The sequence below is a fragment of the Haliotis rufescens genome, unplaced genomic scaffold, assembly GCF_023055435.1.
Source record: "Haliotis rufescens isolate VD_foot unplaced genomic scaffold, xgHalRufe1.0.p SCAF_9, whole genome shotgun sequence".
NCBI lineage: Eukaryota > Metazoa > Mollusca > Gastropoda > Lepetellida > Haliotidae > Haliotis > Haliotis rufescens.
The window spans coordinates 15,180,904-15,325,082 of record NW_025964383.1 but is presented as its reverse complement, the minus strand read 5'-3'; the positions used below and the strand labels follow the sequence as shown (position 1 = coordinate 15,325,082).

Here is a 144,179-nt window from a genome sequence, read left to right as displayed (position 1 = left end):
TCCGGGAAGCTGAAACTCGGAAGATCGCTCTAATATTGTCAGCCTGAAGTTCAAAAGATAAGCATGCTTTTGTTAGCCATTACCCCTGTGTTATTTGTTCAGATAATTTAAATTTATTGATGTGGCCATTGACTTTGGTTTTGAAATAGCAGGTTTCATGATAGCGGAACTTCAAATTAAGACAAGACATATTATTGGATGAAATGGTCGCGGATGTGGAGGTACTGGTGGACTGCAGAAATGAGCTTAACCCCTGTTAAGCGACCCCAACTGCAGCAACCGCTGCCCTGCAACAACCGTTGCCAAGCAACCCATGTTGCTTACCAATACAGCACCTGCTGCCCTGCAACTACCGTTGTCAAGCAACCCATGTTGCTTACCAATGCAGCGCCTGTTGCCCTGCAACTACCATTGCCAAGCAACCCATGTTGCTATGCAGCTAGTGCTGCAAGGCAAGTACCATTGCCAAACCATGAACGAGGGCAACTATTGTTGCCAAGCTGACCATCCGCTGTAAAGCAGAATGGATAAATTGGTTCCTGCTGGACCCTATCCTAAATAATTTATAATTTGGGATGTATCCCAAGACGCCAAATGTAACTTGTAATGCAGTCCACCAGCACCCCGCCACAATTAAATTTCTGCTTGTAGAATAATTTAGACATAAAAATGTTAAAAAATACACTTACATCTAGTACTTTCAGAAACATTTTCTCAGAAACCACAGACCTAGAACTTTTGCTATGATGTGTAATTATGCATTTGGATTTACTTTTGACAAAAAATGTAAAGAAAGACCTTATTTTTTTATGAATTGATATTTTACCTAAATAAATTTTAACTTTTTCAGATCTTCCCAGAAGCTACAGGGATGCAGTGTGAGTGATATGGAGAAACACAAGGGGACTCAAAGCTGTTCATGCCAGTAAAAAATAACAATACACTTAACTTTTTTATCGGGCTATGACAAGGACCCTTTGATTTTTATGCTTAATTTCGCAGCACGTTTACTTCTCAGAAACTGTGGTGCTGGTTTACATCAGTTGTTAATCATCATTCTATAAAGTTCCTTTGACTTTTACATAGAGCTCTGACAACAAACCAACCACATGATTCGGTTTAGTTTGTGGTTCTGGCTCTATGACCATGACCTGTAAAAAGTGTGGACCAGACAATCCAGTGATTGACATTGCGAGCAAGGATCTACTCTGTTGCATACTTTGACCTGACCACCTGGTCCACAGTGGTGGGAACAATGGCCTGACTAACCAGTTTCAACTGCTGGATACAATGACCTGACCATTTGACCCATTCTGTTGGTTACAATGACCTGACCATCTGACCCATTCCGTTGGTTACAATAACCTGACCATCTGACCCATTCCGTTGATTACAATAACCTGACCATTTGACCCATTCTGTTGATTACAATGACCTGACCATCTGACCCATTCTGTTGGTTACAATGACCTGACCATTTGACCCATTCTGTTGATTAAAATGACCTGACCATCTGACCCATTCTGTTGGTTACAATGACCTGACCATCTGACCCATTCCGTTGGTTACAATGACCTGACCATCTGACCCATTCTGTTGGTTACAATGACCTGACCATCTGACCCATTCTGTTGGGTACAATGACCTGACCATCTGACCCATTCTGTTGGTTACAATGACCTGACCATCTGACCCATTCCGTTGGTTACAATGACCTGACCATCTGACTCATTCCGTTGGTTACAATGACCTGACCATCTGACCCATTCCGTTGGTTACAATGACCTGACCATCTGACCCATACTGCTCCTGCAAGGGGGTGGAATGTCCATGTTTGCCATCAGTAATATGGCTCTTGTGTTTCCAATAGGTGTGTCTTGAACTGTAGACCCAAGGCAAGTCCTATGTTAGATGTTGCTGTGTTTTGTCCAGGGTTGCTTGTCTTGATTCCGTTGTACAACTTCACATCAGGTGCTATGAAGTCACACATGACACATTTCAATGTCATTTTCAAGCATGTATTATCTCTCCCTGGCTATCTGCAGGTGAGCCTTGTCAAAGTTGAATGATGCAATCGCAGAGCTGTGTTCCTAGCCTCGGCCACCTTTTCATTGTCATACACCCTCCATATCAGCTTTGCTTGACTCTTGTTTCAGGTCTTGCTTGCTGGCCGCAGTTTCACCCAACAGCCACACAGCGGTAGAGATGCAGTCACAGTGTGGCGTGGACAGCCCAGTGCCATCCAACCTGGACTTGGTGACCAGTGAGAAGTCAGCACTCATCCTGGTGACAGTCCTGGATATCTGGGGTGGAGAGGCACTTTCTGACTCTTCAGATTGAAAGGTGAGACCTTTGTTCCAGGCAGCTTGGCCCTAGCTGAACTGTGACTTGATTCTGTTGCCACTGACTTTCATCGTGATTGTTTTATTAGAAACTTTCAAGATCAACACATGTCTTGTGCCAGCAGTCCAAATTGCAATTGAGCTCTGCACACAGTCTGATAATTTTGGGGTATTGGCTGATTGTCAGCTGAGAGTGGTCTCCCCTGGTGGCTCGCTGCACTTGATTGGCTGTACCACAGCCACCTGTGCAATGTATCAGTTTAATGAGTAAAGATAGGGCTTTTTTTGAATGAACATTTAATAGTTTTAATTTTTATTTTTGTTGAAAACTTTAGTTCAATTATTTTATAAAAACATGCATGTAAGTATTTAAAAATAGGCAAAAAAAATACAGGTTTAACCTGACTAATATTGTTGTTTGCTAGATGTTGGATCCAGGCTGATAATTTTGGGGTTTAAGTGACAAGTGGCAGGGTGGTCAGCATGCAACAGGAGAACAGCCTATAACCAATATTAATTATGGTGGGCTGTCATGTCACTGTAGATAGCAGAGAAGGAAAGTAATTATGGTCTGAGGTCTTGTGATCTGAGTGGCCATATAGATTATGTGTTCGTGTTAAATTGCAGCATAATCTCAGTGAGCTGACATAAAACTGGCATGAGTCTGGACTTTTACACACGCACGCACGCACGCACGCCTACCTCACCTCACCTCACTCCACTGCACCCTGCCCCAACTCACCTCACCTCACCTCACCCACCTCACCTCACCTAACCTCACTCCACTGCTCCCTGCCCCAACTCACCTCACCTCACCTCACCCACCTCACCTCACCTCACTCCAATGCACCCTGCCCCAACTCACCTCACCTCATCTCACCTCACTCCACTGCACCCTGCCCCAACTCACCTCACCTCACCTCACCCACCTCACCTCACCACACCACACCTCACCACTCCACTGCACCCTGCCCCACCTCACCTCATCTCACCCACCTCACCTCACTCCACTACTCTGCCCCACCTCACCTCACCTCACCTCACCTCACCACACCACACCTCACCTCACCACACTCCACTGCACCCTGCCCCACCTCACCTCACCTCACCACACTCCACTGCACCCTGCCCCAACTCACCTCACCTCACCTCAACACACCTCACTCCACTGCACCCTGCCCCACCTCACCTCACCTCACCTCACCTCACCACACCACACCTCACCTCACCTCACTCCACTACACCCTGCCCCACCTCACCCCACCTCACCTCACCACACTCCACTGCACCCTGCCCCATCTCATCTCACCTCACCACACTCCACTGCACCCTGCCCCACCTCACCTCACCTCACCTCACTCCACTGCACCCTGCCCCACCTCACCTCACCTCACCACACTCCACTGCACCCTGCCCCACCTCACCTCACCTCACCTCACCACACCACACCTCACCACACTCCACTGCACCCTGCCCCACCTCACCTCACCACACTCCACTGCACCCTGCCCCACCTCACCTCACCTCACCTCACCACACCCACCTCACCTCACCTCACTCCACTGCACCCTGCCCCACCTCACCACACTCCACTGCACCCTGCCCCACCTCACCCACCTCACCTCACCACACAACACCATACCACACCCCACCCCCAGGGTGTCTTAAGGGTGCTGTTTCTCTGGAAATGGTCAACTGTCCAACTAAACAGTGTATAGTAACCAGACACATCATAACATGGGTAGGTGTCGATTACAAGGTGTCTTAAGGATGGATTTGTGCAGTTTCTGGCTAAGGTAATTCTCTGGACATGAATGAAGTGTTCAAATAGACAGTGTATAGTAACCAGACACATCATAACATGGGTAGGTGTCGATTACAAGGTGTCTTAAGGATGGATTTGTGCAGTTTCTGGCTAAGGTAATTCTCTGGACATGAATGAAGTGTCCAACTAGACAGTGTATAGTAACCAGACACATCATAACATGGGTAGGTGTCGATTACAAGGTGTCTTAAGGATGGATTTGTGCAGTTTCTGGCTAAGGTTATTCTCTGGACATGAATGAAGTGTTCAAATAGACTCTGTTCTCAGAGCATACTGAGTGAGTGAGTATGGTTTTACGCCGCTTTTAGCAATTTTCCAGAAATATCACAGCGGGGGACACCAGAAACGAACCTGGGTCTTCGGCCTGACGATCCAGCGCTTTAACCACTAGGCTACCCAACTGGCCCAATAGCAGATACATGACAGCATGGGTAGATTTAGATTACAGGGTGTCTAAAGGGTGCTTTGTGCTGTTTCTGGTTAAAGTTATTCTCTGGACGTGGGTAAAGTGGTCCAATGGACTGTTTTTAGCTCACCAGGACCAAAGGACCAAGATGAGCTTATGCCATACCATTGCGTCTGTCATCCTTCCATTGTCCGTCGTCCTTGCGTCAACAATGTTTTGAAACAACTTCTTCTTCTGAACCACTTATTGGAAATTAATGAAGTTTGACTCAAAGCATCCCTAGGTGGTGGGGATTCAAAATTGTAGAAATGGTGGGGCTGACCCAACAATGGACTGAGGGGCAGCGCCAAGTAGTGGTAATTTGGCTATATTGCTTAAAGCGACTTCTTCTCTGGAACTAAGAGATAGACATCAACCATATTTGGTTGGAAGTATTCTCAGGTGATGGGAATTCACAGTTGTACAAATGGCGGGGCTGCAAACCGATATTATCCCCACCCTACACTAAACAGATAAATTGTATATGTTTGTTTGTTATAAAGAGAATAATACATTTATGCCAACAGGATTTGCCTTGGGGTCCAGCCTTGCGTCTTGAAACCTGGATCATAACATGGAAATGGTTCAGATCTTTATGCTACATTTGTATCTAGGGCCTCTGGTTTAGTGAAGTGAGGAGAAATGGGGCTAACGTGTTCAAGATGACTTCACTTACATTGCCACGAGCATGCACGTACATTGCATGCATGCACACTTCTAGTCTGAACTTATGCCAGTTTTATATAGCAAGCCCACTGAAATAATGGGTACCTCTTCAGCTCCATGAGTAACAGATTGGATGATTTCAGTCTGTGATTCATTCCTCTAAATCACCGTTCGGTTTCTTTGGATTCCGTTACAGGATATCAGAGCCCCCAGCCTGCACGGACAAGTTTGTTCTTTTGTTTACTCTTACAGCTGAGCTGCCATGTCCTGTACATGCAGACATGGAGAAGGATTTGTACAGTGCATCATTAATGATAGGTTATTAAATAGGCAAATGATGTATTTTACAGAAGGGAAAAGACATTAAGGATTTTTACATACTGCAACGAGCAGGTTAAATAATTATAGTCCTTCTACACAGCGCTATATCCATGCATGAGCTCAAAGATGACAATGTCGTATTACTACCCTGATCATCAGATACACTTCACCCGACGTAAAGAAGCAGACAAACTCCTATTGCCCCCATGACCATAACACGATATCCACAGTAAAGCAGTGTGCATGTAAAGGGAAGTAACTGCGTGCTATATTGGATCGCTTTGTTTTTAAATATTAAGATCTTTTAGGTTTTCTTTTTGAAAATGGAAATGAAAGCGAAACGTGTGGCAGAATTTATGATGATGCAGGCGGTGCCTGAGAACAAAGACTAGTATTGGTTTGGCCTGAGTATAATAATCCCCAGGAAATATCTGCATTCTTAGCGGCCATGATGGGCCTGGGTATGGGCAGATGAATGTCATGTCTGTTTGACATGTAAATGTCATGCACCAGTGTCACCTCAGTTCTGACCCATGAAGATCGGGTAGAGAATAAGCCTTCAGCAACCCATGCATGTCACAAGAGGGGACTGAGGGGACTGGGTGGTCAGCCTCACTTACTTGGTTGATGCATGTCATTGTATCACAGTTGCCTAAATTGATGCTCATGATGTCAATCACTGGATGGTCATGTGCAGACTCGATTGTTAACAGACCGCCATCATATATCAAACAACACTTCAGTTTCACACAGTCTGCCCCCTTGCCATGCCTGCACGGGGCATGTAAAAATATCCGGCATGGTCCACAGTGGCTGACATTGTCAATATCATTATCAATGCTATAAACCCCTGACATGCGCCATTGATTACCTGTGTAACACGATTCACTTGAAAAAATCTTGAAACTGTCCAAATTACAAATGTGTAAATGTGTGTGTCTTTTGATCTTGTGTGTGTAAACTATATGAATAGTTACATTTTGATTTCTATCAGCGTTATAACTACCGGTAGCCAGTCTGGTCAGGCTCAGTAACTTGGTTGATTGCATGTCCTGGAATCTCCTTAAAGTGTATGGATGCTCATGGTGTCGACCACTGGATTGTCTGATCCAGACTCGATTATTTACAGATGCCGTTATAATTATAGCTGGAATATTGGAATAGTGTGGCGACAACACCCATACAAACTTGAATTAGCTATAAAAAGATAACTTTCGGTATATGTTTACAAGTACACACCATCCAGTGTAAATATTTACTTTTCTTTACAGACAAATTTGTTTATTATTTGAGAGTCTTATGTCACTAAGAATAGATTGTGTTAATCTAGTCATATAGGATGTTGAAAGTTCGTGCAGTCAGGAATTGCTGTGTTATATCCTGACACCCTGAGGGATTCAGGGTTACAACTGATCCCATCAACAAGGGTAGATCAACTCAGTGGCCAGGTTGACAGCCTGTCATACCCACACAGCATCGGTCGTTACTCATTATATCCATGACTGGATTGCCTGGTCCAGATGCGAATATTTACAGACAAATAATATTGCTAAATTTGGCTTGTCGTACCCACACAATGTGGGTCGCTACTCATAATATCAATCACTGGATTGCCTGGTCCAGATGTGATTATTTACAGACAAATAATATTGCTAAATTTGGCTTGTCGTACCCACACAGTGTGGGTCGCTATTCATAATATCAATCACTGGATTGCCTGGTCCAGATGCGAATATTTACAGACAAATAATATTGCTGAGTTTGGCCTGTCGTACCCACACAGTGTGGGTCGCTATTCATAATATCAATCACTGGATTGCCTGGTCCAGATGCGAATATTTACAGACAAATAATATTGCTGAGTTTGGCCTGTCGTACCCACACAGTGTGGGTCGCTATTCATAATATCAATCACCGGATTGCCTGGTCCAGATGCGAATATTTACAGACAAATAATATTGCTGAGTTTGGCCTGTCGTACCCACACAGTGTGGGTCGCTATTCATAATATCAATCACTGGATTGCCTGGTCCAGATGCGAATATTTACAGACAAATAATATTGCTGAGTTTGGCCTGTCGTACCCACACAGCATGGGTCGTTAGTCCTAATATCAATCACTGGATTGTCTGAGTGTGGCCTGTATTTTTTTGTATTTAAGTTTGCAGGTTTTGTGAAACTATATGAGGTGTGCTGGACCTAATTCAATAAAATCTTCAAAATCTGCGATTCCTAGGTATTACAGGTTTGACATATATGTCACCACAGCTGAAAGAAAATTTCACCTTACTTAAATTTTCAAGTTCCAAAGAATTTACAAAATGTGTATCAAGGTTATTATCCCCGCCACAAAGTGGGGTGGAGGACATATGGGGAGTTAGTCCGTCCATCCGTCTGTCCTTCCTTTCTTCCTTCCATCTGTCTGTCCAGTTCTCTAAGGGAACAAATTTTCTCAAAAATTATTAAAGTCAGAGAAATGAAATTTTACACTCTTATGTTACTGGTAAATACTATTGATTGGAAACTGATTTAACAATTGATTTATTGACTTTAAGTGCTTGCCAAAAGATATATATCACTATTTTGATATATCGTGCCACCCCTAACATAGGACCACACTTAGGGTTGTTATACAGATGTATGTTTCTTGTTATCCCACACTCAGCAATGTCAGGCTGTGTGTGGACAATCTCTAGATACGGGAGTTTGGACAATACGATTTAGTGATTGATATCATGAGCATCGATCCAAGAGGTCAAGTGGTCAAATAGGCTATGTATTGACCAGATACATCATAGCATGGGTAGATTTAGATTACAGGGTGTCTTAGGGGTGTTTTGTGTTGTTTCTGGTTAAAATCCTCCTCTTGAGATGGGTCAAGGGGTCAAATAGACTATGTATACTGACCAGATACATCATAGCATGGGTAGATTTAGATTACAGGGTGTCTTAGGGGTGTTTTGTGTTGTTTCTGGTTAAAATCCTCCTCTTGAGATGGGTCAAGGGGTCAAATAGACTATGTATACTGACCAGATACATCATAGCATGGGTAGATTTAGATTACAGGGTGTCTTAGGGGTGTTTTGTGTTGTTTCTGGTTAAAATCCTCCTCTTGAGATGGGTCAAGGGGTCAAATAGACTATGTATACTGACCAGATACATCATAGCATGGGTAGATTTAGATTACAGGGTGTCTTAGGGGTGTTTTGTGTTGTTTCTGGTTAAAATCCTCCTCTTGAGATGGGTCAAGGGGTCAAATAGACTATGTATACTGACCAGATACATCATAGCATGGGTAGATTTAGATTACAGGGTGTCTTAAGGGTGGTTTGTATTGTTTCTGGTTAAAGTCCTCCTCTTGAGATTGGTCAAGTGGTCAAATAGAGTATGTATTCTGACCAGATACATCATAGCATGGGTAGATTTAGATTACAGGGTGTCTTCAGGGTGTTTTGTGTTGTTTCTGGTAAAAGTCCTCCTCTTGAGATTGGTCAAGTGGTCAAATAGACTGTATACTGATCAGATACATCATAGCATGGGTAGATTTAGATTACAGGGTGTCTTAGGGGTGTTTTGTGTTGTTTCTGGTTAAAGTCCTCCTCTTGAGATTGGTCAAGGAGTCAAATGGACTGTATACTGACCAGATACATCATAGCATGGGTAGATTTAGATTACAGGGTGTCTTAGGGGTGTTTTGTGTTGTTTCTGGTTAAAGTCCTCCTCTTCAGATGGGTCAAGGGGTCAAATGGACTGTATACTGACCAGATACATAATAGCAATTGTAGATTTAGATTACAGGGTGTCTTCAGGGTGTTGGATGTAGCTTCAGGTTCAGGCATCCTGATAATATCTAGGAGATAAATCAGGGAGTATCAGAGCTTCATCACTCGCTCACTCACGCGCTCACTCACACTCACACGCTCACTCACATGCTCACTCACGCTCACTCACTCACTCACACGCTCATACTCTCACTCACCCACTCACATGCTCACTCCCTCGCTCACTCACTCGCTCGCTCACTCGCTCACCAACACGCACTCTCACTCACCCACTCACGCTCACTCACTCACTCACTCACATGCTCGCTCGCTCACTCACTCACTCACTCACTCACTCACTCACTCACTCACTCACTCACTCATGTTCTGTGATCAGACACAACATATCATGGGTAGATATGGCCTAACTTTGGTTGCTGGTTATTTATAGCCCATTTTTATATTGTATTGTTGAATAATGATGTATTCTTTTGAATATTCTAAACTAGTTTTAAAATGGAAACTGTGATACTCTAGTTATTATACTGTTCATCGTTGACAGCTTTTTATACAATCTCGATGTAATTATTATAAATGTTTCGTCACGATATGGCTGAAATACTGCCGATGTGACGTTAAATTTTACTCACTCATTCATGGGTTGATATAATTACAGGTTGTCTTAAGGGTGGTTTATGGTGTTTCTGGTTAAAGTCATTCTCTGGACATGGATCACGTGGTCAAATAGACTGCTTTTTAGTGATGTGAGGTGAAAGTGGGGTTTAACATCATGTTCAAGATTATTGCACTTATATAGAAACATGCATGGATGTTTGTGTGTGGCTGCTTGTACTAGTCTGAACTTATGCCAATTTTATTGTGGTATCCCACTGAGATACCATTTCACACTTTAACATGAATACGCAACTCAGACACAGTATACTAACTCCAAGAGGACCAGTCCTTGTTTTAGCCCCTTATTGCCTAGCACCAGGCAGGGTAACAACAAGTACCATTCTTTAATGTCCTTGGTATGACATGTTTCATATCAAACTCCCAGCCTTTTGCCCTTCGGACAGACGCTCTATCCACCAGCCCACGGAGGCGGTTCTGTTGTTTAGTGGTCAGATACATCATAGCATGAGTAGATTTAGATTACAGGGTGTCTTAAGGGTGGTTTGTGGTGTTTATAGTTAAAGTCATATAGTTTCGCCCTTCGGGCAGACGCCCATCCACCAGACCACGGAGGCGGTTCTGTTGTTTAGTGGTCAGATACATCATAGCATGAGTAGATTTAGATTACAGGGTGTCTTAAGGGTGGTTTGTGGTGTTTATAGTTAAAGTCATATAGTTTCGCCCTTCGGGCAGACGCCCATCCACCAGACCACGGAGGCGGTTCTGTTGTTTAGTGGTCAGATACATCACAGCATGAGTAGATTTAGATTACAGGGTGTCTTAACTGTTGGCCAGTAGACCAGCCAAGATGTCATGACTCTCCAGACACCATAGGCCGGCCTACCAGCCAACGTGTATACAAGTAAACTACGAATAAGTATACATCCTATACTCGCGTTAACAAGTCATGTGACTACAGGAAACAAGAGTTGGTGTATTATGGGGTGTTTATTTTGAAAGTTTCTTTAGATAGCTGAATTTTCGGAAAGTAAACTTTGCGTTGCGATTTGACTTTGAACACGCGGGTGTTGTGACTGCGAGTCATGATTCAGATAGCGATGAGATGTCAGACAATGATTTTATTGAAGATGTTCGCGGTTTTGATATGCTTGAACTAAATCCTGAGGATGAACGGGAAATACGCAAACTTTTCGACGACGATGCTCTTGATGTCATAGAGCTGAGTGCAGTGTTCAACAACAAACAAACAAGATAAATATATGTATGTGTGTTGGTTGATGCATATCATTGTATTCCAAGTGCTTAAATCAATGCTCTTGATGTCGATCACTGGATTGTGTGGTCCCGACTTGATTATTTACAGATCACTGTCATATAGCTGGAATATTGCTGTTTGTAGCATCAACAAACTAACAAACAATCCAAACAATCCCCCCTTCTATCAGGGGTGGCATGTATTTTAATATAGTTCTACTCAACCTGATCTCAAATACAAAACCAATAGAACCAAATAAGTCATCAAAGTGTTATTAATTTTTGTTTAATTTTCATGTTAGGTGAAGAATAATCAAAGGGAGATAATCCACTCATTCAACACCTGTCAGTCCACCTCCTGCTGTCACCTGTGCCATCTGGTGTTTGAAAACATATTAGTTCGCTGTATGTGTATGATATTGGATAGTAAAGTGAATTATTTCAGCCTTTTGTATTTTGTCCTCTCTTTTTTTCACTTGTCTCGCTAACCAAAGTTAACGAGATGATATTTTTGGGGTGTTGCTGCTGCAAAATATGAACTTTTATTATTCTAGGTTCAAATATTACATTCATATAACTCAAAGGCATTCATATTTCAACTATTCAACAAAAAAACTGTTAAAATCCTTTGTTATATTTTCAGATGAAGAACACTGCCACATCCAAGGGAGATAATCCACTTTCATTGCACCTGCAAATCAAGCTCCTTCAGTAACCTATGCTGTCTAGTGATGTAAATATAATTAAATCCTATTGTCTTTGTATGCTACATGATAACATTCTAATTTGTTTCAACCTTTTGTGTTATTTCTCACATTTACTTACCTTGGCTAACCAGTTTACCTGGCCTAACGAGTATACCTCAAGTAGGCAGCAGCAGCAGCCATTACACACCTGTTCTGTTGTTCCACTGAAAAATATAACACAACAAGGTTAAATAGCAGTCATGTTTCCGAAATCAAACCTGTATTATTTGACAAATATTTTATTTATTGTTTCAGGTGAAGCATTTCCACACCACCAGTTCTCACCTGTGCAACGCCTGGGTCAGCTACTTTCCTCCATCTTCCCAAAGCAAGGCAAGGGACTATAAAAGTCCTGTTTCCACCCTTACTGAATTACGTTGGAATTTCATGGCTCGATCCTAGCGCCACCAGTGGCAATCACGTGTTATGGCCCTTCTATGTCCATCCAACTGACCACCTCCCTCTCATATCACTTCCATTTGCTTCAAACAATATGGTGGTGCATAGTCAAGATGATCTGATCAATAATCAAGACCTATATTGTAATAAAATGGGTCTTACGCCCAGTTGATGGTACACCTGCTTTGGAAATCCTGCAGTCGAACGAAAGCTGCCTGATGGAATCCATGTTGTTTACGAACTGGATGTCTAGTTTCTTACGCGATTGTGATTGGACTAAGCAAAGACTCATTAGTCCAGCCACAATGTAACTCCAGAATTTCGAGCCTAGTTATGCAAGGGTGGAAACTGGACTTTTATAGTCAGATAACTCCCTTGTCTCAGGAAGATGACTTTCCTCCTGCTGCCAAAAGATCAGAAGACACTATTTATTACTGTTATCACATTTTCTGTTACAGTCAATCTATTTATAGCTTCCTATTTTGTTATGTTGTCTGTTTTTCACTGATTGTTCACCTGATTAAAACATTTTTTCATGAATTATCAAGTACAACACAATCTGGGCATTGCAGTGATAGGTAGCTTGTTGGTATTGCCAAAACATGAATGTACCAGAACAGTTTAAAGAAACAGGAATACTTTTCTTCAACAAGTCTCTGGGAACTTGGTGTGCAGGCGTTCAATGGCTGTAGGAACTTGATGTACCAAGGGAAATAACTCTGGTTGGCTTGTGTTGAAAGAGTTCAGGGTGTTTGTGCTGTGTCTGGTTCTACTACACTTAATGAGAATCAGTTGTGCCTGAGGCTGGCTACCTACCTACCTACCTACCTACCTACCTACCTACGTAAGAATAGCACTTTGAGCATGCCCCTGAGTGGTGTGGAAATATGTGCAATATAAATGGTCATTATTATTATTATTGTACATTTTAGTGTAATGGTATGGACTTTTATTAGATCGAACACTTGAGTCTTGTCATACTGTCTCTTGGCTCAAGTATCATGTGTTGTACATTTTAGTGTTATCGTGTGGACTTTTATAGGCTGAGCCTACTAGACTGAACAGCACATCACTTGACGGGGGCTTGGGGCCAGTGGCTAAAGTTGCAGACTGTGCATTTAGCTTCCATCTTGCTCTTAATCTACCTGCAGGGAACTCTCTTTGTTGCAAAGTTTGAGATTTAAGATTTTGTACATGTGTAAACTGTTTGTGTAATTCTGTTGGAACCAAACGTCTGAAGATGTGACAAAAACCTGTAAGTCAGCGGGGAAGGTGGCATTCTCTGGTCACAATAAAGTCCTTGGTTTGATTCCTCACATATTAGGTCGCCTTGTTATTCCCCCCGGCATGTAATGGGGGGTTAATATAGTCGACGTCTTGTCTGTCTGTCCATCTGTCAGCCCTTGTGTGTGTCCGTCCATCTGTAATCATTTCTTTTCTGGAGCACAACTCAAAAACCATTCAATATTTTACAACAAAACTTGGCAGATATATCAAACAGATCCTGAAATGGTGCCTTTTAATGTTTATGGATTTTGGGCAGTTTTTAGTTTTTCTCGATTTCCATGGAAACAGTTTGGACTTTGTCTCTAAAGGTGGGATAAATTTTGTTTCTGAAAGCTGTCCAATATTTTTCACCAAAACTTGCCAGATGTATCAAACAGATCCTGAAGTGATGCCTTTTCCTGTTTGTGGATATTTGGCGTTTTTAATTTTCTCGATTTCCATGGAAACAATTTAGACTTAGTCTCAAAAAGGGTCGGGGTCAGTGTCGTTTCCAGAGCACAATTTGAAAACTGTGAAAGACTTTTCTTCCAAACCTGCTACATGTATTACATATTAGTTGAAGTGGTGCCTCTTGCTATTTAGAAAATTTTCAAAATTTGATTTTTCCCAGTTTCCTGTGGAAACAAGTTAAACTTAGCTGAAAAGGAGGCTGGTGTCATTTCTGGAGCAGAACTATAAAGCTTTTCAACATTTTTAATCCAAACTTGGTACATATATTAATCAAGAGCTAAGGTGGTGCCTTTTGCTATTTTATAGGAAATTAAAACATATTAATTTTTCCTGTTTCCATGGCAGCAAGTTTAACTTTGACTCAGTTCATAGTGGTGTGTTTGTCCGGACCATATCTCTAAAACTAATAGGTATTCTTTCTTGAAACTGCACACACAGAGACCAGGTTGCCAAATGGTGCCATTTGCTACTTATGGGTGTTTAGAATTTATATCTTTTTCTGTTTCCATGGCAACAACTTTGACTTTGACTCTGTTCATAGTTGTGTGAACCTGACACAGAAATTCAAAGTTCCGAATCCAAGTTCCATGGTATTGTTTTGATAGCTTGATAACTACTCTTGTATACGGACTGTCAGATTGTTGGGACCATGCTAGGACATTGAGACATTGCTGGAACATTGATAGGACATGGCTTGGACATTGATGGGACATTGATGGGACATTGATGGTACATTGCTGGGACATTGCTGGGACATTGCTGGGACATTGATAGGACATGGCTTGGACACTGATGGGACATTAATGGGACATTGATGGTACATTGCTGGGACATGGCTGGGACATTGCTGGTACATTGCTGGTACATTGCTGGTACATGGCTGGGACATGGCTGAGACATTGCTGGGACATGGATGGGACATTGCTGGGACATGGCTGGGACATTGCTGGGACATTGCTGAGACATTGCTGGGACATTGCTGAGACATTGCTGGGTCATTGCTGGTACATTGCTGGTACATGGCTGGGACATGGATGGGACATGGATGGGACATGGATGGGACATGGCTGGGACATTGCTGGGACATCGCTGAGACGTCGATGGGACATCGATGGGACATGGATTGGACATTGATGGGACATCGCTGGGACATTGATGGAACATTGCTGAGACATTGATGGGACATTGCTGGGACATTGCTGGTACATTGATGGGACATCGCTTGGACATGGCTGGAACATGGCTAGGACATTGCTGGTATATCACTTGACCATTGCTTGGACATTAATGGTACATTAATGGAACATTGCTGGAACATTGCTTGGACATTGCATGGACAAGCGACATGTTTGTAGTACCTACCTGACCTTTTTGCACCTAGAAACCTTCATATTTATCTGTAGGATAGTTTTTATCTGTCGTCTTTATCCTGCTGAGTAAGCTGTCAAAGCTGCAGTGCTGTCAGTGTCACTGGTTATGAAAATAACCAGAGGTGCAGTTCCTGTCTATCAGATCATGACGTCCTGTGTGTAGTCACCTCTCATATACCAGGGGGGTTTCATTACCCAAGAATCACACACAAACTCAGGCCTCAAAGTTGACACTAAAATGGTCGTCAATTCGACCTAAATTTCAATTTGTCTACTGACTAAAAATTTCCACTAAGATACAATTTCAAGACTAGTGCTATGACTTGTACATGTTATAATAGTTATTTGATAAAAGATAATTTCAAATGCTTTTGGCTACCTACAATATTGGCTTGACTTCACCACTGGCTACCTGGTAAAAAATGCTTGTAGCCTAATGGCTACTTGGTAGAAATTTAAACTTTGAGGTCTGGTGCTGATTGTCCAGAACAGTTTTACATGCCCTTTGGAGTGTTCAAATTAAGCATGAAAGTCAAGGGGTCTTTGTCATAACCCTAATGGTTAGATATCATTTTTCCATACTGATATGTGTGCATTTTATAAGAATGATTATGCACAGTATGTGTTGACAGGTGTTAATATGTATACATATTCTAAAAACTTGTGGAAACTGTACTGGAGCCCGCCTGGCCCTGAAATACAATAAACTTCTGTTATTCTGTTATTCAGTATATATTGAAGAAGAGCAACATGGTCTAAGTTTCAAATTCTCATTTCAGGTCTTGCCTGATGACACAGCTCCATGCCTGTGAACTCCCAATGTTGTGCTGTGGCAGTGCCGTGGCATGGCGTGCCGTGCTGTGGTCGTGCCGTGCTGTTGCCGTGCCGTGCTGTGCCGTGCTGTGTCACACAATATGTCTCGATGTAACAAGTCTGTCCAGACTGGGTAGGCTCCCCTTTTAGAGTCTTGGGGTGAGGGAACCAGGGCAGGGCACAATGCCCCTTTTAGAGTCTTGGGGGTAGGGAACCAGGGATAGGGTACAATGCCCCTTTTAGAGCCTTGGGGTGAGGGAACCAGGGCAGGGCACAATGCCCCTTTTAGGGTCTTGGTGTTAGGGAACCAGGGATTGGGTACAATGCCCCTTTTAGAGTCTTGGTGTTAGGGAACCAGGGATAGGGTACAATGCCCCTTTTAGAGTCTTGCGGTTAGGGAACCAGGGATAGGGTACGTTGCTCCTTTTAGAGTCTTAGGGTGAGGGAACCAGGGATTGGGTACAATGCCCCTTTTAGAGTCTTGCGGTTAGGGAACCAGGGATAGGGTACAATTCCCATTTTAGAGTCTTGGGGTGAGGGAACCAGGGATTGGGTACACTGCCCCTTTTAGAGTCTTGCGGTTAGGGAACCAGGGATAGGGTACATTGCCCCTTTTAGAGTCTTGGGGTTAGGGAACCAGGGATAGGGTACAATTCCCCTTTTAGAGTCTTGGTGTTAGGGATCCAGGGATAGGGTACAATGTCCCTTTTAGAGTCTTGGGGTTAGGGAACCGGGGATAGGGTACAATTCCCCTTTTAGAGTCTTGGTGTTAGGGAACCAGGGATAGGGTACAATTCCCCTTTTAGAGTCTTGGGGTTAGGGAACCAGGGATAGGGTACAATTCCCCTTTTAGAGTCTTGGTGTTAGGGAACCAGGGATAGGGTACAATGCCCCTTTTAGAGTCTTGTTGTTAGGGAACCAGGGATAGGGTACAATGCCCCTTTTAGAGTCTTGTTGTTAGGGAACCAGGGATAGGGTACAATGCCCCTTTATATATGCATAAATACATAGACATATACACTTTGGCATAGAGACACAGACATATAGACATATACATTTAGACACATGCATATAGACATAGAATATAGACATATCAACATTGACATATAGACAGACATATAGACACATACATTTAGACACAGACAAATAGACACATAGACATATAGACAGACATTTAAACATAGACATACATACAGACATAGACATATGTACATAGACATCTAAACATTGACATAGACATATAAATATTGTTATAGACATTGGCATAGACATATAGTTATAGACATAGGTATATAGACATTGGCATATAGACATTTACATATAGACATAGACAAATAGACACATAGACATTAGGGCTGGGATGAGTCCAAATTTACTACCCAGGTACCCAACCCCCTATTACTAGACCCTACCCGGGTACTCACCCCCCTATTACCCGACCCTACCCAGGTATCCACCCCCTATTACCCAACCCTACCCACCTACCCAACCCCCTATTACCCGACCCTACCCACCTACACAACCCCCTATTACCCGACCCTACCCAGGTATCCACCCCCTATTACCCGACCCTACCCACCTACCCAACCCCCTATTACCCAACCCTACCCAGGTATCCACCCCCTATTACCCAACCCTACCCACCTACCCAACCCCCTATTACCCGACCCTACCCAGGTATCCACCCCCTATTACCTGACCCTACCCAGCTACCCACCCCCTATTACCTGACCCTAACCCAGGTACCCACCCCCCTATTACCTGACCTTACCCGCCTACCCAACACCCTATTACCTGACCCTAACCAGGTACCCAACCCCCATTAACAGACCCTACCCAGGTACCCACCCCCCTATTACCTGACCCTACCAAGGTACCCACTGTAGGTCTCAACAGAAATGTACAAAATGTCCGATTGGGAAACGTTTGACCATACTCCTGTCAAAATGTATTTAGATACAGGTATAAAATGATCTGGTCATGCATACACTGGAGTTAACTAAAGTTATATCTTTATGCAAACATATATAGTCAGAAGGAATGTGTTCATAGTCGGAAAGAAATGTGAACATTTGTGACTTACAGTGTAACCATAGAGTTCTAGATTACTTTTGCCATTAAACAATATATCACATGACTAACCACGGGTCCGGGAAGTCCTGGGGGTACCCTAGTCCTACTCAGTACCCACCCGACTCGGGTACCCGAGTCGTCCCAGGCCTAATAGACACAGACAAATAGACATAGACATAGACATATAGACAAAGACATAGACATAACATACAAACATAGATATATAGACATTGACGTAAACATATAGACATAGACATATAGGCATATAGACAAAGACATATAGACATAAACATATAGACATACACAAATAGACATAAACATATGGACATATGCACAGACATTTAGACATACACAGACATATAGATCACCCTGCAAGCAGAATATCTGGTCAACAGTTGAATAATTTGGCCTAAAACTGGCTTGCACAGATAACATGTTATTTCTATCACCCCACAACTCCAGTCTTTTCTTGAATACAACACAGAGTATTTTACAAATTGAGTCAATAAGGAGGCTCTTGGCTATTTCCTGCCTTGTGCAGTGGACAAATAATACTGTTTCCCCTCTGGGGAGGGAATGTATTTCAACAGTTTTAAACAAGAATATATTTCTTCGTCTGTAAATGGTCTGTTTACATCATTTATGTTGTTAAAATGTTCTGTCTGATGGAGACAGATTAATGTCAGTCATAGCTGAGTAATCAAATACAGTGTCACTGACAGACATGGTTACACCACAGTTCAACTGATTTTCTCATGGTGATTGTACGACTGCTTCTCCCGCTTTGAAGGATTTTTCTAAAAACACCTGGGATCCTTTCTTGGATTTATTAACACAGTTTTTGTTGCTGAAAAAAACATACATTTAAATCAACTGCATAAAGGCAGTTTGATTTATCTGTGATTGGCCGAAATTGTTTTGATTCTTCATGGCACTAGCTGCAGACTGCTACATACGTTATAATATTGATACACTGGAACAATTTTCTTCAACAGTTGCAAATATTTGGTCAGGTGTCACAAGAAATATATCCTGAAAATTTGTTAAAAACCCTTACATATATTCTGTTTCCTATATGCTTTGTCCAGGGGTGTACAGCCTTATTGCTTGTATCCTCAGTATTATTATTTTTGGGCACTGATTGAGTTGAACTAAAGGTGACATCATATTTCCAATAAAATGCACAAACAAGTAGAAATGGCTAAAGCATATAGTCAACCACACTGGATCCGTTATATGTTACACATGCGAAGTCTTCCATTTAGAGAGAGAGAGAGAGAGAGAGAGAGAGAGAGAGAGAGAGAGAGAGAGAGCAACCAAAATATCACAATATGTACACCATTATTTATTTAACTTTGACGACCATCATGTTATATATTAACTTATATATAGTTCCTGGTTTGGGGAGAGTAAAAAAAAAAAGGGGAGGGGTATGGCCCACTCCAGACCCAGCCGAAGTATGGGTGGTGTCCCACCTAATATGGTAACAGCTAGGTAATAAAAAAAATGTTCATTATATCTACTTCTGATTTCATTATCTGCTCGTTGCTTGTGCTTGAAATAAAAGACAAGGCAATGACAATGTACTCTGTACCACATGCCAATCTTCTAAATTCGAAGAGAAGCGAAAACGGTGCCGACTACCCTCATTCTATGTTTGTACTAACGTCACTGTCGCCTCGCCTCTGGGTCTAGCTTCTGACCAGTATGGCGGTGGTCACGTGACTTGAAAGATAATTTATCAACGTAATATAAGTCTTTTTCTTTCTGTATCTCCTTTAAAAACGCAATCCCTCCCCTTATTAATGCATATCAATTAGGAGTGAAATTATGACATTTGTTCCATTCCAAATCTGTCCCCATACACTGACGGTTTGTGCAGTAAACGTCATCTTTAAGTTGACCCGTTTTGTGGCCAAATTCAACAGAAATTTGACCGCATAAAGCGTCTTTGTCAGCTGTCTCAGGACCAAGGTCACCGAGTTCAAGTACAGAGAGTGTGACGTCATCATCGCCAGTTCTGACGTCACAGGTTTCAAGTCGGCTGTCGGCAGTCCAACCAGTATCGAGAAGGCGTTAGTGTAAGCTTGGTTCCGTCTCTTATCGTCTCAAATATCGCGCTGGGAGAGAGGAAAACAAGTTCAAGCAGACTGGGTTTTATTAAAACAATCTGTGCGCTCTTCTATAGACGTATCCAAGTTCAGTGCCTTGGGGCGTAAAGACGAAATCGTTATTTAATTTTATTATAGACCAGCTACATTTGGAAAGATATGTACCATATATAGGAAGCTGTGTGCATTGTTCATTATTTTTTTAAAATTCATTCAAACAGATACACATACATCTACATATTATTTTTATATTTACTCACTGTATTGAATCTCTTGATTTTTCACAGACACGACCCTTTTTATTAAGCACCCATTACTCGCAGCTCATGTGCATAGCTTTGATTAAAAAAAAAACCCGAAATGATTCATCAGTAAAACGTTTCCAAAAGTTTCATTTTTCGCTCTGTAAATAAGTGAATCTTTAAAATCCTGAAATTAACTACTGTCTTAATTGCAAAACCGAATTTAGATTCAATCTAAATGTATACACCAGAACTACATATAAAGTACTTGTCTTTCGCCATGTCTGTCGTGAATAGTCTTAATCGGTGCCACTGATGCATGGGTATGCTTGCGACCCCTACGATGTGTGTGTCGGCCACTCCCACTGTGAGAAACGCTAGCTCCTACGGGCCTGTTGTACATCACAAAACCATCCCCGGCGTCCTACTATTCCATAGTCGTTTGTATATTACCGTACATATTCATATAAAATCTGGCATGTCCAATTTATTTCGCGAACCTCTCAACAAACAGGCAAATCAATCCTATGCCAGCTACATGTACATAATGCGTGCAGGCAAGGGATAAAAACCAGTGGTCGATAGCATGAGCAAATCTATCTAACACCAGGAGGCACGGCACGGCACGGCACGGCACGGCACAGAACAGCACAGCACACAATCGCTGAGTTCACATATCTTAACCAGAGTTTAAGTTGAGTGGTTTTGCGACCAGCCTGGGGTTCTTTTGTGGCTTTCTGGCCCTAAATCCCAACAGGAAACGTGCAGCTGAAGTTTTGTAATTTTAAAGGCTCGCCTCTCATTATTTGAACAGTAGGGTCTGTATTGTTTCAGGGGGCCCTTATAAAAGAACAAATTAGGGTCTGCTTTGTCATGAGTGAGGGCGGGCGGGCGGGCGGGCGGGCGGGCTTATAAAAGAACAGTTTTAATGCTAATAACCGTATCTTGGGTATTTCGTTCTTTACAAATATATATTGCAGTTATTAAAAATGTGGTGTGGTGCGGATTGCGTGTGATGTGGATGTGCATGGGTGTGATGAGATGTGGGTGTGATGTGATGTGAGTGTGATGTGATGTGAGTGTGATGTGATGTGAATCTGGTTTCTGTGAACAGCTGTATTCAAATATGTCTCTGCCGCTTCAGTCAGTTCTGTCGTATTGAACACCAGATTCACTTACCACAGGCACAGGCTGCTGGGTACCAAAACCGATGTTTTTCTTAAGTTCAGCCTCTTCATTCAGTAAGTTTGTTCTGATTGTTTCTTTGTTTAACGCCGCACTCAGCAATATCCAGCTCTATGATGGCGGTCTGTAATAAGTCGAGCCTGCACCAGACAATCCAGTGATTGATACCATGAGCGTCGACAAGTATGAGCTATAACAACAACCCATTCCACATTTTTATGTGTTATTACAATGTATAAGTATTTAGATATATTACTCACTTGTATACAGGACAAAACAGCCTGTCTGCCAAATGCATTACCATAGTCATTCAAATACGCTGATGGTCTTCCTTCATATATTTCGCGCATCTTTGAAGTATGCATACCGTTATATAAGGTACAAAACAGGCAAAAACATTACTGAAGTCATATAAATACATATGTAGTCCTCTTTTGTATTTCGCGACAAAGTACATGGAAACGCGCATCGTTGAAGTAAACAATTACCGTATTCACCCCATTATCTGTTATTGTTTAGCTCTTTAGCTGTAGAAAATACACGTCATCAATATTATTGTTTTAACACTGCAGAGTGTGGTTGATAGCTAGGCAAAATTCATTGTGATGAACGGTTGTGCTTTTTTATTAATATTTCTGGTTGTGAGGCTTAAACGACCCAAGTTAAAAAAAAATTGCCAGAAGGCCAAAACATTAATACCCTCATCTTATCACTCAGTGAACACTGATGAACACAATTTAGTACAACGATATTTATTTGATGCAGAGAAACAATGGCACCTATTCTTCATATATTTGTGTATTTCAAATATTCAGCCAATAAAGCCAAGTAAAACAAATAAGAAAACTGACATTTCATATTTTCAAGTATCAATTTGTACCAATCTGTTTTAAAATTACTGGTCAAGAGTAATGCTTATTGGCTATTGCCCTATGAATCAGTGTATTTGCATTCTTAACCCTTATACAGCCGCTGCAAAAACAAGACATGTTGATTTTCCTCAAAGAATTAATTCCATAAAACAACAACTGCTATGCCATGCCATTGGTTACGTTTAATTTTCATTGGTAATCACCTGTTGAATGTTCTAGGAGAATTCATATCATACAGAAAACATTTAAGTGAGGTGTTGGCACATATCTTTTTGATAAACACAGGCACCCCTATAAGTCTCTTTGCCCAACATTATTACTCAGTGATATTACAAGTATTGACAAAATGTCACAGCAATTTACATTGCCAACATGCACATAATAGGCCTTCTTACGACTATAGTTTGTGTCATCTCCTCAGGACACACTAATATATTCTGTGACGTTCCTTGTCAGAGCTGAACATTAAATATTGGGAAAGGCTCAGGATAGATGTAATGGAAATTTGCCATAACATTTGATTGTATGATTTATTACTTGCCCGTGAAGAGATCACCCGTTTAATAAACTGTATGATACATCTGTATTACACATTGTGTAATACCAAAACGCGTGCTTATGTACTCTCGGAACGCGTTTAACGAACAAATATTGAAAGCTCTCAACATCCCTTGGCTTATTCAACGACATTGTGTGTGGAGATGAAAGATTACTGAGAGGAGTTTATGCACACTCGATGACCCCAGCAAACTTGTTGCTAGGCTAACGTCACATGGCATGTTTTCGCCGATGGATCTTGCAACAAAATTCCACAATTTACGCCATCGGGTATTGTGACGTGATTGTAAACTTTGAGGTGCAAGGCCCGCTCCACAAGGCGATTGTATTGTAGCGCAACGACAGTCGTTAGTCCAAGTTAAAGTATTAGTGAGTTGCGATAATCTTAGCTTTACGATAATTTTGTAGAAGGGACGCCTGAATTCTAAAGGTGGATCGTTGTATGGTATTAAATTCATACGTTTCAACTTTTGACGTGTTTGAAGTATTATTCTGTTAAACTCAATTGTACTATGCCGTGGATCGTGTAGGTGTCAGCCTATTCATACTCAACAGTATAATACTAAAAACGTTATAAATGGCAAGTAATAGATAAAATACTAAACTCGCTCCCGTGTAAAACCAATTTATGAAACTCGTGAATAGTTGTGGTATCTAACTCGCTTTCGCTCGTCAGATACCACAACTATTCACTTGTTTCATAAAATTGGTATTACACGGGAGCTCGTTTAGTATTCTATATGTATAAACCAGAAGCATATTGCAGTTGCAAATACCGTCTTTCTTTTTGACAATAAATAACAACAAATTCAATCAAACGAGTCACAGCACGACTGTTTATGCTCATATTTCAACGCCATCATTACTGTACATGTGATGATTAACTGATCAGTATTGACTTATCAACACTGATAATTATACCAGCCTATCAGAAGTCCGAGGATAGTGAAAAGTTACCTCAATATTTATGAATGGGTAGTGACCAGTGTGACATTGACCATAGGACGTCCTGACAACACTGCAACTGCTTTGACAAGCCAACACTTGCTATTCGTGCTACTCGAGTGTTTTAATGCCTGTGACAATGTCATGTTTTTTTAATTTACACCAGGATGTTCCGAATATGATTCGCCAGGCCCTATCTGAAGTAACACTGCTGTTGCGTTTGCCGCGAGACGTTGTTTGTCACCGGAAGTACTAAACAACATAAGGCATCGCCTCGTCCAGTGACCTACTTATGGGCATTATTCATATTATTGTTTGTTTGGTAGATTTACACCTCCATATACATGTACATATTATATACATGTACATTTAAAAAATATTACGTTTATTTCAAGTTTCCCATTTCATCCCATTCTTAAAGAAGGAAAAGTTTGAAAAAGATGGTGATTGTAGATTAATGAAACTTATGGAATTATTTGTCATAGAAGGGAAAGCAGAATATGAAATTGAATTACGAAAATACAACTAGCAACATCGTTATATATAACATGTTTTCAGTAATTATATATTTCCCCTTTTTCCGTTGGCCAAGCTTCAGCACTGAGGGAACATTTAAACTTGATTTATGATGTAAACTAAAAAACAATCTAAATAAAACACAAGATTGCATCTTGCTTATAGGCAAGATTATTCTTTTACAAATTCATTATTTTTTCAATAAGAACATAAAATAAATAAGAAAACAGCGTTATCACTATCCCACACCATGGAGCACAGATGAATTTGGTTTGTTCGCATAGCAGTGACCAAAAAAAATCCAGTCCTATGAAGCCTCAAGAAGAAATAAGAACTAAGGTCGCTTTACATCATCAGAACAAATATTGAAATGTCATGTGAAATTAATACACACAAAAGGTCCCTTCATCAGAACAAATATTGAAATGTGATGTGAAATTAATACACACAAAAGGCCCCTTCTCTAGGAAAATAATTTATGGTACCAACTTTCGAACTCAGTCTTGACAAGTATCTCTTATATGGGCATGCAAGCTTTCATTCATGTAACCTCATACTCTGTTGTGTGCAAAGGCCGTATGGCTGTGGAAAAGGAATTTAGGACACCATAACTCATTTGAGATCCCAGTGGGTAAATCTTAATTTCTCTAACTGAAATAGTTTTAGAGAAGAAGGAGCGAAGGAAAGATCGAACATGGTTCCATTATCTCCCAACTTTAATTAAATATCACTTAAAACGTAGGTTAATCACAAGGCATTGATCTAAGTATCTGATAATTAAGATAATGCAGGGGAAAATATAGAAAGGAAAACTGTTTCAAACATCAAAATCTATTATGTATAAATCTTGTGTAATTACTGCTACTATTTGTGTTGCTTATTCAACCATTTGCGATGAGTATGGATAAAATATTAAAAAGGCTTTTTAACCTTAGATCCATTTTGACATCTTTCTCTCTGTAAAACACTCTATTTCCTCATTGAACTATATGCTCAGTATTGTGTTTGGAATATCACGCCTTGATGTGAAAAACACATGTAAACATACCAAAATTAGTAAACCCCGCCAAGTTCTAAGGATGTTAGTTAAGTGATAAACGTCTCATTTACTCATTTAGTCTTCCCAATCTTGATATATTAAATCTACGTTCTTATAGAATATTATTATTTAGAAACTGAAACCGCGTGCATCCATCATATGGCCACAACATAAGATCAGCTGTTTGACCTGACGTCATCTACAACACTACACTCGAGGTCAAATCACTCGCACCTGTCCAGACACACAGCGGCAGTGTTAGCCTACTCAAATAAAATTACAGATAGCAACTCCATTGAACGAAAAATCAAAGCGTTTACTCATAGCTGACACTACAATTAACAGATCAAATAAAAGTTAAAGACTTGCAATATATTATCATCATCAAGAGTAGACTCGACATAAATAATTTGTAAATCAAACCAATCATAGGGCAATGACAGTTTCATTGAAAGGAAAAACAAATCAAAATCGAACTATAGAGCACGTGGTAACCGTATGTGGTTAACCCAAATTTAAATAACAGTCATCGGTGATACTGAGGAACACATTTGCGACAAGACTGTGTGATGCTCTTAGGTCTATGGGGGCCTTTGAATGGCAGATATTAGTATATTTGTGGGGCGCTTCCTTCAGTGTCTTTGCAGTGTGGGAGTTTGACACGCTGCGCCCGGTAAGCTGCAGATTATCTACCAATTCATGCACTTTGTGTTTGACAAAAGAAAGTTCCTACATGATCCCTGGTTCCTACTTTAAACACTTTGTAGATATTTGTTTTAAGATAATGTTTATTACCATCCTTGTCACCCGAGGCTGCATGACATTCAAAGTCACACATATCCACTTTCACAACAAGATACAACATCATCATAATAAATAGGACAAGATTACACTATTTTGAAGAGTATGAAAAAATAAAAGCCACCAGTGTGATCTCAATGGGCATCTTTCATAATATTGCATTTAATACAGAACATCGAGCTGTAATATCTAACAATGGGTGAAGCTTTGGTGGCTATGATATCATGTATGTAATGTTCAACAATGTTAAACATCATAACGAGTAAAACGGCCATTCCGGCTTCCCAGCCCATACAATATTGGTTTTATTCACCTCTACCATAAATAAAAGTTGCAAACCTGAAAGACTGTTCAACAAAACCTGTTTCAATGTTGCATGGTCAGAAGCTGATGATTTTTTTTCTGTAAGTAACACAATGAAACTTCCAACCGCATGTAGTGAAAACCAACCTTGTACTTCTCTGTAACACAGATCATACTTCGCTAGTGTTTCAGTATTTTCACATCATGTGAAATGACATTTTCATGTCGGTTTTATATTTAAGCCCTGAAGTTATCATTAATTTGTTAATTGGGCAATTAATGGGCGCTTTTCAAGATATAGCTCAAAATCCGCAAGTATATTTTTGCAAGCATTTAAGCCTTGTAAAGCATTTTTTTTATTGATAGTTAAAATAGTGCGTTGAGAAATGGTTTAGTATATCTAAATATAATATACCATATTAAAAAAATAATATTCTTCCTATCCAACAAATATGTTTGCTCTTTAGTTTTGCGAATCTATCAAACGTATCTGTAATTTGTGGTTTATTCCGCTCGTTTGTAAATCACCAAAACGAGGCAATTCTACGCCATTTCAAGGCAAGTCTTACAAAGCGCATACACAACAGCAGTAAAGCTGGAAAGGCTATATCTCCCGTGAGAATTAGTGTATCTTATACATACTTACCCCTATAATTGTATGATGGCTTCTTTGTAGGTATTCCAAGTTGGAATATTGTGTGTCTATTATTACGCGTCATTCGTAAGTCACCAAACGAGACAATTCTATGCCATTTCATGGCACATCGTACACAGCACATACACAACAGCGATATCACTGGAAAGGTTATATCTACCGTGATAATTTGTATATCTTAATCATACTTACCCAATTGATAGTATTATGGCTTCTTCGGAGATATTCCAAGTTAGAACATTGTGTGTCTAGTATTACGCGTCCTTCGCGTCCTTCGTAAGTCACCAAACGAGACAATTCTATGCCATTTCATGGCACGTTGTACACAGCGCATACACAACAGCGATATCACTGGAAAGGCTGTATCTCCCGTGAGAATTAGTGTATCTTATACATACTTACCCCAATAATAGTATGATGGCTTCTTTGTAGGTATTCCAAGATGGAATTATGTGTGTCTATTATTACGCGTCTTTCGTAAGTCACCAAACGAGACAATTCTATGCCATTTCATGGCACGTCGTACACAGCGCATACACAACAGCGATATCACTGGAAAGGCTGTATCTCCCGTGAGAATTAGTGTATCTTATACATACTTACCCCAATAATAGTATCATGGCTTCTTTGCAGGTATTCCAAGTTGGAATATTGTGTGTCTAGTATTACGCGTCCTTCGTAAGTCACCAAACGAGACAATTCTATGCCATTTCATGGCACGTCGTACACAGCGCATACACAACAGCGATATCACTGGAAAGGTTATATCTACCGTGATAATTTGTATATCTTAATCATACTTACCCAATTGATAGTATTATGGCTTCTTCCGAGATATTCCAAGTGAGAACATTGTGTGTCTAGTATTACGCGTCCTTCGTAAGTCACCAAACGAGACAATTCTATGCCATTTCATGGCACATCGTACACAGCGCATACACAACAGCGATATCACTGGAAAGGCTGTATCTCCCGTGAGAATTAGTGTATCTTATACATACTTACCCCAATAATAGTATGATGGCTTCTTTGTAGGTATTCCAAGTTGGAATTATGTGTGTCTATTATTACGCGTCTTTCGTAAGTCACCAAACGAGACAATTCTATGCCATTTCATGGCACGTCGTACACAGCGCATACACAACAGCGATATCACTGGAAAGGCTATATCCCCCGTGAGAATTAGTGTATCTTATACATACTTACCCCAATAATAGTATGATGGCTTCTTTGTAGGTATTCCAAGTTGGAATATTGTGTGTCTATTATTACGCGTCATTCGTAAGTCACCAAACGAGACAATTCTATGCCATTTCATGGCACGTCGTACACAGCGCATACACAACAGCGATATCACTGGAAAGGCTGTATCTCCCGTGAGAATTAGTGTATCTTATACAGACTTACACCAATAATTGTATGATGGCTTCTTTGCAGGTATTCCAAGTTGGAATATTGTGTGTCTATTATTACGCGTCATTCGTAAGTCACCAAACGAGACAATTCTATGCTATGCCATTTCATGGCACGTCGTACACAGCGCATACACAACAGCGATATCACTGGAAAGGCTGTATCTCCCGTGAGAATTAGTGTATCTTCTACATACTTACCCCTATAATTGTATGATGGCTTCTTTGCAGGTATTCCAAGTTGGAAGATTGTGTGTCTCTTATTACGCGTCATTCGTAAGTCACCAAACGAGACAATTCTATGCCATTTCATGGCACGTCGTACACAGCGCATACACAACAGCGATATCACTGGAAAGGCTGTATCTCCCGTGAGAATTAGTGTATCTTATACATACTTACCCCAATAATAGTATGATGGCTTCTTTGTAGGTATTCCAAGTTGGAATTATGTGTGTCTATTATTACGTGTCTTTCGTAAGTCACCAAACGAGACAATTCTATGCCATTTCATGGCACGTTGTACACAGCGCATACACAACAGCGATATCACTGGAAAGGCTGTATCTCCCGTGAGAATTAGTGTATCTTATACATACTTACCCCAATAATAGTATTATGGCTTCTTTGTAGGTATTCCAAGTTGGAATTATGTGTGTCTATTATTACGTGTCTTTCGTAAGTCACCAAACGAGACAATTCTATGCCATTTCATGGAACGTTGTACACAGCGCATACACAACAGCGATATCACTGGAAAGGCTGTATCTCCCGTGAGAATTAGTGTATCTTATACATACTTACCCCAATAATAGTATTATGGCTTCTTTGTAGGTATTCCAAGTTGGAATTATGTGTGTCTATTATTACGCATCATTCGTAAGTCACCAAACGAGACAATTCTATGCCATTTCATGGCACGTCATACACAGCGCATACACAACAGCGATATCAGTGGAAAGGCTATATCTGCCATGATAATTAGTGTATCCTATACATATTAACACCATTAATAGTATGGTGGCTTCTTAGCAGATATTGCAAGTACGAATATCGTGTGTCTATTATTCTGCGTCCTTCAAGACCAATCTACGCCATTTCAAGGCAAGTCGTATGGGCATACGCAACAGCAATCTAACTGGATAGGCTATATCTCCCGAGAGAATTTGTATATCTTACACATACTTACTCAGATGATGGTATGACGGCTTCTTAGGAAATATTCCAAGTACAAATATTGTGAGTCTATTATTACGCGTCCTTCGTAGATCGCCAAACGAGACCATTCTATGCCATTTCAAGGCAAGTCGAACCCAGTGCATTCCCACAACAATATCACTGCAAAGGCTATATCTACCGTGAGAATTAGTGTATCTTATACATACTTACCCCAATGATAGCATGATGGCTTCTTAGGAAATATTCCTAGAACCCCCATTCCCTATACTACTGTATACTATCTGCATCCTTGGCTGCCAGTGATGAGACCAGGATATGGTCAGTGGTATGTGATGTCTGTTTGACACGTGAATGTCATGCACCAGCATCACTTTGGTTTCAACACTATCTGCCCCTTGCAATGCCTGCACCTGGCATGTAAGAACATGGCATGGCCCACAGTGGCTCACTGTGTCAATATCAGATAAAACTATGCATTGATAACCCGTGTAACATTGTATGCATTTGAACAAAATCTTGAAACTGTCCATTATGGGTGTGTTTGTGTTTTGATATTGTGTGTTTAAGCTATATAAATATCTACATTTTGATTTATATCAATGTAAAACTACCAGTAATCCGTGGGGGGTTCATGTAAGAATATAGGTCCCCAGTCACCCATGCTTGCCTGAAGGGATCTGGGGGTCAGGCTCATTGAGTTGGTTGATTGGATCAATGATCATAGAGTCAATCACTGGATTGTCTGATCAAGATTCGATTATTTACAGATGGCCGTCATATATCTGGAATATTACTAAGTGTGGTGTTGAAAAGTTGTAAGAGGCGACTTATTCGGTAAAATGTTACATCCACAGAAGTGAGAATCAGAAATACAGTGTTCCCTCGCTATTGCGCCCCTAAATATAGCGCTAACTCGGCTATAGTGCAGGGTAACGCATGACTCCCAAAATTACTTACATATTTAATCAACTCAAATTTTACACTGACACGATTGAACACAGTTTTAATAGGCTAGCGCTTTCAACTCGTACCACGTACGAGTCTCATCAGGCAATAACTGAATAACGAACATGAAGTAGTAACATATAGTTACGTGACATCATAACATTTAGGAAAACTATGACGTCACAATACCAAGGTGACAATGGACAAACAACTTACGCCTTTACATTAAACTTAGGCGCATATTTATGATTAAAATGTTGCTCTTTTTGAAACAATGTAGGTTCATGGTCAAAATTTAGCTTATAAAGCGGGAAAACTAAAAAGTTGCCGTATCCACATGCTTCTAAATGTTCACTGAGTGGAATCGTGCGGTTGTGTGGCTGCTTTATTTGTGAACGGTGAAGATTCATTCTTCTTTTCTTTTCTCCCCGTTTTAGTTGCTTAATACTTATCGCCTCCTGTATGCTATCTTCAATTAGCTTTGTGGGATAATTTTGATGCAGTAGGAAACTCTTAAGTTCAGCAAGGCGAGTAGTTTTAACATCATTCGCGGAAACAATGGTACAAATACGTCTTGTGAGACAGTAAGGGATATTTCGTTTTGTATGATACAGGTGACATGATCCAAAATCCAAACATTGGTGCGTATCAGTATCTTTATAAAAGATATCAGTTTGTACAAATCTCCCAGATATTAAATTGATTCTTACATCGAGAAAGATTAAATTGGATTCGCTTTTTTCCGTTGCGAAATTGAGTGACGCATTAAGTGAATTTAAAATTTCATGAACAGCTGTAAGTTGACTTTCACTGGTTTTTAATATGATAAAACAGTCGTCTAAAAACCTTTTCCATGAATATTCAATTTGTTCTTTCATAGATTCACCAAGAGTATCTCTCACCTTATCATAAAACATATTCTCTAAAAATCCCAACACAAGGGTTGCATAAGTAGGGGCTACCTTAGTAGCCATGGCTACTCCTTTCTTTTGTGAATAATAAGATCCATCAAAATAAAACATGTTATTGGTAATAACCATCTTCAATGCATCAATGATAAACTCATCCGAAAATCTATCTGATATTTCATGGTGGTATTCTTTCAGCCAGTATCTGATAGCTTCCAGTCCGAGCTCAGTTTCAATATTACTATACAAACTAACAACATCAAAACTAACTAACATAGATCCTTCCGGTACCTCAGTAGGTAATTTACATAAAAAATCAATGCCATCTCTGAGAAAACTTTTTACCTGTTTACATAAAGGCTTAAGAATAATATCTATGAAATTGCTAAAATGCTGAGTACAGCTCTCGGGTCCTCCCACAATTGGTCTAAATGGTAAATCTTCGGTATTTTCAATAGAATTAACTTCACAATTTTTATCATTAATTTCCTTTTGAATAAATACATTTACTTTTAAGTACTTTGGGTACGCCATAAAAATAAGCAGTTTTAGGTTCAAAATTGGTAAGATAGTCAATCAGGAAGAATTGGTCATGTCGTAACGAGATTCTAATTAAAAGTAACCATATTTTATTTAAAGGTAACAGGGAAAAAAATCTGTTCATTACTTGCCATTTGGTTTTCCAGTATCATTTGATTCAAATACGTTTCCATGGAGTACTCACTGTATGTTTACATATGGTAAATTCATGTTAGTTCTATCTTCTCTGTAAACAATTGTTATGACGAGTGCACCAATTACAACACCTGTCTGCGCCCGCCTGACGAAATGGTGTACGTTTCCCATTATTGGAGCGCTGTGTCCAAAGCATGCTATGTTATTGAAAGTGTTCAAAATCAAAGAGAATGACCCAATGACTATAATAGTGTGACTGCAATTTGATTCAGAATTAAAATCATTAAAATTATTTGTTGTTGGGGAGTCTACAAGGCCACTCTCACAGTTGAAACTTGTCTACCCACAAACCTTTGTAATAAAGACATTTCTTGAATCCAGGATTTACCCATTCATACATAGATCCACATATTTACAGCTGTGATGGAAAAATAGAATGCATTTCCTCAGAGCTCCACCAGTATTCCTTTCCAAAGAAGAGCTTCCTTTTTTTCTAAAAAGAACTTTGCATGATATTATATTCTGAAGAAATAATTACTGTCTTGTATAGGTCTGAACAATTAATTACTGTCTGGTATAGGTCTGTAATGGTATATAGAATTGCCAGATACCTTTGGTTTTTTTTTTGTATAATTCTGTATAATTAATTTTATAGTTTAGGGTTACTTTTATCAGTTATACGTAGGCCTATACATGCACACATAACGAGAATGTTTTGTTTTTATTGAACAAATGGTAATGTTGAGGCTGTCAGGCAAGGCGAGGGGTGCAAAACCGAATTTATGTACATGTACTATATCTACATTTCAACATTTAGCCTTTAGCCTTTTTAGTATTGTCTTTTGACAGACAGACAGACAGACAGACAGACAGGCAGGCAGGCAGGCAGGCAGGCAGGCAGGCAGAATATTTATTTAAATCTCACCTCACAAAAATATTTACATAGATACATATAACAGGACATACAAGTGAGCCACCCGTTAAGGGTTATGGGATATTTGGAATATATCACAGTATAAATATATTAGTGTAAAAGGGGTATATAAACTATACTACCCATCAGCCATTTTCCTCTGTGTAGAGGATTAACAAGACGGTTTTGGCTGTAAAGTCTACATAATATTAAAAAAGTAAATAAGTTTATCAGTATTACGTTACTCTAGGAAGTTTGGATAGCTAAAACTGACCTTTGTAGAAACTTTCATGCAGATCGTCGTACACAGGGCAATCCAGCAATACATGACATTCATCCTCAATACTTTCCTCACACTGAAAACACACTCTTTCGTTCACTTTCATATTCGTATATCTGCCTGTTTCTAACGTTTGAGGATCAGTGCCTGGCAGAGGCATATACATACTTACATAACTTTCACACCCATACAACATTCCATACGTACGTAATTTATTACCAGCCGTTCTCCCTCCAAGCTTGCATAACAGTTCATTCCAATCAGACACATACTTTCCAATGCAGACATCATGCACACGTACAAGGACGCTTTTCACGCTTACATTCTCAGAAATATTCACACCCCATTCGTTCATGACTTTGCCCTCACGCGAAATTTCCAGTTTAATCTTTAATCTGAAGGACATTTTACATTAGTAAAACGACAAAACTGTGTAACAATACACATACACTTTCTAACAATTGGAATCAATCCCATATCATCATTAACAGCGTATTTTACCACTCACAAAAATCTCAAAGCATGATGGTGAACGGCATTTACAGAAGAAATGTCACGATGACCCCAAATAGATGCCCCATAACTCAAAACTTGCCAAACCATGTTATCATACAATTTGGAATATTATCATACAATTTGGAATAAGTATTGGATTGCACACCTTTGATTGCCTTCTATTTTTTTAAGAAGACCTCATGTTCTGTTAGCCATATTTAGCTGCTCCTTTTGCCATAGCATTGAAGTCAAGATGTTCCGTGAGCAGAGCAGTAGGCCTAGGTAATTATAACAATCAACAATGTCTAAAACAGAGTTACCAATATTACAAAAAGCTGTTGTTCTTGGAACGCTTACATTTCTAAAGTGTACCATAATCGATTTGTCATTATCAATAAGGATACTATTGTCTACACACTGTTCAATTGATAGACGATTCATATCATCTGCCGATTCTGCAAGCAAAATCGTCATCATATGCTAAGGCTGCAATAGGGATAAAAACAAATACCAAAACCAGTTTTGTAACCAGGGTGAAAGCCTACCATAAGCATACCATAAGCATACCATAAGCATACCATTTATAGTACACTGCATTTCACATTTGAAGATAAAGATTGAAGTGTAAGAAACAATGTTACATAATTTCTCCCACAGCACAGCACAGCACAGCACAGCACAGCACAGCACAGCACAGCACACTTCTGTTAATGCTATACGCTTTATGAAAGTCAATAAAAGCAGAAAGAAGTGTCTTTTTAATACCATTTCTTGTTTTTCAATAAAAGAACAAACAGGGTGAATATGATCCGTAGTTGATCTACGCTTCCGGAATCCATTTTGTGCACCATTTAGAGCTCCTGTACTTTCAGCCCAAGATTGCAGACGGTTATTTAAAATATTCCAATATCATTTGTACATAGAATTGGGGAGGATCAAACCTCTATACGATAAAATCCCAAGGATCTAAAGTAGAACACTTTGGTATCCAGGTATTTCCCTGTGTTAAAACGGATATTAAAAATAATGTGTAAAGCCTAAATAACATTTTGGGATTTAAGACATTCCATCTGGATACCATCAACACCAGGAGCCTTGCCACAGTGGCTTCCATCAACTGCTCTAGTTACTTCAAAGAGAGTAGTTCACATGTGTCACCAGGCTCTCACAGGGATCTGTTTTCGTCTCTCCCCCACCTCCTACCCCAATCTCACTAATCTTCTTCCAGAACTCTCTTTTATTATCCTCCCACATTTCATCCAACCGTTTACTTTCCACTCTATCTAGCATACATTCGTTTGACATGTCTATCGTGAATATTCTGAATCAGTGCCATTGATGCCTGGGCATGAAGCCGCACTATCAAACTTGGTTTCTGTGAACAGCTATTTTTTCAGATATTTTTCTGCCGCTTCACTCAGTTTAGTCACATCAACAACCCTTCTCACGTCAAGCCCAGGGCGATGGGGGGGGCCGAAAACGGCTGTTTTTTACGATATTTCTCTGCCACTTCACTCAGTCATATCAACAACCCTTCTTACGACAAGTTGGTTGGTTGGTTTTGTTTGGTTGGTTGGTTGGTTGGTTGGTTGGTTGGTCTGTCTGTCTGTCTGTCTGTCTGTCTGTCTGTCTGTAAATAATCGAGTCTGGACCAGACAATCCAGTGATTGACATCATGAGCATCGATCCACGCAATTGACATCAATGACATGCATCAACCAAGTCAGCGAGCCTGACCACCCGATCCAATTAGTCGCCTCTTATGACAAGCATAGTCGCCTTTTGCGGCAAGCATGGGTTGCTGAAGACCTATTCTACCCCGTATCTTCACGTTGTAAGCTCAGACAACAGCGGCTGTTTAAAGATCCTTTAATACCAAATTATAGATATAAATATCCTTAAGAGATATATAATAGCAAAAGCTGTTATACCATTATTGCATGGGGGCGGGGATAAGGGTAGATGACAAAATGCGTGCGTGCGTGCGTGCGTGCGTGCGTGCGTGCGTGCGAGGGAGGGAGGGAGGGAGGGGAGGGGAGGGGAGGGGAGGGTGTGTGTATTGATGTTCCGGGCGATACACATGACTTTCCTAGCTGACAATGATCTGATATTGAATGAAACTTTACCAGCTATGATACCATGTATATTATGTCCAACATTGTGCAACATTATCCAGAGCAAAACGGCCATGCAGCCTCCCTCCCCATACTGTATGAGTTTTAGTCACCTCCTTTATTAATACAAGTTCATCATGTAGAATGACTTCATTAATACAAGTTCATGATGTAGAATGACTTCTCTGACCCACATAGGGCTGGCTATAGGTTGACTATCGTTTATTTAAAGCGCAGCGTATACTAAGTGACACTCTCCATATCACTGATCACTATCTTCGTAGTTAAACATATTAATCGTTCGAGTCAAAGAATCATGACAAGCAATTATTTATTTATAGTTCAAAAAGTGCGCTGAGGAATGGTTATATCTATATAAATATAACATACAATATTCCACAAATATTATTCATACCCAACAAATAGTGTCGCTCTTTCCGTTTTCGAATTAATCAATAGTATCCCATTTTTGTGGTTTAGGCATCTTTTGCGTATTTACAAAACTTGAAACATCATGCAACGTGCAACGTACGTCTGGTCTTCAGTTTTAGGCCCCAGGAAGGAAACCTGCACTGGTGGTTAACGGGACATGTTGCGAGCTTATCACCTCCAAATAAATTAGACCACGGCCAGACAATCGATCCTGTACGCGCATGGGCTAGAATGTATTATTTCACAGCGCTATTGTGGCCGCCAGTCATCTTATTCATATCGCGCTATATCCGAACGTTTATTAATAGAAAGGGTGTTTTCCAGACAATTCACACCCGTCTGCAAATCCACTTCGGGCTGCTTTTGGGTCCTTTCGGAAGTTCCTGTGTCTCCAGTTTCAGTCCGCGGTCTCTTGGCACTGCTCGATTTGGCCTAGGGGCACCCCGAGCGGGTTCAAACCCCCTTTCCAGCAGGAACTCTTTTTTTCAAGAACTTCTTAACAGTTACATGAACCCCCAACTCAACTCTCACCCCTCAACCCTGGCCAATCGAACCCCTCCCTTTTCACTGGCCGATTAATCGCTTTTCTCCCTTTCCCTCCTTTCGCTTCGATTATCCGGGCCCGCTTTTACCCCGCTTCTTCCCCGCTTTTAACCCGCTATTCTTCCGCTTTCGCTTATGATTACGACAAATCACTTTTCTCCCTTTCCGTTCTTTTGGATCCATTATCCGGGCCCCGCTTTTAACCCGCTTCTTCCCCGCTTTTAACCCGCTATTCTTCCGCTTTCGCTTATTATTACGACAAAGCGCTTTTCTCCCTTTCCGTTCTTTTGGATCCATTATCCGGGCCCCGCTTTTAACCCGCTTCTTCCCCGCTTTTAACCCGCTATTCTTCCGCTTTCGCTTATTATTACGACAAAGCGCTTTTCTCCCTTTCCGTTCTTTTGGATCCATTATCCGCTTTTGCTCGCTTTCACCCACAATTCCGGCTTTGCTTTCAATATGGTCTTATATTGTCTTACATTACTACACAATTCTTTCAGAAAATTTCTCTACAATTTTCAAGTTTTCAATCAGATAAAATTTTCAAGTGTAATATTTTACCCACAGTTTCGGCTTCGCTTCTCTTTCAAACACAATATTGTGAATTAACTTCTCTTATATTTCATTTCATTTCATTTCATCATTTTTTTAAAGAAAATTTCACAACAATTTTTTTTTTAAAATCATAGAATTTTAAAGTGTTCATTTTACTTGCTTCACTATGTGACATAATTTGTTTCTTGTTTTTCTTGCCATGCAGTTTTAACTCTCTTTCCACTTTCCACCTGGTCTGCAGGTTTCATACAGTTGTATACACTTTTCTGTTTCCTGTAAAACAAATGATTGCATAATAGTAAACTTTATTTTTTCAATATAGGAAATAGCTTTTATTCATCGTACATGTAGTTCCATTTTTTCTACTTCTTTCTACTTGTCACACAAATCCACCACGTGACTACACCGGCTACACCGACAGCGCCGAACGCCAAAAAGCGCAGTTTGAACAGCCGGCACCAAGCCACACGGAAAAGCAACCGGTCAAAGCACCGAGAGCATCTGGGCATTGCACCCACCACCAAAAAACGCAGTTTAGACAGCCGGCACCAAGCCACCCGGAAGGAAACAGCAAAGCACCAATCACAAGCGAGATCACTAATGCCAAAGGCCGTCATTTCCTTCCTCCATCGGCTGGCCATGGCGGAGCACGGAGCTGAATGTCGCTGGCTGGCATCGCCACACCCAAGCGTGCTCGCTCGGTCTTGTCGCATCTCCATCGACGGAGAGGACAGTTATGCACATGCATCTGAAGGTAACTTCATTCATATATTTCACTCCACATCTTTTGTTTATCGCAAAGAGCGGCCATTCTATCAACCAGGGACGAAGCACGTTCCAAATCCCCTTGGCTATTTGCAAGTTCGGAATTTTCTTCACAGAAATTGTCACCCGTTTTTGCCGCTCTCTGGTGCACATTGCAAGTGTTTTCGTGGCGAAGAAGCAGGCAGCGTGCTCCCTGTATTCTTGTATGTATGTATGTATGTTTGTATGACAAATGCTTAACTTGACACACTGACCACGCCCTAGAACAGTATCTGTACCGTATTTCATCCAACAGAAGAACTGCTCTATGTTATCATTAATCAACATGCCCCATTCACCACACCCCTCAGTGTAAACAAATCTAAGTATTCAACTACCGTATTTCATCCCACAGAAGAACTGCTCTTTGTTATCATTAATCAACATGCACCATTTACCACACCCCTCAGTGTAAACAAATCAAGTATTCAACTACCGTATTTCATCCCACAGAAGAACTGCTCTTTGTTATCATTAATCAACATGCACCATTTACCACACCCCTCAGTGTAAACAAATCAAGTATTCAACTACGGTATTTCATCCCACAGAAGAACTGCTCTATGTTATCATTAATCAACATGCACCATTTACCACACCCCTCAGTGTGAACAAATCAAGTATTCAACTACCGTATTTCCCACAAAAACACGTCCCTTTATAATAAGTATTTGTTATACATAGTACTTTTTTCTGTTGGAAATGTATTTGTTCAAGGCCCCATCCCACATTCAAACTGATACTGGCGTCTCATTGCTGGAAATCTTGCTGACAGTAATTCTTTAAGCATGTATCACTTGTCTCAGCAATGGACAAAGGGGAACAACTCTGTCATTCTTCCAGGTTCAAGCAACTTAGCGTCACCTCATGACCAAATGCGTTTACCTCATTGGCTGATGCAGCTTTGTCAGCCTTGTTCTTATGAATACAAATATACTGACCCAAATCCCTTTGCTGTTTTCTGGTTTGTATTACAATTTATGGTCAAAATAAGGCCGCAATATAAGTCATGATGTAGGTAAGGTAATCTAGACTTTCCCCCTATCACGTACACACTTTGGGCGTAGTACCAGATCTAGTAGATATTGAAGCTTGTAAAATCAACATATAAACTACCTCCCTGGTTGTTGTACACATGGTGTCAGTTATCCCCTCTTTATCATCAGGTACATCAATTCAACTTCCCTTAGTCATTGTAATAAAATCTGTCCTGGGTGTATGGGAGACAACTCTGATTGTCTTGTTTAAATAGTGATTTGCAGGGCGCTTCAATTGAAAAGTAAAGTTATAATGTAATGCTTTTCACTCAAAATCCATTTATTATCATTCATGTCTAATTTCTTGATATTCATAATTGATCATTTTGGAGTATTATTCTGTAGTATATTTCCATGTAAAACACTTGATATTTCAAGTAGAGTTACTGTTAAACTCATTTCCAAGTACATGCTGCTTGAAGTATAGGTACTATTCTTGTACTGGGAATAATGGATAATACATTTTATTGATAGGATTTATGGTTCTCATGTTTTTTGAAAGTTAATATTGATCCTGGTCACCATTCTGTTTATCAATGACTATTGTAGAAGGGGCTCATGTCATCTAGACTAGTGTTGACATAAATAACAGAGAGAACTAAGTTGGTACATAGACACTTTATTGTAACTATGCCTATAATAGTCGATGAGTTGTATGTTGTATCTGTTGCGCCAAGTCACGTTGCAAACTTGATGACAATACAAGTTTTGTCAGGCATGTTGTTACGAATACAGAGATACTGACCCAGATTCCTTCGCTGTTTCAGTCATATGCATTCATTATGCCATCTATCTAAATTTCCAAGAAATTGATGTTTTTGGTGCTTACCAAGGTATCAGAGCATTAAGAGTTGTGGAGTAATTATGTTTGAACTTGTTTTGGCTGTGAATCACTTGTGCTCATTGTGTTGGACATTTTTGCAGACCCAAGATGGCTGTGCGGCGCCGACACAATCTCCTTACCACAGTCCCTGATATTTTCTTCTCTATGGAACATTGTGAAAGGTAGGAGATTTTAAACTTCAGTCTCATTTTACTCAATAATATTTTTTATGTGGTATACTGTATTTGCGGTATTAAGCACCCCACTCTATTAATGGCAGGCTTTTATCTTGGAATTCCAAACAATGTTCCGTTTGTTCCCTCGGCAGTCAATTTGGGAAAGGAATTGTACTATTGTTCCAAATTTGGGAACTTCAAATTGGAAAGTTGTACAGGCTTTTGTTGCAGACTTGTGGTCAAATATTGATTTACGTGACTGGTCCTTTTTTGTGTGTGTATATTACGGCAATGGTGAAGGAATAACTGTTATTGTCAACAATGCAGTTTACTGGGCCAGGTTTAATTAGCGCTAACTGGCTAAGGCCGCTGATTGTGGCACCCTCTTCACAGCTTTTGTGTTCCTCTTTCAGTCATTAGGACAAGTTGTGGTTGTGTTTGTGTTAGGGAAGGTTACCAGCAACTCTTTCTGATCAAGCATCCCTTTTCGATCATTGGTTAGGCACCCCTTTACAATCATTAGGGTTAGGTACCCCTTTACGATCATTAGGGTTAGGTACCCCTTTACGATCATTAGGGTTAGATAACCCTTTACAATTATTAGGGTTAGGTACCCCTTTATAATCATTAGGGTTAGGTACCCAGTTTCCGTCAAGCACCCCTTTACAATCATTAGGGTTAGCTGTGTGGTAGGGCATGGGTTAGCTATCTTTACGATCATTAGGGTTAGATAACCCTTTACAATCATTAGGGTTAGGTACCCTTTACAATCATTAGGGTTAGGTACTCCTTTACGATCATTAGGGTTAGGTACCCTTTACAATCATTAGGGTTAGGTACCTGGTTCCCATCAATCGCCCCTTTACAATCATTAGGGTTAGGTACCCCTTTACAATCATTAGGGTTAGCTGTGTGGTAGGGCATGGGTTAGCTATCTCTTTTAAGTGATCCAAAGTAATTTTTGGAAAATCCATTCCATTTTTATCAGGTTTCGAGCACCGTTGCGTCTCTGACAACAAATTTAACTCATGGTTGGTTTCAATAAGCGCCACACTTTGTCAATTTGCCAAGCTCCCGGGGTGCTAACTACAGCTAACATTTAGTTCTATGTTTATGTTTTTGTTTCAATTGTCTTGCAACCATGGCAACATATGATACAAAGTATTCCAGAGAATCTCTTCATTTTCAGGAGAAATCAAGAGTTTTTCCATAGCTTGGTAGACTTGCTTGGGAGATTTCAGTTGTTTCTTCTTCAGTGTCTGTAGGAGAGACGAGTGCTGTTGTTCCTGACAAAGTATGATACCAACATCTGAAGTGTTTTCAGCAGTACATGTCCATATACCTTGTCCCTATACCATGTACATATACCATGTCCATATACCATGTCCTTTTACCTTATCCATAACCCATGTCCATATACCATGTCCATATACCATGTCTATACCATGCCCAAGATTTGTTTATTTACTGGCGTGGTGATGCTGGAATATTGCTGACTACAGTGTTCAACTTTCATTCACTCACACATGCGCTTATAAGACTGGGAGAGAGCAAGGTCGGTGCTTCAATCCCCTGGTGGGACGGTAAAGGATGGTGCTTGTTGTTACCTTGCCTGGCACTCGGCATTAAGTCTAGACTAGTACAAGCAGCCAGTGTCTCAATTAGATCTTCTTCCTCATAGGTCAACTCTTTTCTCCTCGTTTCCACTTTTCACACAAACCCACCACATGTGGGCGTCCACCCAGCTCATGGTCTCCATTTCACCAAATACTGCACTTTCACAAGTCTCTTAGAATATGATTATTAGTTCTAATTGTAATTCCTTAAATACATCAATAATAAGAGCACATTGTGTTCCTGAAAGACTGGCCTCGTTGTAGACAAGTCCATTATAATCCATTATAATGTACTTATCATTCAGTAGAGACGTAGGGCAAGTCATACCGATCACCGGCCTTTCCGTAACCCGAAGTAGCAAGCACCAATCACAGGCGAGATCACAAACGGCCTCCATGAGCTGGCCATGTGCACATTTCTTGTGCCCAGCTTCACCAACATGCTGGTTCTGTCTGGTCAAATCTCCATCGAAGGTCAGGGACAGCTGTAAGTTCCTTCGTATATTTTACTTAACAGTTTGTATTTCTTGCATGTAGCTGCCATTCTGTCCAGTAGGGAGGAAGCATGTTGGAAATCATGTCACATGCCTTGGCCATTCGCAGGCCTCCAAGACATTGTCTCCTGTATTTGCCGCCCTCTGGTGCGTGTTCCAATTGTTTTTGTGGCGCGGAAGCAGGCCCCGTGCTTCCTGTATTCTTGTATGTATTATAAGTGTGTACCTTCACACACTGACCATGCCCAAACAGTGTAAACAAACCTAAGTATTCAACTACCGTATTTCTGACAAAAACAATTCCTTTATTATGAATATTCATTCATTATGCTCCATTTATTGACCAAGTTCTTTGTCTTTATTCCATTGCTGCTGTACAGGCCTGCTGACCCGATGTCACACAACCACGGCCCTCTCCCCCCTGGCTCCCACTCCCAAGGAAACAGTTCATTGTCTCATCTTTTTTATCTTTAAAATCTCTTCTTTTTTCTAAACACGTAACCTTAAAGTTAATAACGTTGTCCGCACTAGTCATTCGTGTTTGCAGTTGATTGTATCCATGGTGTCAGTACTGTAATTTTTCTAGTATCCTGAACGAGGAAAACTCCCATATTAACACCTTATTTATAAATTTCCATTAAATTCAATTTGTATAGTTTCTTTCTATCTTATCAGGGCATTAAGATTTGCATAGTAATTATGGTTTATCTTTCTTCCTTTGGCTGTCAATTAGTTGTGTTCATTGTGTTGGACATTGTTGCAGACCCAGACCAACATGGCTGTGTGGCCACTGACATCACCTCTCCACACATCCTTCTGACACAGCCTCCTGACACAGCCTTCTGACACAGCCTTCTGACACAGCCTCCTGACACAGCCTCCTGACACAGCCTCCTGACAGCACCTTGATATTTTCTTCAAGATGGAAGACTGTGTAAGGTAGGTGATTTTATACCAATGGTAGCAGCTGTATTCGCCATATTAAGCACCCTGCTCTAGTAATACATTCGCATGGTAAGGTACTGTTTTGTTTGTTTGTTTATTTTACATCAATATATTACTGTTATCAAACAAAGTTTGGTGTCACCAATGTTGGAACCAAGTTTCTACAACAAATTTAACTTGTGCCTGGTTTTTGTACCCACATTGTCAATTTTCCATGCCCCTGGGTCACTTATTATGGCGAATATGGTGCTAACATATTGCCTCTGAAATGAAAGTTGGTTTACATTTTGTTCGAATTCTTCTTTTTCAGGAAAATTCTATTTGCTTGGGAGATCTTGGATATATTTATTTCAGTACATAGTCTTATGAGACACTAGCCCTCTTGTACCTATCCAAGTATGTCAGAGTGGGTATATGTGTATATGGAAAAATGTCCATATACCATGTATACCAATGTTAAAATTGCTATATCAAACCATTACTATTGGGGCTAGCAAAGACTTGCTTCAAGTCTGTACTGAATAAGTCCATGGATGTGTAGTAATTCTAACCTTTTAATAGGCAAGTCTATGGGGACAGTACTCTAAGGATGCCAGTTGTTTATGGGGACACCTTCTTTTTGTTATTATATAATCTGGGAATTATGGTTGAAACTAATAATAATTGCCTTAGAGGCTTGTGTAGGTCTAGGGTTATCAGTCTAAATATTGTTGATAAAACTGGACAACATGTCCGTATACCCATGTGTATATTTCTATGTAATTTCATACTTTGAAGTTTACACTGTTTCTTTCTTGCTGATTGGCTGAAGGGGTAGTCATGTGATCTGATATTTGGAGTTCACACACCTGTGAACGGATGAAAAAGTTCACACGATGTGAAATTGATCATTGGAACTTTTGCCGGAACTACTTTCCGGGGTTTCCCCATATTCTCGATCGGTGTTTACGATCAAGTCGTTTTTCTATTTTCTTTTTAATACCTGCATTTATCAGCAAACTTCAGTGTGATGTTTCTTTGTATACACAGCTTGTATTCGTGTCACAGCAGATGTAGAGGGCGATTGGTGGCTGGTTAAAACATGAATTTATCTGAGTAATGCGCATGTGTCGTTGTTGATTGTCCTCGAGCCAAGCTTGTTGTTAATGGCCTCTATACGCTGAGACAACCCTTCATTGTTGTCAAGTAATAAAGATAATAGAGGATGTTAGCCGACTTATCCTTGATGACTTTCACAGACTTACTTTGACAGGATTGAAATATGTGGCAATCGGACATAAGTTGTGGAATTGATGTGATCGCTAGATGAGATGGAAATAATATCTGGTGGATTATCATGATGCTTTGCCAGCAGCTGGAGCACTGGAGTACTCTTTAACCACATGTGTCGCCAGGCTCCGTACCCACAGTTTCAGATCAACATTTAATCTCTGAAATAGAAATGGTTGAAGATTTTTGTGTTTTCTTTTAATAGATAATGGAAAGGAGCCCAGAGAATCTCTTCATTTTCTTAAACATGTTAAAGTGAGACATTCTAGACTTAAAGTATTGTTGATTTGGTGGTTTCGGGATAATTTTGTTTCATGGCCAATGCAAGAGACTACCAGTATTTGCTTGGCTAAACTTTCTAACCCACCTGACCCTTGGTTTTATTTGTTTTATGTTGCAGCTTATATTCAATCATCATTTTAGTAAGTCTAGGATCCTTCATAAAATATTACCCTGTGAAGTCCGAGGTTAGAATAGGCTTTCAGCAACACATGCTTCCCTTTTGCTTAAAAGGCAACTATGCTTATTGTAAAAATTAGAGGCGACTAACAGGATTGGGTGGTCTGAGCTCGCTGACTTGGTTAATGCATGTCATCGAATCCCAATTGTGTAGATCGATGCTTATGTCAATCACTGGATTGTGTGGTCCAAACTTGATAATTTACAGACCACCGTCATATGGCTGGAATATTGCTGAGTGCGGCGTTAAAAAGTAAACAGACAAACAAATCATAAACATATTCTAAGAGAGAAAATTCTCCTTTGAGTTAAGTAATTGAGGATGCTGGTGAAAGGCAGTTTTATGTACGGTGGATAAAAAATAATTTGATGTCCGTCCTTATAAAAACATTTCCGTTTCACACTTACTTATGTTTAAAAATAGATGACTAAAGGAAGTTGTTTTGATAAGAATCCCAGACAGCCAAATAAAATAGTCAAAGCCTAAGATGTTACATAGTAAACAGTGGTCTAATTAAGGGGAGTCCTGAAGGTGTTCTTCTATGGTATTTGACCCACTAAATCTTAACAAGTAATATCAGGGTCCTGACAAGGACCCATTGACTCAGGCTTGACACTGAATACTGGTAAATGTGAGGGGGGGTTATGTGTGAGTGTGAGGGAAGTGGGATTGTTTCTGTGTGTGTTGTGAGGGAGGGGGAGGTGACTGTCATGAAACTCATGCTGGGGGCTTCTTTTGTGGGAGGAGTGTGTGTGTGTGTGTGTGTGTGTGTGTGTGTGTGTGTGTGTGTGTGTGTGTTGTGGGGGAGGTGACTGTCATGAAACTCATGCTGGGGGCTTCTTTTGTGGGAGGAGTGTGTGTGTGTGTGTGTGTGTGTGTGTGTGTGTGTGTTGTGGGGGAGGTGACTGTCATGAAACTCATGCTGGGGGCTTCTTTTGTGGGAGGAGGGTGTGTGTGTGTGTGTTGTGAGGGAGGGGGAGGTGACTGTCATGAAACTCATGCTGGGGGCTTCCTTTGTGGGAGGAGGGTGTGTGTGTGTGTGTGTGTGTGGGGGGGGGGGGTGGGGGGTGGCGTGTGATAGCATGGACTTGTATATAGGTCTGTGATGATAGTTGTGAAACTGATGGGGGGAGGGGGGATGTCGATAGTTGTCAAACTGATGGGGGGGGGGGGGGTCAAAAGTTGTGAAACTGATGCTGGACTGAGTGCCAAGTGCAACATTTGTAGGACTTCCTTCGGGAGGGGTGAGGTGGGGGGTGATAGACTTGAAACTGATGCTGGACTGAGTTCCAAGTGCTACATGTGTAAGACTTCCTGAAGCACTCATTGGTTCTTACTGATTGGGTCATCTGTGAGGTCAGATGCAGGTCAGTCTCAATGACCAGTCCCTACATCCCGACATCCAGGCTAGCTGTCACCATGTTCGTGACACAACTGTGGACCTACAGGAACAGTCATACTGTAAACATAACCTGGCACAATGTGGACTAAAGTGAAAGATTTTGGAAAATATTTGCTCAAGATGGTGAGTTTGATGAACTTTCAGTCGATTTCACAACAATCTGTTAAAACTAGACTCTGATTAATCTGGATTTATGTCAATTCTGGACCACATTTATGGCCCAAATTTACTAACCCTAAGATAAATGATATTTTATTTATTTATTTATTTATTTATTTTTTTTATTATTTTTTTTAAAATTTTTTTTTTATTTATCTATCTCATGAGGCCTCTGTCTACATAGGAATAAACTGTCACAAAACATGCATGAGTCCTGTTTAGACTGATTCCACTGTAGAATGTCAGATGGGTTTACAGGACTTTACTGTAGTTGAGGGTTTGACACTGATTGATGATGGTTGTGTGGGGCTCCAATTGTTGTAACGTGCTCATTACCCCTGATTTGTGATGGTACAAGAATTCTGAAATCCATATACCTAAAGACAGACCAAGATAGATTATATCACAATAATGTTGCCAAGGCGATTAATCAAAATTTGAAACATCTGTATCTGGATGAGATCGGAGAAATAAATATTACCATCAGTATTGGCTACAGCCGCCTCCCCAGTACCATGTGGTCGGTAATTCTTCAGCGCATAGCGTAAATAATCTTGTATGTCTTCCTTCATATCTGTCTGTCATCTGTAAACAATGGTTCAGCGTTGAAAACATTACAGCACAATAAAACCCTATAAAGTAAACACAAAACTAACAATGTCCTCTTCATCATTTTTGGCAGAAGTGCAGATGAGCAACATTCTCTAATTCTGAAGGGCGGTCGGTAGTCTAGTGGTTAAAGCGTTCGCCGTCATGCAGATGACCCGGGTTCGATTCCCGACATGGGTACAATGTGTGAAGCCCATTTCTGGTGTCCCCCGCGTGATATTGCTTGAATATTGCTAAAAGCGGAACAAAACCATACTCACTCACTCACTCACTCTAATTCTGATTCTAGCAAAGCTTATCACATAGCCGAAATAGTAAACTTTATGTCTCGGAAATAGACACAATATTGTTATCTAAACCAGGGTCTACCAAGTATTATTCAGGCCAGTGTAAAATATATCTGAGATGTGGGGACTGGTCGCCCAGTAAGCTGCAATTTGCTGTATGTCAGGGGCATCACGTAGGTGTGCCAGAGTTCTAATTATCCGGGTTTGAATCTCAGAAATAAACCCTGATTATGGTTCATGGTTTGTCATCAAAATACCCCATCGCCTGGTGTTTCATCAAGGTAGTAATGCCAAAGACCTGTGTTTCCTCCCACACCGTGTCGTGATGGAACGTACATACTGTTCAAAGCCATCTTCCCGAGGCAGGGTGTTGACTGACTATAAAAGTCCAATTTCCACCTTTGCCGAACTAGGTTGCAGTTTCGTGGCTCGATTGTAGCGCCACCAGTGGCTATTACAAGTTATGTCACTTCTATGTCCCTCCTTTTGACAAATCACATTCCACCTATCATAATATTTGCATTTGCTTGAAACAAAATGGCGGCACCCAGTCAGAATGATCTGATCGATAATCCAGATCTAGATCGTAATAAAACAAGTCTTTAACCTCCCAAAGTGCATCCAATTATTTGAGCACCTTGATTAAAAACATGAAAAGGTTTGGAAAATATCTGTCAACTCCGAGTTGACGGTACACATGCTTTGCAAATACTGCAATGGACCTAAATCGCACGGAAGTTTACGAAGCGGGTGTTGATTTCGTTACGAGATTTTGATTCGACTATGCATAGACTCGTTAGTCGAGCCAAGATATTACTAGCAAATTGCAGCCAATTTCGGCAAGAGTGGAAACTGGACTTTTTGTTATCAGTTAACTCCCTTGCCTCGGGAAGATGGTTCAAAGCAGGGTTGAACCCAAGTCACTGACTGTATATAATATTTTAGCCATGGTATAACCTGTGGTATATCCCCTTTGACTGCCATCCGTCTCCTGCATCCCCTGTGTGCCCGGTGTGACCTTCTGTCAGTGCAGTTAGCAGTCAGGGGCAGAGACCACCATGTGAAGCTGCTGGGATTGAGGGATGTGTCTGGAGTAACCACGGATGTTGTCATTATATAACCACACTGAACTCATGGAAGAGAGGACCTTTTAATTATCCAGGTTGTGTGGTTATTTTCTAGATTAAGGATGACATCCAGCTGTCCTTAGCCTTATTCCTACTTTTAGAGATTTATTAGGAGTGTGAGATGTGGGGTCAGAAGCCACCATTTCTTATCAGTTCTTGGGGCCTTGGATTGTTTTGTTTTTTTCAAAATAATTTGTTCCAGAAGATACTTGAAGAAAGTAATTTTGCTTCAGATTACAAAAAATAATTGCTAGATCTCCTGAAAAGAAACGGGTTCAAAATATATTTGTTTTGCCTCAGACTTCACTGAGTGCTGTGAAGTGGCAATTAATTTATTTGACACTGGCAGCAGGCCAGCCCATGTTTCAACTTTGATACATGTACGGAACCAGGGTGCCACCTGGTTTTGTCTGGTGCAGCTGAGTTTTAATGTCAAGTGAAATCAAGTTCCTTAAATGGAGCCCTGGATTATAATAAACAGTGACAGTATACTATGCACACATGTATATATGATAATAGCCCAATAAGCAATTCTGACATGGGAGTGGTGTATTATGTCACATCATTATGTGGGCTATATCGGGAGGAAGGGGTAGGGGTAATACAAGTGCACAGTGGGGTCAGTCCTATACAAAAATAGCTGTCACCCACACAGTGTGTGTGTCAAGGTGCAAGGCATCAGTGTAGGGAGTGTAGGATACAAGGGAAACGCTGTCTCCCATTCCCATCTCAACATCTTCATCCTGGCTGGTGTCACACATTGTCAGCTCCTCACAGTGTCTGCTGTGGGGGGATGTAGATACAGGTGATATCATCTCCTCTCTACCTCCGACATGAGTGTAGATTTATGTGTACAGAGACACATCATGATGGCAGCTCAGGAGGTATTGTCAGGGGACATTAATTCACTTCAGGGCACATTAATTCACTTCAGGGCTCAAAACATTTCTCAAACCCAACTTGTCCTGCAGGGCAAGAAGATAATATTTTGTACTTGTCCAGCAATATTTTCACTTGCCCTGTTAAATTTCATAAGGGGCGGTCAGGTAGCCTAGTGGTTAAAGCGTTCGCTCGCCATGCCGAAGACCCGGGTTCGATTCCCAACATGGGTACAATGTGTGAAGCCCATTTCTGGTGTCCCCTGCTGTGATATTGCTGGAATATTGCTTAAAGAGGAGTAAAACCATACTCACTCACTCACTCACTCACTCAATTTCATCAAGTCTTATGTTCTCAGTTTTTATTTACGGAAGACAGTGCAAAATCTGCCATCTACGTTCATCTCCGCCAATTCAAACTCGCTCAACCCTGCGTCTTGCAGGGTTGTTTTTGTTTTTTAATTATCATACTGTTTTTGAGACATTTTCCTTTTCTTGAGCTCTTTGTTAGGGAAATCATGTTTTTTTTGTTAACCCCACCATCTCCATTTAATATCTTCCGTATGCCAGAAAATCAATCATGACAGCTGTTCACTATCGCTTTGACATTTGAGTGTCAGTAACGAGTCGCTCACAACAAAAACACTTTTTGTTAATTATCTCTTTTAACATGTTTAAAAACTAGTTTCGATACATGCTGCACAAACCACTTCCTGTTTACTTCTGTAACCTGATGATCTTCTCAAGGCAAGGACTATAAAATCATGTGTCAGTACCTAGATTAAAATTATAAAAAGATTTGCAAAATACCTGTAGATGACCTGTTGTCTAGTTTGTTATGCGATTTGGATTGGACTATGCATACACTTGTTAGCCCAGTCAAAATGTAACACCGGAATTCCAGCCTAGTTCGGCAAGGGTGGAAACTAGACTTTTAATGTCAGTAAACTTCCTTGCCTCGGGGATGTGTTCTGTAATAGACAGTTGCCAAGTAAATCGTCTATTTATGATATTAGCAACATGTATGAGGTTGTTATTACTTAGATCGTGCAAGGGATGAAAACATATTTTAGGTTCGAAATTATCTTGCATATTGTATTGAAAACGATTAGACATAATTGAAATATATGTACTCTCCCCGGTAGGATGAGCGTTTCTTCAATTCTTTCTCGCCCTGCACATGTTGCCACTACGAGTGTGGATTTTTCGAACCTTGCACTTTCAACATTTCTGGAGTCACTGTCAGATCCATGAATGGACACAACGCAGCAGTAGTAGGACAATACACGGTTGCATCGGTGGGTCACGATTTGATATAAGTATGATCACACACAAAGCAAAAAATATTAGTTCTTACTTTACCTACATAGTCTACATCCCTCATCAGTCACTCCATCTGTCACACTTTCATTAGTTTTTGTCACTTTTAATTTTTTCTTTATTATTACCATAACCATGCTGGGTTTGATTCTCCACATGGATACAATGAAACCCTGATCTTGTGTTCCCTGCAGTGCTGAATAATTGATTGAATATTACTCACCCAGTGTCTCCATGGTTCACACTTAGGTTTTGGTGGTGGTGTAGCTGAGTGGTGAAAGTGTTTGCTAATATCCCACCGAATACCTGAGTTTGATTCCCCTAATCTGTATAAAGCCCACTTCTTGTGTCCCATGCCATGATATAACAGGAATATTGCTTAAATTGGCAGAAAGCCATGTGTGACTCACTCACTCACTCACGAAGATCAGGGGTAGAATAGGCCTTCAGCTGTAAAGGGCGTCGTAAGAGGCGACTTACAGGATCGGATGATCAGGCTTGCTGTCTTGGTTGATGCATGTCGTTGTATCCCACTTGTGTGGATTGATGTTCATGATGTCAATCACTGTATTGTCTGGTACAGACTCAATTATCTACAGACCAGCCTTATATATCTGGAATATTGCTGAGTGTGGCGTTTAACAACAAACAAACACACATTGATCTTATCCAGGTTTTTGTATTGTTCTTGCTGTGTTCTGTGCCTGGCCTGCACCTTGTCAAGACGAGCCTAGCTAGCACCAGAGAGCTTTACTCTCTATAATGTTTAGTTGCACTGACAAATGACCATGGCTGGCTCAGGGAGCCCACAGCAAGGTGAAGAGTGGTGTGGAATGCTAATTGGGTGCAGCTTCATAAATCTCTCACTGCAAGCCATGATTGATGTTGTTACAAATTGAAAACAGAATTTCAAAGTAATTACTTGACACTGCCAAAGTTTCACCAAATGCAAGAGGCTGGATATGGGACTGTATATATTATTCATCAGTGTTAACTCTCTGGGATAGGCCACTCAATGCCATACATGCCTCACAGTCGTCACCACTGACTCACAAGTTCCTTTTTCTAACTTTTCTTACCACACCAAATTTGGATAAGACTCTTCAGTGCAAGGTATCTTTTTTCTTTCTTTTTATGGGGGCACGGGTGGCCCAGTCGTCTAAGGCGCCGCAATTTGCTGTGCAGAGTTGCATCCCTTGGGCACGTCAGAAACCTATGATTATGGGTTCAAATCCCTGTTCACTCTGATTATGTTTCTAGGTTTGTCAGCACCATACTCGTGCTTGTCGGTTTCACCCAAGTGGTAAACGTCTCGGACCTGCATCACTAAGAGATTTCCTCCCACATTAAGCTGACTGGACGTGATAATACTGGAATACTGTTAAAAGCGGTGTTAAACCCAACTCACTCACTCTTTCTTTTTATACTCATCAGTAAAAGTGACATGTCTTTGCTGTTTAGCTGGAATATTAGCTGGAGTTTTAAACAACAAACAAAACAAACAAAATGTTGTTGACTATGACCTAAAACAAGATTCTCTCACAGCAGTGAAACGTTTGTTGCTTGGCTCTGGCTATTTGGCGACAACCCACAAGTTGGATTCAAACACCACTGTCTGCTAACTCAGCGGTTAGGGTGAATATTAACTCTCAAGGCAATAACAAGTACCTGGTGTTAATCACCAGGAATAGGCCTATGCTAAAAGATCACATGAACAGTCCCTATAGACTCTTCAGTTCAAGGTTGACTCTGCCACACATTAAGCACAACACATGGCACCCTCTGACATCATTGATAACCGGGATGTGTACTGATGACAGCTCTGACATTGATGTGGCAGGAAGTTCCTGATTGCGTAGAAGATACATAGTAGATATATATGAGGATCCTGAGGGGGGGGAGCAGGGATGCACACCCTATATATATCGGCCAGTACATAATTGTAAATATTTGAGCCTGGCCATACAATCCAGTGGTTGACATCATGAGCATCGATCCATGCAATTGGGATATGATGACATGCAATCAACCAAGTCAGACATACATCCACTCTCCTGGCAGCAGTATCAGGTTCTTCAGACTTCATCTTACACGTGTAACTCCCTCATCGGATGCCTTGCCACCCGATCCATTTAGTCGTCTCTTACAACAAGGATACGCTGTAGCATGGGGATGTATGTTTTTACCGGTATCCCCATGGGTTTAATGATAAGTAATGTGGGTGATCAGATATGCCATACAGACCCTAAAACACAACCAGATCTGAAATTCCCAAATTAGTACATTGGCCAGTCAAGATTTCTTTATATCAGTAGACAATTTGAACAGAAATCGTAAAATGTTCTCATTTCAGAGGGTCTGGTTTAGTCTAACTCTAAGTGTAAACATATTGCAACACAATAACAAACACATTTGACTTGGCTGGCAAACACAATTTGATTTGAGCACTGTTTGTATATAAGTAGCACCAGTCCTTAGGGCTGGGACTGGTAACTCGGGTACCCGGGTCAGGTGGGTACTGAGTAGGACCCGGGTACCCACAGGACTACCCGGACCCGTGGTTAGTCACGCGATAATATTGTTTAATGGCAAAAATTATCTAGAACTCTATGGTTACATTTTAAGGGATAAATGTTTACATTTCTTTCTGACTTTGCACACATTCCTTCTGACTTTATATGTATGCATAATGATAAAACATCAGTCAACGTCAGTGAATGCATGACCAGATCGGTTTATACGTGTATCTAAATTTATTTTGACAGGAGTACACTCAATCTATTCCCAATAGGACATGGTTTACCTATCTCTTGAGACCTACAGCGGGTACCTGGGTAGGGTCTGGTAATAGGGAGGTGGGTACCCGGGTAGTAAATTTGGACTCGTCCCAGTCCTACTAGTCCTGCACCATGACTGTGGAATATATTTATTTTATGAAAAAACAAAAACAATATAGAAATCTATGCAAAAGCAAGTCTAGCCAGCTCTAGCTAGCTCTGTTCCACAGAAATCAGCCTAGGGTAAATTATTTTTTTTATTTCAAGAAGTCAAGAAGGGTACTGTGTAGTTTCAGATTTCATAGCCAAATGATCGTCTAAAGTAGCACTTGTGACAAAATACACCTCAATACACAGTGTCAATGAGATAGTTAAATCTCTGAAATTAACAGTGAAGGTAACTCCTGTTGAGAGGGCCTCTTTTTGCAAATATATGGTATCCTAATGTACCCTTATCTCTACACACATAAAAAATATGATAACATTTTACTTCTGGACAGCTGCCATTATTTCTTGGTGAGACACAGAACACACACGGCTGATTAGAAGCAGGGGCTTTGTTTAATGGAGGATAAATCTCGCCCTCGGGAACAGCCAGATAAAAGAAAGATCAGTGATGGCTGCCCGACCAGTCAAAGAGTGGCGTTTAAAGTATGTTTATGTATGTCAAGGGTCATAATCACTACAACCTGGAAAAAAACCATCCCACATGTTGGAGGGAGATAAGATTCTGACATGGGGCATCAGTGGGGTGAGTGGGCCGCCATACACTGACCACCTGTTGATGCAGGGGAGATTGGAGTGGAATGTCCGGGGCTCAGATAAGTCCAAGGGACCACTGGCAAAATGCTGGCTCCAAATTGTTTGTTTGTTGTTTAACGCCGCACTCAGCAATATTCCAGCTATGTGATGGCGGTCCGTAAATAATCGAGTCTGGACCAGACAATCCAGTGATTGGCATCATAATCATCGACCTACGCAATTTGGATACCATGATATCCATCAACCAAGTCAGAGAGCCTGACCACCCGATTCCATTAGTCGCCTCTTAAGACAAACATAGTCACCTTTTGTGGACCTCTTCTACCCCAGATCTTCACGGGTCAGGGGTTGCAGTAACCGATCTGGAGTATGTGTATCAACGTTCTGGTCTCGTCAAATCTTCCTAGATGTTGTTGTATGCCATATCAACAACACAGGAGCTACACCATGGCAGCCTGTAAATGATAAATCAAGGCAAGACAAACCAGTCAGAAATAAGTCAAGGGTCCTTGTCATAACCCTAATGTTAAACATGAAGGAGGTCCAAACATTCAAACGACATTAAAATATGACCTAAAGGACCCTGGCACCCCCCTTAATGTCAAATGCTGCAAGTTATTGTTTGATAAAAGAACGGTCCACGTCATCTAGGTACGTTGCCACGTGCAATAAACCGATACTGTTAATTCACCTCTAACGACAAGCAGAAGGTTGCTGGGTACATATTCTGATCTGAGACTCATACCCTTTATATGTTGTTTTGTTTCCTTTTTGCTGGACTCTTAGTCTGTCTGGGGGCACGGTGGGCCCAGTCGTCTAAGGTGCCGCGATTCGCTGTGCAGAGTTGCGTCCCTTGGGCACGCCAGAAACCTATGATTGTGGGTTCAAATCCCTGTTCACCCTGATTCTGTTTCTAGGTTTGTCAGCACCATACCCATGTTCATGGGTTTCACGAAGTGGTAAACGTCTGAAACCTGTATCACTTCAGGCTTTCCTCCCCGATTAAGCTGACATGCCGCAATATAACTGGAATACTGTTAACAGCGGCATTAAACCCAACTCACTCACTCACTCACTTAGTCTGTCTCACATTGTCTGAACCATATCATCTTCCCTTCCACCCAGGCCTTTCTGTAATACTGTGACCCAAACTCAAGCAAGTCTGGATATTCCACAGGTTCCGAAAGTCACGTGATACAGGGGCTCCATTTCAATTTACATGTAGTTGCTTCTTTCTATCAAAACAATACATTTTGAGAGACTGCATATTGAGAACTAATCATAATAGGATGACCACAGTATCTCGAATCTCACAGAAAGGTTAAAAATGAACTTTTTACTTGTCGCACAACTTAAAAGCTTTTAGCGTAAAGAGAGTAAGAGTTGTGATAAGAGGTTATGTATAAAACTTGTCTATATCTGTAGGAAGCATTCCTCAGGAGTTTATAACTAGGTGGTGTGGAATGAGATGTGAACAGCTTGGGGGAGGCGCCTCCATGCTTGGCAGCAGTTCCCAGTCAATGTCAATATATAGTTATACCAAGGTTCCATCCGTCCGTCCGTCCGAAAATTTTATCCGTGCGATTTCTTTTAAACTATTCAGTGGATTCATTTCGAACTTAGTACATATAATCTGTGTCATATGGAGGGGTGCAGTCAAAAGAAAAAAATTGTTTATATTAATGTTCCATTTTTTTATGAATTTTTCAAACCCTAACCCTATCCATTATTTAATTTGAAACTACTGACACACTAGGTGGGTCGGGGGTCGCTCACTTTTGCCCTTGTTTAGAACTTGATTTAAATGTTTACATTTTTTTTTTCATTTGAACATTGAATAACAGATTATAACTAGGTGGTGTGGAATGAGATGTGAACAGCTTGGGGGAGGCGCCTCCATGCTTGCCAGCAGTTCCCAATCAATGTCAAGCATGCTTGGTGTTGTCAAGCTGTTCATTTCTTAGAACTTGATTTTAAATGTTTACATTTTTTTTTTCATTTGAATATTGAATAAAATGGTTCATTTCCTCAAAAAATGTAATTGTTTATCATGTTTGTTTCGTATTTTGTTTTAAAAGTGAAAAAGCTGTCAAGAAGATGGTGTTGTAAAGTCATTAGTTTTGATGGGTAGTTGTGAAGTGTATAGCATGTCGACATCCATGCCTGAGTTGAGACACGTGTAACGCAGGATAAGATTGCGAGACCAAGTCGCCAGGGGAAATGGACTTCACAGATAAAAACAACACGTCGGCAATTTTTCGACAAAGAAATGGGAAAAATATGACTTGTTCCCTTTTCATCACATATGACTTAACACGTTGAAAATAACACACTTAAATGTTTAATTACTTCACTGAGGATTGGGCAGATGTGTGAGTGAGTCGGCAGCTGGAGGTGATTGCTGGCCTTTGATGGGAGGAAACTCCCTGGCGTGCACTTCCAGGCCTGGGCCTCATCTCCGCTGTGTCTTGAGTCTTACTCCAGCAGGTTAAGTTTAGGTCGGCCAGGAGACTTGTGTCAGTGTGTGTTCAAGAGGCAGGAGAGAGTGTTCCTACTGACCCAATTTCCTACTCCACACCTCAGTGGGTTTGTAAGGTCACCCAGTAGAGTGGTGTGGTTAGTTACAGCTTCTCAAGGTGTTTGTTGGGCACCCAGTAGAGTGCTGTGGTTAGTTACAGCTTCTCAAGGTGTTTGTTGGGCACCCAGTAGAGTGCTGTGGTTAGTTACAGCTTCTCAAGGTGTTTGTTGGGCACCCAGTAGAGTGGTGTGGTTAGTTACAGCATCTCAAGGTGTTTGTTGGGCACCCAGTAGAGTGCTGTGGTTAGTTACAGCTTCTCAAGGTGTTTGTTGGGCACCCAGTAGAGTGCTGTGGTTAGTTACAGGTTGGTGACTTGCTGGTCCCCCGACTCTAATGTCGTGGATTGGGTGGTCAGGTTGGTGACTTGCTGGTCCTCCGACTCTCATGTCGTGGATTGGGTGGTCAGGTTTGGTGACTTGCTGGTCCTCCGACTCTCATGTTGTGGATTGGGTGGTCAGGTTGGTGACTTGCTGGTCCTCCCACTCCCATGTTGTGGATTGGGTGGTCAGGTTGGTGACTTGTTGGTCTGACTCTCATGTTGTGGATTGGGTGGTCAGGTTGGTGACTTGCTGGTCCTCCGACTCTCATGTTGTGGATCGGGTGGTCAGGTTGGTGACTTGCTGGTCCTCCAACTCTCATGTTGTGGATTGGGTGGTGAGGTTTGGTGACTTGCTGGTCCTCCGACTCTCATGTCATAGATTGTGGCTCATAATATCCAGGGATTTATCTAGGATTCGAGATTAAGGGTCTCTGGAAGAGAAATTGGGAAAATCGATTATTTTATTCTTATTTTCTTAAATTCAGTGGTATTTTAGACAGGTGTGATAACACTGCATTCAGTGCAATGATGTTAACCAAACTGTTGAGGCCTCATCCTCTATATTTGTCCTGTTATCAGTGAAGTGCAGGTCACCTCTACACAGCAGTACCACCATCAATAACATGTCTGGTGATTAACATGAATGGGGAAATATCAGTGTGATTTCTCCAGGCCAGTTTGGTAAGTGTGCTGGTGCAAGCAAACAAAAATGGGAGGTGTTCCACATGTTGCGACCCGGGAAGATCTGGGGTAGAATAGGTCTTCAGCAATTTGGATTTAGTGGTTTGGCTGGCTGACTTGGTTGATGCATGTCATCGTATCCCATTTGCATAGATTAATGCTCATGACATCAATCACTGGATTGTCAGGTGCAGACTCGATTATTGACAGACAGCCGCCATATAGCTGCAATATTGCTGAGTGTGGCGTTAAACAACAAACAAACAAACCATGTGTTGTAGCCTGCGTACATAAACAAGATGATGCGTGATGGTCACAAATGGGTTTGAAACAGTGGTTGTTCCTCAAATAACCAGGATCTGTCAGGCAACAGGCGTTCTGTACTTCACTTTGTCTGTATACTGTTGGAAAAATCGTAATCAGCTGTCCATTTCCGACTGCAGTTATCAGTGGAAGTTGTTCAACTACTTGCAACAAAGTTCTACTTCCCTTTTCACAGGAAGTGTGCCCTCCCTGCAGAGATGGGTATCTGTGATTGTGTGAAGTAAGCCCCAGTCACAGTCCCATGGGATCAAGACTCTTGTCTGAAGATTGCTGTACATCCCCTGTAGGCTACACTAACATTTGGTCTATGAAATCTCATATTACACAATACCCTTCTCGAATCTAAAAATTAAAAAAATAATTTTCCCTATGCTGATATGTGAGCTAGCTAGAGCTGGCTGGACTTGCTTTTTTTTTATTTCATAAAATAAATATATTCCTCAGTCATGGTGCAGGACTATTGTGCATCATAATGATTAAAGTACGTATTCCGTAGTTTGGTGGCTGTCTGCTGGTTTTCATTGATGGGCCTGATTATGAACTGCAGGCCTCTTGTCCGACTGTCGATTACTGCATCCTGCCAGCTCGCTGACAGACAGGCCAGCCGGTATGGCTGGCTATTGATATAAACCTCAGAGATTGAAAATCGTTAAGTAACTTGGAGCAAATATGCAAAAAGTTCAGAGACAAAACAACATTTTTCACGTCTCTGGTTAGTGGCGACACATTCATGCATGGATTACTTTGTGGACATTTGAGATATAACAAACTCAGCTGCTTCCTGTCTTCGGCAATGGACAAAAACAAGTCTGCTTCAGTAGTTAAAACCTTTTTTTTCATCACAATAGTGTGAAAAGATATTATCGATGACACAATTTTCATATTGATGATAGGGGCGGTTGGGTAGCCTAGTGGTTAAAGTGTTCACTTGCCACTCCGAAGACCCGTGTTCGATTCCCGACATGGGTACAATCTGTGAAGCCCATTCCTGGTGTCGTCCGTCGTGATATTGCTGGAATATTGCTAAAAGCGTCGTAAAACCATACTCCCTCACTCATATTGATAATTGTTAATATTTCTTCACATCGACGATAATTCTGATTATCAATCTTTTTTGCCAGCCCTACTGGCTGGAGCTGCAGCAGTATACACAGGAGGTGTGCACATTCACACATCATCGGGATGAGGGAGTGCTTCAGTACCGTATATAACCTTAGTTGATTTGATCTCATAGATAAACCGAGGTAGTAACGTAATCACTGGTGGATTGGGAGAACACATGTGTATATATACTGCTGATTGCTATTTCTGGCTTAGTTTACGAGACAATACACACGGTAATCTTTATCCCTGCATATAAAACAATGCCTAGCATAACAAGAAATACAATCTGAATGGTAAATCATCATGACTAGTGATGTTTAATCGCAAATTCCACATTTTCGTTGACAAAGTTTGTTATGGTGTTGTTCCTTCACGTGAAGCGATACAGTGTTTTTTACAAAGCGATAGAGTTTGATGAAAGATTAACCCATACATAAGCTGACCCTTTTCTACAGAATATTTTACTGGTCCTCAATATTTGGTTTATCGGAGTCATAAATGGTAGCATTCGTCACCGCTCGCTCCTTTCTATAACCTGCAAGAAGACTCGTCCCCCTATAGATGAATGTTTTGTGTGAAATTATGACAAACCAAACAGAATGGGGGTATGATTTCAATTTTTTTGTCAAAGAATCCCTCAGAAATAATTTTTGATTTTACATATGTCTTGCATCTAAAAATGTACCCAAGACACAGTGAAATGTGTTCAATCATACTGTATAATTAAGAAATATAAGTGAACCATTACGCAACGAGTTGACAATTGTTTTAGGTATGCCCATTTGCGCTAAGACAGAACCTGGTCGCCAAAATGGCCATGAGAAGGGCACAAGTTGTTATTCGGCTTGTCCCGGAATAACACGAGTTGGTCACAAACTGATATGGTAGGTGGTCTGCACAGAGCTACACGCTGTGATGATACAGAGGCTATTGATGCTGGTGTTGATGTGAAGTTCCTTCTGTGTGATGGGCTTGGAGGGTCCGAGCAGTCTATCAAAAACGGCAAAACAAACACATAAAATACACAGCAGCTCCTGATGTCTGCTGGACGGGAGGCCCTGCTTCTCTGGGTTAATCCTTCATCTGGGCCTCATCCTTGTCAGACGAGATTACCATGTGTAGCAATGTTGTTATATAGTAACTTAATAACCATTTCGTCTCTGAAATGACACCATTTATCGACTGTTAATTATCTTTGTATGTATAAGTTCTTCTCCACACTGCAGACAGTGGAGCAAGGTTGATTGTGTACAGTTGGGTATGGTCAGCTGGCTCACCTGGTGTAAATTTAAGATTCAGTGTTCAAGATTCTTCATTACAGTATTGGAGGACTCGTGGCCCAGAGTCAGGCCTCAAAGTTGCTACTGAAGCGGTCGCCAATGCGATCAATTTGTCTACTGTCTAGAATTCAGAAGTAGCCAAATGACTACCTTGAAAAATATCTTGTGGCGACTAAATTCTATTGCTACACATATCTAGACACAAAAATAAACATGTCTGCTACTAATTGTACTCACAAATAATTCCTCCTAAAGTCAACAATGAACCGAAATACATAAATATTAATGTAATTAGTATTTTATTTTAGTTGATAGTTTATTGGATAAGCAAGGATATACCTATAATCTAGTAATATATACATGTATTGCATCATTGTTCAAGTCATAAATAATAAAACTCAAGTACAGTTTCCACTCATATACAATTCCAAGACTAGTGCTATGACCTGTACATTTAATGGTTATTTCATAAAAGATCATTTCAAATGCTTTTGGCTACCTACAATATTGGCTTGACCTCTTTATTTTACCACTGGCTACCTGGAAAAAAATATTTGTAGCCACTTGGTAAAAATGTAAACTTTGAGGCCTGAGAGTACAATACAAGTTTGGTTTATCAGAGAACATGCAGTAGGTTAAGGCAAGAAACAGGTAGAATCCAGTCTGTGAGAAAAGCTTTTGAGTCTGGAAGGCCAACACTTACAAATTTGTTCAGATCAGTTTTTGTACATGGACATTTAATAGTTGAGCTAATACCAAACGGAATATTCGTAGCTTCCGCTCCGGACTAGTGGCGTGCGGTAGAAACTAACAGTTTTAGTCCACAAGGTAAAAGGGCAATTTTCTACTCGGCCCTAGGATACCTTAACTATTGGGCAGTTTGGCAAGGACTATAGGACTAGAGGGGCGGTCGGGTAGCCTTGTGGTTAAAGCGTTCGCTCGTCACGCCGAAGACCCGAGTTCGATTCCCGACATGGGTACAATGTGTGAAGCCCATTTCATGTGTCCCCTGCCGTGATATTGCTGGAATAATGCTAACAGCGGCGTAAAACCATACTCACTCACTCACTATAGGACTAGCACCAATTTCTATCACTGGCTTTAGGCTCATGTTATATATAGAATTTTGTTTAGATCAGTCTTTGTACATGGACGTTTAATAGTTGAGCTAATACCAAACCTGAATATTCGTAGATTCCGCTCCGGACCAACGTCTAAATTCACTATTGAGCTTTAGGCTTATGTTATATTTTGTCCGGAATGTGTCCTAGCTGTCCAATGTCCCATCAGGAGGAACACGTGCACATCAGTTGTGAACATGCACTGAAGCTGGCTATCTGGAGTTGGTATGGAATGTGATTTATGGGCTGTCAAGTACTCAAGTGGGTTGATGTAGAGATGCTTTTATATCTGTAAGTGTTTGTTTGAAACTGTCTCTTGTTTCACGGCAGCACATCTCCTTTACACCATGATTGTGTGTGTTGGAGATAGGGTGTGTTTCTGTGACCTGGTCTTGTGTTGGAGGTCTCTATGTCTGGGAGAGAAATTAACCAAGAACGTCCACTATCCTGAATAGTGATAACACATAGCAATTCCCCCTCCCCATAAAATAATTGAAACAGCTCTTAGGATATCTTTAACATTAACAAGACTGGTCCGGTCTAGTGCTGATATCCATCCCGGTGTCTGTGTTTCTTAATGACCCGTTCCTTTCTTTGAGACAGCCCCATGGGGGTTCTGCCAGACATGAGGGCGACTAAATGATCGCTCAGTGACTTGGTTGATCGCGTGTCATTGTACCCTGATGGTGTGGATCGTTGTTCATGATATCGGTACTGGTTTGAATGGGGCGGGCGGGTAGCCTAGTGGTTAAAGTGTTCGCTCATGATGCGAAGACCCGGGTTTGATTCCCGACATGAGTACAATGTGTGAAGCCCATTTCTGGTGTCCCCTGCTGTGATATTGCTGGAATATTGTTAAAAGCGGTGTAAAACCGTACTCACTCTCTCACTGGATTGAATGAACCAGACTCAATTGTTTACAGGCTGATGAGTGCAGTGTTAAGCAGCAAACAAAACGAACAAAACAAAAGCAAAATCCTGTGCTTGAGATTTATGTTTTAGTTTCACTGTGATCTGTTCATGAGATTTGTGTTTCAGTGAGACTGTATCGTGTGTTTGATATTTACATTTGTGTTTCAGCGAGACTGTATCATGTGTTTGAGATTTACGCTTGTGTTTCAGTGAGACTGTATCATGTGTTTGAGATTTACGCTTGTGTTTCAGTGAGACTGTATCATGTGTTTGAGATTTACACTTGTGTTTCAGTGAGACTGTATCATGTGTTTGAGATTTACGCTTGTGTTTCAGTGAGACTGTATCATGTGTTTGAGATTTACGTTTGTGTTTCAGTGAGACTGTATTATGTGTTTGAGATTTACGTTTGTGTTTCAGTGAGACTGTATCATGTGTTTGAGATTTACGCTTGTGTTTCAGCGAGACTGTATCATGTGTTTGAGATTTAAGCTTGTGTTTCAGTGAGACTGTATCATGTGTTTGAGATTTACGTTTGTGTTTCAGCGAGACTGCATCATGTGTTTGAGATTTACGTTTGTGTTTCAGCGAGACCGTATCATGTGTTTGAGATTTACGTTTGTGTTTCAGCGAGACTGTATCATGTGTTTGAGATTTACGCTTGTGTTTCAGTGAGACCATACCATGTGTTTGAGATTTACGTTTGTGTTTCAGCAAGACTGTATCATGTGTTTGAGATTTACGCTTGTGTTTCAGCGAGACTGTACCATGTGTTTGAGATTTACGTTTGTGTTTCAGCGAGACTGCATCATGTGTTTGAGATTTACGTTTGTGTTTCAGCGAGACCGTATCATGTGTTTGAGATTTACGTTTGTGTTTCAGCGAGACTGCATCATGTGTTTGAGATTTACGCTTGTGTTTCAGCGAGACCTGTTCTGGTTCAGCCTCTTCTGCCTGACATTCCTCTACATCATCTTCTACTTCTACTTCTGGCTCATCGTCAAGAACAGCTTTGATGACCTCAACTGGTGAGTGGCCACAGCCATACCTCCACACTAATTGCACAATATATAGTCATGGGCCTTTATGTTGAAATGGAGTTGGGTTGAGTTTGTTTTTCCACAAGTAAAAAAAGGGTATTTATCCATCTACTACCTACGATGAATAGACTGCATCTGTGGATAGACCCGTGAATATCCGGGTAGAGAATAGGTCTTCAGCAACCCATGCTTGCTATAAAAGTGGGTCACTATGGTTTCACTGTCTATGGTTGCAGTGTCAATGATTTCACTGTCTATGGTTTCACTGTCTATGGTTGCAGTGTCAATGATTTCACTGTCTATGGTTTCAGTGTCTATGGTTGCAGTGTCTATGACTTCACTGTCTATGGTTTCAGTGTCTATGGTTGCAGTGTCTATGACTTCACTGTCTATGGTTTCACTGTCTATGGTTTCACTGTGTATGATTTCACTGTGTATGATTTCACTGTCTATGGTTTCAATGTCTATGATTTCACTGTCTATGATTTCACTGTCTATGGTTTCACTGTCTATGATTTCACTGTCTATGATTTCACTGTCTATGGTTTCACTGTCTATGGTTTCACTGTATGATTTCACTGTCTATGATTTCACTGTCTATGATTTCACTGTCTATGGTTTCACTGTCTCTGGTTTCACTGTCTATGATTTCACTGTCTGTGGTTTCACTGTATGATTTCACATATGGTTTGTGGTTTCAGGCACATGTTTGGGCTGCTGAGGACATGGGTTCCCTGGTACAGAATCATCCTGGGGCTGACCTGCGCCGTGTTTGCCTACTTCATTATAGTCATGGTGGGTAGCTGTACAGGATACCAGCCCACCACCACCGCCCTTACCATGCTGACACTGGGTTGTCATGGCCAGGGGTGCCAGGGTCGTGTAGTGGCTAGAGTGTTGGCCTACTTCATTATAGTCATGGTGGGTAGCTGTACAGGATACCAGCCCACCACCACCGCCCTTACCATGCTGACACTGGGTTGTCATGGCCAGGGTCGTGTAGTGGCTAGAGTGTTGGCCTACTTCATTATAGTCATGGTGGGTAGCTGTACAGGATACCAGCCCACCACCACCGCCCTTACCATGCTGACACTGGGTTGTCATGGCCTGGGGGTGTGACATGTGGGTGCCAGGGTCGTGTAGTGGCTAGAGTGTTGGCCTACTTCATTATAGTCATGGTGGGTAGCTGTACAGGATACCAGCCCACCACTCCCGCCCTCACCATGCTGACACTGGGTTGTCATGGCCAGGGTCGTGTAGTGGCTAGAGTGTTGGCCTACTTCATTATAGTCATGGTGGGTAGCTGTACAGGATACCAGCCCACCACCACCGCCCTTACCATGCTGACACTGGGTTGTCATGGCCTGGGGGTGTGACATGTGGGTGCCAGGGTCGTGTAGTGGCTAGAGTGTTGGCCTACTTCATTATAGTCATGGTGGGTAGCTGTACAGGATACCAGCCCACCACCACCGCCCTTACCATGCTGACACTGGGTTGTCATGGCCTGGGGCGCCAGGGTCGTGTAGTGGCTAGAGTGTTGGCCTCGGGGATAAAGCATTTGGTCGTCACGACTAAGGCCTGGGTTCGATTCTCTACATGGGTACAATGTGTGAAGCCTATTTCTGGTGTTCCCTGCCGTGATATTGCTAGAATATTGCTAAAAGTGGCGTAAAACAATACTCACTCACTCCCCACACGTGACCTATAAATGTTGCCTGCCCATCTTCAAAGTTATCTGCCGATTTCAGATGTTATAAATGTTGAAAAATCACGAAAAATAAGAGTCATATCCCATCTTGATTCAGTTGAAATAATGCAAACAACTAATTGAGAAGCTGTGAGCAGTTATAAAAAAAATGAATATGTAAGTAGTCTTAAAATTATCTGCTAGACAGTCACGGCCAGGGGGGCTGGCGGTTACTTTGGACCGTGCCGTTTCCCTGACCCTGGTCCTACCTTCAGCAAGATGACAATGTCCTGTGTTTTGAACTAGTTGTTCTACTAACATCCTGTACAGTGTCAGGTGGTACTGTGGTCCTTGATATCTTCTCCCATAGTTTTTGCTTCAAGGGAACTCTTTATATCTTTAACTTTTTTAATTTTGATTAAGCCAAGGACCCCTTGATTTCCATTCATACTTCGACTACTGCTGTATGATCGAACCTGCATCCCATTACTCACACATCCAGGTAGACCCGTGAAGATCCGGGGGGAGAATAGGTCTTCAGCAACCCATGCTTGCCGTAAAAGGCAACTATGCTTGTCGTAAGAGGCGACTAATGGGATCAGGTGGTCAGACTTGCTGACTTGGTTGATGCATGTCATCGTATCCCAAATGCGTGGATCGATGCTCATGATGTCAATCACTGGATTGTCTGGTCCAGACTCGATTATTTACAGAAGGCCGTCATATAGCTGGAATATTGCTGAGTGCGGCTTTAAACAACAGACAAACAAACAAACAAAACACATACTAGGATTTCCGGTACGATGTGTTCAAAGCAGCTTAGCCCCAAGCCACTGACCCATTGCTCCACCTCTAACCATGGTAGAAATGTCCTATGTTTTGTGCTATTTTCTGTTCTGACTGCTGTGTAACATCCTCTGTGTTGTGCTGTACTTGCAGTGCCTGGTGTTGTGCCACGTCCTGCACGGCCACCAACTCTACATCCACCCGGTCCACATCGCTGTCATCCTTTTCAGCCTGCTGGGCTGCGTTGCCATCACGGTTGCCGTGGAGTTGATGTGGCGCTCTGAATGGACACTAGTATTACTCTCTCTCAGGGTGAGTTCACCTCATCAGCTCAATACTTCATGATGTGCAAGGCCGTATTGTGATACGTTTCACGATACATTGTATGATTCTACATTTTGAATTCAGAAGCAATTTGAAACACCAGTGTATGATTTGAAGTTTAGAAATGGAACAAAAGATGCTGGTACTGAGTGGTACAACATGTTTAGCCATTCAATAAATAGGCGCTGATGCATGCTCGTGATGCAAGCTTTGGGTATTTGGCAAGTGTGTCAAATTAAACACATTACAAAATCGGCATTTTAAATCACCCGATATACCGAGCATTAAAAATTATATTATGATACGTATCGTGGAAAGAGTGAACCTCAATTTACCGACATACTGGTAATAACACACACCCTTAGTAACCAGCACCCTATGCTTGTCTAAAGAGGCGACTAACAGGATCAGGTGGTCGGGTGGTCAGGCTCGCTGATTTGTTTGTCATCATGTCCCAAATGCATGAGTCAATGCTCATGACGTCAATCACTTCATTGTCTGATCCAGACTTGATTTTTTACAGACCCCTTCATATAGCTGGAATTTAAACAACAAACAAACAAATAAACAAACAAAAACTCTTTGGTTGAAAGCCTGGTTACTATCAATCACTCACTCTACTGAACCGCCTCTGTGGTCTAGTGGTAGAGCATCATCCCAGAGAGCGGAAGTTCCAGGGTTCCATCCATGGCCTCGTCATGCCAAAAGCTGTTAAAAGATGCTACTTGTTGTTACTCTATGCTCGGTGTCAGTATGCTGTGTCAGAGTGGGATATTCATGTTAAACTGTGGCGTGGTATCTCAGTGGGCTAGCACTATAAAATCGGCATTAATTTGGTCTAGCAAGAGCAGCCACACTTACACACACCTGCATGCACTTTCCTATATAAGTGCAATAATCTTGGATGCGACATCAAACCCCATTTTACCTCACCTCACTATCACTATGCTGACCATGCAAATTTGTGTTTTGGGGATGGTGGTTTACACTTGCTGTAGCACCCAATGTACTGAATCTAGTCTCGCAAGTATACTCACCACCAAAAGAAACGCAAACCATAGAAACATATGCTGATATAGAGAAGAATGTAGTTGAGAAGACATGTTTCCAATGTGTACAACTTAATGACAAGACTGACAATCAGTCAAGTCTTACCACAAAGTGTCTTTATTCGTATCAAGATATGCTCCACGTGATTTCCAATCTTCACACGCTAATCCTGCATGAGATACATGGTGCATCTCAAGTCATGGATCTATATCGTCACATGGAATGTACACACAACATACCAGTATGTTAGTTTGTGTCAAACCAATCTTATATCTCTTGAATATGAGTAATTCTTCATATATTAACCAAAATGCATGGTAATCACGTTTCTTTTGTCGGTGAGTATATGTGAAGTGTGTATCAGTGTAGTGCAATGTTGTGTTCTCTGGTTGCAGATCACGGGACCCTTCCTCCAGATCGGTGCAGTTGTGCTGATGACTCTGATGACATGGGTTATCTCCCTTCAGTGGTTTAAACTCTCACATTGGGGTAGGTAGGCACTTCTGTTGACACAGCTCTGAACACCACTAAACAGTAAAGTCACGGTTAAATTATTCATTTAGTGATGATCCTGAAAGGGTCGGGTGTCATTGAACATCAACGCCAAGAGACATTGCCTGTAATATCAACCACTTATAGGTCTTACAGATTAACTATAAGCCACCATTACATGACTGGAATATTGATGGCTATGGCATGAAGAAACAAACTGTTGGACCCGAGTTGTTCTGCAAAAAGCTGAAGCATGCTTGTATTGTCTACTGGGAGCATATACTTGTTCTATATTGGATCGCATTATTTTTAAGTATTAGGATTTTTTAATTTTTTTAAATCGAAATAAAAGACTTTATGATGATGCGGGCAGTGCCTGAGAACCAAAACTAGTATTTTTTTAGCCTAATATTTATTGTTAATCTCATGATACCATGTTCACCGTGTAATATTATTATTAGGCTTAATTTTTTTTTTTAGAATTGGTTCTAAGGCAATGACTTTTGAATATATAGTGCGGGCAGGCGGGGTTTGTTTTGCTTGTTCAAACTAGTTTGTAACCAAATAAACAGTTGTCTTCTATCAACCTGGGAAAGGGCCTCCCAACATAAACAAGCATACAAACTCCTATTGCTACCGTATCACGAGATGCGCAGTAATAGGAAGTAACTGCGTAACTTCTTTTGATTTTTTGGGGAAAATGGAAATTAAAACGAAACGTGCGGCAGATATTATGATGATGCAGGCAGTGCCTGAGAACCAAGACTATTGCTTCCTAATACTTAAACACAATGTGATCCAATACAGCACGCAGTTACTTCCCTTTACATTTGCACTGCTTTACTGCTAATCTCATATTATGGTCATGGCGGCAATAGGAGTTTGTTTGCTTGTTTATGTAGGGAGGTCCTTTCCCAGGTTGATGGTACACAACTGTTTATTTGGGTACATACTAGTTTGAACAAGCAAAAAAAAGGATAAAAAACACTCCCCGCCCGCACTATATTTTCAAAAGTCATTGCCTGAGAACCAATTCTTTTATTTTTTTAAGTCTAATGTTTGTGATTTTTTGTTTTGTTCCTTTTGGCCACACTGATGGGTTCTTAGCTAAAACAATGATGACTGCCATCATGGTTTATGCCATCTGTTGAAAAACTGATAAAGGTTTTAGTTTGGGCAGCATTGCAGTCATCGGATGTTTCACACAGATCACATCTGGGAGGGCCTCAACAAGGGTTATCTCCCTTTGCAGGCTGTTATTGGGCTCATTAGTTGCGTGACCTCTGACCTGTGGGTGTGATGAAAGGAGGGCAAGCAGTGCTCATTTCACAGATGTGTCTCATTACGTGCACTGGTATCCTAATAATGACACAACTGATTCAGCTGTTGTTGAACCTTATCCTCTCACCTTCACAGGAAATGTTAACCCCCTCAAACCAGGAATACACGATGCCGTCAAGAACGTGGTCGCATGTAACAAATGTTATATTTGGGATAACACTTTCTTAGTAAAGTACAGATTCTCGTTCTTTTTTGGGTTGAGTCCCATCTGTGATTCGAGCCCATACTTGCCAGAGTGAGGCACCTAATCACCAGCACACAAAGTCAGCGATCTAACCCACTCAGCCACCGAGGCTGCCACAAAAGTGAAAGCCAGGCAACTGGTAGTCTAGATCACATACTAGGAGTACCCCTCTGACATGTAAATTGGCACGGCCTTGGTGGCTGAGTGGGTACGATGGCTGACAGGACTAGCTACAAACTCGGAGGACTATTGACATAAGGTTTTCACTTGTCAAGGACTAGTCTTATACAAAAATCGAATTGCAATGTTCCATATTAGGGGTTGCTGGGTCCTTGAGGTCTTCTATGGTATTTGAATCTAGGGACCTCCCGGGTCCTCAACTTTTAACATTAGCAGGGCTCGAAAAATCCACTCGTCCGCTCGTATTGACGAGTTGTGACTGATGTCAGCAAGGTAAAATTATCAAATACTTGTCCTGACGGACAAGCAGATGCTTACAGCAGTTTAATTTATATTTGTTTTGATGTGCAATATATTGACACGGAAATCACGGCCATTCAGCCGATCGATATTTATGTCATGTATAGCATTAACAATTAGGCTGAGGTTTGTCTCTTGATGTATCTTTGCGCAGGCTTTGCGCTGAAACCAGTCTTTATTGATGTAAGCGGCCAGTTGCTAACTAAACTAAAATGTCGGATATGAGAAAGTTTTTCTCGTCGGACGGTCGTGCCGACAAAAAATTGACTGCACAGGCGGAGAAACAAAAACTTAGTCAAAAACAATACGATACACAAAAGCGGAAACGTGTTGTACAATCTGCGTGGTTGAGTGAATTTGAATGGGCAAAATTTGACGATGATGACAGCGAGTTGTATTACACCGTCTATCGAAAATACCCCAAACTATCTGATCCCAAATGTGGACTCAGAAAAGAAACTTTGAAATTTCACCCTAAAAGTAGGAAGCATATTCAGTGCTGTGAACATGATAAATATTTTGACAAACCCCAGACTGCGCAGTTTGCGAAGTCAATGCAAAAAGTTGACGAAAAAAACAGTGAAGTTTATGAAAAGCTATTCACATCAGCCTACTATGTTGCAATAGAAGGGGAACCATTTTCAAAATTTCCAAGTTTTTGACAGTGACAGATTGATGTGTCTTTCATCATAACTTAACTGTTCAAAATAACTAAACTTATTTTTCCTTAATTTATTCAATATTGTCTTACTGTGGAAATAAAAACACAAAATAAATCTTGAAACAATTTATTTACTTTGTTTTCAGTGGTTGGTACATGATACATGATATTGTCTGTTCAGCATTGAGCAATAGGGCAAGTGAAAATTTGGCAGGACGAGTACAAAATAAAAAGTTCTTGCCCTGCAGGACAAGTAGGGTTGAATTTTTTTTTCGGGCCCTGATTAGGGCTGTGACAGGTGCCCCCTGACTTCCATGCTTAGGTTTCAACACAGTTCTTGGGGCACACTCTGCCTGCACGTACTCTCTGTGTGACACGATCACTTGACAGTGGTAGTGCTTCAGTGTAACCCTGCCTTTCCGTGATTGCAAATGCATGTCAAAGGTCCTGATCCTGCCCTTGACATGAGAGTTTATTGCTCCTTCACAAACAGCTAATTGGCATTAACATATATTGACTTGCAAATGTGATCAGGTTCCAAATTTACTTGGATGTTTGTGAGAGTCCTGGTCCTTAGTTCGTGATTAGAATTTGATAGCTATTCATGAGTTTATTTCAGGACATAAATGTTGGCATGGATGAGTCACTTTGCTCGTATCAGAAAAATAGGACATTTTATTGGCCCTGGGTTGTATACCTCAGATTCCTACATATTTTTGTTTGTTTATTTGTTTGTTAGTTTTTTGTTTAATGCAGCACTCAGCAATATTCCTGCTATATGAAGGCTGTCTGTAGATTATCAAATCTGGATTAGACAATCCAGTGATTGACATCATGAGCATTGATGTACGCAATTGGAATACGATGACATGCATCCACCAAATCAGCGAGCCAGACCACCTGATCCCGTTTGTCGCCACTTATGACAAGCATAGTCGCCTTTTATGACAAGCATAGTCGCCTTTTATGACAAGCATAGTCGCCTTTTATGACAAGCATAGTCGCCTTTTATGACAAGCATGGTCGCCTTTTATGACAAGCATAGTCGCCTTTTATGACAAGCATAGTCGCCTTTTATGACAAGCATAGTCGCCTTTTATGACAAGCATGGTCGCCTTTTATGACAAGCATAGTCGCCTTTTATGACAAGCATAGTCGCCTTTTATGACAAGCATAGTCGCCTTTTATGACAAGCATAGTCACATTTTATGACAAGCATGGGTTGCTAAAGATCAATTCTAATCCATTACCTACGTGTAAGTCATCACACAAAGTATGTAGGGACATTATACCCCTACATGACCCTGTGGGGATTCCAGGTTAGAACTGTCCCCAAACAACCTATGCTTCTTGTATGAGGAAACTTAATGGATCCAGTAGGCAGGCTTGGTGATTTGGATTATTTCATTATACCTCGATGGCGTGAATCGTTGCTCATAATATCAGTCACAGGGTTGTTAGGTCCAGGCTCTCTTATTTAGATGCTGCTGTCATATAGCTGGAATAGTACTGATGGTGCAGTTAAACAACAAAATACTCAATGCAGAATTAAGGCTCACATATTTTCTTTTTGTGTCCTCTTTCAGCGTTGAAGCTGTTGTGGCTGACCGTGTATGTTGCTGTTATGATCGGACTGTACATATCCCCGTACTTCATCAATTCCCCGTGTGTCACTCACGCCGACAACTTGCCTAGTAAGCCCCTCGTACTAGCCCACCGAGGAGCATCAGAGGTTAGTGTTACATGGCTCCACGCTTAATGTCTCCACTCTTATCATGCCTTGGACCGCCTCCGTGGTCAAGTGGTACAGCGTCCACCCGGAGAAGTGGGGTTCCATCCACAGCCGCGTCATACCAAGAGATGTTGAAAGATGGTACTTGTTGTTACCCTTACCTTACAGGAAATATGAGGCTCCTGTAAAGTAATAATACGGTGTTGTTTACTTTACTGTAAGATTTAGTAAACACTTTCATTAATGGACCTTATATTTCTTGTCAATAATTTGTTACACTGAATATTACTGTGCATCCTGAAAACACACTTTAATTATTTTTGTGTCCATTCTATACTTTTGTGTCCTGTAGAATCCTGGCCCCTTTTCATGTTGGTTTCACTAAAGTGGAATATCTGTAGCTGACGTAAAACCCAACTCACACACTCATCTCCAGCAGCTTGGAACATGCTACAGGTCTCTGTGTGAGATGGACAGTGTAGCCACCATGGGTGGGTGAGTTGTACAACTAATTGTTTAAAGTTGTTATGATGTAGCTGTTCTGTTTGTAGATTTTACCCGAGAACACACTGATGGCGTATGAGTTTGCCTACCAGGATGGAGGCTATGGTGTGGAGAGCGACGTGCAGATCAGGTGAGTCTGACATCCTCCTCTGTAGGTCCGGAGGCTGTAGTTGCTTCAACAGTTTCCCAGTACATCATGCTCACAATAAGGGACTGTTTGAATAGTTGGGCGGTTGGGCCCAGTGGTAAAAGTGTCCGCTCGTCACACCCAGTGCCTCGGTTTGATTTCCCCACATGGGTACAATGTATGAAGCCCATTTGTTCCCCGCCGGGATATTGCAACAAACAACAAACAGACAAACAAACAAAACACATACTAGGATTTCAGGTACGATGTGTTCAAATCAGCGTAGCCCCAAGCCACTGACCCATTGCTCCCAAAAGAAACGTGATTACCGTGCATTTTGGTTAATATATGAAGAATTACTCATATTTAAGAGATATAAGATTGGTTCGATGCACAAACAAACATACTGGTATGTTGTGTGAACTTATGCTCATGAACGCATCCATGTACCCGTGAAGATCCGGGGTAGAATAGGTCTTCAGCAACCCATGCTTGCAGTGAAATGCGACTAATGGAATCGAGTGGTCAGGCTTGCTGACTTGGTTGATGCATGTCATTGTATCCCAATTGCTTGGATTGATGATCATGATGACAATCACTGGATTGTGTGGTCCAGACTCAATTATTTACAGACCGCCTTCATATAGCTGGAATATTGCTGAGTTCGGCGTTAAACCAAAAACCAAAAAAAACACCTAAATTACGTTATAAGGCTTGTGGTGACCTATTGTTTAAGGGCTCGAAAACATGTGATGTGGGGATATGAGCATTAGTTGTGCTGGATGACGTGGGAATATGAGGATTAGTTGTGCTGGATGATGTGGGGATATGAGGATTAGTTGTGCTGGATGATGTGGGGATATGTGGATTAGTTGTGCTGGATGACGTGGGGACATGAGGATTAGTTGTGCTGGATGACATGGGGACATGAGGATTAGTTGTGCTGGATGACGTAGGGGCATGAGGATTAGTTGTGCTGGATGACGTGGGGATATGAGGATTAGTTGTGCTGGATGACGTGGGGACATGAGGATTAATTGTGCTGGATGACGTGGGGACATGAGGATTAGTTGTGCTGGATGACGTGGGGATATGAGGATAAGTTGTGCTGGATGACGTGGGGATATGGGGATTAGTTGTGCTGGATGACGTGGGCATATGAGGATTAGTTGTGCTGGATGACGTGGGGACATGAGGATTAGTTGTGCTGGATGACGTGGGGATATGAGGATTAGTTGTGCTGGATGACGTGGGTATATGAGGATTAGTTGTGCTGGATGACGTGGGGATATGAGGATTAGTTGTGCTGGATGATGTGGGGATATGTGGATTAGTTGTGCTGGATGATGTGGGGACATGAGGATTAGTTGTGCTGGATGACGTGGGGATATGTGGATTAGTTGTGCTGGATGACGTGGGGATATGAGGATTAGTTGTGCTGGATGACGTGGGGATATGAGGATTAGTTGTGCTGGATGATGTGGGGATATGAGGATCAGTTGTGCTGGATGATGTGGGGATATGAGCATTAGTTCTGCTGGATGATGTGGGGATATGAGGATTAGTTGTGCTGGATGATGTGGGGATATGAGGATTAGTTGTGCTGGATGACGTGGGGACATGAGGATTAGTTGTGCTTGATTATGTGGGGACATGAGGATTAGTTGTGCTGGATGATGTGGGGATATGAGGATTAGTTGTGCTGGATGACGTGGGGATATGTGGATTAGTTGTGCTGGATGACGTGGGGACATGAGGATTAGTTGTGCTGGATGACGTGGGGATATGAGGATTAGTTGTGCTGGATGACATGGGGATTAGTTGTGCTGGATGACCTGGGGATATGAGGATCAGTTGTGCTGGATGACGTGGGGATATGAGGATTAGTTGTGCTGGATGACGTGGGGATATGTGGATCAGTTGTGCTGGATGACGTGGGGATATGTGGATCAGTTGTGCTTAGTTTTGTACCTAAACCGCATGGATAGTTGCTGACAATATTGATCACTGGATTGCCTGGTCCAGACTTGAGTATATAGTTGGAATATTGGTAGGTGCAGCGTTACACTACAACCACTGATGGCTGGTGCCTGTTTCAGCCTGGACTGTGTGCCCTTCATCCTCCATGACAGGAGCTTAGAGAGGACCACAAATATAAAAGATGTTTTCCCGGACCGAGTAAATGATGATCCATCGTCTTTCAACATGTCGGATTTAAAAGCTTTGAATGCTGGTTCCTGGTTTATACAAGTGAGTACCGCAGAACAATGAAGGATGCCCTTTCAGGATATATCTTTGTGGGGAGTTGAGGTTACTCTACCAACTTACCTCCCTTTACTTATAAGAATAGCATACAAACACACTAAAAGGGACCCTTATTTTAGTTCGTTATAACTGAGATCATCCTAGGCACACAAACAGTTCATTATATTCATCAGTTTGGTATAAGCGTGTTTCTTTATAAATGTAGTTTACTGAATATCTATACACCAGCTGATAAACAGCAATTTGTGACCCTTATTCTAAAGTCGGAGTCAAGTATAGTTACTTATAGTCTAGCAAGACCACCTTATACTACTCGCAAAAAAATAAAAGTCTTGGTTCTCAGGCATTGATCACATCATAATTACATCTGTAGCACATTTCGTTTCCATTTAAAAAAAATATAAATAAATCCTAATACTCAAAAACAATGCGATCCAATATAGCAGTTACTAGGGATGTGCGGGTTTATCTCGTTTGGCGTATTGGTTTTTCCCTCATTATACAAACTGTGACTGACATGTATATGCCATGATGTATAGTCTTACCTTATGAAATCAAAACAAAGACAAAACAAATGTTTCATACTCTTTATTTGATTGTAGATAAAAATAATAGTACAATTTATTAAAATTGGTTAATAATTTTGACCAAATTGTTAACATTGCAGCTTTCATATTAATATTTGTCAAAGGGATATGAAAAAAAGCTTTTCTCTTGGTAGATATTATTTCCCAATATATTGCAATAATATTGCAATATGTTTTTGAAATATTGCAATATATCGCAATACACTTTTTGGTCCAATTCCCAACCCTAGCAGTTACTTCCCTTCACATGCACACAGCTTAAATGTGCATCTCATATTATGGTCATAGCGGCAAATAGAACTTTGTATTCTTTTTAATGTATGGAGGCCCTGTTCCAGATTCCAATATTGTTTGTTTGGTAATATACCAGTTTGAACAAGCAAACAAAAAATGCCCAACGCCTGCCTGCACTATATTTTCAAAATTCATTGCCTGAGAACCATTTCTTTTATTTTTTTAAGTCGTCATCCAGAAGTTCAGGTTCCAGTTTACTGGGGTTGAGACTAATGAGAGAGGAAGGGTTGAAACTGGATTTTTATAGTTAGTTAACACCCTTGCCTCAGGAAGATGATATGATCCTTGGTTTCTCGGGATATACCTATTCTGATGGGAATGTCGTACATTGAAACTGTATGTCCTGACAACCATGTTCACCTTCTCCTCAGAATGACCCTTTCTGGACTGCCGGAGACTTGACCGATGCTCAACGGAAACAGGTAGCCAATCAGACGCTGCCGACATTGGAGGAGCTTGCACGATTGGGCCGAAACTACAGTGACAATGTGTTGATGTTCGACCTGCGGGCCCCGCCACAGTCACACCCCTGCTTCAATCTGAGCGTCAACTACACCATACAAGCCCTCACGAGAGCAGGATTCCCACTACAAAACGTAAGGATACGGTGTGAGTGAGTCAGCATGTGTGATTGAGTGACGACACGGTTGGAAAAGTCCATCAATATCATGGCAGACTCTCAATAGGCAAACCTGTTGTGTGTGTTATGAGCGGCGTCTGTAAGTAATCTAGTCAAGTCCAGACAATCCAGCTATTGCCATCATGATTGCCTTCAATGGAGAATACCAAGACATAGAGTCAACTCAGCCTCGCATCCCGATTCATTTTCTCGCCTCTTAACGACCAACCATTTGATATTCTAAATCCTGACAATAAATAATTTGGACACCAAGGCATCCCAGACTCCCCGTGGATCCCCAGACAACCCAGACATTCCAGGCATACTAAGCACCCCCAGACACCCTCAGGCATACTAGACACCCCCAGACACCCTCAGGCATACTAGACACACCGAGACACCCTCAGGCAACCTAGGCATCCCCAGACACCCTCAGACATACAAGACATACTAGACACCTCCAGATACCCTCAGGCATACTAGACACCCCCAGGCATACTAGACACACCCAGACACCCTCAGGCAACCTAGGCATCCCCGGACACCCTCATAGGCATACTAGACACCCCCAGACACCCTCAGGCATACTAGACACCCCCAGACATACTAGACACCCCCAGACACCCTCAGACATACTAGACACCCTCAGGCACCCTCAGGCATACTAGACACCCCCAGACACCCTCAGGCATACTAGACACCCCCAGACATAATAGACACCCCCAGACACCCTCAGACATACTAGACACCCCCAGACACCCTCAGGCATACTAGACACCCCCAGACACCCTCAGGCATACTAGACACCCCAAGACACCCTCATAGGCAAACTAGGCACCCCAAGACATCTCAGACACTCCATGGCATACTAGGCACACACTCAGACAGCTCAGACACCCCCAAACACCCTGACACGCCATGCATCCTAGGTGTCTCCAGGCAACCCCCGGGACCCCTGGGCATCTCCAGGCATCCCGGCACAGTGGAATGCTGGATAGGTCTACCAGTGTGAGTTACAGTCATATCCCTGCTTCAGGTCTGGTGGCTACAGACCACATTCAACAACAGCCGCCCCACCGGTGTCACCGTCGTGGGCGAATACTACATCCCCGTCAGCAGTCTCAGGAAGGCCAACATGTCCATCGTCAATGTCCAGTACACGGAGCTGACCGACGACCAGATAGAGTGAGTCACAGAACCAGGCATTTCCTGCAGTAGGCATCACACGATCAGTCAGTGTGGACCAGTTTGTCACGTGTTGAACATGCTGGACACAATATCAGGCCAGCACAATGGGATCAGAATCCCAGAATGTCTGTAGCACCGATTTGATTACAAAATAAACATGCCACCCCAAATAATACAAGTCGGCTGTTCTACTGTTGCACAGGAAATTACCAGTAGGGTACATGTTCTAATAATATTTGGTAATGTAAGGGACATAACCATGTCTTATTTCTTTCTTATAACAGGCCAAAGATGGTTTAATCATCTAAGACACCATAATTTCATAATTTGCTGTGCAGAGTTGCTTCCCTTAGGCATGCCAGAATCCTATGATTTGGGCCCAGATTTTTCCTGATTTGTCAGCACTGTGAAACATCCCACTTCATGCTGTGATATCATATACACAGTGTTCACAGCTGTGATAACCTCAATTCGGTCACTGACTCTTCCTTAGAAGTTCCAAGCTGTTACTATGACAACTGTTTGTGTTTCAGGGAGTACCAGGCCTCCAACATCAGCATCAATATGTGGACTGTGAACTCCGAGTGGATGTACTCCCTGTGTTGGTGCATGGGCATCTCCTCCGTCACGGCAGACAGCTGCCACACGCTCAGGCACGTCCAGGCGCCCCTCTGGCATCTGGTGAGTCAATCACTCAATCACTCACGCACACGCACACCCAACCATCTACGCACACATTATCAGAACCAAGGCAGGAAAACCCATGCCCCCACGGACTTACTCAATCAATCACTTATCCTCATGATTAGAATCAAGTATTGATAGTATTATCACATATTGTGTTTGGAATGAAAGTCTGTTCTGTTCTGTTCTTATGGTGCAAGATGTTGTTTCCATTGGTGTTACTCACTGCCTCATTTAGGGGTGGTCGGTGGTAGTTCGCATCGTCGCGCCGAAGACCCGGGTTCAATTCCCGACATGGGTACAATATGTGAAGCCCATTTCTGGTGTCCCCCGCCGTGATATTGCTGGAATTTTGCTCAAAGAGGCGTAAAACCATACTCACTCACTGCCTCATTTTTTATATTTTCTCTCTTTCTTTCGCTTTCGTCTCTCACTTTCTCTCTCACTCTCTGTCACTCTCACTCTGTTCATTAAACCTCACTCAGGCTAAGTAAGGATAAGATATATGGATGAACAACTTCTCACTCAGTCTCTTCAGAAAATGGGGGATGTGTGTTGAATGTTGAGAGAAGTGTCCATCACTTTGAGTTAACGATTGTGTTTGTTTGGTGCAGGTGCCGTCCAGCTACCTGATCCTGTGGGTGACTGTGGACGTGTTGTCAGCTGTGATTGTCATCACGGTGTTCATAGTACAGAGGTATGTACATCACTCAAGGTCCATTACCTTGGTCTCATCCAACAAAACATGGTCTGTCTCCGTGGTCTAGTGGATAGTGCATCTGCCCGTAGACTGTCTCCGTGGTCTAGTGGATAGTGTATCTGCCCGTAGACTGTCTCCGTGGTCTAGTGGATAGTGAATCTGCCCGTAGACTGTCTCCGTGGTCTAGTGGATAGTGCATCTGCCCGTAGACTGTCTCCGTGGTCTAGTGGATAGTGCATCTGCCCGTAGACTGTCTCCGTGGTCTAGTGGATAGTGCATCTGCACGTAGACCGCCATCTGTGGTCTAGTGGATAGTGCATCTGCACGTAGACCGCCATCTGTGGTCTAGTGGATAGTGCATCTGCCCGTAGACTGTCTCCGTGGTCTAGTGGATAGTGCATCTACACGTAGACTGTCTCCGTGGTCTAGTGGATAGTGCATCTGCCCGTAGACTGTCTCCGTGGTCTAGTGGATAGTGCATCTGCCCGTAGACTGTCTCCGTGGTCTAGTGGATAGTGCATCTGCCCGTAGACTGTCTCCGTGGTCTAGTGGATAGTGCATCTGCCCGTAGACTGTCTCCGTGGTCTAGTGGATAGTGCATCTACACGTAGACTGTCTCCGTGGTCTAGTGGATAGTGCATCTGCCCGTAGACTGTCTCCGTGGTCTAGTGGATAGTGCATCTACACATAGACTGCTTCTGTGGTCTAGTGGTAGAGCATTTGCCAATATACCACTTCCGTTGTCTAGTGGATAGTGTAATTGCCCGTAGATCGCCTCCGAGGTCTAGTGGTAGAGCATTTGCCAATATACCACCTCCGTCGTCTAGTGGATAGACCATCTGCCTGTAGATTGGAGAAATCAGTTCGTTATATGTTGTTTGTGATGTACGTTTTCGCTTGGAAATGTCCGCCATCATGATGTTGGATAAAGCAAAATACAAAATACATAATTGTAGCATTGACTTGTATAAGCAGTAATTACGTCATAGCATTCAACTGATAACATTTCATAACATTTAAGTCATATCATTTTTAGAAGCTTGTTTATCAAATATGTATTTAGCATTTCACGATTTACATATGGGGAGATGTGTAGGCGGCGATTTTGCTCTGGCCTCGTTCTGCAAACTGCAGTCGTGAAACTGCAAAGATTTAATGTTTGTTTTACAGACAAGATTAGTCCAATTACATGAACAGTATGAATACTAAGATTAACATAAAGCATAAAGTTTAACAAGGTTGATTTGCCGCTGAATGTGTTGATACGCCGCTGATTGTGTTGATACGCTGCTGATTGTGTTGATTCACAGCTGATTGTGATTTGTCGCTGATTGTGTTGTTTCGCAGCTGATTGTGTTGATACGCCGCTGAATGTGTTGATACGTCGCTGATTATGGTGTTTCGCAGCTGATTGTGTTGATACGCCGCTGATTGTGTTGATACGCCGCTGATTGTGTTGATACGCCGCTGATTGTGTTGATACGCCGCTGATTGTGTTGATACGCAGCTGATTGTGTTGATACGCCGCTGATTGTGTTGATACGCCGCTGATTGTGTTGATACGCCGCTGATTGTGTTGATACGCCGCTGATTGTGTTGATACGCAGCTGATTGTGTTGATACGCCGCTGATTGTGTTGATACGCCGCTGATTGTGTTGATTCGCCGCTGATTGTGTTTCGCAGCTGATTGTGTTGATACGCCGCTGATTGTGTTGATACGCCGCTGATTGTGTTGATTCGCCGCTGATTGTGTTTCGCAGCTGATTGTGTTGATTCGCCGCTGATTGTGTTGATACGCCGCTGATTGTGTTGATGCGACGCTGATTGTGATTTGCCGCTGATTGTGTTGTTTCGCAGCTGGTTGCGTTCATTCGACGCTGATTGTGATTCGCCGCTGATTGTGTTGTTTCGCAGCTGGTTGCGTTCAAGCGACGCTGATTGTGATTCGCAGCCCATGGTGTTGATTCGCTGCGATTGTGTTGATTCACCGCAATTCTGTGGATTCGCCGCGATTGTGTGGATTCACTCTGATTGTGTGGATTCGCCGCAATTCTGTGGATTCGCCGCGATTATGTGGATTCACTCCGATTGTGTGGATTCGCCGCAATTCTGTGGATTCACCGCGATTGTGTGGATTCGCAGTTGATTGTGTTGATTCACTGCTGATTGCGTATAGCCAATTGTTAGTGACACTTGACACTGAATGAGATTCCTCAGTTCGCTATACATGTCACTAATTTGTAGTATTTGGGCTTTCCAGGGATCAGATATCAGTTCGATAGATACGTAAATATGCTGAAGAGAGTTTGTCCTGTACGTAAATTTTATATGATAATATATAGGAGATAAGTCATGGATTTTGTGACAGGTAGTTGTATCCCTTTGTTCGCTCTATCCGTGTTCGCTCTTTCCGTGTTCGTTATATCCGTGGTCTACTGTAGTGTTGTATACATTACAAGTTTTAACTTGTTTCAAGAGTGTATTGGACCCGTGAAGATCCGGGGTAGAATAGGTCTTCAGCAACCCATGCTTGCCATAAAAGGCAACTATGCTTGTCGTAAAAGGCGACTAACGGGATCGGGTGGTCAGGCTCGCTGACTTGGTTGATGCATGTCATCGATCCCAATTGCATGGATCGATGCTCATGATATCAATCACTGGATTGTCTGGTCCAGACTCAATTATTTTACAGACCGCGGTCATATAGCTGGAATATTGCTGAGTACGGCGTAAAACAACAAACCAACCAGCCAAGAGTGTATTGTTTTGATTTACGGGGGTTATCTTAAGTCCAGAATATCTTAAACATACAGGTTTGAAACTGCTATTCAATTAGAACACTGATTAGATCATAATCACACTCAACACTTACAAAAGTGTTGGATAAATAAAAGATGTACCAGCCTAAGACATGTGACATTCTATTTACAGAATCCGATTATACGGGACTTCCTTCAGTCCTGAGACCATCTCCCTGAACAGCGCCGCCCGCAGCGCCCAGGGCCACCGATCTCGCAACATGAAGGAGAAGTTGCTCTACAACATGACGGACGGGGACCTCGTGGAGGAGGTGGAGGCGCGGGCTGCCGGGCACGGCGGCGTGGTCAACCAGCCCGCATCATCCTACTCCATGGCCTCCATCAACAACGACCCCTACGCCAGCCGATACCACAACGGAAACACCTTCCCCGACAGCAAGTATGAAGTGGAGTAGAGCTGGCCGGTGGTCAATGTGACAATAGTCTTTCTTTGTGACACTACAAGTTTGGATGCAATATTTTTATCTGTGTATTACGGTGTATTTATTGGTACACACAGCCTTGTGAGCTTACGTCACTGTGTCACGGAACGTCTGGTAGTCGTCTTTGTCAAAGGCAGGGAGTTGTGTGTGGCTCTCTGGCTGTGTGTGAACGTGTTGTGACATTGGATCATTCCAAGAAAAATGGGTTAATTGCTTTGCTCCTTGTCATGAAACAGGGAAGGCTTTGCAACAAACAGAGGACTGCTGTATCAGTAGACTTCTTGTCAGATCGTCAGTGAGGTACGGATAGGAAAAGTGGAAATAAAGTTTCTCATCCCGTGTCATTGAAATGTATAATTTTGGTTTTGGCCAGCAAGAAATTTTAGTCTAAACAATACAGAAACACTTTGAATACATAGAGTTGATTTTGACTCTTTCAAGTCAAGTGTTACGGGAAGCTTATGTCCGGGTATGACAACGGGAATGAGGATTCAAACTCAGACAACATTACCTAGCATGCCTTCAGGCCTCACAAACCAATTTCTTTGTTTTTTGTCATTTGGCTGAACATTATTTAGTGTGTCAATATATCTGATGCCATCATTGCTTATGAGTTTATCAATATTCTGCAACTGAGAGAAACTTTACTTCATGTTTTAATGAGCTGATGAGAAACTTTATTTCATGACCAAATGTGAAGATATTGAACGTACCTTGAGCCACAGTTTGTGAGTACTGCGTGTATGGTGGAGCTGTTGCCCTTTGATATCACTTGCTACAACGTATATGTTATGTATCCTACTGCCTTGGTCAGTGTGTATGAAGGATGACCTGTCGGAGTGACTGGGGTAGGGTGGCCACCTTTCAGTTAACCCTAGAGACGCAGTCCTTTGGTTTTATCAGGTATTGTGAAGGTGAACTTCAGAACCTGGTTCATAGACAGTGTTGGTGCTACCACAGGGCCTTTTGTTGTCTGTTGGTTGATTTTTGTGACCGAATGACTTTAAAACACCAGAAGAAAAGAAATTACTTTTGACATATTTTGCAATGGGGAACTGAATTTCATTTGTGGGCGGTGAGAGGATGAAACCACTTCTGTATTCAAACTTATGCAGAGCTCGAGATAAGTTGCGTATTTGCGTAAAATACACATTAAATAAACTGAAGTTTGCAGACAAATAAAATACTAGCGTATAAAATACGCAACAAAAACTATAAATACACTATTGAAATAAAAATAATGCGTATATTACAACTATTTGAATTAACCGTTGCGAACATTACAACTGTTAGAAAAAATTATTGTGTATCAGACGATCACCAAATTCACTTACCGACAGTTACATTCGGAAAAGCACGTTGTGCCTAGGCAAATGTACGTGTTGTATCTTAATTAGTCGTAGATTGGTAATTAAAACAATAGCTTTCTTACAATGCTAGGTTTTGTAAACAAAAATTGTCTTCCCGGGGAGGGAGCCGCAAACAGACGCAGACGGGTATACTACTATTCACATAGTTTTAAACGGGATTGTTACGAAACAGGTTTTAAGTTAAATTCCCAAATGCCGAGAAAGAGGTGGGTAAAAATGTTTTGAATACCATCTAAAACTTGTGGATATACACTCAAAATCGAACCCCTGAGTAAAATCCCAAATAACCCACAGCTTATCTATAGGGCTGCTGATGGCTTCAGAAACTAAACAGTCTGAAACCCAATACACAGTTTGATGTTCTCCACTTCAAGGGCACGGGTGGCCCAGTCGTCTAAGGCGTCACGATTCGCTGTGCAGAGTTGCGTCCCTTGGGCATGCCAGAAACCTGTGATTGTGGGTTCAAATCCCGGTTCGCCCCGATTATGTTTCTAGGTTTGTCAGCACCATACCCGTGCTCGTGGGTTTCACCGAAGTGGTAAACGTATGAGACGTACATCACTTCGGGCTTTCCTCCCACATTAAGCTGACACGCCGTGATGTAACTAGAATACTGTTAAAAGCGGCGTTAAACCCAACTCACTCACTCCTCAACATCCACTGCTGTTTGCAGGTGTCAAGAGGACAGAATCAGCTGGAACTAGCGACAAATCATCGATTACGTACCAAACTTCTTTCTTTTTCGTCCATTCATAGAAACTTATACATGATTTCTTTGTTAATCTTTCCACCACCCCCATTAAATTTAGGCCCAATTTGTTGAAAACCAACTGATACTAAATCCAAGTTGTTGTGTGCGTGGTGGACCAACACTGCCAGGGCTTGATTTAAGGAACTTGATTTAACTTGTCCAGGTGCATGTTGACACGCAAACCTAGTTGTACCAGAAAAGAAAACTGCTTGCACCCTGTACCTATAAATTTATCGAAGTTAAAACATGCACATTATCTTGAAGTACTCCCATTTTGACATCAAGCCCTGAAATGCAATGCAAATAACACATTATAAGGGAGATTATTGCTTTTGTATGGAAAATAAGCTCTCAAGTTTTGAATGTGTTCAATTCTCAATGTTGTATGGACATGTAAGGGTTAGACACAAATTGGAAAAAAATTGATACGCATTTAGACATAAATATTAGGATGCATGTTACAATCATAGGTTGCACTGGTGCATGTTTTTTTTATAGCTGAATCAAGCCCTGAATGGTGATGCAAAGACCCTCTGTACCACGTCGACTCATCGCTGTATTTGTATGATGCACATATTTCAGATATTTATGAAGTATTATTAGTTAATATGCATATCATACAGTTATTCTATATTTTTTTACTGTTTGAAAAGGAGACTAATCAAGAGTGAATATTAACATGAACATTGTACCCAGAGGAGTTGGGGCGAAGAGTGCCGACAGTGGGTCATCTAGGAATCAGCCTGGGATCTCATTCCTTGTGCATTGTTATGGACGTTATAGTTTTGTTGAAGGTTGTTCGTGATGTAAGCTATCACTGGCAAGGGAATCTCTTTTATTCTGTTTTATTTTGTCTGCGGATGTCATTGTCACTGTCCAAATATTGATTCACATGTTTATTAGGTTGACAAAAAGGTTTAAAATCCATTACTGGTAGTCGTGGAGTAATGAGTTTCACCAGAGCATTGTCCAAGTGTCACTGGTATGTAACTACTGCATAACCGGAGCTTCACCAGAGCATTGTCCAAGTGTCAGTGGTTTGTAACTACTGCATAACCACAGCTTCACCAGAGCATTTTCTCACAGGAGTGTGACTGATGCATAACCTGTGCTTCACCATCTTCCTGAGGCAAGGGAGTTATCTGACTGAAAAAGTCCAGTTTTCACCCTTGCCAAACTAGGCTGGAAGTTCTGGGCTTGATTGCACCATTGGCTATTACAAATTATGTCCCTTGTATGTCCCTCCTATTGACCAATCAGATTTCACCTCTGATATCACTTGCATTTGTTTCAAATGGATATCTGATCGATAATCAAGATCTATATTGTAATAAAACGGGTCTTACTTGCATCAAATGACGTAAGCACCTTGATTAAAACAAAATATTTGGAAAATATGCTTTGCAAATCCTGTAATCGATGAAAATCTGCATGGCAGTTTACGAACTGGATGTTGTTTTCGTTGAGCGATTTTGGTTGGACTATGCATAGACTTTTACAGTCAGTTAATTCCCTTGCCTCAGGAAGATGGAGCTTCACCTGAGCATCATCAGATCGTCACAGGTGTAGTCAGTGTCTCAGAACTTACACTATGTGTACATAATCCATCATGTGACAGCAATTAATTTGTTATCAGCATTCATCTTAACTGAATTTTACACTTGGTTGTCACCTCCACAGTTTTATTTCAAAGTCTCTAGTTGTGATTGCTTGTTTTACAGCCGGTATCTCAATCAGCATTCATTGTTTTATTTTACAAGGAAGATCTTTCCTCATATAAACCTCTGTCCCACGGACATAATATTCTGCCACATCACCTCTGTTGGGAGCCCAGGAGCCCGGGAGCCCATTCAGCAACGCAATCTTTGGGCCACAATTGTCGTAACTCCCTTACCGGGACACAGAATTACTTCTTAACTCTGAGATGGTTTTGTTGAATGGAACCCTGGTATATACATAATAGCTTCAAATTACTTTGTCAGATGCCAGCCTTATTAGAAGGTCGGCACTTATTCATGTCATCTGTGATGAAAAGGGAGGCTTTGTTTTGTTAACTGTATGGTTGTAAAATGCAATGGGAAGAAATCTTTAACGGTCTACATCACAGTGACAAATGCCTACTGTGTTAATGATACAAATTTATGTATATATCAGTAGTGTTCTCAGTTAGGGCTGGGACGGGTCCAAATTTACTACCCGGGTACCCATCACCCTATTACCCGACCCTACCCGGGTACCCGTTGTAGATATTTAGAAATAGGTACAAACTGACCGATTTGGAAAAGTTTGACCGTAACCCTGGCAAAATGTATATAGATAATGTGTAAAACGATCCGATACACTGAAGTTTAATGCATGAAGTTTTATCTTTATTCAAACATATAGAATTAAGAAGGAATGGGTGCATTGTCAGAAAGAAATGGGAATATTAGTGTCTTATAGTGTAACCATAGAGTTTTAGATAATTTTTGTCATTAAACAATATATATCACGTGACTAATCACGGGTCCGGTTAGTCGTGTGGGTACCCGGGTCCTACTCAGGACCCACCCGGCCCGAGTGCCCGAGTTACCCGTCCCAGCCCTATTCTCAGTTACTACTTTCAACCTTGAAATCAAGCGGTATTGTCATGTTACCCTCCCACCCCTTTTCAGAGTCCTGGCTCTTATTTTAAAACCCATACATGCCTCCCTTTATAAAGGCTGACTCTAACAGAGGAAATGTGCAACAATGTTTTAACTCCAGCTGACAATTAGTTGTCAGCCATTTGTTTTCACGGACTCGCCAGTCTGACAGTCATATTTTTCTCAGTCATATTTTGTTGTTCTATTTGTGTATTGACAGGAGAAACAAGTTTGAAAAGATGAATATCACTTGTGTCCTAATGTTTGTGCTGATAATGTTTGATATATTTACACTACATTCTCCACATGTGCGGATAACGGATTGATTTTGTTAACCTGAGGATGACGTATCCTTTTGGTACAGGTATGTGTCAATTATCTTGTTTACATTTGAAAGAGGTTAATGAGAATCTCAAGACAAGATTTGAGTGATCCTATATTATAGAGACACCTGGCTAGGTAATATACAAATGTCTACACCTGTTGAGGGTATTGTTCGACCACCTCATTGATTTTTCATTACGTAAGTGTTTAGTGAACTTACTTCAATATTCTTAGTTGAACAAAACCAAACCCTCCTTTGTGAGGGTTTAAGACTAAAAGTCCTTGTGAGTGGTGTGATAGGACTGTGAAGTAGATGTTATCTGATATGTCAGTAGGAATGCAAAGTAATACAGTGAATATATATTTATATTTCAAAACGTTTATCAAGAAAACTGTTTATGCACAATTTTTAGTACCTATTCACATAACAGTATTTTCAGTATGTCAAATCAAACATGATTTAAAATTAACAAGCATACACTTTGTATGCTAAATTTCACTCAGCGGAAAAGCTGACTATCGGTATGATGTATAATGTTCTAGCGACAATGTGAACATTGTTCTTTAAGTTTGTTCCAATGTGTGTAACAAATGCTTAATGAAAATACTCAGTGTTTTTGCAATGAAATTGTGTTTAGTTGATGTGTTAGCAAGCTTGTCCATGTTTCATGTGATTGTCCTGCACACAGACCTCCCAGCAGAGCACACAGACGAAGTAGCTAATGCATGGAGTACAAGACATGTGGTCTCTGTCCATCTTACATGTGCAGATCCACAGCAGGCATGTGCACCCACACCCACACCCACCCACCACGAAAACACACCCACACCCTCCCCCTGCCACCTACCACCCCACCCCATCCCTTCTGATACGTACTCAACATCGATACATTCAGATGATTGCAAAAGTCCTGTACTTTCAGAATACACAAACTCACTTGATGATAGATATTCAACAAAATTACATGATAACAAAACACAAATTGCCAAAACTTCAAATGCTCCTTGAGCAGCTGTATCCACTCTTTGATGGTCACTGCCTAACTGGCGTGGACTGCACTGTTCAATGTTCCCTCTGGTTTTGTATACAGTAAAACCTTGTTACTCCACCTTGAAGCTGTATCCATGCCCAACTGGCGTGGACTGCACTGTTCAGTGTTCCCTCTGGTTTTGTATACAGTAAAACCTTGTTACTCCACCTTGAAGCTGTATCCATGCCCAACTGGCGTGGACTGCACTGTTCAGTGTTCCCTCTGGTTTTGTATACAGTAAAACCTTGTTACTCCACCTTCCTTGAAAATTGACAGGTGTTGGATGAAACAGGGCACCACTGCACAAGAACCACTTCCAATTCAGGTATAAAATAGATATAATGTACAGGATTTTATTTCCTGAATTGATTTCAGTTATTTTGGTAAGTAAGTCAAATGGTTTGCCTTAGTTTCCACTGGAGATAGAAATAAAATGTGATGTCCTTTTTCCCCATTCTCGGTGTTTCATCCCCGAAAGTGTCTTGAAATATTCCTGACTCTTGTGGAGGCACGGGTGGCCCAGTCGTCCAAGGCGGTGCAAGTATCTGTGCCTAGTTGCGTCCCTTGGGCATGCCAGAAACCTCTGATTGTGGGTTATGTTTCTAGGTTTGTCAGCACCATACCCGTGCTCGTGGTTTTCACCGAAGTAAACATCAAGTACCTGCATCACTTCGGTATGTCCTCCTACAGGTCCTAAGCTGACACGCTGTGATTCAACTGGAATACTGTTAAAAACAGCGTTAAACCCAACTCACTCCCTCATTCTTGTAAGCTTGGTGGGGGCACAGGTGGCCCAGTTGTCCAAGGCGCAGCGTTTCACCGTGCAGAGTTGCGTCTCTTGGGCACGCCAGAAACCTATGATTGTGGGTTTGAATTCCGGTTCGCCCCGATTATGTTTTTAAGCACCATACCCGTGCTCGTGGGTTTCACCGAAGTCGTAGACATCTGAGACCTGCATCACTTCGGACTTTCCTCCCACATGAAGCTGACACGCCGTGATATAACTGGAATAATGTTAAAAGCGGCGTTGAACCAAACTCACTCACTCACTCACTCACTCACTCACTCACTCACACAAGTAAGCTGGCTACACATCTGGGAGGTCTCTCTGTATGTCCGGCTTCTGCCAAAAGTCTTGTAATATTGTATGCGTGGATACCAGGTATGGTTTTTTGAAGCATTTGTGATATCATACATTCCATTCACTGGTTGTTTTTCATACTTCAGATCAAATGTGTACATACAGTGTGTGTAAATGTCATGGAGACAGATCTAGGAGGTGAACCATCGGCCAAACTGACCCTAGTAATCAAGCAATAGTATAGGTGGATTTAACTAAAAGGTTTCTAACATGGTACAATAACTATTTTGTGTGGTTGTATTCAGGATCTAATTTAATGTTTGCACACGGATTCGTAAAATACAGAATGTTGCTATGCAAAAAAAAATTGAACAAGACCTGTTGTGTGCTGTAATACACGATGTGTGTTCTGACTGGTAATACAAGGTGAACTTCGTTGGGCGTTCATCTCGGTAACAAGAATACATGCACTCTGTCTAAACCTGTAAGTCTTCACCTCTGCAGAATGCTACATTATTATATTGTCCCTTGGGCGAGTTCGAATCCCGGTTCGCCCCGATTATGTTTCTAGGTTTGTCAGCACCATACCCGTGCTCGTGGGTTTCACCGAAGTGGTAAACGTCTGAGATCTACATCACTTTGGGCTTTCCTCCCACATTAAGCTGACACGCTGCGATATAACTGGAATACTGTTAAAAGCGGCGTAAAACACAACTCACTCACTCACTCACTCACTCACTCACTCACACACTATATTACTATATCATGAACATTCTCATGATCTGTCTAAACAGGCCTTAGGAACCAAACATTTAATATTCTGATGGAAACTGGGATCTTTGCTAGAAACAGGATACTATTGCTGTTCCGTCCTTCAAGACAAATTATCTTCTTTCATAAAAGAGATGAAAAAAATATGAAGACATTTTCTTTCAGGACAACCAGCATGTTTAGTGAGCAGTGGACTTCTGGTGCTGAGTCAAACATATTTTTGTGTTTTCCATAGTTTCTGAAGCTGCAAAACCTCTAAGATATATAGTTTTGTTCCACATGAATGGTTTAGACAGGATGCATTGTAAGGGAAAGCTCAAATTGAGACCAGTTTACAACTTTGATTTATGCTAGTCGTAGTTTTAAGATTAAGCTGGCATGATGTATACTGTTGAGGGAATGTGCCACAGGCACTGGTTTTAGGAGCATGTATAATGAATGCTGTTGTGTTGTCAGGGATGTGTAGAGAGACTGTAGTATGGATGGTTGCTGTGATGCATCATTGCTGCAAATGACCTACACTTGAAATGTGCTTAAAAGTTACATGCAGATATAGGAGATAATTTCTAGCTATTTTTCTATGCCACAAACTGACACTCTGTGCATGTGCAGAATATGTGTTGTACTGGAATAAAATACATTAAGACATCATGTGATATTGGTTATTTTTGTTGCCATTTTACCCAGTATTTCAGCTGCAATATGTTTCCAGGAATTTGTGGCCCACCCTGTAGGGGTAGGCGGGCGTGGGGGAAACGTGTGGCCCCTGTCGTCAAACGCACCACGATTTGCTGTGCAGAGTTGTGTCCCTTGGGCACGCCAGAAACCTATGATTGTGGTTCAAATCCCAGTTCGCCCCGATTACGTATGTAGGTTTATCAGCACCATACCCGTACTCGTGGGTTTCACTGACGTGGTAAACGTCTGAGACCTGCACGACTTTGGGCTTTCCTCCCACATTAAGCTTACACGCCGTGATATAACTGAAATACTGTTAAAAGCGGCGTTAAACACAACTCACTCACTAGTTGTATGCGCAGAAAGATATTTAGTGATCCAAGCTCAGATGCACAATACGCTGCCACAGGGAGCATGCTAATGTGAAAGTTCAGACTACAGTTGAAATGCTAAGGTATTTACATACATACATCATGCATTAGCGTATTAAGTATAAATATTACCCACATGGACATGGATGAAGGTGACATACTCGCTCAGCATTATAAGTTCAGCTTTACGTTGATTGGCTAGTTCGTGCAAATTGATTACTTAGCAACGCGACGTCATATAGATTAATCTTTTGCAAATAATTGAAGATGAAGTCATCCGTTGTTCATGACGTCACAAACAATATATTCTAAATTAAGGTTGAAAGCACACACTGAAACTAACTCGTGACAGATAATCTCTATTTCCTCGGAAGACTGAAGGTTAGTCTCTAAATCTGTGCGACCGCCTCCATGGTCTCGTGGATAGAGAGAGAAAGGTCGATCGTCCGATTCCCGGCTGTGTCATACCAAAAGACTTTAAAATGGTACTCATTGTTACCCTGCCTGGCGCTCCACATAAAGAGGATAAAACAAGGACTGGTCGCCTCAGAGTCAGTATTCTGAGAGGGGTGTTGTGTTAAACTGCGACATGATGTGTCTGTTTTATAGTGGGTTAGCACTATAATTATGTATTACACAAATTTCGCAGGTTGGACAGATTTCTCAGATCGAAAAATGAAAAGCTTTCAAAGATTAACAGGTTAACATCCACAAGACTGTGACAAGAAAAACGAAGACTTCGGCTTCCTACAGTCAACTTTCCGTTCATGTCGAGCAATATTCCAGCAGCTTCAGCCTTTAGTTTCCAGCATTTGGCAACATTCACGGCCTTAGCAATGGATGACGTTTCCAAATTTTACGCATCTGTGACAAAAATAATACTTATTGCATTTCCCTTTTTTGACTTGCACCAAATGTTCACGAGACTTTTGTAAGGTGAACACTTGAGTTGCCTTTGCATGTGTTTATGACGGTGGCACCGGTGGGGCAGGATAAGCTCATTATATGAGGTTCATTCAGAGCCCATACACATTATAAGGGACCCAACTAACCATTATTTAGGTCCGTGATGTGATTTTCAGTCGGAATCGCACAATGGCCTCTGCTTTTAGCAAAGAAATCTTATGGTCATGAAAAGGGCTTTGTTACATTTGTTTGAGAAATGAATTTGCTGAAGCCTGAAGCTATTTACCTTCAATACATTTACAAATCCTTACTCGTCAATCCAATCATTAAAAATACAACAACATCGATATGACTGTACACAATGAATTGGCAGCGCTTCCACAGTTAAAAGCATCTTTCTTAGAAATCACACAAAGTCTTAAAAGTTAAATATTCCAAACAAAATACGTTCTCTTCACGGGTAATTTCTTGTTTACAATTACCTGCCCACCTCAATTAGAGGCAATTAGTGCAACAACTGCCTTCTCGACGCCGAAGATGACAACCACAGCATAAAAACAGCCATAACAAACGTTGCCTCAGCTACGAGATATCTTCAGGAGGCCATAGTGTTATATTTCTGTTGATTTATTCTGAAAATCTGACAAGACTAAAGTTGGAAATATTTGTGGAAGCGAGAGTGGCACACCAGCCTTGTGAAGACGCGGTTGATGATGATGATGATGATGATGATGATGATGATGTTAAATTCAGAAAAGCTCATGGTGTTCAGTTCAATTAAATATTTTCAAATGTGATCTTTTTTCACGAATTGTTATCAACGCTGCAGAATGAAATCAATTTCACTCAACACTGAAGAGTGTGGTCGTCTCTTGTCAATAAGGAGACACGAGTTATGTCCCTTCATTGGCTCCCGCTCGTACACGAGATATTGCTTGTTGGTTAACGCCGCACTGAGAAATATCTTAGCTATATGACGGCGGTCTGTAAATAATCGCGTCTGGACCAGACTATCCAGTGAATGACATCATGAGCATAGATCTACGCAACTGATAGATGACATGCATCAACCAAGTCAGCCAGCCGACCACCCGATGCCATGAGACGACTCTGAAAACCAACTCTGGCGATTTGACTGTTTACGCAGGCTTAAAAAGAATTGAAAGTTTATTTTCCATAATCATAAAAAAATCTCTGCTAAAGGCACAGTTCTTTGTACGATTAAGTCTGAGTTGATAAATGACTATGAATTAGTGATGGGGGGGGGGGGGGGGTCTACAACTTTATCTATAAATGCAAAATATCCTTTAAAAATATTAATACTGAAGATACTACGTTATGTATCCACCGGCTGATAAGGTATCCCATGACATATCACACTTTGCTTACAAACAGCTAACATCGTCGTTATCATTTCTGAAAAAGAATATGGTTCAGTGACTGTACGTGAGACCTTCTAGGATCCACACATACATATTATGTTAATGTTGTCAATATCTCTATTTTCATCTTTTTCATTTACAGTTTTATACGATAGATCGAGGTCGGGATGCAATTTAATTTCATTCCACCACTATGCATTTTGCATTTTCTATTTTTAAAAAACCAGTGTCAATCGATATCTGTGTGTGTAGATTAGAAGAATGTGTGACTCACAGTATGAAAAATACAGTAATTTCGAATTTATTCTACTTACTTTCTGTATCTGTCAGGTTTACTCAGAATATTAGATTTGGAGTCAGTAATTATGCAAGTTGCGACATAAGCAGAAGAAGACCAGTCAAGTTGAAATCTCTCATATAGTAAATTTAGATAGATTTTTCACAGAGGGCTTGAAACTGGTGACGTCAGAGCTCAAACACATGACGTCACTGTCCATGCATCCTATAAACGTGACAGTGACTCAGCTATCAGTAGTATCAAGTCACATCTCAGCTTGGTATGAAAACCTGTACGTTTTAAGAAATGTTTACAATCAAAAGGCGTGTGCTTCATGACTTGGATAACACAATTCCTTCTGTAGGAAGAATGGATTTGTGTTACCCAAACTTTTATGGGAAAGTGTTCTGCATTATGTAGATAAATTCAAGACAACGTCTCGTGAGGTGATGGCGGGTGTGGTCAGATATTGAACAGGCAACAAAATGTGAACTAAAACTTATTGACGCTAAACAGAAAAAAAGAAACTTAGTTTTTCACAGCTGGCTTAAAGTATTTTGGGGATCATGAAATCATGCCATACAGTGTTAAACATGAGTACATAACTGACTATGTACAATTTGTGTTTGTTTGTTTGTTTAATCAGCAATATTCCAGCTATATGGGGGCGGTCTGTAAATAATCGAGTCTGGACCAGACAATGCAGTGATCGACATCATGAGAATCGATCGTGGTATTACTATTGGAGCAAAATTGATAAAAGTCGGCATGGAGATTAAGTACACATTCAGAAATATCTATACAATCTCCAGTGGAATATATGGCTGCGCATGTGACAGCTCAGTAGACCATCTGGTTTACATTTATATATCGGGTGTTTTCTGCTGGCACTCGGGGGCCTTATTGTGTTTATAAATGGGGATTACAGTGCTGAAGGAAAAGGACAGGATGGATCATGAGAAGCTGGGATTTTTCAGTCAGCCCCTCACAACATGTGTAAGGACATGCCAAACAACACTTTTTCACTCAATACCTTGCTGTCTGGGAAATTTAGCTAGTCCAGTGTACGATATTTTCTTCAACTTGAAAGATCGTACGCTGCACACGCGCACGCACGCACGCAATTCAGTGGATTTCGTATGAAACAGTGAGAAAGTTATGTTACATGATACAACTAGATCAACATTTCCAAAGCACATGGAATTTTATTTGATTCTGAAGCATTGTTTCCGTATGCCACCATTCATTATCATCATAGACTGCTGACTGTTCCCTCCCCTCGGGGTAGACCTGTTGTGGTATTTTTCCACTGGAGGTTGTGAGGTCCTGGAGGAGGTGGCAATATACAGTCCGGTTCCAAAACGGACACAAATATTATCAGTGAAGCATTCGAGGTACATTCGAGTTCTGTTTCTATGACAAACTGATGGTGAAAGACAATGGAACGAACAGGCACAATTCACCAGTCATGACACTGGTCACATTCCTAGCAATTATCACCAACGGTAATACTCACACTGACAACAGCGCAACATTGTGTCAGCCTTTTATTTTAATTGGTACTAAATACCGGGGCATCAAATGACATCTGGTTTGGCTAAATGCGAGTCCTATTTCATAAACATAATTCCGAAGACATAGATTATTTACGTTAGGGCTCGGCTCTTCCAGCCCTCTAAGATGCAGAATTCCCTCGAATAAATATAAACGCGTCCCCACCCCCATCCCCCTTACCAACCATGCCAGAAGCCCCCCATAGTGGGTTTCTATGACTCAACGATTTCATTATAGCTGCCGGACTGCACTGTTAAACAACAATCAACCATGCAACTGTTTGACATTTCAAACTGTGCCCTGTATTTGTACAGAGAGTGTTGTTCCCCCCTCAGAACATTATATACACTGTGTATATGTAGGATAAAACACGAACATACTCATCCGAAGATGTTTTATCTTATTTATAAACCCAAAGAATTCTCAACCCTTTCCGTGAATCATAGGAAACGGTCGTAAAATATCTCTGGCTGGTGTATAATTATGTTCTTGAAAATGAGATTCTTAAAGCATTGTGATTGATTTAGTGTTGCACTCCCGAGCCATTTAAATGTAAATTCAGCAGTATTTTGTGTGTGAAATCGGGAGAGAGGGTAAACATGCACATTCGTCTGTAACAAATTAATGAAAATGAGTTGGTAGCATTAATGCGAGAAACGTTGGATTAGGCTTTGGTATGTTTGTTTGTTTGTTTTTTAACGCCGCACTCAGCCATATTCCAGCTGTATGGCAGTGGTCTGTAAATAATCGAGACTGGATCGGACAATACTGTGATTGCTTTATGATATGAATGATATACAACTTATATGGCATCAGGAACTCTTTCTTTGGGACACATTTAAATTGATATATAAAGCTTAAATCTAAGTTACACTAGACAGAAAACTTAAGTTTGAGAATAATTAACATGTATATATAAAAGAGATACCCCTTAATGCAGTGTCAATCTTACACAATTGAGATAGTTTCATCTTATCGAATGATGGTGAGTTAGTGACTAAGGGTGATTTTGTGCTGCTTTTAGCAATATACCAGCAATATCATGAAGGGAGACACCAGAAAGGGGCTTCACACATTGAACCCATGTGGGGATTCGAAACATTCGATTATCAGCCAGGCGTAAAAGGTAAAAAAAACGATGCAGTAGTATCGCTTGAAAAGGTCTTTCTCCCAAGGGAATAAATGTATCATATAAATACTTACCAAAATAATAGTGTTATCGCTTCTTAGGATATATTCAAAGCATGAATATTTTGTGTCTATTCTTACGCGTGTTTCGTAATCTACCATATGCGACAATTCTAGGCTATTTTGAGGCAAGCGGGTTTATAGCATGTAGGCAATAGTAGTATCGCTTGAAAAGGTCTTTCTCCCAAGGGAATAAATGTATCATATAAATACTTACCAAAATAATAGTGTTATCGCTTCTTAGGATATATTCAAAGCATGAATATTTTATGTCTATTATTACGTGTCATTCGTAATCTACCAAACGAGACAATTCTAGGCTATTTTGAGGCAAGCGGGTTTATAGCATGTAGGCAATAGTAGTATCGCTTGAAAAGGCCTTTCTCCCAAGGGAATAAAGGTATCATATAAATATTTACCGAAATAATAGTGTTATGGCTTCTTAGTATATATTCCAAGCATGAATATTTTGTGTCTATTATTACGCGTCTTTCGTAATCTACCAAATGCAACAATTCTAGGCTATTTCGAGGCAAGCGGTTGATAGCACCTACGCAATAGTAGTATCGCTTGAAAAGGCCTTTCTCACAAGGGAATAAAGGTATCCTATAAATATTTACCGAAATAATAGTGTAATGGCTTCTTAGGATATATTCCAAGCATGAATATTTTGTTTCTATTATTACGCGTCTTTCGTAATCTACCAAATGCAACAATTCTAGGCTATTTCGAGGCAAGCGGTTGATAGCACCTACGCAATAGTAGTATCGCTTGAAAAGGTCTTTCTCCCAAGGGAATAAAGGTATCGTATAAATATTTACCGAAATAATAGTGTTATGGCTTCTTAGGATATATTCCAAGCATGAATATTTTGTGTCTATTATTACGCGTCTTTCGTAATCTACCAAATGAGACAATCCTAGGCTATTTCGAGGCAAGCGGTATATAACACCTACGCAATAGTAGTATTGCTTGAAAAGGCCTTTCTCCCAAGGGAATAAAGGAATCAAATAGATACTTACCGAAATAATAGTGTCATGACTTCTTAGGATATATTCCAAGCATGAATATTTTATGTCTATTATTACGTGTCATTCGTAATCTACCAAATGCGACAATTCTAGGCTATTTCGAGGCAAGCGGGTTTATAGCAAGTAGGCAATAGTAGTATCGCTTGAAAAGGCCTTTCTCCCAAGGGAATAAAGGTATCATATAAATATTTACCGAAATAATAGTGTTATGGCTTCTTAGTATATATTCCAAGCATGAATATTTTGTGTCTATTATTACGCGTCTTTCGTAATCTACCAAATGCGACAATTCTAGGCTATTTCGAGGCAAGCGGTTGATAGCACCTACGCAATAGTAGTATCGCTTGAAAAGGCCTTTCTCACAAGGGAATAAAGGTATCCTATAAATATTTACCGAAATAATAGTGTAATGGCTTCTTAGGATATATTCCAAGCATGAATATTTTGTGTCTATTATTACGCGTCTTTCGTAATGTACCAAATGCGACAATTCTAGGCTATTTCGAGGCAAGCGGTTGATAGCACCTACGCAATAGTAGTATCGCTTGAAAAGGTCTTTCTCCCAAGGGAATAAAGGTATCATATAAATATTTACCGAAATAATAGTGTTATGGCTTCTTAGGATATATTCCAAGCATGAATATTTTGTGTCTATTATTACGCGTCTTTCGTAATCTACCAAATGCAACAATTCTAGGCTATTTCGAGGCAAGCGGTTGATAGCACCTACGCAATAGTAGTATCGCTTGAAAAGGTCTTTCTCCCAAGGGAATAAAGGTATCGTATAAATATTTACCGAAATAATAGTGTTATGGCTTCTTAGGATATATTCCAAGCATGAATATTTTTTGTCTATTATTACGCGTCTTTCGTAATCTACCAAATGAGACAATTCTAGGCTATTTCGAGGCAAGCGGTATATAGCACCTACGCAATAGTAGTATTGCTTGAAAAGGCCTTTCTCCCAAGGGAATAAAGGAATCAAATAGATACTTACCGAAATAATAGTGTCATGACTTCTTAGGATATATTCCAAGCATGAATATTTTATGTCTATTATTACGTGTCATTCGTAATCTACCAAATGCGACAATTCTAGGCTATTTCGAGGCAAGCGGGTTTATAGCAAGTAGGCAATAGTAGTATCGCTTGAAAAGGCCTTTCTCCCAAGGGAATAAAGGTATCATATAAATATTTACCGAAATAATAGTGTTATGGCTTCTTAGTATATATTCCAAGCATGAATATTTTGTGTCTATTATTACGCGTCTTTCGTAATCTACCAAATGCGACAATTCTAGGCTATTTCGAGGCAAGCGGTTGATAGCACCTACGCAATAGTAGTATCGCTTGAAAAGGCCTTTCTCACAAGGGAATAAAGGTATCATATAAATATTTACCGAAATAATAGTGTTATGGCTTCTTAGTATATATTCCAAGCATGAATATTTTGTGTCTATTATTACGCGTCTTTCGTAATCTACCAAATGCGACAATTCTAGGCTATTTCGAGGCAAGCAGTATATAGGACCTACGCAATGGTAGTATTGCTTGAAAAGGCCTTTCTCACAAGGGAATAAAGGAATCAAATAATTACTTACCGAAATAATAGTGTCATGGCTTCTTAGGATATATTCCAAGCATGAATATTTTGTGTCTATTATTACGCGTCTTTCATAATCTACCAAATGAGACAATTCTAGGCTATTTCGAGGCAAGCGGTTGATAGCACCTACGCAATAGTAGTATCGCTTGAAAAGGTCTTTCTCCCAAGGGAATAAAGGTATCGTATAAATATTTACCGAAATAATAGTGTTATGGCTTCTTAGGATATATTCCAAGCATGAATATTTTGTGTCTATTATTACGCGTCTTTCGTAATCTACCAAATGAGACAATTCTAGGCTATTTCGAGGCAAGCGGTATATAGCACCTACGCAATAGTAGTATCGCTTGAAAAGATCTTTCTCCCAAGGGAATAAAGGTATCATATAAATATTTACCAAAATAATAGTGTTATGGCTTCTAAGGATATATTCCAAGCATGAATATTTTATTTCTATTATTACGCGTCTTTCGTAATCTACCAAATGAGACAATTCTAGGCTATTTCGAGGCAAGCGGTATATAGCACCTACGCAATAGTAGTATTGCTTGAAAAGGCCTTTCTCCAATAGGAATATAGGTATCATATAAATACTTACCTAAATAATAGTGTTATGGCTTCTAAGGATATATTCCAAGCATGAATATTTTATGTCTATTATTACCCGTCCTATCTAATCTACCAAACGAGACCTTTTAAGGCACCTCTGTAATAGTAGTATCGCCAAAACACCTACGCAATAGTAGTATAGCTGGAAAGGCTCTATCTCCCAAGGAATAAGTGTATCGTTCTCATCTTTTACCCAAATGATTCCAGCTGAATGGGGTTTAAATCCACTGCCTTGCCACATTTAGCTTGATTAATTACCGTCTAGACCACCTCATGCCTTGTATTTGCCTCGAAAAAGACCAGTGTCAACAGAGATAACAGAACTTCTCCATCAGCAACATCACCTATCATTTTCTGGAAATAGGCCTCATTAAAAAGATCACTGTATTCCACACTATTTATAGACTGATATTCACGGTTCCATGTATTGAGAAAAACGTTCTTATTTGTAACAATACAATCCTGCTGGATTACCTCCCCTGGCATGAAGCTGCGTTTTTCATCAGCTGTACCAATCTAGTGTATTGGTTTAAAAAAATCATGGCTGTCTGTTTACATTCATCCAAAAGCCACTCCTGTTCCTTTGACTGAGATTCCTCTTACATTAATAGAGTCACTTTGTCAAGTGATTTTTGCTCATACCCATACCTATGCTTTAAAATCCTTTTCCTTAAGACAGATTTACAATTAAGGCATTCCCGTTCTGAAGATATTTCATTATCCCATGCACTGGGACTAAAGTGCGTCACACCAACAAAGGTTTACATTTCTGAGAGGTAAACCCAGCTTTCCTATCAAGTTCAGGATGCACACATTTTAAAATATATATTCCAAATTGCACACAATGTAAAGTGTACTTTACTTGTAAATCAAACCTTATGCAAAGTCGGATCCAGCTTGTTTTATCTATTTTTGAAAATTATCATCATAACATTATATAATCCACTTAATATAAACTGTATATATACTGACATAAAAAAATAAGGGAACGGTTATAACGAGTAGGAAACTGCTGGTATGTGCTTTGTGCCCTTCTGTCACTCACATGGCAGGCTAGATACATTTGTGACAATAAGTTTCTATAACACTTGGACAATGATAATGACTTTGTTCCCTTCTGTCACTCACATGGTAGGCTAGATACATTTGTGACAATAAGTTTCCATAACACTTGGACAATGATACTGACTTTGTGCCCTTCGGTCACTGACATGGTAGGCTGGATACATTTGTGACAATTATACTGGCTGGTGTATTTTCAATGGCTGAGTTGAAATCTCAGCCTAAATCATTTACCCATGGTACAATAATCACTGCTACAATTTATTTCATATGGTTGAGTTGGTAAGCATCCAGAAAGTATCTGGAAAAGGGTTGAGTTTTTCAAGCATAAAATAGATGGAAAACGATGTTTTTGGCTCCGCTTGTACAAATGTTAACTTCATTCACATTTCGCCGATCCCTTGACGCACGTGATGCCCAAGACTTCCTTTGGGAGGCAGAAGGTTTCGTGGCATGTCTTTCTCCGGTATATGTCCTTCGCAGTATGGCGAAATTTGCTGATAAAGTCGGTTTTATAAAATGGAAATAGTCAATGGAATTCAGAAGTCAAACTAAACCATGTTACCAAGTTTATTGACATCACATAGCTATATGCACATTTGGCTCTATCAGACAATCGGTTGTGTATTATTGTTTTATTATATTTTTTGTTTATAAAAAGAAATACAAATTACCTAAAATGGGCTTCCGTCCAGGGTAGCAGAAAGCCCATGACAAGTAGTACAACACAGTACATCTTAGATTTGTTACCGATATAACATACTTCTCACTCACACATTCACTCTAGTAATACATACATACTGCATATATCATAAATTATTGAAGCTTATATATCATATTGCATTGCTGTAAAGTACAAGGTCTCTAACATTTATGTTTTAGTATGAAACTAAAATTAAAACGAAAGCTGCTCCTCATTTTTGAAAAGTTAATGGAACAACATCCAAACTTCATACAATTTCTGCTGATTACCTGCCTTGAAAGCAATGACTTTTTAATGTTGTATCATGAAAACCTTCCTCTTTATAAACATGAAAATAAGGATTTGTATTTTGAAATTTGCATCTATAAATATAGAATTTAGCGGAGTGTTAGCGAAAGGGTGAGCGTATCATGACACACCAATGACGCCCGTCACAAACACATGCAGAGACAAGTCAATTGTTCTCACAAACAAACCAAGGAAACACTCTGGCACAAATATAGTGGTGTCAGTCCTCACTGTTACGGAACATTAAAGACATTTTGTGCATCAACAATTTGGACTTGTATCAATAATACGTTCCAATTCCTACAAGTACGGTATATGTCATACATTTGACAAAAATGTATAGACTCATTGCATTATTGTTACTCAGAGTGTTTTGACTCCCCATCGGCATACATTTGAGCTTCACTAACATAATACATGAAATAGCCTTCAAATGCTTCCCCAAAACCAAAATATACACTCCCCACAACCCAGTTCCTTGCTGGAGCAAAGAAATAATGAATGCATGAAAACAAAGAAAAAACGCTCTTAACCAATCAGAGAGACCGTTCAAAAAGAAAATTGGCAAAATAACTAAGAAATATATTTAAAAAATAATTATTAAGGCAGCAAGAAAATTATTACTGGCGAATTTTCTGTAGTACCCTTAAATTGACAAAAAAAATACTAGAACCCTTGAGAAAATAATTTAAGCCATAAAGGGAATTTCAAAATTAACCATTACAATCAATATTCTGAACGCATCCACAAACTAAGAAAACGGTAATGATATTGCAGCCCTCCTTTCTAAAACTATCAGCTCCACCAAACACCCCACAACATTCCAAAACACTCTGAAAAATCACACTAAATACAACCACAAACCAGCACACACAGTGGGAGCCTGTTCCCGCTGCCCGTCTCCCAATTGCAAGTCTCTCCCAACAGGGTATAGTAGTTCTACCCTCATAATTGGCAAGTCTAGATACGAATATATACACACAACAATAGAGTGTTCTCTATTTGATGAATTGATTTTCTGTTTAGTCCTGCTTGAATTTGTATATTTTGTGTCTGTTATTCGTGGACGCCTTGGCACTCAACTTTGTCTGAACAACCCTACCCTGTTGTAGTGAATCCCATATGCTATATGTACGTTAATTCTTTCTACGTTTATGTGTACATTATGGTTGTACATGTATGAGGACGTCTGCATACATTGTGTGAAAAACAACAAGTACCAGGGACATCTTCGCATTCATGCATAATCGAAATTACTCATATTTTAAGTGGGAAGAAAATATAGCATACCGAGATAGACCAATGATCAATATGGAATTTTTCAATGTCATGGAATGATTTTGTGATAGTATCCATTGTCAGTTTGTCAATATGCATTGTTGTATATCGGTGATTAAGGTTAGAATTGGTCCAAGGCAAGTTTGTTTTGTGAGGCAGCTCATGATAAAATGGATCGCTTTGTCGGCGTGTGAATCGTTGCTCTGAGTATCAATCACTGGATCGTTTGATCCGGACTCGATTATTTACAGACCGCTGTCATAAAACTGGAATATTGATGAGAGCGCGCGCACGCACGCACGCACGCACATACATAATTGTATCAAACTTGAGAGCTGTAGCCATTTCAAATAAAGGCCATATGCAGATGTCTGTTTCAAATATTCAGCAGCAAAAATATATATATTAACCAGTCGTGAGTTGAATTTTTTTCAGACTCTTGCAAGCAGTCGAATACGGAGGATAGAGGACCCCACACTGATTGTTTACTTAAGAAATTCATTAGCCAAGTTAGATGATATAACCAAACGCCAGTTGTGATAACGGGCGATAATGTAGCTGATTAAACCAGTTAAAACCAATTACAGTTTTCAGATGTGTTGGACTTTAAACTATCCATCAATTGAGGCTGTAGATAAGCCTCACTATAGAACAGTTACAATAAACCTTATGAACATCTTCTGACACAACCAATGTGAGAAATATGAATTTGGTGAACGTACACAGACTTCCACGTTTCAAAATGAAGGGTACAACAGCAAGCCGAAGACAGTCACAGTGACGTTTGTGGCAATGACGGACCGTGATGCGGTGCTCGGGGCGAGTTTTAAGCACAATGCAATGGAATGCTGAGAGAGAGAGAGAGAGAGAGAGAGAGAGAGAGAGAGAGAGAGAGAAGCGGGTCTTTTAGAACGGACTTGCCGGTTGCATTAAAACAATACAGATGGACACTAGCAAACAAACAATGCGAAATTCGAAAGAAATTTCGGTACAAAACTAGAATTCAGGATAAGGGAATAAATCTTATCCTACAATACAGAAAACACAGTGGTGCAGAGTGGATATTGATTGGCCCGGAGGATAAAGTGAGGTAATTTAAGTTCAACATACGACATAGATACAGCATAAAACTGTCAATCTAATTTCAAGTATAAACAGTACACGTGACGTGGACATTAAAATCAACTCAGTTGATTTTTGTTAATACACAATGGTACTCTTTTCTGGATTTCTGTAGAGATTTGTTCATTTAGAATGTAATTGTTGGAGTTCGGCGTATGAAAAGTGCGTTCTGAGACAGTAAAACACTGTTCACCTACTTTCAAGTACAAACAGTACATGTGACGTTGACTATATAATTAATTCAGTTGATTTTTACCCATGGATATGGTATACAATATTACTGGTCGTGGATTTCGATGGATATTTACTGTGAAATCGATAGATTTTGACGTATGAAAAGTGTTTTAAGACAGTAAAACACCTAGTTTCAAATACAAACAGTACATGTGCGTTGACTATATATTTCATTCAGTGGATTTTTGTCAGGAAATACACAATGCTCGTTCTTTGATTTCGATGAAGGTTCGTATTCTTATTGTGTAACTGTTGGACAAAGCCACGTGCTTCTGTTTATAAACATTGGATTTTTAATCCTAAAATAGACCATGCTTATTTCAACCAATCAGAAGTTCTTCCGGTCCTAAGAAGACTTTTGTTTACTTCCGGGATTTCTCTGTGGGGCACGGGGCATTAACATGGATATTTGCTAGAATGTCGCGGTGTATCTTTTCAAAGGTATGAAACTGACCATTTAATGTTTATCAGATGGCTTTCTAATCTGCTGTGTTTTCCCTGTGTTTGTCTTGATAAATGATAAAAAGATGTGATGAAACCGAAGTGACTTGAACAGTCATGACAGCGATGCACTGACTAGTTACTAGATACTTTGTTTCAGTTTCTTGTCTTGATGTTAAAACCAAATATAAGTTCTTTTCAAAGAATAACATTTACCTGTTTGTTGGAATAGTGCAAAAAAGAATGGATATATTTCTTGACTATATTGTTTTGACATGGCAGAAGAGTAAAAAAACTGTTACATGGTGGAAAATTACCAAATTTGGTGTCATTTGAGCCTGGTATGATTGAGTGTAGTTAGTATACTGGCTGTGACATACTACATACTAGTGATATACTAGCGCTTTGTTATGTTTGTTTTGTGGCAAAAGTGATATAGCTTTTCTACGAGAGTAAAGCAGCATTTCTCTATTGAGATTACAGCACATAAGATAAGTAGAAGTAAAATCCTAGCCACGATCACCAGCACACAGCATGTCAAATACTAAAGATGGTACAGTGAGGGATGAAAACAGCGATGGAAGTCCAAATTATCATCCTATGTTATTTGTTGAGTGTTTATTTCTGTTCATTTTATAATAAAACCCTTCTCTGTAGGTACAGTATGTATATTAACACGAATATTTGGGTCAATACACAGGTGGACACTAAGCACCCCAAAATGTAAATAGTGAAAAACTATACATGAATCAGGAGGTATACAGACTGCTGTGCCCATGTCTCTCCTGTGTCCGGCTTTTGTCGTTTGTATACTGGCATATCGCACATGACGTGTGTGAGGTGTTGGCATATCGCACATGGCGTGTGTGAGGTGTTGGCATATCGCACATGACGTGTGTGAGGTGTCGGTATACAATGGCAGATGACAGGTGTGACGGGGATGTGGATATGTCTCTCCTGTGTCCGGCTTTTGTCGTTTGTATACTGGCATATCGCACATGACGTGTGTGAGGTGTTGGCATATCCCACATGGCGTGTGTGAGGTGTTTGCATATCGCACATGGCGTGTGTGAGGTGTTGGCATATCGCACATGGCGTGTGTGAGGTGTTGGCATATCGCACATGGCGTGTGTGAGGTGTTGGCATATCGCACATGGCGTGTGTGAGGTGTTGGCATATCGCACATGACGTGTGTGAGGTGTTGGCATATCCCACATGGCGTGTTTGAGGTGTTGGCATATCGCACATGGCGTGTGTGAGGTGTTGGCATATCCCACATGGCGTGTGTGAGGTGTTGGCATATCGCACATGGCGTGTGTGAGGTGTTGGCATATCGCACATGGCGTGTGTGAGGTGTTGGCATATCCCACATGGCGTGTGTGAGGTGTTGGCATATCGCACATGGTGTGTGTGAGGTGTTGGCATATTGCACATGGTGTGTGTGAGGTGTCGGTATGCGATGGCAGATGACGGGTGTGAGGTGTCGGTATGCGATGGCAGATGGCGTGTGTGAGGTGTCGGTATGCAATGGCAGATGACGGGTGTGAGGTGTCGGTATGCAATGGCAGATGACGGGTGTGAGGTGTCGGTATGCGATGGAAGATGACGGGTGTGAGGTGTCGGTATGCAATGGCAGATGACGGGTGTGAGGTGTCGGTATGCGATGGCAGATGACGGGTGTGAGGTGTCGGTATGCGATGGCAGATGACGTGTGTGAGGTGTCGGTATGCAATGGCAGATGACGGGTGTGAGGTGTCGGTATGCAATGGCAGATGACGGGTGTGAGGTGTCGGTATGCAATGGCAGATGACGGGTGTGAGGTGTCGGTATGCGATGGCAGATGACGTGTGTGAGGTGTCGGTATGCAATGGCAGATGACGGGTGTGAGGTGTCGGTATGCAATGGCAGATGACGGGTGTGAGGTGTCGGTATGCGATGGCAGATGACGTGTGTGAGGTGTCGGTATGCAATGGCAGATGACGTGTGTGAGATGTCGGTATGCAATGGCAGATGACGGCTGTGAGGTGTCGGTATGCAATAGCAGATGACGGGTGTGAGGTGTCGGTATGCAATGGCAGATGACGGGTGTGAGGTGTCGGTATGCAATGGCAGATGACGGGTGTGAGGTGTCGGTATGCAATGGCAGCTGACGGGTGTGAGGTGTCGGTATGCAATGGCAGATGACGGGTGTGAGGTGTCGGTATGCAATGGCAGATGACGGGTGTGAGGTGTCGGTATGCGATGGCAGATGACGAGTGTGAGGTGTCGGTATGCGATGGCAGATGACGTGTGTGAGGTGTCGGTATGCAATGGCAGATGACGGGTGTGAGGTGTCGGTATGCAATGGCAGATGACGGGTGTGAGGTGTCGGTATGCGATGGCAGATGACGTGTGTGAGGTGTCGGAATGCGATGGCAGATGACGGGTGTGAGGTGTCGGTATGCGATGGCAGATGACGGGTGTGAGGTGTCGGTATGCAATGGCAGATGACGGGTGTGAGGTGTCGGTATGCGATGGCAGATGACGGGTGTCACGGGGTTGTTGATATGCAGCCAGGTGGTACACCATGAAAATTATGATGCAGTATGATGTATAAAGATAAGTTTAAAATTACTGTATATTACTGTAATTACTGAACTGTAGAGGTCTGAATAATGCATTCAAAAGAAAACACGTCTTCACATTTTTAAGAAGTAAAAAGGCACAAATATTCTGCTTAAAGGATGTGCATTTCACAGCTGATCAGGAACAATTAATAAAGCAGCAATGGTGCTATAGTGACTGTTACATAAGTCCATATAAGAGTAATGCCAGGGGAACTGCTATATTGCTAAATAATAATTTTTAATTTAAAGTAAAACAATTTATTAGAAATGAAAATAAGGCAACTTTGTGGTTTTCATCATAGAAATTGAAGAACATGTGTATACAATAGTAAATATATATGGCCCAAACATAGATAAACCTGACTTTTTTCAGAAAATAAAAGAAATTATATTAAAATTAGATAGTGGAAGGATTATTTTATGTTGTATGGATCTAGATACATTTAATTATAAGCATATTAATAATCCTAAGGGACAAAAGGAAGTATTTAAAATAATTGATTTATTAGATTTGAAGGATCCTTGGAGGGAGTCTAATTCCTACACGAGGCGTTTCACTTGGCGACAACTTAATCCAATCAAACAGGCAGATTAGATTACATTTTGATTTCACAAAAACTCAGTGAATAATAGTGAAATCCACCCAAGTATAAATTCAGATCATTCTTTGATTTCAATGACTATACATTTATCAGACATGAAAAGAAGTAGAGGGTTTTGGAAATTTGATAATTCTTTGTTACAAGATAAGAATTATGTGGAACAAATAACATTACATCAATATGAGGATATGTCTAGTGAAGAATAGAAATATTTGATTGATGATCAATTATTATGGGAAATATTATTATTAGCCATAAGAAGACAATCTATTTATTATTCATCAACTAAGAAATAGAAAAATGAGATGAAGGAAAAAACTTTATTTTCACACCTCAATGAGCTCGAATTTTTTTTAGATTCAACAAACATTGAAGAAGAAAAGAAAGAAATTATAGGAAATATTGATAAGATGAAAAGTGAATTGGAAGAATTAAATAAGTTAAGGACTATAGGGGCTTTTCTTAGATCCAAGGCGAAATGGATAGAACTCTGCGAAAAACCTAGTAGTTATTTTTAAAAATTAGACTATCTTATATTTTTAAATAAGTACGTTAAAGAATTGTATAGAAATGATGGAACCATAATAAAAAACAGGATGAACTGCTAGTAGAAACTAAACAGTTCTATAAAAAAGTGTACAGTGAGGAAGATTGTGAATTAATAAATTTAGAAGAGCTCTTTTCCGATAAAGACATTCCAAGACTATCTAATCCAATGTCAATAGACTTAGGAGGGGAAATAACTGCAAAAGAAGCCTTAGATGCTCTAAAGAAAATGAAAAACGGAAAAAGCCCAGGACCAGATGGATTTCCTAGAGAATTTTTTAATTTCTTTTGGAATGACCTTGGAAAATATTTAATAAATTCATTAAATTATGGATACAGAAATGATTCATTATCTATAACACAAAAACAGGTGCTTATTATTTGCTTACCAAAAGAAGTTAAACCCCAAAAAATCATAAAAAACTGGCGCCCAATCTCATTGTTAAATACATCTTATAAACTTGCATCAGCAGGGATAGCAAATAGAATTAAAAAAACTGTATTACCTATTATAATAAATGAGGACCAAAAGGGATTTGTTCCTAGGAGATATATTGGAGAGGTGTCTAGACTTATATATGATCTAATGGATTATACAGAAAGTTATCAAATCCCTGCTTTACTGGAGCTTATATCATTAATGCACTAAATTTCTTCCATTTTGGACCAAGTATTCAAAAATGGATGTCAACATTTTTCAATGGCATGGAATCCAGTGTAGTAGTTAATGGATTTGCGAGTCCCTTTTTTAAGATATCAAGAGGCTGTCGTCAAGGAGACCCAGTGTCGCCATATATTTTATATAATTTGTGAGGAGATTTTGGCAAATATGTGAAATAATCCTAAAAAAAAGGAATTAAGATAGGAAAAATTGAACACTTGCTGTCTCAATTTGCAGATGACACATCATTAAGTTTGGATGGAACAGAAAAGGCCTTTATGCTGTATTGCAGACATTACAGTTTTTTGCTAGATTTTCTGGACTTAAGGTTAATGCGGAGAAAACTAAGCTAATTTGGACTGGTTCAAAAAAAAAGATCAAGATATAAACTATGTAAGGATTGGCATCTAGACTGGACTTATATAAAGTTTAAACTATTAGGAATACATTTTGATGTTGATTTAGATAACATTGTGGAGGATAATTATAAAATAAAGCTTGAAAAAAATTAGAGAGAAATGAAACTTTGGACGGTAAGAAATTTGACTCCATTAGGTAGAAATATAGTCCTAAAAAGCCTCTTACTGTCAAAATTGAATCATGTTTTTTTCTACCATACCCAACCCTCCAAAGGATGAGATTGATACTTTTCAGAAAAGATGTTTTAAATTTGTATGGAAGGGAAAACCGGATAAAGTGAAAAGACAAATAATGTCTCAACCCCCTAAACATGCCAATTATAAAGGATGTGATTGCAGCACAAAAACTTTCATGGATCAGAAGATTATATTGTTATCACTCAAAATGGACTGAGTTAGTTGCTTGCTGTATTCCAAATAGAGAGAGATTATGGTTGGCAGATGCCTCCTGTGTTGATGTATTTATTGCTCATAATACCAGGAATGTATTTTGGAAGGATGTTTTAGAAGCTTGGGCACCATACTTGTCCAAAAAGAAACTGAAAACTGGTCAAGATATTATGAGACAGTCTATATGGTTTAATGATTGAATACAAATTGGAAATAGTCCAATCTTTTATAAACATTGTTCAAGCAGAGGTGTAGCCTTCATTGGGGATTTAGTGGATGCCAAAGGTAAATTTTATGTATTTGATGCTTTAGTGCATATGTATGGAGTCCAAACAAATTATATAGAATATTATGGACATGGTGGAGTTGTAAATGCAGTCAAAGGCAAAGGAATACAATATTTTCAATTCTATATCTCCTCTACCAACCATGCCACTCAACTTATTACATCTTCTAAACCAAAATATAGGTAGTAAAGAATTTTACAAGACTTTATCAGCACAGGAGTTTGTTAAATTCCATGGCATTGAACAAGTGGAAAGTATACTAAATAAGACATTTAGTGAAACAAATTGGCAAGAACATATATTGATGGCAAAAAGGTGCACTCAAAGTGAGGATATTAGATGGTTTCAGTTTAAGATTATTCACTACATTCTTACAACTAACAAATATTTATATAAAATTGGATATGCTGATTCTCCTATGTGTACTTTCTGTGCAAATTAACCTGAAACTATAATCCATATGTTGAATAATTTGTGAACATGTAAGAAATATTTGGGAGAGACTGTATATGTGGTTAAAATCCGTTGTGGAAGGAACCATTGATTTAAATAGGAGAAAATGTTTTGTTTGGATTTCAAGGCAAACACAACAACCCATTGAATATTGTACTTTTAATCACAAAACAAGTAATATACAGGCAATGTAGGAAAGGATTAAGGCCACATTTTGAACACATACAGCATGAGATAAAAAGTTATTACAATGCTACAAAGGTAATGTCATTCATAAATTGTAAGTATGCAAACTTTTTTAGTTTTTGGTCTTCCTTCCACTCTTTGTTAAATACTGAACAGTGATACACTGATACAATACATGGACTTTACAGGCAAGAATTTATTGTATGGAAAGATGTTTATTTTTTGAAAACCATGTATCACAAGTGTATTGACATGACATGTATATATAAATGATGTACCTGCTGAGATGAATTAAGAGGGAAAATAAAATTAAAAAAAACATCTTGTGACACAACTAGGGACTTTTATCTATACACTGTGAAAAACGCCATAGTCAGATTAATATTTGCGTACTATTCAGGTTGTGATCGGGACTAACGATGAGTTTATATACAATGTTTTTTATAAACAAACACCTGTATTTAAATTGAGAAGGAGCCGCAGTGAGGTGGGAGATTCAGACTTTGGGAAAGTCTAGACTTGCTTCATTGAGGACTAAGTCATTACAGTAAGGGCTGGGCGGAAGTTTAAATAATATGGTTCAGGGACTGTGCGACAGGCTAGTTGTGAGCATGTATCTTCAGAACTTCATTATTGGCCTGTCTTCCTTCTGGCGAACCGTTCCAACAAATAGAGTTGTATATAAGTTGTTTTCACATCTGTCTCGACTTTGCTACCGACATTGGTGAAACTAATATATATGGTGATTATTAGCAATAATTATGATAATCTAATTCGGATCAGATAAAGACAAAATCTTTTCGTTGCTATTTTGCATGAGAAATGTTTTTATTTTGTATATTTTATTTTTTTTAAACGTAGTAGTTCTATGTAATGCCATTAAATCAATCTATACATTATCGACTGGCAGAGCAGCAAAAACCTTGAGAGTTTGACTTTAGAACGGTAACATGCGTTAATATGTCTCCAAGATGACATATCTAGATGTGTTAACGTCCAGTATTAGATATGTCAGAAAAACATATTAAATAATGAAATAATAAAATTCCCCAGTTCTCATGTTCAAATGTTTTATGGCAATAGATACCTATGTGTCACCATCTACAAAGATAATTTAGTAGTTTAGTTTCTGGGAGCTTTATTATCCTTCTAAGGAAAAGTATGTGTTGCACATTTGGACCTAGTCAATAAGAGTAAAGTATGTTTATACCAGGTATTGAACTTTGTATAAATACGCCCGTCATACATTTTATGAAGCAGAAATTCTGCAAAATTTTAATGTGTCAAAGTTATTCCGGTATCAAACTATTTCATAGTGTATTTATACATAGGTTTGAGAAGGGTACCCAGGTACTGTACGATTAGGGTAGATCCATTACTCAAGTAGTCCTCTAGTACTCTTACCTCAAGTACTCGTACCTCTAGTACTCGTACCTCTAGTACTCATACCTCTAGTACTATAGTACTCATACCTCTAATACTCGTACTTCTAGTACTCATACCTCTCGTACTCGTACCTCTAGTACTCGTACCTCTAGTACTCATACCTCTAGTACTCGTACCTCTAGTTCTTGCACCTCTAGTACTTGTACCTCAAGTACTTGTACCTCTTGTACTCGTACCTCTAGTACTCATACCTATAGTACTCATACCTCAAATACTCGTACCTCTAGTACTCGTACCTCTAGTACTCGTACCTCTAGTACTCGTACCTCTAGTGCTCGTACCTCTTGTACTTGTACCTCAAGTACTCGTACCTCTTGTACTCGTACCTCTAGTACTCCTACCTCTAGTACTCATACCTGTAGTACTCCTACCTCTAGTACTCGTACCTCAAGTACTTGTACCTTAAGTACTCGTACCTCTAGTAATCATACCTCTAGTACTCGTACCTCTAGTACTCGTACCTCTAGTACTCGGCGCACAAGAGTTTTTGCTTTTGAGGGACAATGTCACGTGTGGATGTGTGTTTATGTGTCTGAGGCACCTGATTCAGGAAATATTACCTACTACTAGCACAGATTTGATAGCAACTGTGAGCTGCTGCTAGTAGGTACAAAGACGGTCTCTCCGTCTCTGTGGACTAACATTTACTACTAGCTACTACTAACTAACAGTAACAATTAAATTGTATAACCATATTAGGATGTATGATCACAGGGGCGCATTTCACACCATATAGGAACATGCAGTCCGACGTAGCATTCAGCAGATGGTAGGATGTCTGTCATCATTTTGTCGTTGTTTTCTTATCTCCGGTCCAGACATGCTAGGCTTTGTATCTTCATATGGTATGTATTTTACACAACAACCAATATAGATATAGCAATCAGGTCCTAAAATCGAAGATCGTTACGGTTTTCATTCATACTTGTCATTGTATGTGTGTTTGTTTTCATAGAACTACCCATATTTATAAGAACTTATCGTTACAAAATATATTGGCAAACAGATTAAAGGGGCACTAATCTCTGGCTTCTTCTCGGCTGTCTGACACTGGCAGCTAGGATCGTGAGTAGATTTGCTCGCTAACGCAACTAAGCGTGACAAGAGATTGGGCTACCGTCTGCAAGGACAGCTAAATAGACTTGGAGGCAATATTTGTTTTACATATTTTTGAAAACTGATTGGTTATCCATGATCTATGAAGATTTGAACAAGAGGCGCATGTTGATTAATTTCTTCAGCCTAAACAAACAGACGTACCGTCTACTTGACTCGTTGACCAATGACATTAAAGACATGCTACTTTGCTGTTAGCTAGTAGTAGCAGTAAATGTTAGTCTCCAGAGACTTAGAGACCGTCTTTGTACCTACTAGTAGCAGCTCACAGCTCGGTGCTAGTGGCAGGTAATATTTCCTGCATCGGGTGTCTGAGGACAAATTTACAGCTGTATGCTCACTTTGTGGCATAAAGTTGCCGTTTTAAGGCGGCGCCATTTACGATGAGAAAAATTAACTCTCCTCAGCTTCAGGAAGAATGTAACTACAGGCCTGTTTCAAAATACACACATTTGACGAAACTTTAAAGTCCCATGATTTATTTGTCAACTAAACACGTTTAATAAGGACCTTATTATACCCGACAATATTAACTTCCATGCGACATGCATATAACTTCACCAGTTTGTGAAAAACATGTTATGCTAACAACTCTATTAAAGTAAACTGTAATGTTTGTATATTGTAGAGAAGTGGCGGGGTAGCCTAGTAGCTAAAGTGATCGCTCGTCACGCTGAAGACCCGGGTTCAATTCCCGATATGGGTACAATGTGTAAAGCCCACCATGAAAGTTGCCGGAGTATTGCTAAACGCAGAGTAAAACATTACTCACTCATTGTATTTTTTATCGGGGACTCATTTCCTAGTTAAATCTAACAGCTTGCACGTTTCCGCGTATTTAACAAAACTATGTGTAGACAATACCCTGGATAATCCCGAACGTGCAAAACTAAACCACACACAATCACAATGTACCCAAACGACTGTCAGCCCCATACCGTATTTCCTCTAATAGACGCCTAGGGTCTATTAGGTTCATGTAGGCAATGCCAAATATAGTCATACAAGCATACCTTTGTAGAAAACGGTCATAATAAATCACCATAAATTAATTTGGGTCTAGATTTAATGACATAATTATTATGAAAATTAAAATAGACAATTATATTATTCCCTTATATTTTAACACATCAATGCGTGATCTGCCATTGGTTGTTATAATATCATTGTTACATACGCATCATATTTGTGGGAGCTTTCCCTAAAACTCTGAGATCGCTATCCAAAGGATTTACAATAATTGGAGGGCCAAGATTGTTTTGCGCAAATGGGCCCTGGGGTCTTACGAAGTCCTGGCTTCCTTTTGGGACAGAAGTTATGACCCGGCGTCAGTTAGACTCCCGTGTGTATTTCAACATGGCGTTTAATAGAGGATTTGTCAAAACATTTCCTGTTTTCATTTAGACTGTGCCACTCTCGAGTCATCTTATCCAGATGTAAATAAGTACGCTGTACTTCTGAGACATGCATGTATTTCTCCAGTCACCAGTTATATCAATATTCAATAAATAAATATTCATCTTCGTGCTTCAGGCATTCCTCCAATCAAATTCACAGAGACTATAGTTTCTCTCCGAAATTAAAAGTGACATGTTTTACTATATAAAGTGACAATGCATGAAGTAAACTATTTACCACAGTTACAAACTCCCTAATTCAAAACATAAATTATATACGTGTAATTTTAATTGAAATAACAACTGTTTATCTCCGATTTCAGTCCTTATAGAGAGAATATTATAAGATATGCGACGTATAGGAATGAATGAATGAGTTAAGATTTTAAGTTACATCGGCAAATAATTCGGACATAGCATGACTTTCAAAGGCGCGACGTACAGGAAGTATCAGACATTACTTTGAAACAGTGTTGCCTATGAAAGTTCATGGCTGTGTTTGGGGCTCGTAACTCGCAACACGTTCCCTGTGTGAGCTTTGTCATGGAAATCTTCCTTTGTGTTTATGAGTTTGCTTTCCGATTTCGCCCTAACAAGCAGAATGCAGATGATAACAATGCCATGTGCAATAGTGTAATATTTATACACCAAGTGCTGATTAATTCCTGGGAGTTGATTCACCCGACAGACTTGTTCTCCATGCACAACCGGGCCTGACATACAGACCCATATTGTAATCGTTATTTCAGTTTTAAAAGTGCCCATGCTTTTACTCACAGCCTACTGCGCGTGACTACACTCCTCTTGAAGACCCGGGGTAGAATAGGTCTTCAGCAACCCAAGAAAGGCGACTATGGTTCTCGGTTCTATGGTTCTTGGTTGATGCATGTCACTGGATCCCAATTGCGTGGATCGATGCTCATGATATCAACCACTGGATTGTCTGGTCCAAATTCGATTATTTACAGACTGCCATCATATATTTGGAATATTGCTGAGTTCGGCGTTAAACAACAAAAACACACTCCAAAAAACAACCAAATTAACAAACTCCGATCTCCATATTGTTCACACGTAACTTGGAGACTGTACGTATACAACATTGTATATATGGGAAAGGAAAAATGCTGTTCGCAAACCATACACAGTGTCGCGCAAATACGCCTGTCGCTTTGGACGGGCAGTTTTGGCTCGCAGCCAATTCCTGATGTGTGAAAAATGGAAACAGTGTCTGCAGCTTGATAAGGCCTAGACCAAAGCATTTTTTGTTTCTTGGATCTCTCTCGTTCCCTTATTTTTATTCCGACTCAAAAGATTGAGTCACTGGGTTATTGATTTATGTAACAAAACTCCTTCATTCCAATATATATTAATATCTAACTGACACATAAGGGGCCCACTATGTAATATTTAGTATGGGATGAATTCAGTATTCCAAGAAATATAAATATTAGAGAACTGCCTGGGGAAAATACTATGTATATAACTAAATTTGGACCAAGTTTATCGGGATAGGGGAGAACGGGTTATGAATTATGATAATCCACAACACATATGCACGTTCACCTGATCTTGGTTTGATCTTCTTATGCTTCAAACGGTGATAAGGAGGACGTACCTTGACTTAACATATTTTTAACATTTTCAGATCATTCATATCTATGCATTTCTCAAGAAAAATCGGCGACTAGGCATAACGTCTTTACACAGTTTGTCAATCAACAAAATTTGTTGGATCTCAAATCAATATGACACAACATCGTTAATGATTTTTATGAATGGGTATGTTTGGATTTACACATTCCAAAACTGAGCATCGGGGATAAATTTTATTTTTTATGGGAAGAATTATTCTAATGAAATCACAGCATTATTTAAAACAGATTAATGTATGCAATTAAACGCTTTTCTTCGAGGAGACATATAAGCGCCAAATTTTGCAAAGTTGAGCCAATCAGTGACGACCTGGGTTTATGTTTCTTACACGTGTACCTGTCAATCATGACAGTTTTAGCGGGAGCCAATCAGTGACGACCGCGGTTCATATTTCTTACGCGTGTACCTGTCAATCATTGTAGTTTTAGCGGGACTTTAAAAGAGAGAGCCATCAGTGCAGCGTCATTCTGCTCTTTATTTCCAAGAACACCAAAGATGTCTGGAAATCGATTACTTCGGCGCGGCCTCTCTGTGGATCGGGATATACAGTGCGACTGTCCATTCCTCTCCAGGTTTGCCAACCTGTTTGCTCCAAGCCCGGACAACAGTGTCATCCGAACTTTGGAACTCTTCACGGAGTACAAGGCCAAAGTGGCAGCCTGGACTGAAGACCAGCAACTCCTAGCTCTCGCCGGTAGACGCCAAGCCTTCACCACTCAGTTCCGGGCAGTCGCCATCAACGTGGGCTTCGCTTACCTGGAATCTCCTCGCCGTGGGTATAAGGTTAGGAAGGTCAGGATAGGTCGAAATTTGGGGGGAGGGGAGGGAGATAGGGACGTTTTGGGGGAACCTTTGCGGTATTCTTTGAGGGGTCACAATACTCGTAGGGCAGTGCAGGAGAGGGAGAGGAGGGGGATATGTTTTCGGCACCTATCGTTGCACCTGTCGGTGGAGAAATTGGAAAGGGGGTTTTTGCCACTCGGAATTATAGGAGGAAGGAGGTGGTGTGCGAGTATCTTGGCCAGCTGATTCCGAGGGCAGACGTTGATGGGAGATTGGATGAGTACGACAGGCTAAATTTAACTTACCGGTTTATTCACGTTCAGGGGTTTCATGGTGATGAGGAACTTGTTTTGGACGGCCATAGAAATCATCAGGGTAATCGTATTGACCCTGATTCAAATTTGGGGGCAACCATGAACCACTCTAGGGATAACGCTAACTGTAAGTTAACCCGGGTTAAGGGGAGGAGGGGGGAACGGACGAGGTTCTGGATGGTGACCAAGACGGGGGTCAGTGCTGGTGCGGAGCTCCGGTGGGAGTACGGAGACTTCAGACGAGGAGTGGAGGGCTTCATCGACCACAGGGAGTTCGGCCGCCGCTAACATCAATGTCAGGAACCTAGCTTCCTCGACGGCCTTTTTCAAGGCCCCAAATGCCCCAAAAGGAAACTTGAAGCATGAAATGAAAACGTGAACAGAATAACTTGAGCAAGAATGGCCCTAAATGTACTAAAACCAATTATTACATAAGGGGACTTCAAGAAAAAAAATTGAATTTATTTTCAAATTACGCCATATCACGGCCCTAAATATATTGCCTAATCACGTGACAACTTTTTATTCTCACGGAAAACAGGAAATAAGATCTTGTTGAAAATTTGTAAAAAGAATACGATAAAATGTTAAAAACAAAAAAAAGAACCACTCATGTTGAATGAAAAACGACAATTATATACATTCACTCGAAATTAGTAAATTTCTTAAATATACACAGCAGCTGTTCTTCAGAATATGTATGATCTTAAAAAAAGAAACCACGTGACCATAAATATTGAGAAAAAGGTAAACAGTAGAAAACTAATTTTTCACAAGGATGCAAAACATATACCAGCAATCAATCACATAATCAGGATCATTGCTTATATATTTTGTGGTTTGACCCCTCCCTTCAATGAAAAAAAATAGCTGTGTTTAAGGTCACATAAAGAAAATAGTGTTTTTCCTAACTGCCTTGCCCCACTATTCATAGGGAGCCATAATTTGGTACGCTGAAGGCATGTCTAATTTTCTAAACATAAACACACCTTTTCCAGAGAAAGCAAATAATTTGTTCCAGAAAATTCCCTTTACAGAAATGAACTGTGTTTCCAAGCAGTCAGTGTCTCCAACAGAAGCCCAGCCCAGAGATAAATAAAGCAAAACCCTGTTTCTTTAAGTAGAAAACATAATACTTGCTAGTGAACACTAAGGTTGTAAGTATCCTCTTCCTGGAAATAATAATTAATAATATACAAGGCAACGTTTCTTCAGTGTACAGAAACTAACGAGGACTATTGTCATTAACTGTATCAAACGTTTTGACATACATCTACAATCGTTCCACCTAATTTGGTTCTGATGAGCTTATTTACGTCAGACTCCCAAAGAGGTGGTTCAAAAGTAATAATATCACAAAACAAGAGGCAAATTTCTAACTGTTTCTGTTAATTCGTGCCAGAGATGTGGTGCAAGTTCAGTAACGAGACGTTATAACGAGGTTGTGCCCAGTTCTCAATGTACGACAATGTTCGGTATCTAAAAGGGATTTTTAGTTTCGCCACAATGTTCTATCTGATTGACAGATCATCGCACGTGGAAACTTTGAAGTAAGCACACACTTGGTCGGCTCCAACGAGCATAAAGCTACAAAATATGAATTATTTGTTGATCGGACAGATATTTTTGTCTTGGCAATGATACCAAGGGCCTCGAGTGTTTTTAACATATTGAAACAAATTCAAAGGCTTAAAGAAGTGATATCTGCCGCACACAAAACTCTTAATATATCAAACAATTCTGCCTGTTTGATTCATCTAAATGTTACACAATGTATACTACTCAAAAGAAGGTAAGGATCATCGATTCTTTCATATTACTATTGTTAATGTGCCCTGAAATGAGAGATTACCTGCAGTAATATGAAATAATCGGGTTATCCTTAACTTCTTTTGAGTAGTATAGTTTAGGCAATAACTGGGACATTGCAAATGATGCCTTTAATATTTACAGTCAGTGCTCCAGATGTGTTTTAAAGCCATGGTGTATTTATTAACACGCATGTTATCAATCATCTTTGGTACTGATAGTCTTTTTTGGGTGTATTCAATATGTCACATCTAATGTGCACCATAGTCAATTTGACAACACTGACACATGTCTATATCAAATACAGTAAGCAAGAAGTAGCATGATAAATACATGTATATTGTTGTCTACAGTTTCCAGATCTGTTCCCAAGTGAAGAATTAAATCTTTTGGAAGGGACACATACAATGTTATTGTAATGGGCAGAATGTCCGCATAGTTCGGAGATGGAAGAGTGAGTGATATTTGAAGGCGCAGCAAGCAATCTCTATATCCGACTCTTTGTCTCTTGAGTTTGTCCAACGCAGGGAAGTTTTTGTGACAATTTGCCAGTATAATATTCCTAGAAAATATCTGCATTCTTGGCTGCCAGTGATGAGGCCAGGATATGGCCAGTTGAATGGGACACGAGAATGTCATGCACCAGCGTCACTTCAGTTAATACAGTCTGCCCCTCGCCATGCCTGCTCGCCTGTAAACATCTGCCTTGACCCACGGTGGCTGACAGTGTCAATATCATTAACATTTAATATACTATAAATCCTTGATCCTGCATTGACAACAGGTGTAACACTGTATAAATTTGAAAGACAATTGAGTGTGTAACCTGTATGAACAGTTGCATATTGATATATATCAATGTTATAACTACTGGCAATCCACCTGGGCTCCCTGTTATACCCAGTAAACCCATGCTTGTCGTAAGAGGCGACGAAATGGATCGGGTGGTCATGCTCAGTGGATGAATGCATGTCCTAGAATCTCCGTTAAGAGGGCGGATGATCATAGCGTCGATCACTGGATTGTCTGATCCAGATACGATTAGTTACAGACGGTTGGTTGGTTGGCTAGTTGGCTGGTTGTTTAACGCCGCACTCAGCAATATTCCAGCTATATGACGGCGGTCTGTAAAAAATCGAGTCTGGACCAGACAATCCAGTGATTAATATCATGAGCATCGATCCACGCAATTGGGATCGATGACATACATCAACCAAGTCAGCGAGCCTGACCACCCGATCCCGTTAGTCGCCTTTTATGGCAAGCATGGGTTGCTGAAGATCTATTATACCCCGGAATCTTCACGGGTCACACGCAATAGGGATCGATGACATGCATCAACCAAGTCAGCGAGCCTGACCACCCGATCCCGTTAGTCGCCTTTTATGGCAAGCATGGGTTGCTGACGATCTATTCTACCCCGGATCTTCACGGGTCAGTTACAGGCGGCGTGATATAGCTGGGATACTACTAAGCGCGGCGTTAAGCAATAACCACACCGACTTGAAATAACTATAAAAAGACAGTATATATCTATTGCAGTACAGGAACACACACCAACGAACGTATTAATAATTTACTTTTCTTTAGACAAACGTGTTTATTATTTGTGAATCTCATTTCACTAAAAATAGATTGTGCTATCCTTGTGCCTTAATCCTGTTATCAAGCATGTTAAAAGTTCGTATGTTCTAAACATGATGTATTATATTCTTACACAGGGTGGGGATTCGAGGTTAGAATTGATTCCCATCAACCTATGCTAGTGGTAAGATGCAGCTTAATGGATAGGGTGGTCTGCAGGCTCAGTGATGTTTGTTTGTGTGTTGTGAGTCTGGACCAGACAATCCAGTGATTGATATCATGAGCATCGATCCACGCAATTGGGATCCGATGACATGCGGCGTAGGTAGTTACTCGTAATATTAGTTACCGGATCGTCTGGTACAGATGCGATTATTTGATTATTTGGAATATTGCTGATTACGGCCTACAATTTTATGCATTTTGGCCAGGTGTCATAGCTTTGCATTTAGGCTGTAAGTTGGCAGATTTGTTAAACTGTATAAGGTGTAAGTTTGCAGATTTTGTTCAACTGTATAAGGTGTAAGTTTACAGATTTTGTTAAACTGTATAAGGTGTGTTAGACCTAATTCAATCAAATCTACCTGTAATATAGTTTTAATGTTTCATTCAGCCGTACATAAATTTTAATTTCAATAGCATTTCGAAAAATCTGAAACCGATCTATTCATTTGAAAGCATGGTCCAACGGAATGTGCAGGCGTCGCTGTGGTATGGTAGAAGATGTGAATTCGAAAGTTTTTTCAAAGGCCTTAAGAAATTTCTTAGCCAGAGTATCATTTATAAGGCGATTATGAGGACAAGCGAGAGTATAGTTGGCTTTAATATCTTCAGACTATACGTGTGTGTATTGCAAAGTTTCTGCTGTCCTTAACATCTCCCAGTGTGTCGTGTCAGTTTCAACCACGTGAATTTCGTGCAGCGCGTGCACTACAGTCGCTCCGACTCACGGCGGACGGGAAACCTATGGTGATGCGGCCTTAGCCAGGTTATAAAACTTGGACAGACTGTAGACAGGTGCGTCAGTCAGCCAGTTAGATATATGGTAACCATGGAGATAGGAACGTTTGACAAGCAACACATGAATTTGATTGCCAGGGGTATGAAGTGACACAGTAGCTGGGTAGTCCTGTGAAATTTTCAGAACTGAATGCACCGAGATACTATTTCCTTCACTCTACACATACAAATGGCAGCCTCGGAATAAAGCAACTTTGTTCAAGCATGTTCTTTAATAAAACCGCAATTAATGATTGTGGACAAGGCACGGACTCGATCTGTTGTATTATGTAGCTAAAACTGAAAACAGTCTTGGAATATTATGTATAGCATGTTGATGCAAGTCATCAGACGGTGACAAATCCCCCAGGCCCCCACAAATTCGAAAGAAAAAGTCATCTGGCTGTTACTTTAAGTCCAACTTGATGAGCGAATATCTATCTAATCTGTCTGTCCTATACAAGATTGTGAGCTTTGTATTTCTACGTCAGGTACTCACCAATATGAACAAGTCAAGATCAAATTTGTTGCGTGTAAACAGAATAAAATATCAATTCAATGTAGAAAAAGGCACCATTTGACAAACTGGTTTTTGTGTGTGTAAAGTGTCATGAAAGAATACCTGTAAGTTTTAGAAACATGGTCCGGACAAACACACCACTATAAACAGTCAAAGTCAAACTTGTTGCCATGGCAACATATTTTTCAAAAATAATTCCTTCATAGCAAAAGGCACCACTTCAGCCATTGATTAATACATGTACCAAGTTTGGATGAAAAATGTCAGTCTAGGTTTTTAGTTCTGCTCCGGAAACACCTACCTCTGTTTCAGCTCAGTCTAACTTGTTAAAAATGGCAACAGAGGGAAATCAAAATTAGAAAATTTCTAAATAGCAAAAGGCACCACGTCAGCCCTTAGTTAATACATGTACCAGGTTTGGGTGAAAAGCCTTTCACAGTTGTCATGGTGTGCTCCGGAAACGACACCTACCCCTCCCTTTTGAGACTAAATCCAAATTGTTTCCATGGAAATCGGGAAAAATAAAAATGCCAAAAATCTGCAAATACTAAAAGGCACTATTTCAGGATCTGTTTGATATATCAACCACGCTTTGCTGTTCAAAAAATATCGGACGGTTTCTGAGTTGTGCTCCGGAAACGAAATCCACCACCCCCTCTTGAGACTAAGTACAAATTGTTTCCATGGAAATCGAGAAAAATAAAAATGCCAAAAATCTGTAAATAGCAAAAGGCACCACTTCAGGATCTGTTTGATATATCTACCATTTTTTTGTTGTTGAAAAATATTGAACAGTTTTAGAAAGGATGACCGGCGGTCGGACAATAAAATGTCAGTGCCAGTACCTTTGCACCTACCCAATCACAGTAAAGGCAAACAAAGGAATGAACAAATGAATCAATTCTAAACAATTGTAGTTACACTCAAAGTTGACTACAGTTCAAGGTTATGCTTGTCATAAGAGGCGACTAACGGGATCTGTCTGGCTCCATGACTTGGCTGATGCATATCGACCATCGTTTCCGAAAGATCAATGATATCAATCACTGGATTGTTTGGTCCGTCATAAAAGCATTCAATCTGAACACAACAGACCATGCATGGGGCGATTTTAGAGTATCATACATTGGGCCCCACCATAATTATATCATACGTCACTCCCACTTTCAGGACCGCCTCCATGGTCGAGTGAATAGAGCGTCTGATCTGGAGGACGAATGTCGGTGGTTAGATCACCTGGCCTGATACTGATACTAAGAGATGGTAAAAGATGACCAGTACTTATTGTTACCCTGTGTGCTGCATGCTCGCCATTAATGGGATAAAACAAGGACTGGTCGGCTCGGAGTCCGTATATTGTGTCTGAGGACCTGTGAACATCCGACTTAGAATGGCCTTCAGCAACCCATGCTTGCATTAAGAGGCGACTATGCTTGTCATAAGAGGCGACTTATAGGTGATCGGACCGTGAAGAAAAGGTCCGTGGTAGAATACGTCTTCAGCAACCCATATGCAAAAGGCGACTATGCTTGTCGTTAGTGGTAGCTAACGCGATCGGTTGGTCAGGCTCGGTGACTTGGTTGATGCATGTTATCGTATCCCATTTGCGTGGACTGATGCTCATGGTGTCAATCACTGGATTGTCTGGTCCACTCTCGATTATTTACAGGTGAGGTCAAGTCTATGACATTTAGCAAGTCTAGATTACTACAGTATCTAAAACTGATATATCCCACCTCTTCAAACCTCACTTTGGAGTCGAATAAAATTCAGTACACATCACGCACACAATTACACTTCACAGGTTTTCATTCTATGGGAAATTCCCGGTTTTGTGATAACATCCACTGCCATTTTAGGCAAAGCAGAATTACTGACAATTACCTCTGTAAATTAGGTACGTGAAAAATCACGCCATTTTTAAACATTACTAAGTCACAATTCACGGCGTTATTTACAGCATGTTCTGAAATTTAAATTTCGGATAATTACTGAGAGAAATTAATTTCAAAAAGAACATATTAGTGATCACGGGTATCTGTCGTTTATCAAATCACCCATGATCATTCCAAAACGTCGCCGATAACCCAAGAATCGTTAGAATGTTTTAGAAAATATGCAAACACGAACGCCGACGTAAACTTTGCGCCATACATATATTGGATAGTGTTTACAAAATCCCGTTTCACCTACGTCGAATTAAGAGACGCCTATAACATCACATATGTTTCACACTCAGCTATTATACATACATCCTTGAATGCTTTGGTCCTTGTCCTTGTCCTTGTCACCAACACCAAGTGTCCAGAAAAAATCAAGAAAAATAAATTAGGTTTGGAAACGAACGCTCTGCTCGGAGGAAAACTACACTTCTTAGAAATATAAACAAAGCAAAATTCAGATGTTACACAGTGTAGCATTTTCTCCTATTTTGAGCTATCCATTCGTCTATTCGTTGCATCCATTAGCGCACCATTTCAGACTATGCATGGGAAGAGAATCGTAGCACGAAGTAGGGACTTAAAAATATATACATTGCAATGATTTTGTAATTCTACAACAATTGTCAAAGTTTCCGTCCTGCGTGACGCCATGACTGACGCAAAATCACGCACAACCACATGGTATTTCTTGAAAAATATACAAACAAATCAAAGTACACAGATTCTCGGAATGTTTCTGCTTACTTACGTGTCACAACCTTCACTTTTCAGATTTTATGAAAATGTGCGTTAGAAAAACAACTCGGCAACCAGCAGGTAAACAAAGCTGTCACACACACATTCATGTAGTATCTAGTGGAAATTGTATGCATATTTCTCAATTTGTACTGTTTTTTTGTGTATGTTTGTTGTTTAACCCCGCACTCAGCAATGTTCCAGCTATATGATGGCAGTCTCTAAATACTCGAGTCTAGACCACACACACACACCAGTGATTGACATCATGAGCATTGATTCGCGCAATTGGGATAGGATGACATGCATCAACTAAAGGCGCCTCTTATGGTAGGCATGGGTTGCTGAAGATCTATTCTATATCTTCACGGGTCTCAATTTGTACTGAATCTCCATGCTTCAAACTGTGTCTGTAACATTAATACCAGGAACATGTATTATTTAGAAAATCTATGCTACGCTGAGAGAAAACAGTAATTAGCTTAGTGGTTCAGTAGATGTATAGCAAACCAAAACTCTTTTGGCACTTTAATTCATATCAAGGTCCTCATAAGTATTTAAAGTCGGATGTGAAGAACCAAAAGTTTCTTTTTTCTGTATTGGGTCAACATTTGGCTCCTGTTGTCTGCTCAGTTTCTGTCCACACCGGCTAACACAAGTCACGTTATGTCATATGGTATAATTTCTGAACATAATGCAGATCCCTTTTCCATTACACAATTAAAGCTAAAATTTGTGTTAACATAAATCCATTGTTCCTTTAAAGAAAATTATTGCATGTAAGTGCAACTCAGGCAAAGCAAGTCTGAGACAGAGGCTTTTTGATTGAAAATATTTCTTTAGTTTACTGTTTTTCAGGCCAAGATGAGATTTGACTTGATACCACTGATAGCTGGGTCACTGCCAAGGTTTCGAACGTGCACGGACAAAGGTAATGACGTCATGTTGTCAGCACCTTCAGGCCCTCTGTGAAAGATTTAGATCAAGATTTGCTCTGGGAGGTTTCAACCGGACTGGTTTCCTTCTCTGTGTGGCGCGACGAGTTCTTGGAACCAGTTTTAATAAGCTCCTCACATCGATGTATTTTCCCCTACACATTCAATAATGGTATCCATACCGCGGGTAGCATGCAAAGCAATGGAGCTTTTTCTGAAACGCAAGGAAAACTAGTTCCACGATATTGTTGCGCCCGAAACTTAGAGACGGGACCAAGCTTTCGTCCGTGTCCAGCGGCCAGCGCAGTAGTGCCATCCAACACGACCTTGAACTTTCTTGAACCAGAAAATGGCGACCAGGAAGTGAGTTTTGGAAGTGATCGTGATAGTGTTTGCTGTTTTATAAGCAAAATATGAAATGTCATGGGATACCTTATCAGCCCGTGGATACATAAGGTAGTATCTTCACTATTTATATTTTTAAAATATATTTTGAAAGTATAGAATAAGTTCTAGACACGGATCTAGCAAGACTTGAAATCGACTGCACCAACGGGCACTGGGTGCGGCCGAGGCAAGACATGCTCACTGGTGTCAATCCTCCCTCCTCTCAGGAAATAATGGAGCAATGTTCGTTAATATATTATGACCGCTAATTGTGAATGAACCGCATTCTTTTATCCATAGAGCCACGGTAAGTGTCTCCAGTGCGAATTGGATTGTTTTGTCTTTCTCAGAAAAAATCACTCCGGGAAGCTGAAACTCGGATGATCGCTCTAATATCGTCAGCCTGAAGTTTGTTCAAAAGATAAGCATGCTATCGTTAACCATTACCCGTATGTTATTTGTTCAGATAATTTAAATTTATTGATGTGGCCATTGACTTTGGTTTTGAAATAGCAGGTTTTGACAGTAATTAACCATGGTAACTTAAAATTGGCACAGAGACCATAATCTATTTTATGGTTTCTGCTTGCCTCAGTGATATCTCATGATCTTTAAAAATGTGTTGATTTTAAAAAAATTAACTGTGCACAGCAAGCAGTAACTTTGATATGATATGTAAAAGAACATAGTGATTGAGAGCTGTTATATAAGGACATGGCTCCATTATGACAGGCTCCGCTATCATGCATGATAGCAGAACTTCAAATTAAGACAAGAGATATTATTGGATGAAATGGCCGCGGATGTGGAGGTACTGGTGGACTGCAGAAATGAGCTTAACCCCTGTTAAGTGACCCCAACCGTTGCCAAGCAACCCATTTTGCTTACCAATGCAGTGCCCGCTGCCCTGCAACTACCGTTGCCAAGCAACCCATGTTGCTATGCAGCTAGCGCTGCCAGGCAAGTACCATTGCCAAACCATGAGCGAGGGCAACTATTGTTGCCAAGCTGACCATCTGCTGTAAAGCAGAATGGATAAATTGGTTCCTGCTGTAAAGCGGGCAACCCTGTCCTAAATAATTTATAATTTGGGATGTATCCCAAGACGCCAAATGTAACTTGTAATGCAGTCCACCAGCAGCCCGCCACAATTACATTTCTGCTTGTAGAATAATTTAGACATAAAAATGTTAAAAAATACACTTATATCTAGTACTTTAAGAAACATTTTCACAGAAACCACAGACCTAGAACTTTTGCTATGATGTGTAATTATGCAATGGGATTTATTTTTGACCCAAAATGTAAAGAAGTACCTTATTTTTTTATAAATTGATATTTTACCTAAATTAATTTTAACTTTTTCAGATCTTCCAAGAAGTTATAGGGATGCAGTGTGATTGCAGTGTGAGTGATATGGAGAAACACAAGGGGACTCAAAGCTGTTCATGCCAGTAAAAAATAACAATACACTTAACTTTTTTATCGGGGTATGACAAGGACACCTTGATTTTTATGCTTAATTTCGCAGCACGTTTACTTCTCAGAAACTGTGGTGCTGGTTTACATCAGTTGTTAATCATCATTCTATAAACTTCCTTTGACTTTGACCTTTGAGCTCTGACAACAAACCAACCACATGATTCGGTTTAGTTTGTGGTTCTGGCTCTATGACCATGACCTGTAAAAAGTGTGGACCAGACAATCCAGTGATTGACATTGTGAGCAAGGATCTACTCTGTTGCATACATTGACCTGACCACCTGGTCCATTCCGTTGGTTACAATGACCTGACCACCTGGTCCATTCCGTTGGTTACAATGACCTGACCACCTGGTCCATTCCGTTGGTTACAATGACCTGACCACCTGGTCCATTCCGTTGGTTACAATGACCTGACCACCTGGTCCACAGTGGTGGGAACAATGGTCTGACTAACCAGTTTCAACTGCTGGATACAATGACCTGACCATTTGACCCATTCTGTTGGTTACAATGACCTGACCATTTAACCCATTCTGTTGGTTACAATGACCTGACCACCTGGTCCATTCCGTTGGTTACAATGACCTGACCATCTGACCCATTCCGTTGATTACAATGACCTGACCATTTGACCCATTCTGTTGGTTACAATGACCTGACCATCTGACCCATTCCGTTGGTTACAATGACCTGACCATTTGACCCATTCTGTTGGTTACAATGACCTGACCATTTGACCCATTCTGTTGGTAACAAAGACCTGACCATCTGACCCATACTGCTCCTGCAAGGGGGTGGAATGTCCATGTTCGCCATCAGTAATCTGGCTCTTGTGTTTCCAATAGGTGTGTCTTGTACTGTAGACCCAAGGCAAGTCCTATGTTAGATGCTGCTGTGTTTTGTCCAGGATTGCCTGTCTTGATTCCTTTGCACAACTTCACATCAGGTGTGATGAAGTCACTCATGACACATTTCAATGTCATTTTCAAGCATGTATTATCTCTCCTTGGCTATCTGCAGGTGAGGCTTGTCATAGTCAGTAGATTTGAATGATGCGATCTCGGAGCTGTGTTCCATGCCTCGGCCATCTTTTCATTGTCATACACCCTCCATATCAGCTTTGCTTGACTCTTGTTTCAGGTCTTGCTTGCTGGCCGCAGTTTGACCCAACAGCCACACAGAAGTAGAGATGCAGTCACAGAGACAGCCATCCAACCTGGACTTGGTGACCAGTGAGAAGTCTTCAGCACTCATCCTGGTGACAGTCCTGGATATCTGGGGCGGAGAGGCACTTTCTGACTCTTCAGATCGAAAGGTGAGACCTTTGTTCCAGGCAGCGTGGCCCTTGCTGAACTGTGACTTGATTCTGTTGCCACTGACTTTCATCGTGATTGTTTTATTAGAAACTCTCAAGATCAACACATGTCTTGTGCCAGCAGTCCAAATTGCAATTGAGCTCTACACACAGTCTGATAATTTTGGGGTATTGGCTGATTGTCAGCTGAGAGTGGTCTCCCCTGGTGGCTCGCTGCACTTGATTGGCTGTACCACAGCCACCTGTGCAATGTATCAGTTTAATGAGTAAAGATAGGGCTTTTTTGGAATGAACATTTAATAGTTTTGATTTTTATTTTTGTTGAAAAATTTGAACTTTAGTTCAATTATTTTATAAAAACATGCATGTAAGTATTTAAAAATAGGCAAAAAAAATACAGGTTTAACCTGACTAATATTGTTGTTTGCTAGATGTTGGATCCAGGCTGATAATTTTGTGGTTTAAGTGGCAAGTGGCAGGTTGGTCAGCATGCAACAGGAGAACGGCCTATGACCAATATTAATTATGGTGGGCTGTCATGTCACTGTAGATAACAAAGAAGGAAAGTAATTATGGTCTGAGGTCTTGTGATCTGAGTGGCCATATAGATTATGTGTTCGTGTTAAATTGCAGCATAATCTCAGTGAGTTGACATAAAACTGGCATGAGTCTGGACTTTTACACACGCACGCACGCATGCATGCATGCCTCCCTCCCTCACCTCACCTCACCTCACCTCACTCCACCGCACCCTGCCCCACCTCACCTCACCTCACCAAACCACATCTCACCCACCTCACCTCACCCCATCCCACCTCACTCCACTGCACCCTGCCCCACCTCACCTCACCCCACCCCACCTCACTCCACCCCACCTCACTCCACTGCACCCTGCCCCACCTCACCTCACCTCACCTCACCTCACCCTACCACACAACAACATACCCCACCCCACTTCACCTCACCCCAACCCAGGGTGTCTTAAGGGTGTTGTTTCTCCGGAAATGGTCAACTGTTCAACTAGACAGTGTATAGTAACCAGACACATCATAGCATGGGTAGGTGTCGATTACAAGGTGTCTTAAGGATGGATTTGTGCAGTTTCTGGTTAAGGTAATTCTCTGGACATGAATGAAGTGTTCAGATTGGCTCTGTTCTCAGAGCATACTGAGTGAGTGAGTATGTTTTTACGCCGCTTTTAGCAATTTTCCAGAAATATCACGGCAGGGGACACCAGAAACGAACCCGGGTCTTCGGCCTGACGATCCAGCGCTTTAACCACCTGGCTACCCAACTGGCCCAATAGCAGATACATGACAGCATGGGTAGATTTAGATTACAGGGTGTCTTAAGGGTGCTTTGTGCTGTTTCTGGTTAAAGTCGTTATCTGGACGTGGGTCAAGTGGTCCAATAGACTGTGTTCTGTGACCAGATACATCATAGCATGGGTAGATTTAGATTACAGGGTGTCTTCGGGCTGTTTTTTGTTGTTTCTGGTTAAAGTCCTCCTCTTGAGATGGGTCAAGTGGTCAAATAGACTATGTATACTGACCAGATACATCATAGCATGGGTAGATTTAGATTACAGGGTGTCTTCGGGCTGTTTTTTGTTGTTTCTGGTTAAAGTCCTCCTCTTGAGATGGGTCAAGTGGTCAAATAGACTATGTATACTGACCAGATACATCATAGCATGGGTAGATTTAGATTACAGGGTGTCTTCGGGCTGTTTTTTGTTGTTTCTGGTTAAAGTCCTCCTCTTGAGATGGGTCAAGTGGTCAAATAGACTATGTATACTGACCAGATACATCATAGCATGGGTAGATTTAGATTACAGGGTGTCTTCGGGCTGTTTTTTGTTGTTTCTGGTTAAAGTCCTCCTCTTGAGATGGGTCAAGTGGTCAAATAGACTATGTATACTGACCAGATACATCATAGCATGGGTAGATTTAGATTACAGGGTGTCTTCGGGCTGTTTTTTGTTGTTTCTGGTTAAAGTCCTCCTCTTGAGATGGGTCAAGTGGTCAAATAGACTATGTATACTGACCAGATACATCATAGCATGGGTAGATTTAGATGACAGGGTGTCTTAGGGCTGTTTTTTGTTGTTTCTGGTTAAAGTCCTCCTCTTGAGATGGGTCAAGTGGTCAAATAGACTATGTATACTGACCAGATACATCATAGCACGGGTAGATTTAGATGACAGGGTGTCTTGAGGGTGTTTTGTGTTGTTTCTGGTTAAAGTCCTCCTCTTGAGATGGGTCAAGTTGTCAAATAGACTATGTATACTCACCAGATACATCATAGCATGGGTAGATTTAGATAACAGGGTGTCTTAGGGGTGTTTTGTGTTGTTTCTGGTTAAAGTCCTCCTCTTGAGATGGGTCAAGGGGTCAAATAGAGTATGTATTCTGACCAGATACATCATAGCATGGGTAGATTTAGATTACAGGGTGTCTTGAGGGTGTTGGATGTAGCTTCAGGTTCAGGCATCCTGATAATATCTAGGAGATAAATCAGGGAATATCAGAGCTTCATCACTCGCTCACTCACACTCACACGCTCACTCACACGCTCACTCACTCACTCACACGCTCACTCACTCACTCGACGCTCACTCACACGCTCACTCACTCACACGCTCACTCACTCACTCACACGCTCACTCACTCACTCGACACTCACACGCTCACTCACTCACATGCTCACTCACTCACTCACATGCTCACTCACACGCTCACTCACTCACTCACACGCTCACTCACTCACTCGACACTCACACGCTCACTCACTCACATGCTCACTCACACGCTCACTCACTCACACGCTCACTCACTCACTCACACGCTCACTCACACGCTCACTCACTCACTCACACGCTCACTCACTCACTCACACGCTCACTCACTCACTCGACGCTCACTCACACGCTCACTCACTCACACGCTCACTCACTCACTCACACGCTCACTCACTCACTCGACACTCACACGCTCACTCACTCACATGCTCACTCACTCACATGCTCACTCACTCACATGCTCACTCACACGCTCACTCACTCACTCACACGCTCACTCACTCACACGCTCACTCACTCACACGCTCACTCACTCACTCGACACTCACACGTTCACTCACTCACTCACACGCTCACTCACTCACTCGACACTCACACGCTCACTCACTCACATGCTCACTCACTCACATGCTCACTCACACGCTCACTCACTCACTCACACGCTCACTCACTCACACGCTCACTCACTCACACGCTCACTCACTCACTCGACACTCACACGCTCACTCACTCACTCACACGCTCACTCACTCACTCACACGCTCACTCACTCACTCGACACTCACACGCTCACTCACTCACATGCTCACTCACTCACATGCTCACTCACTCACATGCTCACTCACACGCTCACTCACTCACTCACACGCTCACTCACTCACACGCTCACTCACTCACATGCTCACTCACACGCTCGCTCACTCACTCACACGCTCACTCACTCACACGCTCACTCACTCACACGCTCACTCACTCACATGCTCACTCACACGCTCACTCACTCACACGCTCACTCACTCACACGCTCACTCACTCACACGCTCACTCACTCACATGCTCACTCACTCACACGCTCACTCACTCACACGCTCACTCACTCACACGCTCACTCACACGCTCACTCACTCACACGCTCACTCACTCACTCACTCGATGCTCACTCACACGCTCACTCACTCACTCACACGTTCACTCACTCACTCACATGCTCACTCACTCACTCACTCACTCACTCACTCACTCACTCTCTGGACATGGGTCAAGTGGTAAAAAAAACTCTGATCAGACACAACATATCATGGGTAGATATGGCCTAACTTTGGTTGCTGGTGATTTATAGCCCATTTTTATATTGTATTGTTGAATAATGATGTATTCTTTTGAATATTCTAAACTAGTTTTAAAATCGAAACTGTGATACTCTAGTTATTATACTGTTCATCGTTGACAGCTTTTTATACAATCTTGATGTAATTATTATAAATGTTTCGTCACGATATGGCTGAAATACTGCCGATGTGACGTTAAATTTTACTCACTCATTCACGGGTTGATATAAATTACAGGTTGTCTTAAGGGTGGTTTATGGTGTTTCTGGTTAAAGTCATTCTCTGGACATGGATCATGTGGTCAAATAGACTGCTTTTTAGTGATGTGAGGTGAAAGTGGGGTTTAACATCATGTTCAAGATTATTGCACTTATATAGAAACATGCATGGTTGTTTGTGTGTGGCTGCTTGTACCAGTCTGAACTTATGCCAATTTTATTGTGGTATCCCACTGAGATACCATTTCACACTTTAACATGAATACGCAACTCAGACACAGTATACTGACTCCAAGAGGACCAGTCCTTGTTTTAGCCCCTTATTGCCTAACAACAGGCAGGGTAACAACAAGTACCATTCTTTAATGTCCTTGGTATGACATGTTTCATATCAAACTCCCAGCCTTTCACCCTCTTGGCAGACGCCCATCCACCAGACCACGGAGGCGGTTCTGTTGTTTAGTGGTCAGATACATCATAGCATGAGTAGATTTAGATTACAGGGTGTCTTAAGGGTGGTTTGTGGTGTTTATAGTTAAAGTCATATAGTTTCACCCTTCGGGCAGACGCCCATCCACCAGACCACGGAGGCGGTTCTGTTGTTTAGTGGTCAGATACATCACAGCATGAGTAGATTTAGATTACAGGGAGTCTTAAGGGTGGTTTGTGGTGTTTATAGTTAAAGTCATATAGTTTCACCCTTCGGGCAGACGCTCTATCCACCAGCCCACGGAGGCGGTTTTGTTGTTTAGTGGTCAGATACATCACAGCATGAGTAGATTTAGATTACAGGGAGTCTTAAGGGTGGTTTGTGGTGTTTATAGTTAAAGTCATATAGTTTCACCCTTTGGGCAGACGCCCATCCACCAGACCACGGAGGCGGTTCTGTTGTTTAGTGGTCAGATACATCACAGCATGAGTAGATTTAGATTACAGGGTGTCTTAACTGTTGGCCAGTAGACCAGCAAAGATGTCATGACTCTCCAGACACCATAGGCCGGCCTACCAGCCAGCGTGTATACAAGTAAACTACGAATAAGTATACATCCTATACTCGCGTTAACAAGTCATGTGACTACAGGAAACAAGAGTTGGTGTATTATGGGGTGTTTATTTTGAAAGTTTCTTTAGATAGCTGAATTTTCGGAAAGTAAACTTTGCGTTGCGATTTGACTTGGAACACTCGTGTGTTATGACTGCGAGTCATGATTCAGATAGCGATGAGATGTCAGACAATGATTTTATTGAAGATGTTCGCGGTTTTGATATGCTTGAACTAAATCCTGAGGATGAACGGGAAATACGCAAACTTTTGCTCTTGATGTCATATAGCTGAGTGCAGTGTTCAACAACAAACAAACAAGATAAATATATGTATGTGTGTTGGTTGATGCATATCATTGTATTCCAAGTGCTTAAATCAATGCTCTTGATGTCGATCACTGGATTGTCTGGTCCCGACTTGATTATTTACAGATCACTGTCATATAGCTGGAATATTGCTGTTTGTAGCATCAACAAACTAACAAACAATCCAAACAATCCCCCCTTCTATCAGGGGTGGCATGTATTTTAATATAGTTCTACTCAAACTTATCTCAAATACAAAACCAATAGAACCAAATAAGTCATCAAAGTGTTATTAATTTTTGTTTAATTTTCATGTTAGGTGAAGAATAATCAAAGGGAGATAATCCACTCATTCAACACCTGTCAGTCCACCTCCTACTGTCAACTGTGCTATCTGGTGTTTGAAAACATATTAGTTCGCTGTCTGTGTATGATATTGGATAGTTAAGTGATTTATTTCAGCCTTTTGTATTTTGTCCTCTCTTTTTTTCACTTGTCTCGTTAACCAAAGTTAACGAGATGATATTTTTTGGGTGTTGCTGCTGCAAAATATGAACTTTTATTATTCTAGGTTCAAATAATACATTCATATAACTCAAAGGCATTCATATTTCAACTATTCAACAAGAAAAACTGTAAAAATCCTTTGTTATATTTTCAGGTGAAGAATACAGCCACATCCAAGGGAGATAATCCACTTTCATTGCACCTGCCAATCAAGCTTCTTCAGTAACCTATGCTGTCTAGTGATGTAAATATAATTAAATCCTATTGTCTTTGTATGCTACATGATAACATTCTAATTTGTTTCAACCTTTTGTGTTATTTCTCACATTTACTTACCTTGGCTAACCAGTTTACCTGGCCTAACGAGTATACCTCAAGTAGGCAGCAGCAGCAGCCATTACACACCTGTTCTGTTGTTCCACTGAAAAATATAACACAACAAGGTTAAATAGAAGTCATGTTTCCGAAATCAAACCTGTATTATTTGACAAATATTTTATTTATTGTTTCATGTGAAGCATTTCCACACCACCAGTTCTCACCTGTGCAACGCCTGGGTCACCTACTTTCCTCCATCTTCCCAAGGCAAGGGAATTAGGCAAGGCAAGGGACTATAAAAGTCCTGTTTCCACCCTTACCGAATTACGTTGGAATTTCATGGCTCGATCCTAGCACCACCAGTGGCAATCACGTGTTATGGCCCTTCGATGTCCATCCAACTGACCAGTCAGTTTCCACCTCCCTCTCATATCACTTCCATTTGCTCCAAACAATATGGTGGCGCATAGTCAAGATGATCTGACTTCCTATTTTGTTACATTGTCTGTTTTTCACTGATTGTTCACCTGTGAATACCTTTAATTAAAGAATGGTAGAAATTAAAACATTTTTTCATGAATTTTCAAGTGCTACACAATCTGGGCATTGCAGTGATAGGTAGCTTGTTGGTATTGCCACAAACATGAATGTACCAGAACAGTTTAAAGAAACAGGAATACTTTTCTTCACCAAGTCTCTGGGAACTTGGTGTGCAGGCGTTCAATGGCTGTAGGAACTTGATGTACCAAGGGAAATAACTCTGGTTGGCTTGTGTTGAAAGAGTTCAGGGTGTTTGTGCTGTGTCTGGTTCTACTACACTTAATCAGAATCAGTTGTGCCTGAGGCTACCTACCTACCTACCTACCTACCTACCTACCTACGTAAGAATAGCACTTTGAGCATGCCCCTGAGTGGTGTGGAAATATGTGCAATATAAATGGTCATTATTATTATTATTATTGTACATTAGAGTGTAATGGTATGGACTTTTATTAGATCGAACACTTGAGTCTTGTCATACTATCTCTTGGCTCAAGTATCATGTGTTGTACATTTTAGTGTTATCATGTGGACTTTTATAAGCTGAGCCTACTAGACTGAACAGCACATCACTTGATGCGGGCTTGGGGCCAGTGGCTAAAGTTGCAGACTGTGCATTTAGCTTCAATCTTGCTCTTAATCTACCTGCAGGGAACTCTCTTTGTTACAAAGTTTGAGATTTAAAACTTTGTACATGTGTCAACTGTTTGTGTAATTCTGTTGGAACCAAACGTCTGAAGACGTGACAAAAACCTGTAAGTCAGCGGGGAAGGTGGCATTCTGTGGTCACAATAAAGTCCTTTGATTGATTCCTCACGTATTAGGTCGCCTTGTTATTCCCCCCGGCATGTAATGGGGGGTTAATATAGTCGATGTCTTGTCTGTCTGTCCATCTGTCAGCCCTTCTGTCTGTCCGTCCATCTGTAATTATTTCATTTCTGGAGCACAACTCAAAAACCATTCAATATTTTACAACAAAACTTGGCAGATATATCAAACAGATCCTGAAATGGTGCCTTTTAATGTTTATGGATTTTGGGCAGTTTTTTAGTTTTTCTCGATTTCCATGGAAACAGTTTGGACTTTGTCTCTAAAGGTGGGATGAATTTTGTTTCTGAAAGCTGTCCAATATTTTTCAACAAAACTTGCCGGATGTATCAAACAGATCCTGAAGTGATGCCTTTTCCTGTTTGTGGATATTTGGTGTTTTTAATTTTCTCGATTTCCATGGAAACAATTTAGACTTAGTCTCAAAAAGGGTCGGGGTCAGTGTCGTTTCCAGAGCAGAATTTTAAAACTGTAAAAGAATTTTCTTCCAATCTGCTACATGTATTACATATTAGTTGAAGTGGTGCCTCTTGCTATTTAGAAAATTTTCAAAATTTGATTTTTCCCAGTTTCCTGTGGAAACAAGTTAAACTTAGCTGAAAAGGAGGCTGGTGTCATTTCTGGAGCAGAACTAAAAAGCTTTTCAACATTTTTAATCCAAACTGGGTACATTTATTAATCAAGGGCTAAGGTGGTGCCTTTTGCTATTTTATAGGAAATTAAAACATATTAATTTTTCCTGTTTACATGGCAACAAGTTTAACTTTGACTCAGTTCATAGTGGTGTGTTTGTCCGGACCATATCTCTAAAACTAATAGGTATTCTTTCTTGAAACTGCACACACAGAGACCAGGTTGCCAAATGGTGCCATTTGCTACTTATGGGTGTTTAGAATTTAGATCTTTTTCTGTTTCCATGGCAACAACTTTGACTTTGACTCTGTTCATAGTGGTGTGAACCTGACACAGAAATTCAAAGTTCCGAATCCCATGGGACATTGATGGTACATTGATGGTACATTGCTGGTACATTGATAGGACATGGCTAGGACATTGATGGGACATTGATGGGACATTGATGGGACATTGATGGGACATTGCTGAGACATTGCTGGTACATTGATGGGACATTGCTGGGGCATTGCTGGGACATGGCTAGGACATTGCTGGTTCATTGATGGGACATCGCTTGGACATTGCTGGAACATGGCTAGGACATTGCTGGTACATCGCTTGGACATTGCTTGGACATTAATGGTACATCAATGGAACATTGCTGGGACCATGCTGTGACATTGCTGGAACATTGCTGGGACATGGCTGGGACATTGTTGGGACATTGCTGGTACATTGATGGGACATGGCTGGGACATTGCTGAGACATTGCTGGTACATTGATTGGACATTGATGGGACATTGATTGGACATTGATGGGACATGGCTGGGACATCACTGGGACATTGATGGGACATTGCTGAGACATTGCTGGTACATTGATGGGACATGGATGGTACATTGATGGGACATCGCTGGGACATGGCTGGGACATTGATGGTACATTGATGGGACATCGCTTGGACATTGCTGGAACATGGCTAGGACATTGCTGGTATATCACTTGGACATTGCTTGGACATGAATGGTACATTAATGGAACATTGCTGGAACATTGCTTGGACATTGCATGGACAAGTGACATAAAGTCATACTCACTCACGGAGATCTAGTTTTTCAGGAGCTGTGAACATTTGGTTCTTAGCTGAACTTGGAGGGAATCATCTGAAGTGCTTTTATATGGCACTGAAGTCTACCAATACCATGGTGGAATTAATGGATTGAAAACAATCAGTTTGTCTATTTAAGATTCAAATTCTGCCCAGTTTGTGTTCAGCACAGAAGTTATATAGGACTGTCTTGTTATTTTTCTGTTCCCCTGAAGATTTTCACACTATGGTGTAGTGTGGTGCTGGGAGGATTTTGAGTGAATGTCAAGGTCAACAGAGGTCATCATGCCAAATGGGTGGGATTGTGTCTCATGCTATCTGTCATTGGTTTGCCTTATCCTAGGATATTGAGCACTCACTCACACACCCACTCACCCCTTCACTGACCTTACACCCCCCATCCATCCATTCACTCACCTACACCCCATCCACTCACCCATTCACTCACCTACCCACCCATCCCTTAACTCACCCACCCACCCATCCACCCGCCCCTTCACTCACCCACCCACCCATTCACTCACCTACCCTCACTTACCCATCCAACCACTCATTCACCCCTTCACTCACCCACCTACCCCTTCAACCCCTCATCAACCCACTCGCCCATTTACCCATTCACCCATCCCTTCACTCTCCTCATCACCCACCAACTCACCCATTCATTCACCCACTCACTCACCAACCCACTCATTCACCCACCCATGCATTCATCCCTTTATTTGGGGGGTCAGGCTCTCTGACTTGGTTGATGATGTCATCGTTTCCCAATTGCGTGGATTGATGCTCATGATGTCAATCACTGGATTGTCTGGTCCAGACTTGATTATTTACAGACCGCCGTCATATAGCTGGAATATTGCTGAGTGCGGTGTTAAACAAACAACAAACAAACCAGGGTGAGTGGATGGGTGATTGTTCCCCTGGATAGATGGGTGATTGTTCACAGATGTATGATTGTTTACCTGGGAGGATGGGTGATTGTTTACCTGGGTAGATGGGTGAATGTTTACCTGGGTAGATGGGTGATTGTTTACCTGGGTAGATGGGTGAATGTTTACCTGGGTAGATGGGGTGATTGTTTACCTGGGTGGATGGGTGATTGTTTATCTGTGTGGAGGGGTGATTGTTTACCTGGGTAGATGGGTGATTGTTTACCTGGGTAGATGGGTGATTGTTTACCTGGGTAGATGGGTGATTGTTTATCTGTGTGGATGGGTGAATGTTTACCTGGGTGGATGGGTGATTGTTTACCTGGGTAGATGGGGTGATTGTTTACCTGGGTAGATGGGTGATTGTTTACCTGGGTAGATTGGTGATTGTTTACCTGGGTAGATGGATGTTTGTTCACCAAGGTGGATGGTCTCAATAGGTCAAAGTTCATTTGGAGACAATAGTAATTTCTTGACAAGATTCAAGTGTACCAACAAACTGAGAATTTGTTTGTTTTTCTTCATCCGACTTTTTCAATTTGTTCCATATCCCCAAAAAAGAACCCTTGATTTCTTGAATGAGACTGAATTCATAATTGAACTGAGGTCCATGGATGCCTGAAAATTTGTCCTCATCTCCGATGGTCAACAGTTCTGACTCTATGACCAATTAGACAAGGGCGGCGACATGTTTGTAGTACCTACCTGACCTTTTTGCACCTAGAAACCTGCGTATTTATCTGTAGGATAGTTTTTATCTGTCGTCTTTATCCTGCTGAGTAAGCTGTCAAAGCTGCAGTGCTGTCAATGTGACTGGTTATGAAAATAGTTCCTGTCTATCAGATCATGACGTCCTGTGTGTAGTCACCTCTCATATACCAGGGGGGTTTCATTACTCAAGAATCACACACAAACTCAGGCCTCAAAGTTGACACTAAAATGGTCGTCAATTCGACCTAAATTTCAATTTGTCTACTGACAAAAAATTTCCACTAAGATACAATTTCAAGACTAGTGCTATGACTTGTACATGTTATAATAGTTATTTGATAAAAGATCATTTCAAATGCTTTTGGCTACCTACAATATTGGCTTGACTTCACCACTGGCTACCTGGTAAAAAATGCTTGTAGCCTAATGGCTACTTGGTAGAAATTTAAACTTTGAGGTCTGGTGCTGATTGTCCAGAACAGTTTTACATGCCCTTTGGAGTGTTCAAATTAAGCATGAAAGTCAAGGGGTCTTTGTCATAACCCTAATGGTCATATAACATTTTTCCATACTGATATGTGTGCATTTTATAAGAATGATTATGCACAGTATGTGTTGACAGGTGTTAATATGTATACATATTCTAAAAACTTGTGAAAACTGTACTGGAGCCCGCCTGGCCCTGAAATACAATAAACTTCTGTTATTCTGTTATTCAGTATATATTGAAGAAGAGCAACAAGGTCTAAGTTTCAAATTCTCATTTCAGGTCTTGCCTGATGACACAGCTCCATGCCTGTGAACTCCCAATGTTGTGCTGTGGCATGGCATGCTGTCCTGTGGTCGTGCCGTGCTGTGGCCGTGCCGTGCTGTGCCGTGCTGTGTCACACAATATGTCTAGATGTAACAAGTCTGTCCCAGACTGGGTAGGCTCCCCTTTTAGAGTCTTGGGGTGAGGGAACCAGGGCAGGGTACAATGCCCCTTTTAGAGTCTTGGGGGTAGGGAACCAGGGATAGGGTACAATGCCCCTTTTAGAGTCTCGGGGTTAGGGAGCCAGTAATAGGGTACAATGCCCCTTTTAGAGTCTTGGGGTTAGGGGACCAGGGATAGGGTACGATGCCCCTTTTAGAGTCTTGGGGTAAGGGAACCAGGGATAGGGTACAATGCCCCTTTTAGAGTCTTGGGGTTAGGGAACCAGGGATAGGGTACAATGCCCCTTTTAGAGTCTTTGGGGTTAGGGAACCAGGGATAGGGTACAATGCCCCTTTTAGAGTCTTGGGGTTAGGGAACCAGTGATAGGGTACAATGTCCCTTTTGGAGTCTTGGGGTTAGGGAACCAGGGATAGGGTGCAATGTCCCTTTTAGGGTATTGGGGTTAGGGAATCAGGGATAGGGTACAATGTCCCTTTTAGGGTCTTGGGGTTAGGGAACCAGGGATAGGGTACAATGTCCCTATTAGGGTCTTTGGGTTAGGGAACCAGGGATAGGGTACAATGTCCCTTTTAGGGTCTTGGGGTTAGGGAACCAGGGATAGGGTACAATGTTCCTTTTAGGGTCTTGGGGTTAGGGAACCAGGGATAGGGTACAATGCCCCTTTTAGAGTGTTGGGGTTAGGGAACCAGGGATAGGGTACAATGTCTCTTTTAGGGTTTTGGGGTTAGGGAAGCCAGGGATAGGGTACAATGTCCCTTTTAGGGTCTTGGGGTTAGGGAACCAGGGATAGGGTACAATGCCCCTTTTAGAGTGTTGGGGTTAGGGAACCAGGGATAGGGTACAATGTCTCTTTTAGGGTTTTGGGGTTAGGGAAGCCAGGGATAGGGTACAATGTCCCTTTTAGGGTCTTGGGGTTAGGGAACCAGGGATAGGGTACAATGCCCCTTTTAGAGTGTTGGGGTTAGGGAACCAGGGATAGGGTACAATGTCTCTTTTAGGGTTTTGGGGTTAGGGAAGCCAGGGATAGGGTACAATGTCCCTTTTAGGGTCTTGGGGTTAGGGAACAAGGGATAGGGTACAATGCCCCTTTAAGGGTCTTTGGGTTAGGGAACCAGGGATAGGGTACAATGCCCCTTTTAGAGTCTTGGGGTAAGGGAACCAGGGATAGGGTACAATGCCCCTTTTAGAGTCTTTGGGGTTAGGGAACCAGGGATAGGGTACAATGTCCCTTTTAGGGTCTTTGGGTTAGGGAACCAGGGATAGGGTACAATGCCCCTTTTAGAGTCTTTGGGTTAGGGAACCAGGGATAGAGTACAATGCCCCTTTTAGAGTCTTTGGGTTAGGGAACCAGGGATAGGGTACAATGCCCCTTTTAGGGTCTTGGGGTTAGGGAACCAGGGATAGGGTACAATGCCCCTTTTAGAGTCTTTGGGTTAGGGAACCAGGGATAGGGTACAATGTCCCTTTTAGGGTCTTGGGGTTAGGGAACCAGGGATAGGGTACAATGCCCAGGCCCAGGCCCATAACATACAAACATAGATATATAGACATTGACTTAAACATATAGACATAGACATATAGACATAAACATATAGACATAAACTTATGCACAGACATTTAGACATAGACAGACATATA

At 41.0% G+C, this 144,179-nt stretch overlaps 1 protein-coding gene and 2 long non-coding RNA genes across 7 annotated transcripts in view; all 3 read left to right on the top strand.

Moving 5' to 3' along the window:
* The window catches only part of LOC125377514, a 15,569-nt gene extending 398 nt beyond the window's left edge, over positions 1-15,171 (top strand). Inside the window, exons 2-5 of one of the 2 annotated variants that reach the window (XR_007219673.1) lie at positions 851-925; positions 2,157-2,343; positions 11,894-11,983; positions 12,252-15,171. This is a non-coding gene — a long non-coding RNA (uncharacterized LOC125377514). The remainder of the gene's footprint in view (positions 1-850; positions 926-2,156; positions 2,344-11,893; positions 11,984-12,251) is intronic. The other variant, XR_007219674.1, reaches the window with a different exon arrangement.
* A 27,669-nt stretch (positions 15,172-42,840) lies between these two features.
* Positions 42,841-85,161, top strand: LOC124150227 (glycerophosphodiester phosphodiesterase domain-containing protein 5-like). Of its 3 annotated transcripts, XM_048391142.1 has the most exons (14): positions 42,841-43,009; positions 43,397-43,955; positions 64,255-64,358; positions 65,072-65,165; positions 66,997-67,155; positions 68,613-68,706; positions 72,962-73,107; positions 73,659-73,741; positions 75,838-75,988; positions 77,256-77,480; positions 78,540-78,688; positions 79,225-79,372; positions 79,990-80,072; positions 83,008-85,161. In XM_048391142.1, the coding sequence occupies exons 4-14, from the start codon at positions 65,076-65,078 to the stop codon at positions 83,288-83,290; spliced, it is 1,611 nt and encodes a 536-aa protein (XP_048247099.1). In that variant the 5' UTR covers positions 42,841-43,009; positions 43,397-43,955; positions 64,255-64,358; positions 65,072-65,075; the 3' UTR covers positions 83,291-85,161. The 3 variants fall into 3 exon arrangements, with proteins under 3 accessions (XP_048247099.1, XP_048247098.1, XP_048247100.1); XM_048391141.1 differs by lacking the exons at positions 42,841-43,009; positions 43,397-43,955 and adding an exon at positions 47,109-47,215; XM_048391143.1 differs by lacking the exons at positions 42,841-43,009; positions 43,397-43,955; positions 64,255-64,358; positions 65,072-65,165 and adding an exon at positions 65,786-65,805.
* A 42,444-nt stretch (positions 85,162-127,605) lies between these two features.
* LOC125377513 lies at positions 127,606-138,729 on the top strand. 2 transcript variants are annotated; one of them, XR_007219672.1, is made up of 5 exons: positions 127,606-127,842; positions 129,142-129,180; positions 130,399-130,573; positions 136,709-136,798; positions 137,073-138,729. It is a non-coding gene; the product is annotated as an uncharacterized LOC125377513 (long non-coding RNA). The 2 variants fall into 2 exon arrangements; XR_007219671.1 differs by lacking the exon at positions 129,142-129,180 and having other exon boundaries at positions 127,614-127,842; positions 137,073-138,725.
* Positions 138,730-144,179: the final 5,450 nt, after the last annotated feature.

Coding starts and splice junctions, on each gene's coding strand:
- LOC124150227 (XM_048391141.1), top strand. CDS start 47,171: ATGTGGACTAAAGTGAAAGATTTTGGAAAATATTTGCTCAAGATG. Junction 47,216..64,254: donor GAAAATATTTGCTCAAGATG/GTGAGTTTGATG, acceptor CTTGTGTTTCAG/CGAGACCTGTTCTGGTTCAG. Junction 77,481..78,539: donor CAGGATTCCCACTACAAAAC/GTAAGGATACGG, acceptor TCCCTGCTTCAG/GTCTGGTGGCTACAGACCAC.